The sequence below is a fragment of the Onychostruthus taczanowskii genome, unplaced genomic scaffold (genome assembly GCF_017590055.1).
Source record: "Onychostruthus taczanowskii isolate IOZ18803 unplaced genomic scaffold, ASM1759005v1 scaffold2, whole genome shotgun sequence".
NCBI classification, from domain to species: Eukaryota; Metazoa; Chordata; class Aves; order Passeriformes; family Passeridae; genus Onychostruthus; species Onychostruthus taczanowskii.
In genome coordinates, this window is record NW_024499239.1 from 25,006,748 (window position 1) to 25,133,270 (window position 126,523).

Sequence of the window (126,523 nt, forward strand, 5' to 3'; positions counted from 1 at the left end):
CCATGGGCAGTGAAATGAATGAATAGTTCCTGATGAGTTTGTCTGATCCTGTTTAATCCCTCCTTCCCTCTCCATCTCCCAGGTCTGAAGTCTGAAGGCCAGGCCTGGTGAAGTACAAGTGTTTCCCTGCCCTTCATGCCATTTTAATCACATTTATTTTACTGTGGAGAGGGAACTGAGACACCTAAAGCAAATCTCTGCATTGGCAGTAGGGATCTAGGGACAAATTAATCCATTCCTGAAGAAAACCTAAAAAAAAATTTAAAAAAATACAAGCAGGTGCACCACCCCTATTTCTCTATCAGTTCAAAGGGTGATTACCTCAGATGTAGACATCTGACATTCTGTGCTGGGAACACCTGAAGCTGGTGAAACCAATCCCACTGTTAGAAAGAGCTGGGGAGTTTTGGTGGGGATCTGAAGCATGTAGGTGGGCAGGGAGGGCAGGATGCAGCTTGCAGGTGAGACACTGGATCACACGTGTCTGCAGGTGGGTGTCTGCAGGTGAGCAGGGTGGCCAGGTCCTGTCAGCAGCAGGGAAATGGGCTGTGCACAGGCAGGGGAGCTCAGGGACTGAGTCCCACCTGGATGTCTGACATGAAGGGAGCCGGGGCAGTTCCAATGCTGCAAATTGAAATATTTTCCTAGATTTATTAAGCCAACACCTCCTAGCAGCTGAGGATCCAGTCAGAGTGACTTGGATAGGAAAAGAAATCAGTTCATAAGTCGTCCTTCCTCCTGCTTCCAGCACACTCCTCACAAAAACTCTGGGCATCCTTTGACTTATGGTGGAAACAGATTGCTCATAGCAAGGAGGAATGCAGCACTCCTGCACCCAAAGCATTTCACCAGAGTTCAGGACCTCATCTGTCCACCAAAAACTGGAGGAAAAATATCCCTCCACCCTCAGGAACAGGAAGAATGGATGCTCCTAGGGCATTGGAGTGTCTTGATGGAGCTGCACATGTGCAAGCAAGGCTGCTGCTTGGAGAGAGCTCAAACTGGGTGGAATCAGATTGGTATCACTCCTGGATGCAAAGAGGTTTGCACTGGGGGTAGAGAAGGGACTTGAACTGCTGTAATTAGATTATCAGATCTCCAGGGCAGGATTCAGCTCATAAGGCATTTTAACCCTTTGTTCTAATACTGTGGTGTGCAAACGAAATGTTCTCACTGCAAATCCTGGGCAGATTTGTAATGTGTGGAAAGGGATCACAAGTTTCTGGTCACTGCAGCTCTCAGCTGCTGGTATTATTTGTGGCAGATTTAGCACATTTCCAGTTGTCCTGTGGCTAAGACCAGGTCTTACACCCTATGAGAATCCCTTGGGAGGGAACTAGTCCCTGGATGTGCAGGTCACTTGTGGGGTTTGGAGGGAGGAAGATTAAATGCTGCAGGATTTCCTGGGCAGAGCTGATGTTTCCCCAGCAGAATCCATGCCTCTGTGTGAAGCCACTACAGATAAGATTTAGGCAAGAAATGCTAGGATTTGTTATGCTTTCCTGTAACAGCACGAAGGAAGGGTGATTTTACAGTCATGCCAGAGGGTTTCAGACTGACTCAGCAGGGACTGTTCAGTGGTGGAGGCATTGCAAAGTGTGGATTTGACACCTTCCTCTGCCACAGCACTGTGTGACCTTTGACAAATCACTTTCCCATGATGTTCCTTGATCCCTTGCAATAAAACAGTCCCTGTAACACTTCCTCAGTCATACTTGTCTCTTTGGATTGTCACCTTTTCAGGGTAGGAAATGAGGTTTCACACTGTGACAAGCAGCTGCTGTCTGGAATAGAACAGCATCCAGGGTTTTGCTAAATGACCTTAACATTCATAACATTCTCATTGACACTGCTCACATATTCCCTGCCTGGGACAGTGAAAATAAATACCACCCCTTTTTCCATTATAATAAACACATTCCCTGATTCCTTGAAGGGTCTCCTTGGTTTCTTGTCAGGTCTGCTGCTCCACCGTGCTGCCAAGGATAAGGGACAAATGTTGGAGAGGAGGAAGACACTAATTTTTTCTCTGCTGAAGTACGACAGCTCTTATCATCCTTTGACAATCTCTGCCCAAATGTAGTCACACACTGCCTCAGCTACAGAGCCCAGCTGCTCCCCATCAGCTCACGTGTGCAAGCAGGGAAAGTCCCCCCTACCTTTCTCATCAGCTGAGAGATCTGTCTGAAGAGATTGTGGTTTATTTTCCCTTTGCTTGTGAAAGCCACAAAACTCACATTGTCTTAACCAGGATGTAACTGTGTTTCCCTGAGCTTGAGGATGATCTCTGGTCCAAATGAAGCTTCAGCAGTGCAAGGCCAGGGCATCTCACCACAGCTGTCTCAGGAGTGCTGCTCTCCTGCTGCCCAGAAAAGGTTGTCCAACCTTCTGCCACTGAGACACCTGATGGTTTTGATGCTCCTGACCCAAATAAAGATTTGAGCTCAGTTCCAAAAGTGCTGCCCCAGGTGTTGGGGACAGTGGAGCTGCAAAGTTCAGCTCACCACAGCTCTCACCTCCTGCCATCTCCAGCCAGGATGCCCTTCACAAACAGCTTGTTCTAGGAGAACAGGAGAGCAGACTCTCAGGATTAATAAGAAACAGTATTTCCCTGAAACCAGAATCACAGAGACAATTAGGTTGGAAAAGACCCTGACTGAGATAATTGAGTCCATCCTATGGCTGAACACCACCGTGTCAACCAGACCATGGCACTGGGTGCCACATCCAGTCTTTCCTTAAACACCTCCAGGAATTGACTCCAGCACCTCTCTGGGCACCTGACCAATCCATGGGCTGCCAGATTTTCCAGGAATGTGCTGTGGAGACTGTGTCAAAGGCTTTGCTCAAGTCCAGGTAGACACATCCACAGGCTCCCCCTCATCCACTGGGCAGGTCACCTGGTCATAAAAGGAGATCAGGTTGGTCAGGCAGGACCTGTCTTTCCAAAACCTTTGCTGGCTGAGTCTGATCCCTTGCCTCTCCTGTATGTGCTGTGTGATCACATTCAAGATGACCTGCTCAATAACCTTGGCTGGCACTGAGGTCAGGCTCACAGGCCTGTACTTCCCTGGATCCTCCTTCCAGCCCTTCTTGTGGATTAGTGTCACATTGGCACCTCCAGCTGGGACCTCCCCACTTACCAGGATTGATGATAAATGATGGAGAGGAGCTTGGTGAGCCCTTCTGCCAGTTCCCTCAGCACCCTTGGATGGATGCCTTTCCATCCCATTGATTTGTGAGCATCTAAGTGGCTCAGCAGGTCACTAAACCCAAAAGATTTACACTTCATGAGCAGTTCTAGCAGCAGGCAAAAGAGAATACACTGATCATGCTGCATTGCTGGAAGGTGCTTGAACAGATTGCAGCAATGCATGAACAGGAATAAAATGAGTAAAAAAGCTCCCCAAAACTTCCTATTCCACCTCAAAGAAATTGCCCAGCAGGAGCTTTCTTCTCCCATGACAAAGGATGCTCACTTATGGATTAGGGCTGTGTCTTGCTGTGAAACCTCCTTCTCTGGTGGCCATGCTACGATTTGTAACCAGATACATGACCCCGCATGACAGATGCCCCATATCTGCAGATATCCATGAATTACTGCCCTGGGGGAGTCTAAAAGCTTGGCCTGAATTAGCCCTTCAGGCAGCTGCAGAGATCAACTTGTCTGCTCTTACTTAGCCAGCAGGTTTTTTTTAGGGTGATATCCATTCTCCTCTAGGAGATCTCATGGTATCTCCATCACCTGTAAGGCTCCTCCTCCTCTGGTGTGCTCTGAACCTGCTGCCTGGCAGCTTCATTAGATGTCCATCGTCTAGACTAAAACATTTATGTGAGTGAAAATGCCATTTTCACCCAAGGGGAATGTAATTTATCCCCGTTTGAGTATCATTCAGTCTGCTGAAGGAAGCCCAAGCTTGATTCTGCTCTATGTTCTCTTTGACTCCCTCCACAGTTTTGGAGTTGAGGCACCACCCCTGTGTCTTCCAGGATCACCCTTTGTGGAGTGGTGGGGTGAGGTGTGGGTTCTGTCAACCCCTGAACAGGTCTGGGAGGGAAATGGCCCAGCTCAGCTCCACTATTTAATTAGATATAAATTAGATATAAATTAATCAGCACCCCTTCAAGGGTCTGAAGGCAGGTTCACCATCAGTCCTGACCTGATTTGTCACTGTTATGGCAAACGTGGATCGGCTGCACGGCGAGAGTTTTCTTTGTCAGTAAATCCCAGTTACAATGGACTGCAGGGAAGGGGAAATGATCCCAGGAGCTGGGTCAGACAGGGAGACAATTTCTGCTCTCCTAGGGCAGCCAGTGCCTGGATCAGGCCTGCAACATTCATTTCACAAATGTGCAACCTTTAGCTGCTTTTACGTGTCCTGGGGCAGTCTCACAGACACCACCTGAAGTGTTTGAGAGCCTGGCTGATGATGGGTCTGCTCAAAGCCCTCTGAAGTCAGAGGGAGTCTTTCCCCTGACTTCACTGTGTTTGGGGCAGGCCCTGGATGACGATCCCTCAGGTAAGACAGTTTAATCATCCATTCAGCAGTACACAAAGCAGATCACATACACTTTTAGCCTGCATTGTATGGTGTTATGAAACGAGAAGATTATTTGATATGATTCAGAGATAGCTCAGGTATAAGGTAAAAAAAAAAAAATAATAACACCTTTGATGTTTTACATCACACTTCAGTTATTCCTTGAGGGGCAAATTCTCGTCACCTTACCCAGGTGAATATTGCACTCAGTAATTTGGTCAAAAACGTTCCCTCAACCTTCTTTTTAATACAAAATGTTGAGGGGGGGAACAGGGGAGGAAATTCAGCTTGATGGAGATTTCTGCCAAACAGGACAAAAAAGAAAAGGCAAATCCATGTTTTCCTTCTTTCAGCAATCAGAAAAAAAAAATTTGGAACAAAAATTAGTTTTGAAGGGATTTTCTAACAGGCCAATAAAACCAGTCTTTTTACTTTCTAAAAGCTAAGGAGAAATATCAATTTCCCAATTATTGCAGTCTCCATCTGTCACAGCTATTTCTAGCTGAGGTGTCAGCCATCCATGGACCATCAGCCAGGCCTGATTCTCCTCTTGACTCTTTGGTCAAGCTACAAAATTAGTTATTTTGTGTGCTATCAGAACAAGAATGACAGGACCAGCTTCCATTTTTAAGCTGGGCAGAATTAGGTGCATCACACTCAGAGTCTGGTAGATCTGCAGGGTTTGCAGGGCCTTATCTCAAGAAGTCTGATGATTTTTTAATTTTTTTTTAATCTCTAGAAATAGAGAGAGGGCAAGGACAGGGATACTTGTTTACAAACACTGTTGTATCATTTGAACTATTAAAAAAATTTTCGGGAAAAATCACCCTTAATCACCATTAAAAAAAAAAAAAAGGCAATAAAATCTTCTGTACAGGCAACAACACACTGCGGCTGAATTCCACAGACTTGGTGAGCGACAGGGCAAATCAAAGCCTCCACCTTCAGAGCAGCAGCAAACCACAGCCCACGGCCAGTGGCGGTAATTGAAGCCCCGCTTCTGAAGGAGTTGGCAGGTGATGAAACCCAGCTCGGATGGCTCTTCTGCCTCTGGGATCCTCTCCCAGCTCGGATGGCTCTGTTCTACCTCTGGGATGCCCTCCCAGCTGGGATAGCTCTGTTCTGCCTCTGGGATCCCCTCCCAGCTCGGATGGCTCTGTTTTACCTCTGGGATCCCCTCCCAGCTCGGATGGCTCTGGTCTGCCTCTGGGATCCCCTCCCAGCTCGGATGGCTCTGTTCTGCCTCTGGAATCCCATCCCAGCTCGGATGGCTCTGTTCTGCCTCTGGAATCCCCTCCCAGCTGGGATGGCTCTGTTCTGCCTCTGAGATGCTCTCCCAGCTCGGATGGCTCTGTTCTGCCTCTGGAATCCCCTCCCAGCTGGGCTGGCTCTGTTCTGCCTCTGGAGTCCTCTCCCAGCTCGGATGGCTCTGTTCTACCTCTGGGATGCCCTCCCAGCTGGGATAGCTCTGTTCTGCCTCTGGGATCCCCTCCCAGCGCCCCGCACGGCCGCTGCTCCCCTGGCACCGCAGCTCCCTTTGCTGGTGGGAGCCGGGTCTCCTCTAGGGGCCGGGGCCGATCCAGCTGTGCTGGCAGAGCCTTTGTAGTGAGGAGCAGCTCAAGTGCTGTGGGTCTGGCAGGTCGATAAGGCCAGCGCTGAGCAGGGTTAAAAGACCCCGTGCTGGAGAAATGCCACACGTAGGAACCAGCAAGTGTGGTGTTCACATGCCCTGTGAACAGAGAGAGGTTGTGAGACAAGCAGAGAAGAAGAAAGACATAATTCTTATCCCTCTTGCTGTACCTGTGTAGCGCCAGAGTAAAACACAATATAGAAATTGTTTACCTAGGGTAAAAATGTTTTGTTCCCTTGGCCTGTCAGGGCCAAAAGTGAGTCTGTGTCAGGACTGTCAGGCTGTCATGAGACAGTCAGAAATGAGTGCAGTTCTGTGCAGTGTGAGCAAGAGTCAGTACAAAGCAAATTCAGTTCAAATATAATGTATATAGTCTAGTATAATAAAGTAATTCATTCACCTTCTAATATGATGAGGAGTCGTCCTCATCATTCTCGCCCCTTCATTTATTGAACGCCCTTGCTTCAATAAGCAACATCTGTGTTACTGTCCCAACACACCTCTGGAAATGCCTCTGGACTGTGCTTCTGTTCCAGAGGGGAATGCCTTTTCTAGGAGTTGTGCGTGCTGGGAGTGTGGGCGAGGTACCAGGCAGCTGAATTTGCAGTCATCAGCACAACCATGGTTTCTCAGTGCTGTTAAAAATAGGTAGAAACTGTTGTAAAATAGTTAATAGATGGTTAAGCATTTACTGTTAGTTTGGTTATTATATTGTAAAAAGGGTTAAAAGGGTCGTTATAAGAAATACTGTACTCATACCATAATACACCTAAGTAAAGTGCACCACTCCCCCCAAGCGAAAGGAGCCAGCCTGGACAGAACTGTAATGGGCCAATCAAGTGCCTTAAACCTTCATGCAAATGAAGGATCCAAAAAGAAACCAATCCAAAGGGACAAAAAACAGGATAGCTTCTGACCCACTGAAACCGTGCTGCTCCTCTGGGAGCAGCTGGGACATCGGGGACATTCCTACATCGCTGCTGAAAAGATCCAGCGCTGCATCCTCGATGAGAACGCGCCTGCTCGGCCCGCGGGCCCCCTTGCTTTAGGCTTTCTTTTCCTTATAATAAATGCTGAAATCACTTTAGTACCGGGAGCCTGCTCTCGTTTTTATCAGTACCACAGCCGGGGAGGCAGCTCTCTGGATGCCTAAAAAAGAGTGGAGAAAACAAGCAAAGATGAGACTTCTCGTGATGCTTAACTTTAGTGGCCAGCAGCTGGGATCCGTGGGCTACCAGCTAATTGCACGAAATCACTGCTCTCCTAAAGCCAGAAGTTCTGTGAAGGGCTGGTTACGGGATGATCCCCACGGAGCTGCCAGAGCAGAGAGGATGGAGGCCTGAAGTTTGAGCCTTTCTCCTAAGGAAGGACAATTCTGGGCCGATTTCCCCGGGAGTGGGCTATGCCCCGGGCTTCTGGGCCATCACCTGAGCCGGGCTGGGGAGAGGCTCATTGTCATGGAGAACTGCCCAATCCAGGCATGGCCTTGGCATTTATAGGGGACTGGGGACTCTCAGGGTGGGACAGCAGGCTAATTGTCTTTGTCTTCCCCCTCCCTCAGTCGGGGAGTCTCAGTAAATCCCTAAACCCATGACAAAAGCCCTGCTGCTTTTAAGTGCTTTTCATTAAACTCAATTCTCTTGCCCTCCCTCTCCCAAGATTTGCTAAAAGAAGTCTCTTTCAATGGCAAAAGGAAACCTAAAAGGCTGCCATTAGCTCATTCACTGTCTCCTCTGCAGACTGGGTGCCTATTTGCTAAAATCTGCTCTCAAGTGTCCCCTGGGCACACCGGGGCAGCTCCTCTGGAGGAGGGGCCACATTCCCCGGTTCCAGCTCAGGATTTGCTTTCCCTGGAAGAAGCAGGCTCTGGTGCTTATGGCTGGGCAGGTGCACTGGGGACAGCCAGACCTGCCAAAGCCTCTCTTGAGCCCACCACCATCCCTCAGGACCAGGCCTGGGGCACTGTGGTGGGTGAATCCTTATTTGACTCTGCTCTGGCAAGTTCTGGCTATGCCTCTGCCATCTGAAGTGGCACAAACCCTGTTGAACCGTGGGATATTGCTGAGGACATACTGCCAGGTGCAGAGCACCCTGAAATACAAATTTGTCATATTTGGGATCCTCAGGAGCAAAAGTTTATGGGTACTGTGTTGAAACACAGCTGATGGAAGTAGCCACGTGAATTTGTCATTGGTCCTGTGTCCTCAAACATTTATGGGTAATGCCTGCAGAGACACAGCTGATGGAAGAGGGTAAATTTAAAAAATCTGAGTGGAAGAACACGAGCTGGACACACACGAGTGTCCTGCATTGGCTCAATGCTTGCTAAAGTCTGAGAGCAGGCTGCCAGAGAGGAGAAGGGGTGCAATGATCACTTAGATACACAAGTATGCAGTTCCTGGCTTACTTAGGGACTGGATCTTTATCTTTCAGAGCTGTTGGGAATCCCTCCACTGCTCTTAGATCACACTCGGTGTCCAAACTCCAAATAAAGCTATTCCACACCTGGTGGCATTGAAAGCAGGACAAGACTGACCACCTTGCCCTTTTCCTCCTGTCACTCTGCCCTTTCCCTCCCATTACCGCTGCCACTGCAACACCCGAGATGGAATTAAATCAGGAGGAATTACCCCTAAAGCCAGGAAGATGATATCTGTGCTGGGAAGGGGCCAGGGGGAGGGGGAGAGGCAGGAGCTGCCACCCGCCCACCGGTCCCAGCGATTGCACAAAGGGCGCTTGGCCAGTGCCGGGGCAAGTTCTTGGTCCAGATCCCAAGCACATGGAAGTCATCTGACGTTTCGTCACGGCTTCATTATATTTTGGATCAGGCCAGCGGTTTGTCTTGCATCACTGCCCTGTATGTTCTGCAGGTAGCTCTGTGCTGGGAATAGCCTGCAGGGATGGCCCTAAACCACGGCAGATGCCCGAGCGTTAAACAGCTGCAATTTCACGCTTAACTTCATTGTGGATGCTACTTTCCTCGTGAAGACACCTACATTTGTGCTCTAGCTGCACACAGCCCCCGACAAACAGCTCGTAGGAATGAGGGGGTGCAGCGCAATGGCTGCTGGAGGATGGATTCTCCTTTCCCAGCAGCAGGAAATCAGGAAAGATTCCCAAAAGTGCTGCCTGGCCCTCTGGCTGACTGCTCCCAGCTCTTCACTGGCCGGCAGTGTAAGCAGGTGCAATCCCATTAGAGAAACTGATTTGCAAAACGGACTGGGCCTCCTGCTAGCTGGCACCACGCTGGGACCAGCCCCACCTCTTTTACTGTTGCAGGGTTTTTTTGAGTTTTTTTTTTTTTTTTTTTTTTTTACCAAACCGGGCTGAAAAAGGACAGTTGCTATTCAGACCGTTGAGAAAAACAAACAAACAAAAACGACATAGAGCCCACACTGCACAGTGAGACTCCAAGAAACTGCAAACCAGCTCAGATATGTCTCCTTTGGGAACAAAGCCATTTTTTTTCCACTGCACTGCACAGATGAAATTGTTAATAAATTTTTACACCTTTTATCCCAAATGATGTGAAAGAAAAACCCGTCTCCCACAGACTTTTAAAATACTTCAAACATACTGATGAACCAGGCCAATATCTAACAATTGTTAATATTTTATTCCCGACAGCTGTTCAGCCTGAAAAGTTTCAGTAATACACTAAAAACAAAAACAAAACCAACAAAAAATTCAAAACAAATAAAACAACAAAAAGGGAGGGAAACAAAGTAAAATAAACTTTAACAAAGTTTAAAACACATTATAAATAAGTACAGCTCCAGAGCATAATTTACAAATATAAAACCACATAGAAACGTATGTACAGAAGAGTTACATTACGTACAAATATGTATAAAAATACCCCAGTGTTTATTCTTGTGCTAAAGCTGCGTGGCTAGAGTTCTCTTTGGTACTAAGCTCGGGGAAAGAAGATTGTTTTACAAGACACAGCCCTGCTGTACAATATGCCAGGCACAGGAAGACCCTCTGAGTTTGAGGAGGTTTTGGGTGGGTGTTTATACAGGGTGCTCCCCCCGTGCATTGCATATTGCAGGATCAGGGCACAAGCAAGGGCTTACAGAGGCAATTGCTGGCAGAAGAGGTTTTTTAATACATTGTACAAGGCACTTCATAAGAAATCTCTTCATTTTTTTTCCTGTTCTCTTCTAAGACTCACTGGATGTCTACACTTGTCTCTTGCCAATACCACTTTATGGCTATGGTTTTTAAACTTCTTGTTCTACATTCAGGATTGGAAACCTCTGAAAACATTAATTCAGTTCACGCCTGCAGAATTTAGATGGCAAACCATCTACACCACCTAACGCTTTCATGGAAGGGGGGAAAAACATTGCATCTGCCTTCTGCTGGTGCTTAAGGGGTGTTCTTATTTCGAAAGGTGAGAAGATCAGTCTTCCTGGAAGAACTCCTGGGAAGTGTCCACGTTGAAATGCTGTTTGCAAAAGCGCACGGTCCAACTCCCTTTCCCTTTGCAGCGCTGGCTGGCTGCCCCAGCACCCTACACCTCTGTCCCATCCCGTGTGTAGATGAGGCTGTTGACTGTGAAGTTGTAGTAGTGGTTGTACTGGGCACCCTGGCTGCCGCTGCTGGGGTGGAAGGAGCTGTAGTAGGCAGGGGAAGGTCCCGCGACCCGCTGCAGCTGGTCTGGGGAAGGCACCTCCTGAGAAGAGCTGCTGGAAGGGGTGAAAGTGCCACTGCTCAGCTGTCCAGCAGAGAAGTTCCTGTGATGAAGGTCGCTGCTGAGACCCCCTGTCAGCCGGCTGCCTCCGCCGCTCAGGGAGCTCATGCCGCTGAAGAAGGTGCTGAGACAGCTGGGCGTGGATGAAATGATACTGGAGGGAGAGGAGCTTTTGGGATGGTCCCTGGCAGAGGGTGAGGGGTCCAGCTCTGGGGGGGGGCTGTTTCCACATGGTTTGCCTGTGGCTGGGATGGGTCGCTCTTCCTCAGCCTTCAGGCCCCCCAGAGAGGAGGTGGCAGAGGCGGTCGCGGGCGCGTTGGGCTCAGAGCGCCGCTTGCGCTTGCGACGGAAGTTCCCGTTGTCAAACATCTTCTCACAGTTGGGATCTAAGGTCCAGTAGTTTCCCTTCCCTGGTGGAAAACAGGAGACACAAGAGAGAAAGTCAACTTCTGCGACAGCGAGCCCCGCTACTGACAGATAAGCAGCATCCATGTCTTGTCCAACTGGCACAGAACCCACATCCCTCCTGCACCTGCTCCTACTCCCTCTGTTGTCCAGTACAAAGATCCAAAACCTGTCTCCAGGACATTTCCACCTCCATCCCTCCATCCCACCTTAAGGCCACATAGAAGAGGAGAATCTCCTCATCCTAAAGCACAAACAGATCTGCACCTGTACCTCCAGCCTGGCTAAGGAGAATGTGAAGAATGGCTCCCCTTGCTCTGGCTGCCTCACAGAAGCTGGGCCACTTACAGCCATCTCAGCTGTGGTGACAAGGCAGTGCCCGGACCATGGATCATAGCAAAGCAGATGGAGAGGCGGGCTGGCACACTCAGGCACTCCGAGGGGACGGCAGGCCAGCAGCGCTGAGCTGCGGGGGCTGCAGAGAAGCTGCCCCTTGCACAAGCTTTGGTGCGGGGTACTGTGGTGGCACCAGCTGTCCCCACTCGCCTCCTGCCCACGGCGCAGTGACCCCACAAGGTCCGGAGCGGCTCCAGCCCGGCACGTCCCGGCACCGCCGGGCCGATCAGCGCTGTCCGGGCCCGCCTCCGCCCACTCCCGGGCACCGGCTGCGCCCCGGGGCCGGCCCGGGCAGCGGCGGGCAGGGAGGGGAGCCGTGAATCACGGGCCGAAGGAGCCGGGCCTTGCACAACCGGCGCTCCCGGGCTGCTCGGGGAGGGGGCGAGGGCTGGGGCCGGCCGGCCCCCGCCTACACCTCTCGCAGGGCAGCGCCGGGCCGGGCTGGGGCGAAAGGGAAGGGTCACATCACAGCGCCCGGGTCAGGGGACGGGGCAGAGCGGTCTCATCACTGCGCTGCCCCCGAGGGGACGGGCAGCGCGGTCCCATCCCAGCATCCGACTAGAAGGGATGGAGAAACGCGGGCTCATCATAGTGCTGGCCCTGGGGGGACGGGGAGCGCGGTGTCGGGACAGCGCCCGACTAGAAGGGGACAGGGGACCCGCCGGCCACGGGGACGCCGCCGCCCCTCTCTGACGGCGGTGCCGGTGTCCGCACCCGCCACTCCCGGCTGCCCAGCCATCCCTCCCGCCCGGCGCGGCACCTCACCGGGGTCGTCCTCGTCGCGGGGCACCTTGCGGAAGCAGTCGTTGAGGCTGAGGTTGTGGCGGATGCTGTTCTGCCACCCGGCCTTGCTGCGCTTGTAGAAGGGGAAGTTCTCGGCCACGTACTGGTAGATGTGGCTGAGGGTGAGCTTCCTCTCGGGCGCGCTCTGGATGGCCATGGCGATCAGCGCCGAGTACGAGTAGGGCGGCCGCACCAGCTTCAGCAGCTCCTCCTGGCTGGCCAGGCTCAGCCAGCTCAGCTCCGCGCCGCCCGCCGACGGCGAGCCGGGCGCCGGGGGCGAGCCCACGAGCTGCCCGCCCCGCGAGCAGCCGTACGAGGCGGGCGGCAGGAAGGGCGCGGCGGCGGCGGCGGCGCCGGGCGGGCCCTGCAGGTAGGGCGCGGGGCTGTTCATGCCCCACAGGTACCCGGCGTTGGCGGGCGCCCCGTAATCCCCCAGCGCGTACCCGCCCGCCCGCTGCCCCGAGGAGGCGGCGGCGGCGGCAGCGGCGGCGGCGGCCGCGGCGGCGGCGGCGGCGGCGCCGGGCGGGTGAAGGCTGGGCTGGGGGTAGACGCTGAAGTTCTCGCTGCAGTACACGGCCATGTCGGGGGCTTCCTGCGCGCTGCGGGGCTGCGGGGGCGCGGGGGCGGCCGCCGGCGCCGAGGCTCTGGGCTGCGCCTGCTGCAACTCACCGGCGCTCATAATCCCTGGCCATGCAGGGCGGCCGGCGCTCCCCCCCGCTCCCGTGCTCTCCCGGCGACACCCCCCGCCCCGCGGCCCCGGTGGCCCTAGACCAAAAACTCCCGGGGGGCTGCGGCGCGGCGCCCTTATAGGCGCTGCCGTGCGCCCGCACTCCCCGCCCGCGGCCGGGGCCGGGGCTGGGCGGGCGGCGGCGGCGCGCAGCGAGCAGCCAGTAGCGCGGCTCGGCGGCGGGCGGGGAGGCGGAGAGGGGCAAGGCCGGGCCCCGAGAGCGGCGATGGGGGAGGGACCGGCGGGGGAGCTGCGGGAGGCGCCAGGGATTTGGCTCCCGGCAGCGCGGGGGCAGCATCCCCGAGCCGGACCCACCCCCCGTGCTGTGCCCGTCCCCCGCTTTGCCGACCTGGGGGTCTCTCCCGGTCGCCCCCCGGAGCTGTCCGCGCTGTCCCGGCGCTCTGGGATGCCATCCTGCTTTCCCACGGCTGCCATCGCCCCCGATCCTGCCGCTGAGGTCGGAGGGGGATGAGCATCGCTGCTCTTCCCTCGACGGGAGCGCCAAGGGAGGAATTCGCTTAAACTCTCTTCTTGAAGTTTAGTTTTGCCGCCCGTCTCCCAACAGCCGCGGCTGAGATCGCCGTTCGTTAATTTTGGATAAGGAATTGCCCGAAATTAAACAAACAAACCCCACCGGCGTCTTCGCTCGTACCGCGGGCGGAACGGGCTGCAGGGCGAGATTTGGTGAATAAAAGTTATTTTCGCCTTAGTGCTCCGGGGCAGCCTGAACGAAAAGTGCATCCTTTTGCAGAGAAAAAGCTCTCGGTGTTCATAACGATCCCGACACCCGGGATCTAACAGGGGCCAGCTCCGGCAAATCTGGTCCGGGGCAAAGCACACGTGTAACAACAAAAATACGGTCAATGGTGCGGGACGATTTAGAGACTTTGTCTAAATACCAGGTACATGAGATGTACATTTCATCCCCCGTTCTTAAATGAAGCTGTTACTCAGTTTTCTGCTGGTAAAAATGCCAAAAAAATGCCCTTTCCTGGTGTACACACAAAGCGCTCTCTGCAAGCGCCGGGTGTCTTGGTCTGACAGCAGGATTTGGGGCAGAGAGGACGGTTTGGGAAAAGTCTTTACGTTTTATGTCTTCCATAAAATAGTTATAAAAGCACGTGTAAACCAGTGAAGCTTTACCGAGCTGACTTCAATCCCAAATTTTCATCCCCTGCGTGATTTGAGCAGGCGTATAATGCCTAAGTTGAAGGATTTTCAACTTTGTTTTTCGTTTTGAAACAAGTGAACAAACCTTTTTTGAGACAGAAAATAACTGAAAAGTGTCTGGTTAAAGAATTAGGATTTGGGGTTTTCTCCTTTAATCATAAAAAGAGATTTTGGGGGTTTTGTTGGGTTGTTTTTTCTTTTTTTTGGGTTTTTGTGTGTGTGTGTGTGTTTTCTTTTTCTATTGTTATTTTGTTGCTGTCACTGTTGCTTTTGCTGATTTTATTTTGCACCCCTTGGGAAAAAAGCTTCCCGTGTGTATTTGGATACCCAGAACAGCAGGAGAAAATTTTACATTATGTTTCACAAGGTGCTTTTTCCCTTCTCAGATTCCTTCTCTTTAAGATTTATAACAGCTCCTTATCTTTTTTAGAGCAGGGTCGCGCCGGAAAATGCCGGTTTGAAGACTGACGGGACAGCAGGCATCCAAACCAAACAGTTTACAGAGAAATCACAGCTAGAAAGGAAATTTAAAGGACAAGAAACAGGTAGACTTTTAAAAAGCAATTTCCCTCTGAGTCTGAAGAGCTAAGCCGAAAATATTATTCTCTAAAATTGCAACAAATCTGTGTTTATCCGTTTGGCCAAAACCCCCGCGATCGTTGCAGCAGGGAGAGGAGCAGTCAGTGTTATCTCCGTATCGCTCGAAATTGAGGCTTTTCCTCCAGGGATTTGATGTTTTTGGGCAAAGGCAGAGCCATCTAGAGGAGCAGCCCGGCTATGGCGAGGCGGGGAAAGCAGTTTCCCTCACAGGCATGGGGTGCTGCCTTCGAGCTTCCCTTAGCTGATTTGTCTGCCTCCAACAAAGGAAACGGGTTAGAAAATAATGCTGAATTAGCTCCAATAAAAACGCGTGTCCTCAGAAAACTCCAGCTTGCTTTACCAAATAGTAAGGAATGTGAAACAAAAATAGCTTTAGAGAGGTTATTACATAGCTGGGATGGCATGGATATACAAACCAACACTTAATTTAAAGAGTGGAGAGAATAAAGCTTTGATGCTGTGACGGCTGTAAAAACATTTAATTTTCTTATTTATCCTGCAAGTAGCATGCAGGGTTGCCTCGAAACATCATCAGCTCTCAGTACAGACCTGTTGCTGCTCTCTTCTGCCAAGGCATGAGGAGAGCATGAGGAGGTCCAGCACTCTGCCTCTCTGCTCTCTAAATGCTGCTCTTTTTTCTGGAGAGCTCTGGGAGACATTTGCCTTGCAGAAACACACCAGGGAGCTGGCGAGAGATGACGAAACACCAAACTGAAATCAGTTTCAAGGTAGGAGTCTGGGGTCAGTGTCCATCACTGGGAGCAGATTTGGGGCTGGCTTTCAGCAGCTTTGTTGGCTCTGTGAGTGGGCAGTGAGCTGTGCTGGGTAGAGGAGCCTGTGGCACCTCAAGCTGGGCTGAGCTGCATCCCCAGCCAGCTGGGGTTAAGTGCAAACCTCTCCAGCCAGCTGCCTTGGAGAGTGTTTCGAGGCTTCCCAAGTGCTGCAGGAGAGCAAGATCCTCCCCATCCTTGCCTGGTGCCATCCCCACCGTTGGCTCAGGTGCTGTGCCTGTCCTTGTCACGCACGCAGCACACACTTTTCCCCCTGCAGGGAGACACTGGCTGTGCCTCTGGGGCCCTGCTCCTCTGAACGTGTAGGTACAGGCTCCACTTTCCTGGTGTGGATCTCAGGTGTGTGTACAGCTGAACACAGAAACCTGAAAATGCTTCAGAGCTGAGCGCCCAGCCCAGCAGTGGGAACAGATAGCTGCACCCCCCTGGACCTCTCTGCGTTTCCCAAGGATGCTGAGCTCTGGGAACGGGGTGTGTGTTGGGGGAACAGAACACAATAGCCCATATTGGCTTCTCTTGGCTTTACTAGGAGGATAGAGAAACCAGGATCCCTTCAATGGCTCCAGATCTCTGCAGGTTTGTTTTGTTTTGGCTGCATTTGCAATCTGAGTCTCGCTTTTTCCCCAGGGCTGGCGAGGAGCAAGGTGGTAACTCCGTGGTCTACATAAAATCTGCTCAGTAAAAATTCTTTTCTATCTTTCTCCAGAGTGATCAGTGAAATTGGGAATGAGTTCTTCATCCTCAGAGGCAAGATGGAAAAATTATGTTTTCTCTTGAAGTACTCCAGTGTCTCCACCCACAAGAACAATAAAGAATTAACTAAGAGCAGCTCAAATTAAATTTAAGATCTAGTATCCCTTCCTTAGAGCCAAGCATTTTTCTCCCTATTCCTCCCTATTAATATGCTGTAAGAACATCTCTTTTTTTCACTCAACTCCTGATTTGTCCTGCAAATGGCTAACAGAGAATATCTGATGGTGTGCAATAGATGTTTCACTGCTGTGAATTTGGGAGAGGTGTTCTGTGTACGTGTACACAGGTTAAAGTAATTTTTATCCCTTACCTAAAGAGAATTATGTATATTCCTCCCTCTCTGTATCTAGTCATCTACTGGACTGAAGTTCTGTCAATCTAATTTTGCCAGCTCTCCTTATGATAAGATCAGGGTTTCAAACATTTTCTTGATTTTTTCAGACTCTACCATGTTTCCTGAGGAGGTGTCCTCAGCCTACCACGTTCAGGCTACCAACAACAGGCTTGGTTTAGTTGTGAGTTCATGGTCTCTGTTAAACTCTGCAGGCTGCAAACTGAGGGTTTATGTTTTGGATTATTTATATTAATATTTTCTCAGTGCAATTCTATGTTGCTGAGTGTCATGGAGTCACAAAACAAGGAATAAATAATAGATCATCACAAGCTGTAGCTGCTGCAGCACTTTGGGCTGCTGGGAGCAAATCCTGGTTGAAAGGAGCAGTGTCTGCTCTGCAGTGTCCACTTCTCACTGGTTTTTACGGCTGCTGTGCTCTCACAAATGTTTCTGTGGCTGACTGGGGCACTAATCCGGTTTGAGAAGAACACTCTCTTCCCAATCCTTTTCTTTCCCTCTTTTTCTTATCCCCTCAGGTTAGCTTTAGCCTGGGCCTGCCTAGCCCCTTCCTGAGAGCTTGTTAGAGACTGATTAGCTGGAGTTTTGATAAAAGCTGCATTGTTTGTAACCCCTGTAAAGTACCCCGAGCTGCGCTCCCAATAAAAGTGGGATTAAATAGACACCTCCGGAGTGAGACAGTTGCAAGCGGGAATTTCAGAGTTTTGAAGGGTTGAGGGACGTGGCCAGGCTTCAGTAACTCTGTGTATCAGAAGTGATTTTACCAAAACTGGGAAAGAAGCCTGACTTTTGTGTTTTGGGGGGGAAAGGAACCTGGTGGGGGACAGAAGGAAGTCACCTGTTTGTGGCTGGATTAAGCACACGCTCCAGGGGTTTGGAAACACATTTGCAGAAGTTCTCAGCACCCTGCATTCCTCCAGCCTCTCCTCAGGCTTAAGTTCATACAAACTATTTTAAAATCCTTGCTCTGATCACATGAATTGAATCCTTCCTTGTTTTATTTTTACAACAGTAAAAAAGTCCACTTGGCAATGATGTGGCCTGACTTGGTACTACTGGGTTGTGTCTTTTCTGGGAGGAATGTTAAGCAAAGGGCTTCATCCCTTCTGCCTAGAGCAAGAAACTGACCTGGGCTGAAATAAAGAATCTCTGTGCTTTTTGAATGTTTTTTTTTGTGTGTAATGGGATATTTGAAATGGAGCTTGGTGCTCTGGGCTGGTTATTCTATAGTGATCACTCCTACAGGGTAAGGTAAAGGCCAAAATCTTTTGGTCCTTATTCATCTGAATGAGGTATGTCCACTCTGGAAAGAGTAATAGAAACAGAAAAACATAAATTTATAGTCAGCTAAGGTAAAAATAATCAAAACTATTAGTAGATAAAGACAGTTGTTGCCATCACCACCACCACCACAAGGAAATGGAGGAGTATTAAATTAGTATTTCTTTTCCATGTTTGTCTGGGGCAGAAAAAATCAGATAGTGTGTTAGTTTCAGGTGCTGGTGAAAAAGCATTTTGGGCTCTGTTAATAACTAGGGATTATTTAATAGCAACCACATAAATGAAATATTTTATGATAAGCCAGTCCTGGTAATTCACAGCCAAGAGTTTCAGAAATCTCTGAACCAGGAACGTATTGTGTGGGCTGTTAGTGCTGGTGTTTTTTTTTTTGGGACACTGGCAGGGTTTTAGAGCACTAAGAAAGATGATATTGGCTGATTATTTAAAAGCTTTGGGCAAATGATTTGGTGATGCTCAGATTTTCAGCCCTTCACTCTTAAAGGCAGGAAATGTATGGGTGCATCTTTTAATTAATGATTAATTTCCTTCTTAAAGGAAGGCAGTGAAACTGATGCCAGTGAGTGTGTGTAGGTAGAAAATAGACCTTGTCAAATTAATTTGCTGTTATTCTCCAGCAAGAGGGAGCAACTCTTGATGTAACTGATTTCTGAAAGTGTTTGATTAGTTCTGTCTTGGAGGTGGGTTTTACAAACTGGTATAAAATCACCATAGTGCAAATTAAGTGGATCCAGCTGGTTAAACCAAGATCTCAGAATTTCACTGTGAAAAATGAATCCCCAAGTGTCTGCTCAGGGAAATTTGGTGGAAATTTGTTCATTATTCTGTTTCTGTCATCAGTTTAGGGGGAAAATAAAGGATCGTTGTCTACCAATTGTGAAGGAGTCTAAAATTGAGGGTATGGAGTGTTAAATAAGGAAGAGAACAGCTCACTGACACAGATTTATCTCTGCCTTGGAAGGGGGGCAAACGGGCAGGATGTCTTTTGATATGGAAAAGAAAAAGGACACATTTAGGAAAAAAGATGATTTTGAAGAAGTGATGGAGTCTGTATCAAAAATGAAAATTTTTTAAAGAGGTTATTGTGGTTCTTGAGAACAATCAGCTGTTCCTTGTTGTGCTTTTGGGGTGAATGAGGCACAAGAATAAGAAATTGTAATAACTCCATATTGATGCTCTATGAAATTATGATGACACCTATAAAATCATGAGTAACAGGGTAAAACAACAGGGATGAAGTTGTTTATTATCCAGTTAAATACAATGCAAATACCCTACAGGATTTAAGCTAAAACTGGGACCATGTTTGTGAGCAGATACCACCACACAATGTGCAACTGTGCCTTGAAGCTTCTCAAAGAACTCTCTTTAATGCCTTACAGGAAGGGAATATTAGGGGTGACTTGTTTGTAGTCTATAAATATTTCAGCAAAACCTGGAACTTGAGGATAGAGTCAGGAGCCAGAACTGAAGCAGGACAGAGAGAAGGGGCTCAATTCAGCCAGTCACACAGAGATAGCTGACCACAGTGACACTGTAAGGGCTTCTGTAAAGAAACGTTTTGAAGTCTGTTCACTCTTCTTGGCTATCTGGTGTCTCCAGCTTGGTCAGTGTCTGATGAGGGGAAGTGGCCCAGCAAAAGGATTGCTGCTAATGGAAGTTTTGGCCAGCAGAAACAGGAGTCTGAGATCAGTTTGGGTAAAATCTCACTGCTAATGAGCCAGTTAAAGATTCCAGCACAGTCCTGTGTGCCTTGGAAAATCAGGTGGACAGACAAGGGAGTGACACTGCATGGGGAAACCTTGTTTTAAGGCAGGGATGCAAAACACCAGAGAGGCATCAGCAGGAAATCACACTTATAAAAAAACCAAACCTGGTAAACTCAAGATTTGTCACCTTACAGAAATCAGCCTTTCTGTTCAGGGCTGTGGACCAGGTTCCCTGATGCCCACAGCTCCATGGGCTCCCATGATTGATGCTGAGGAAGAACTTCCTTGATTTCTTTGAAGAATTTCAGGTGATTTTGGTACCATCAAGGCGTGCCTAAGCCTTACCTTGGGAGTGAACCTCTCATGTGCCCAGTGACTGACATTTGTGGCTGACTGGCGCATGTCAGAAAACAGCAAAGGCAATACTAACCAGGACAGGCATGGCAAGGGCCTGCAGGCTCTCATGAGACTCTGTGTAAGCAAAAAGAAGTGCAAATGCAAAAACTAAACAGTCAACAAAGCTGAAAAGCTCTGATTGGCAAATTATCAAGGAGAGGAAGAGCAAGACCTGGATTTCCCCTGGGGTCTTCTGAATTAATGTTGAAGAGATCTCCCTGCTTTGAGAGAAGGACAGGCTGAAGAGATGGGGGAAATATTACCAGAGTTTTTAAAGATGACCCATCAAGAGATTTAGAGATTCTCAGTGTCTGGGAGATTATAATGCTTCAGAAGCAGGCTGACAAGAAGATCTTGCTAGCAGAGGTGCAAAGAAGACTGAGAGAATTGCACTGGAGAAAAGAAGACCCTGAGGTGATCTTATTGCAGCACTTCAGTGCCTGAAGGGAGCCTGCAGGAAAGCTGGAGAGGGACTTTTTACAAGGGCATGTCATGACAGGAAAAGGGGGAATGGCTTTAAACTGACAGAAGGCAGGTTTGGATTGGATATTAGGAAGAAATGCTTTGTGAGGGTGGTGAGGCTCTGGCACGGGTTGACTGGAGAGACTGCCTCATCCCTGGAAGTGTTGAAGTCCAGGTTGGACAGGACTGAGAACAATCTGGTCTAGCAGAAAATGTCCTTGCCCATGCTAGGTCTGTTGAAACTGGATGATCTTTAGGGTTTCTTCCAACCCAAACCATTCTATAATTCTACTAAAGGCTGGGAGACTGAAGAATTCTGAGGGGCTGAGAATGGATTGATGTGGCTGTGGCATGGGTCACTGGCCCAACCAGGCACCTGCATGTGATCAGGAAAGAAAAGGTCCCTTAAACAAGGAAAAGTGCTCCTAGTAGGTGAGCTTCCACAAGGAACCTTCTGAACATTGTGTGTTTCCTGATACCCAAGGAAATTCCTCACCGCGCTCCTTGCTGGAGGAGTCAGAAGGTAAAATCATTTCCACAGAGCAAGAGGGACAGTGCAGCAAAACCAGTGCAAGAGGCTGGTCCTTGGCAAGCACAGAGATATCAGGGAGCACTTCATCTCTTCAGTTGCACAATTTCAAAAAGTCATTTGACCCGGAATGTTGCAATAGGTGTGTGGAGTGTCCTAGGGCTATATGATATGTGTAAGAAGCTGCTGAAGAACATTATGAAGAGGTGAGGTCAGCAGTGCTGGTCAAGAACAAGCTGAACAACTGGTTCAACACCATGACTGGTAGCAGACAGGGTGACTTGATAATTCACAGCAACTTCTGGAGCTGCCTGTAGAAAGCGAAGGATGGAGTTACAGTCACCAGAGACTTTGGGCAAAGACAGAAGATCAGAAAACCTGAACATGATCACATCTGCAGTGGTGGTGCCGGTTCCTCAGGCCTGCAGAGTCAGGTTGCTGTGTCCTGTGATGGATGATGCAAATCAGACATTGGCATGAGCCAGGCAAAGGCCAGGAGGAAGGGGAGAAAGGACGAGAACTGCGCGGACAGGCAGCAGCTGGATGGACAAGATGGACAGCCCTGTTTGTCTGGGACATTCTGCCACACAGCAGATCCCTCACAGAGATCTGAAGGAGGATGTAGCTGGCACATGTGGGTGCAGATCAACTGAAACAGCCATGAAAAGACAGAAAGATTATGGAAGGAAAAAGTCAGGCTGCTCAGTCGGTCCCTGTCCTTGCTTTGTGTGCAAAGAAATGAACAGTCAGAATGGAAAAAAAAAAAAACAAACCAAAAAAAACTCAACAAACCACAAAATAAAAAAAAAAACCCAAAAGCAACAGCTGGTGTTTGCAATGAAGTGTCACCGATTTTGGAAGTGTGCCAGGACAGGGACAGTCAGCAGGAGGATGTGCAAAAAGTCCTCTCTGTGAGGAAGCTCTGACTGCTGCATGGATGGATAATCTCCTTGAACATACCCTGTTCTTTACTCTGGTAAATGGAAGAGGGTTAAGATTCAGATGTTAACAGAAATTAGTTTATTGCTTTTCATTTGGATTTTTTGTTGTTAGTTTACAATTTTCTCAACAGAGGTGTTCACCCTTATGCCCTGCATTTGCACCTGCCTCTTAATATTTCCCCACAGACCCTTTGGGTCCACAGTCTGTGGATGGAAGGGGTGGAGGACACAAAAAAAAGGAATCTGTACCTGCTGAGCATAGAGGAGCACTTGGGAATGACTTGTAACTGCCCTTTATGGTCATTAGTCTGTGGGGCAAAAAATAAAGGGCAAACATCTCTGAGATGGCAAAAACAAGGGAACTGGGGAGGAAAAGGGGACAAAGAGCAGATTTTTGCATGCAGCAGTTCCAGTTCACCTGTGAGCAGTGAAGCCACTTTGAGTTTCCAAAGGTGGGACCTGTGTCCCCAGGTCACTCTAATGGGCCAGGCAGACAGAGCCCTGACAGGCAGCAGCCAACACCAAGCGTGTGAAAGAGGCAAAACCAAATTTCCACAGTCTCCTCTTGACAAGCAGAGTGTAATCTGGCTTTTTACAAGTCAGGAGATTCCTGCAGAGCAGTGAATTCACATTGCATAGTCCCAAAGTTTTGGATGGGATCCCTTAGAGAAAAAAAAAGAAGTTCAGGATGGAGAGAACCAGATGATTTAATCTGGGTTGTAGGAAGGGTGAGTGAGATAGAGGTGATTGAGCAGCATCAAAGGGTGACAATCAATTTGAATTTCCCCAGAAGTGATGTTGATGCCTGTGTTGCTTCTCCCCGTGCTTTTTCTTTAATTAAATACCGAATGTTCCATTAGTAGCTGGAATAACATGCTGTTCTTGGGGGAAAGAAAACCCAAGTAATCCCTTTATCTGCTAAAATAGATGATTTCTAGTAGATTAAACAATGGCCTTTCAGCTACCAGAGCATAGTTCAGGCCATAATTGAAGTCCTCTCCTTGGCCTCTCCTCGGTCCATGGCAGCCAGCAGCCCGTGGAGCCCCATCATCAGAGATAACCTCAGTGACTCTTGTCTGCACTGAGTGTTGCTCCAGATGAGGAGATTAGTCAGAGATAAAGCATATTACCTGAAAATAATAAGTGATTACAGTCCTGGACTGTCTCTCCACATTCATTTCATGCTGGTTAACCCTTGCAAAACTGGCTGCTGGTTGGGTTTAGGTCTTTAAAGAGGAGGGAGGGTGAAGGAAGGTTTCCAGTGGCTGAGTGGAAAAGGAGGAATTTGGCCCTTTGTTGTCTGTGTCATTGTCTGGGTGGGGATTTCTGGGAATGGCAGGAGGCCTGGCTGCAGCCCACAGTCCTTGGAGGAGTTGGAGCCGTGCCTTGTGGGGTTTTTGTGTGATGCCATCACCCCCTCCTCCCCGTGCTGGTCAGCTGGAAGCTGAGAGGACTTAAAACTCCCTTGCAAGCTATCTTCCATTTACCTGAGAGCAGCACAGGAGAGCTCTGGATGCCCAGCACAGACTCAGTGGCAGGATTTCCAGTGCTGCATTGAGCAGGACCGTGCCGTGGGCCCAGGCAGTGACTGACCTGCAGCAGTCCATGCTGTCCAGCTATTAGCAGGGACCAGGCATGTTTTGGGATTTACAGTACTCTCCCATCCCCAGGCATGGCTCAGAGGCTATAGACTTCTCCAGTGGGCAGTTCCCATGGGACCAGTCTGTTACTGGGAGTGCTGGCTGGGCTGTGTGATGTGAGCTCAGAACACAGAACAGTCCCCGGTATTTTTTTCCAGAGTGGATGTAGCTGCTCTGACTTGACAACACAAAACCATTTATAGCTTCTCTATTCATTCAACAGCAAGAGATCCAGAGAAATACAAAAACCTTGCAAGGATTTTATAGAAAATTTTAAACCTGTCTAGATGGGAAAAAACCATAATATAGTGGTTTTCTAGAAATTCAGGTTGGCTGCCTCGGGATGATGGAGATAAAAATGTAGAAGAAAAATGTTGAAAGAAATGCCTTGAAATCTGCTTATGGGGCTGTGTGTTGTTTCCAGTTCTGGGAGTGAACTCCTGTGCTAGAGAGAGTGTCCTGGTGGGACAATATTTTCCTTGGGCTCCCTGCAAATATTACAGATGAAGTCTTGACCCCATTTGAGTCAGTGGGAGTTTTGTGACCAACTTCATTAGCACCATGGCCATTTCATTCATAAAAGGCTCCTTCCCAGCTCCTGTGCCATTACAGCATCCCCTGTCTGTCATCAGCCTGGTCTCCCTGAGTGAGGGGAGAGCAGGTTCATCCTTCTTCTTCTAAATGCTCCATCAGCCGCTCCCTTGAAAACTGTAAATAAAGGCCGCTGGGGATAGCTTTTCTGCTTGACCCCTCACCTGAAATGAAAATAAAGGTGACTGAATTTCATCCTGACGTGGAGCTCCTTCCCAGGCTGGCTCTTTCCCGTGGCTGTTGACAGTTCCCTGCCAAGCCCCATGGTTACCTTTGATTTTGCCGTAATGACATCTCTGTGCTTAGGGTGGCTCTGGGACTGTAATCCCCTCTGCAGCCTTAGCCAATTTATGGGGTAACCTGAGACCAGGCTCTCTCTTCCCCGTGATTTTTCCACTTGTTAATGCTCACTGAAGGCATCAACAAACTAAATGCAGAGGGTTTCTTTTGTTGCATGCCCAGTGGGTTGGTGAATATCTGCATCCGCACCTGATGTGAATCTTGGCCTTCACAAAGATGCTGCATGTTCTTGCCACATGAAAATGGCACAGGGGTTTAATTTCCCCAAAGTGTGCTGCTAAAACAAATGCTTTGTTAGCAAAAGCCAGGCAGTGCTCCAAGGAGCTGTTAAGAGCAGAAGTGAGGATTCAGCAAAGTGGGATTAATCCACAGTTTTGCCACAGATTTTCTGTGTGATCTGTAGCTTGCTTTGTCTCAAAGTGCTTTAAAATCTTTCCAGTCAAAGTCTCGATGTGTCTCGTGTTTAGACTGTTAGCTTTTCAGGGACAGGGCTTTTTTATTTGCACAGCAGCTTTGATAACAAGTCCCTGATCTCTAGGGAACCTATCTGTGCATGTGTAATACAGTTTTAAAAGAGAAGGCTCATCTTCATCACAGTGAATGATGTTAGGGGAGGACTCAAGTCCTGCTCCCTGCTCCCTAATGTGTATTATTTGGCTTTTCTAAAGGAAATCTTAGGGCAGACGATTTCCACGGAAGTAGAAGGAGGATCCCTGGGGAAAGCAAACACTTGAGACTTCAAGGTGGGATGGCTTTGGTGGCACACTTCTCCACTGGCCATCTGATCCAGGAGGTGCCCGCTTCCTAAGCACAGATCAAAGACAAAAGGTGACTTCTGAAATGACATGCAGCCACCTCTTGCATTGCTTAAATTCTCTCCTCCTGCTCCTGTTTGATCTCACTTTACTTTTCCTGTCACTGGAAGCAGGTGGTTCCTTTATTCTCCCCGACAAGTTTAGATCAGCTGAACAGCTCTAATGGCTGTGGTGAGAATCTCCCAGTGGCACAGCCAGCCTAAACCTTGGAGCAGTCAATGGAAAAGCTCCTCTTCACTGCAGTTGGGTGTGGATGGGCTCTGGATGAGCAGATTCAGAGTGGTCATTGTCCTGCCAGCCTTGCTTTTAAGAAGCAGGTGTGTTTGTAATGAGAGGTGACACTCAGGGAAAGCCCAGGAGCTTCTCCAGGCCTGTGGGCATACAGCTGGAAGATTTTCATGATGTGCTCAAGGTGCACATTTCCTCTTTATGTCTTGTTAGCAAAGGCTCATGCTTGCTGCCCTGGGCTCTTGGCTCCATAGGGTGGCTCTGCTGCCTGCTGGTGAAATTGTCCAGCACAGAGAAAATGTTCTTGTCCAGCACAGAGAAAATGTTCATCACATGAGATGAATGTGATCACAAGTGACGGGCATAAGTCAAGCCAATGTTGTATTGAAACCAGAGTTGCATTAGATCAAGAGACTCCCCAGACTTGGGTCACTTGTGTGCCCTGCTCTGATTTTTTTCTGCTTTTCCTATTTCTCTGTAAAGCTGCTCTGCTTTACTCGTGTGAGCCTGTCTCTAATTTTAACCTGCTTTTTTCCAAGGAGAAAGAGAAGCAGAATTTACCTAACAGGCAAGCTCTTAACAAAGCCTGGATACCTGATACACATAATGGTCCCAGAGGCATGTTTACTTTGGCCTGAGTGAGTGAGTGAAAACCATTTTGGAAGGACTTTTTCACCTCCAGCAACTTAACCTAACGAGGAGAAAAGTGATGTGGTTAAAGGGCTGTTTAAACAACGGCATTAGGGAGCAGATTTAGGCTCTCTGACAATACCCATATGTATTTGCCTTACACAGGTGCATAAATATGCCATGATTTATATCACAGGACACATCTCATAGGCAGTGATGAGATTTCAGCCATCCTCTGCTGATGGATGGTTTTTGGGGGATTATCAGGGACAAACAAGTGATTGTTTTAGCAGGTTACAGCAGAATTACCCAAAGATTTGGAACACCACGACTGAGTTCACCAGCTGCCCTTGTCTTCTGCACAGAGGAGTGTCTGTGCAACAAGGAGTTTGTCTTTGGGGGCTCAGTCCTGTAAGTGCTTTTGGTGGCTGCAGGAGAGTAACAGGGGCCTCGGATTTAGGATGAAGAGTGCTGCTGGTGTCTGCTCACAAGAAGTCATAAATGCCCCACCAATTTATCCAGAAAGCAGGAGAGGAGGATGAAATAAATAACTCCATGGGAAATGTGGCCATGCTGGAGTGCTGCACTGCCACAAAAGTTCATGTTTTTACACCCAAATGGGTGGCTGACCTCCTGCTGACAGAATGGGCTGTCAACACTCCTCCCTTGAAGAAGAGTCTCCTCTTTGCACTTTGTGTCCTGGTGGTGATAACCTGAATGGAGATTCCCAGATTAAACCCTGCCTCTTCCACATGCTGGGGGTCCTGCTTACCCATCACTTCCCTCTTTCAACATCCTCATGGGGGCAATGAATCTTATTCCTGGCCCAAGGAGCACTTGCCAGGGGCTGGGCTGACAGGGAGGTATGTCCTGCTTGGCCATGTTTTTGTGCATGGAATTGTTAAGAGCTGAGATGGTTCCCCCAGGTCCTGCCAGTGCCTAGAGCAGCACTTTGCATGAGGGAGTACAGACTTAGAGAGAACTCTTGTCTTTCTCAGGTGGAAAAGACAGCAAAAATGGTAACTTAGGGCCAAACTGAGGCAAAATTTATCTCTGCATCATGCCCTGCATACAACTGCAGTCTTACTGAGACTACGAGATTGACTTTCCAGAGATGGGAATGACCAGCAGGATGCCAGGAAGGGCCTGCACAGGCCAGGTGCACAAATCTCATTGTTTTACATTATAGTTGAGGTCCTTGACTCCAACTTAAACTCTTCCTATGTGATTTTAAAGGATCTGAGCTCAGCAATCACACATTTGGGCCCACTGGCAAATTCTCCCAAGGTGCTACTCAAACACATGAATGTCTGCCTTTGACTTTCTGGTCCTGGCTGATGTGTACTTTGCTTTTGCACAAATGTGGAGAGGCCAAAAGCACCCTCTGAATACCTTCCTGGATGTTTGGAGTTGCCATTGCCTAGAGAAAGAGGGGCACTGCCATTCAGGTGAATGGTTTAAGCTCCTGACTCTGGGAATCTGAGCCATCGTCTCCCTGGAGTATTGTGAAAATAAACCAGTTATTTAAGAGTAATTTCCTCCTGCAGGTGTTTGTTTGGTCCTCAGCACTCTCTGCTGTCTCAGGGATGTGCAGACAGCTACACAGAGAGCAGCCATGCAGGGCACAGCTTTCTCCATATCTGCATCAGCAAAGAGGAGGCAAATAAGTTCTCTTGGAGGCACAGAAAAGTGAGAGCTGCGAGTTTGGTTCCTCTCCACTTCTAATTGGGATTATGCTGGCAACTATCAGCCACATCTTTTGATATTTGGGAGGAAGAAATGGGAAACTGAACAGCAATAGTGGGCTGCTCCTGCATAACCCGTTCTGGCAAAATGCCTTTTAATTTCATGTGAGCTGTGCCTGCGAGAAGAGGAAGGATCAGGCTATCATCAAGAAAGATTAGGATTTGGAGCCAGGTTTTGGAAATTGTCTCCTATCTAAGTAATGAATCAGACACCTTAGGTTAAATTCTGATCCTACTGAATAAGCATTTTCTTTTTTTGTGTTTACCAGGGCCAGGATTTCACCCTTAACTTCAAATATTCCCAAACGCTGCTGTGCCCGGGCTTGGAGCTGGTTACCCATGTTACATCGTAAAATTGTATCTCATTTACATTATGCTTGTAGGACCTGATTTTGCTTCCCATTATGAGGGTTCCAATGCTGAATTCAAGATGATGTACAGTCCGTTTTTTACTCTGCTGTATTACAAAATAGTGATATTCTTAAAGTGATTCTTCTTAACTTTTTATTATTCCTGGTAATTCTAGATTGCAGGCTTGGTTTCATTTACATCAGAAATAGAATCCATTTTCCCTGCCCTGGAAGGAAGACACTCTCAAGAGCTTACTGATATTTGTGTGTTTGACTTTAAGGCAGAAGTTTGTTCCTAATTAATTGAATAAGTGCTTTAATCCCTGGCCTGAGGGCTTCCCATAGAGCATTAGCTGTATTAAGAAGGAAATGGAGTGTAATCCCTTTAATATAAGCACAGGAGAACATGAGAGTTTCACATTTCTGGAAATAGTTTCTTTCCTTGTTGCGTTATTTATTCTAATATTAATTTGCATAAAATGCAGGGAAGACAAAGGTCTTCTCCTCTCTCCTGACACCAGTGCAGAGCTGTCAGCAGCACACAACCCTTGCCAGAGCATCCTTGGGCTCCAGCTGCACATTTAACAGTGTGCAGAGAGCAATAACTCATGGAATTCAGCTCATTCCAACGGTGCCTGTGAACACAGGTCTGTGACTGGCTCTCCTCCTGGAGCTGAGTTCTCATCTTCCTGCCTCATCACCACCATTCACGGTCATTTGCATCTCTGCAGTGGCAGAGAATCTAATTTCTGAGCCAGTGGCTGCACTGGGCTCATGTGCAGCTACAGAAATTGGACTCTTGGGTGAGATTCAGCTCACCAAACCCTGGTTTCTGGATTTATTTCAGCCCCAGCTATGTACCTGCACTGGTCACATGAATTGTCCTAAATGAGCCAGGAGGTCAGGAAGGATCAGCTCAGAGGGAGATGTCCTCCTCATGTACACCCAAAATTAGGCAAGATCAATCTTTTGGTGAAATGCATCCAAACCCAGTCAAGGCTTGGTGTTTTTTTAAGGACTAAATATTGCTCTGTGTATCTGATGGGGTGTTCCTCTCTATTCGTGGAACAGAGGACTCCATTTGAACATCCCCTGCAGCCTCATCAGAGGAAGAGAATGGCAGCACCTGAGGGGGACAGTTCAGGTGTCCTCAGCCACCCTCTGAGCCCAAGTGGAGAACCCTGCCTGCCCTAATTCTGAATAGTTCCCCATCCTTCCATGCAGAGAGGTAAGGATGCTTTCCTTCTGCTCAGCACACTCACAAAGTAGTGTCCTTTTCTCCTCAGTTTCCCCACCTTTTGCTCACCTCTTCAGCAGGATTTGGGGGGAGGCTTCAAGAGCTCACAAAGGGCAGCCTTTGTCCCTCTCCTGGCCACGTGTCCCCAGCATGGCTGGCTGCAGCTGGAAAAGTGATAACAGCACCCCAGCGTGATTGTTGGGTGCCTTTGCCTCCAAGAACCAACAACAAGCCCCTCAGGCTCCCCTTCCTCCAGCAAGGCCTCTAGGGTTCTGAAGTTCAGTGGTGTCACAATGGAGTTTTCCCTTGACCCTGGAAACACAGTGACCTCACAGGCCCTGCTGGATCCCATCACTGATGTTCCTGTTGCAGGAGGGGTCACACCAGTTCACCCTCTGTGTGACTTTGGGGTTGCTGGTGCTAGGATGCCTCCATCTCATCCCTTCTGAGTTCCAACAGACTGCATCCCCTGAGGTGCCCATCTCCTTATGTCCTGCTTGAGTGTATTTTACTTTGCTGAGGTTGGCTAAAATCAGTCAGACTCTGCCAATCTGACTATTCCAGCCCCATCTGAATCCCCTTCCTCCTGCCAGTAGCCAGCTCCAGGTCTCCAGTTCCCTTATCCCTTGAGGTGGGATGGAGGAGAAACCTGGTCTGCTGGTTTTTAACTGAGTGATTTTTCTGGTCCAGGTTCCTGGCTCAGCATGGAGATAATAAGAGATGAAAAGCCATGGAAGGTGAAGTACACACAGGACTCTCATCCTCACTGGTGTTTTAGTAGTGGGTTTGGCTGGGTTTGCTGGTCAGGGAAGATAATAGGAACTGATGACAATGGAATTCTGCATCCTGGCCAAAGGCAAACATTGGTCTGGGAATCCCAGAGAGGGAAAAGAGTGAAATGTTAGGAAAAAAAGGACTGGGAATATAAAATATATCCTTGCCATGGGTGGGTGGCTGTTGGCAAGGCACACAAAGCCCTCCCCAAGGTGCTGTGTGCTGCTGCAGTGTCCCCAGCCACAGGGACATGGCAGTGCAGCTCCTGCCAGGGCTGGCCAAGCCACCCCTGTGTGGTGGATGTGTTTGTGTAACAGTGGAGATCACAGTGACACTGCAGTCAGAGCTCACCTCCCCCAGCCCTTGCCTTGCACTGATGAGTTATCACTGATGATTTATCACTGATGAGTTATCACACTTAATGCTTCAGCATAGAAACAGCGCTGGAGCCAGCCTGAAGGCTCATCTCAGCAGCTTTCCCGGCTCCAGCAGTGCATGCTGAGGGCCAAAACACACAGACAGTGCTCTCTCCCTAAAATCCTCCCCCTGTCTCCCGAAATTTGCACTGCAAGGATTTCTGGTGTTGGTGCAGGTGTCACTGCCTTTATATCCCCTGGCAGAGCTTTCCTGCACAGTTTCTCCAGTGGCTCTGCAGAATGAATACTGGCATTAGCCAGCTCTCTAAATATGTGATAAGCACATAGCAAATGTTACTGAGATGGAAGATGGAAGCATGTGCTGATTTAACCTGAGTGACGCCGGACCTCAGCAGCTGATCAAAGTATTTCAGCAGCTCTGTGTTAGTGCTCTGCCTGGGGCCATTTGGGCACTCAGAGGAGGTTTGAGGAAGACAGGAGGAAGGTGTTTGTTGCAAGGGGAATCCTGGGACAAGAACAGCCCCAGAAACCATTGCCAAAAGAGTCTGGGACCTTCCCAGCCACCCTGCTTGGGGCTCAGCTGAGCAAGGACTGGCCCCAGGTGGCCCAGAGGAACAGCTCATCCTCTCCTGACCTATGAGGGACCATTTTGGGTTTGTATCTCCCCGTTCGAAGGTTTCCCCCGAGGCTTATTGCTGCCCTGTGTTTGCTTCTCTCCCTCCCAGCTGCCTGCCGCGCTGGACCAGTACAAGAGCATCTATCGCAAGGACTTCTGCTGGCACGACGATTACCACTCACCCATCCAGGCACACGTACCGGTACCGTGCTCCTTTTCCTGCCTTGGCTGCCCAGCCCAGGCTGCCAGCAGCTCCCCTCCCGGCTCAGCTGGGGACGATGCCAAAGGGGCGGCAGGGCTGCTGCTGTCCCCCGGCTGTGACCCCCCAGCAGCTCCCATCCCTGCCCTCGGCTTGTGCCCCTTCCCTCCTGCGGGAAACCCCCTCGCACCCTCCGGTAAAGCTGTTGCTGGGGAGTGATGCTAATTACACTCATTAAGTCGGGGCACTAACGACCGCTCGCTGAGCCGGGGCTGCGGGTGCGTCAGCGCCAGCCGCATCCCGAGCGCCGTGCGGAGGGAATTGCGTTGGGATGGGGATGGCTCCTTGCCCTGACACGGGCTTGAGAGGACTTCTGTGGGGAAGCAGGTTTTTTTTCCTTTTTTTTCTTTTCTTTTTTTTTTTTTTTTTTTTTTTTTTTCCCTCTAATCTCCTTGCAGTGCGAGCGACCCCCTGAGCTATTTAATCTGATTTGCCTCGCTCCGCCTGCCCTGCTTTAATTGCTTGTGGCAGCCCGGTGGGGACAGCTGCGGTTTGCCCTGGCCGCTGCGGAGCAGTGGTGGGGGGCTTGTTGGGCTGCTTGGGGCTCACACGCTCACGAGAGAGGGGAGAAAAAGTTGAGGCTGGGGAGGAAAAGGTGGGGACAACAACAGAGAAATCACCGTGTGAGGGTGCCCACCAGGGAAGAGGGGCACCGCTGCCATCCCCGCCCGGGCAGCAGCCTGGGGACCCTCTCCCTCTCCTCCGGCTTCCAGGAGCCCGGCTGGCATAGCAGGGTTTAACCCCTGCCTGCTGGAACTCAGTTTCCAAGCCGTGCATCTCCGTTTGTTTTTCCTTTCTCCTTTTCCTTTATTTATTTCATCTGTAATTTTGTTTTTGGAAGGCTGCACACTTCCTGTGGTGTAGCTTGGGAGATAGGAAGGAAAGCTGTGCCTGATTCTCTTGGGTTGCAGCTCCCTTTGGCTCCTTATTAATTCCCAAGACCTGCCAAAGAAAGCTGTCCCACTGGGTAGTGTGATGATGAGGTACTCAGGAGGCCCAGGTTTCCCTCTTGGCCCTGATGGGATTTGTTCTTTTTTAAGAGGGCAAAACAACTGTGATGTTTTTATCTGTGAAATTTTGGGCACTAACCTAGTCCCAAGGGGAAGGGATCTCCTTGGGTTAAGGAAGAAAGTACTGGCTGGTGAGCCATCCCTGCCAGGATCTCCTGGAGGCTCTTGTCCCTCTGGAGATAGCTCAGGAGAAGCTCTGGCCATCCTCAGAGGGGAAAGCCCCCAGACACAGGTAGTTCCTGTAGCTCCGCAGCCTTCATCTGCCCTACTGTCTGCCTGGCAAGGGAAAAACAGTGGGGGATTCCCCTGGGAACGCTGGAGTTTGGGGGACAAACAGAAACCCACAGAGACCCAAAACAACAGAGAAACCCTGTGCTGGCCCAGCAGCCTGGAGTTGGTCACAGCAGGAGAATCCCTTTCTGAGCCCCTAAAAAGCATCTGGAGCTGCAGTGTGCAGCTGGAGAGGCTGCAGGCAGCAGCCACACCAGGATCCTCTTTAGCCTTTCCCCAACATCAATCCTGCAGCCATTCCTGCTTTTGCCAGGGCTGCCTCCCTCCCTCCCACTGCCCACCCAGGGCCCAGCAGAGTCCCAGGCTGTAAGATGGGCAGACAGAGGAAGCTGTAGTGGTTCCTGTACTTCAGTGAGAGCCACAGAGCTGCTCTGTGACCCCTGTATCCCCAGGGATGCTGACCCCCCACCAAGCCCAGGCTTTGCTTTAGCTGCTGCCCTCCTCAGCTGCTGCCTCTCCATTCACATGGGGCTTTTTTTCTGCAGACACCTTCATACCTTCCTCTGGAAGACCTACCCAGGTGCTACCTGCCAGAGTGCCAGCCCTCTGACCTGACCCCAAGATGGGCAGGGAAACTGGAGATTCTCGCGGAGCCGATGCATGACCTGTCCTGCTGCTCGCCCCTTCCAGCTCCTGCTCTGACAGATGAAACTGAGGGTAACCCCTGATGCTGGCACTGCTGGTGAACAGGCCATGTCCAGCTGCCTGAGGGACTGTCTACCTGGGCCTCTGCCAGGCCCCCAGCCCCTGGTTTGTGCTGGCTGGACACACATGGATGGATGGCAGCATCCTGATGATGCCTCGGTGCTGGGCTGAGCTGGCGAGGGTCCACACATGGGCACAGCGCCCTGTCACCATGAATGTGCAGCTCCCAGGCCAGCCCAAAGCATGGGTGTAGGGAGCTGGGTTTCTAGAAACATCTTGGTGCATGAAGAGCCACTTCTAGCAAGGGTCTCTAAGGGTTTTATCTTCACAGCTCTGCTGGGATGGAGGGAGATGCAGTCAACCTCACAGTGCAGAAGTGCGGGGGTTAAAAAGGCTCTGGTTGTGTGTGAGGGGTTTGGGTGGTTCAAAAAACCTTTCTGCTAACAGTACCTGTCTGACAGCAAATGTGCTGGTAGCCAGCCCTCAGCCACACCATTTAACATCTTACTTGCATGGATTAAAATACTCGTGGAAGTCAAGAAAACAAAAGGAGTGGTCACCAAGCATCATTCTGACATGCTCAGCCATTCTCTGAGTTCCTGCTTGAGAGGGAAGAGGGTGTCATTGCTCAGCAGTGCTCCAGAAGCAAACAGGAGACATGGCCAGGGATGCCCTCTCTGTTCCCTGAGCTGATCTCTCCTAGTGTGGGATGCCTGAGCCTGGATCCTTTCATGATCAGAGGGGAGCAAAGACACAGCCATGTCCTGTAGCTTAATGCCCCCCTGACAATGAGGTGAAGTAAACCCTGGTGGGTTTTCCCTCTCCACTCAATAGAAGGAGAGTCTGGCCAAGCAGCTCAGACAGATGTGTCTCCATATGGACTCCACTCACATCTGAGGGCTGCAAAGATCTCCTTGCCAAGCCCATCTGAAGCTGTCTTATGCTAATGGCAAAACTCCTGTGGGCTTTCCTCTTCCTGCTCTCCCCTGTGTATGCCAGCAGTGCACTCACACACAGACCTGCTGCAGAGGGTCTCCTTTTAGCACTCCAGGGCAATGTGGAGACAGTGGGCTCCTTCCCCTTGCTTTGCACCAACAAAAATCCTTCCCCTACTTGAGCCATGAACCACTAAAATTGATGCACCTCAGCAAAGCTCTGCTGCAGTGGCTGGGTCTCCCCTGATTTTTGCCAGCTGGGACTCCAACTTACCCTGTCCAAAGGGTATGGTTTGGGTCAGTAGTTGATGGTGATTGCTGACCAATTCACCTTCTTCTCCTCCCGTGTCTCAGAGGTGTTGGAGCCAAGGGCGCCGCCGCCTGTCATCACCTACCAGCAGTTTGCCCAGGATTTGTACAAGGAAGTGCTGTCCAATGCTGATAAATACAAAACCAAGAACCGGAGCTCATGTATTTTAATGCAAGGTCAGTGGATGGAGGCCTGGTTTTATGTGTTTTAATATAATTCCAGCAGAGACTGAGGAGGGTGAAGGGAAAGTGAGTGACATAGGAAGGGTTCACAGATCTCCTGTAACCATCTGCCCATCGGTGGGGAGAAAGCAGGGCAGAGAAAAACAGTTATCTTCTAGAAGAGTGTTGTAATGGTGTTTCTTTCCCCCCAATTTCCAGACAGCCCATCCCATGGATCACAGCCCTGCTCCATGTGGCCTCCTGGAAATAATATCATAAGACAGGAGCTGCTGCTGGGTTGCATTAACAGCCTGACAGGGCCATGCGCTTGTGAGACACCTGTAACCTCAGCCTCAGTGATAACAACAAAAATACTCTGCTAATTACTCACTATAGGAATGTGCCATTTTTAAAATACCCAGAAAATCTCTCTATAATGGGCGGCTCCTCTTTGTGTGTCCTCCCTGCATGTTTATCCCCAGTTAGATCTGCTTGCTCAGACAGACACACCAAGCTGTTCACACACAGATAAGACATCTCTGGAGAGTCAGAAGGGAAATGGTACCTCTTCAAACCAGCTCCCACAGGGATTTTTGGGGAGGATATTACAGCAGATGTGATGGTCCTCAGTTAGGGGTTAAGTGAGCCATGAATCTCTTCCTTGGTTTAGTCCCTGATGAGTGGCAGGATGGAAAAGAAAATAGACAATATGGGAAAATTTATACCAGGTGACAAGTCAATATCCAGACAGGAAGATCACAAGATGTCATTTCCAGGTCTGCCTTGTGTGGCTTCCCTCACAACAGGCTATAGAAAAGGGCAGAATAATCTCATCTAAATGGCCTTATCTACACCAAGGAAGCAATTCCTCCATTTTCCCTTGGTTAATCCCTTCATCATGGTAACTCCAACAGGAGTGCTGGAGGCACAAACAGCCAGTGGAGCTCAGGGGAAGGGGGAACACTCAGACTGTGCAACACAGGAGACAGAGATCCAAAAAAAGTCTTTAAATTATTTGGACTCTCTTTCACTAGACTGCTCTGACCTTGACTGGAAAAGTATCTACAAGCAAGATTTCGAGCCCCATAGAGGAATCTATGCTGGATTGTACACAGGGGAGATAAGGCCTTCTCCCATTTTCCCTGAAGATATCCGCTTCAATGAGTAAGGGAGAGGTGGGATGGGGAGGAGAGGGTGGCTGCTGGGAGTGGGGGATAGGCTAGGAGTAGGTCATGGAGGTTTTGGAGCTGCTTGGAATTGGAAGGTATTTCTCAAGCGTATTTCTCCTTGTCCGTGTTATGCAATGAGCCCAAGGAAGTTCCCTCGGGGACAAATCCACTTCCAAAGCCTGATCAGCCTTTTCCTGAAAAATTTAAAAGCAGGGTTGATAGGAGTGGGGAGACAACTCCTGGGGCAGCCTCATCCCTGTGGAAAGAAGATCCCCATGGGGCTGAGGCAGGAGGCATGTCTCATCATTTCCATGCCCAGGCTTCCCCTGGGAAAGGGCTCTCTCAAATCAAACAGGGCAGGAGCTGTTTGCAACGTGACTCATCTGCACACTATGAACCAAACAGGCATAAACTGCTCCTGAGCTCTCATTTCTCACTGGAAAGACAATTCCTCCCTGCTGCCTCATGCCCCCCACGTTCCCCGAACACACACATATATTTCAGCTCTGCACTGCAGATTTTAATCTGTGATCCTGGAGTGGTATGTGGGGTGGAGACTGCACCTGTGTAATGGTTGGTCCAGGTGGGAGATGGATCCTGGAGCCAGCATCTGCCCCATTCCTGATGGACACAGGCTGTTCCCCCTCTCCCCCATCCCACCTGAATGTGTTTTTTGTTCCTGGCTGGGTGGAACACCGCAGAGGGGGAGGCAGGTCCCTTGTCCCGGTGCACGAAGCACAGGGTGGAGGTGCTCTCCTCATGCCCTTCTCCATGTTCTCTGCAGGAGCCGCTGGGTTACTGAGTATGGAGACAGCTACAGCATCTTCCTGAAGAGGCTGGACTGGTCCTCTCCCATCTCTGCCCAGTGGCTGCCCTTTGGGAAGGATGTGCGATGGACGCCGCGATGGAAGCTGGCCGGTAACTGAGTGGTGCCAAGGTGGCTGTGGTAAGCACCAGCATCATCCATTTTGGCCCTGAGAGCTGGGATTTCAGGGACTGAGGCAGAGGGAGAAAGTATAAGCAGTCACGGGACCTGGTACAAAGTGCCATGAGACCTGAGAGTTCGGCTGCTGGAGTGTTCTGAGTAGCAGCGTTTGCCCCAGCTCAGTGTAGGAGGGTTGGGTGAGATGACCTTCAAAGGTCCCTTCCAAACAAAACCATTCTGTGATTTTCTGGGCTCCTAGAAAATGATTTTCCAACCAGATCTAATTAGGAGGATATTTTTCACCAAAACAGTCAGACACTGTTTGCACACTGGAGAGGTGGGGGAGTGGCATGGAGATGTTCACTGGGTGACAATGCTGGGTCTGAGGAGCCTCTTCTAGGCTGGCCCTGCTGGACCAGGACACCTCCATTATTGCACATTTCTCTGATTTCTTTTAGGATGTGTTACCCCTGTTGTTCTGTGATTACAGCTCTTTGGCCCTCCAAGCTGCCTGTGTGATATTGCTCATCAGATATCCCGAAAGTTTTGGAAACCTCGTCACTACCAAACCCACCACTGTGCCTGTCAGATGTGAAATGTTTGGCAAAGACTTCTTTAAGTGCAAATTATGATTAAAACCTCCCATGAACCTCAGCTTTTATCATTGTCAGGAAAAGAGTTTTTTTTTTTGTGGGGACCACGGAGGTTGCAGAGCTAAAATCACTTGGACAGTTTCAATTGGTGTACTTTAAAGAAAACTTGATGATAAAACTTTGACTCTCAGCAAGAAGCAGTGTGTGTTAAACAGCATTGTTGGTGTTTAACACACAACAATGTGTTAAAAAAAAAACCTTGTGCACTTACAGGGAGGGAAATACCCTGTGTTATCCAGGGCAGCTGAGTACCAGCCTTGCAGAGCTCCTTCCCCTCCTTTACATTTAACAACTTATTCCAGGCTTTGACCATCAATTTCAGCTAATGCTGGGCACACGGGAATTGAGTTTGCCGTGTCCGTTCGGGATTTTTATGTTTCTGGAAGGCTCAAGGCTTCTCCCAGCCTGAAGATGGCAATGGAGAGCCGCCGAACCCAGACCTGGAAAAGGCTGACAGCCCTTCTGCTCTGGCTTTAGTCACCTGAATGGGTCTTCTAAATTGATGCCAAAATTATCCCAGAGTCTGTGGTGTAGAGAAACCTCTCCCTGACTCCTAAAAGGTATTCCTTTTAAAGGACATCCTTGCAGTATTGAGAGATAAACAAGACATTTTTAACAGATACAGCTAAAATGTCAAAAATAATGAAAACAACTAATTTTGTTCTTAACAGTAATATTAACTATACTCAGACCGTTGGTGACAGGACCTGTGTAGACTCAGCAGCACACTGGTCCCTGCCCCAAGGAGTTCATCATCTAAGCTCTGCAGGATTTAGCAAAATGATGTCTGGCAGACAAGTTGATGATACAGGGAAGCTCCAAGCAGAAAATACAGGGAAGTAGAATGGGCCAGTGTTTCTCAAAGCTGCTCTGGTGTGGGGCATTGCTGACCACAGCTCATGCAGCATTTGGGATTTCCACTGCAGCTAAGTGAAATAGACCAGTAGCAATTTTGGAGGACAGAAACAATGGAACCACCTTTAACTTAAAAAATAGGGAAGAATACTTGCTTAGATCAGAGAGCAGACAGAGTTTGACTTCTTTGAGGAAAACAAGACCATGAGAATTGAGATGTTCTTAAGGGAAATGTGTGCTCTTACACCACTTATAATTAACCCCATGGCCTTACTGATATTTTTCTGTTATGAAAAAAGTATAATTTTCCTGTCTTCCCATGCTGGAGTTGGGCTCCTCAAACTGATTTCCACTCTGCTCTGCTGGGTTTTGCTGCACTGATGGGGGCTGTGTCTATATCAAGTTCTCAGAGCACGCATACAAGGTAATATCACTAGGAAAAAGCATATTGATAAATTTTAATCACAACCACGGTGGGAAAAAATGGCTGGAGAAGAACTTTGGGTTTGTGCTGTCAGGAACACTAATGAGGATATTCAATCAGGCAGATGGATGCTGGGTTTGCTAAAGGGGTCCTTAAGTTTGTGCCAGGGAGAAGGAAAGAAGCTGCAGGTGTTGGAGATAAATGTCCTTCCTGGTTTTTCTGGCAGCATCCTGGCTCAGGTACTTCTCAGATTTGGGGACCAGGCTCAGAGAGGCAGCTTTTGAAAGTTCAGCCCCCAGGAAGAATCCAGCCTGCTGTATCCTCATTTCCTGCCATTCCTCTTCCCAAAATTGTCATTCAAATCTTTGTTTCTCCAGCCCTCATTGTCCCTGCCAAATACAGGTCTGTGTGTCATGGCAGTGATTGCTGTTAGTGCTTCTCCCCCATCCCAGCTCCCTGGGAATGGAAACTGTGATGGTCCCAAGGCAGTTCAAACACACCAAAAGGCTCTCACACCTCCCCAGGAGTCACTGCTGCATGCAGGGACATTCAGGCTGCATGCAAATATATCCAGATGGCAGAAGGGAGCAGACACAGAATCAGGTTTTCAATTTTCATTTTCAAATTGCATCCAGGGCTTTTCAGTGGATGGATCCTGTTCATGTGAGTGACACAGGGTTAACACTGAAGAGCACTGGGGTCAAAAAGAGACGAGAAGTTCAGAAGTCTTTTTTCTGCAGCACCAAGATGACACCAGGCATGAGCTCAACAGGGTTCAAAAGGACATGGAACCAGGTTTTACAGAAGTAACAAAATCCAAGAGAAAAACCCTGAAACAACGCAGAGAAACAAGCTGGGCATGAGTCAGGGAGTGGCTGGTAGAGATGAGGAGATGTTTTCCAGGATCCTGTTGCCTCATTACTGCTGTGGTTGTGCCATATTTCCTCAGAGTATTTGGTGCCTCTCTGTGTCCAAACCAGAGGAACATCCCTGGATAGAGGCTGCTCTGCTCTGGGGAGAACTCACTGGAGCCATGAGAGGGACAATCAGAAACATGTTCCCTCTCAGAACACTCAGCTACATCACAAGAAGCACAACCCAGTGAAAGTAAAAATTTGCAGCTTCCCCCCACAGTGTGCAACTTCAGAAAAACCAGGTTTTTACTAAGGCTGAAGTGATGCTTTTTACCTGAATGCCTTAGTGCCATCTCCTGGGTAGAAGGGGAAATTCTCATTTTGGAAGTGGAACTGAACTCCCTTGGCTCTTCAGCCATTAGAATCCTGATTGGCATCAGGATCCCCCACTCTGCCTGGTCCTGCTGAGCTGCTAAAGAATTGTCTTCCTTGGGATTCATAATGGAGATGTCTGTTCAGGGAAAAGGATGCTCTGGGTTCATCCCTCATCTTCATCACAAATTTTGAAGTAGCATTTTCCATCTTTTATTTTGTTATTTCTGTTTCCCAGCATGGAAGCACTGACTGAGCTCTAAATTTACTTTGTGAGTCCTTTATGGAAAAATTAATTCAATATTATCATGGGTTAATCCATTGATGACTTTCTCTACTTTGAGTCTTTCCAGAACTCTCCACAGATTATCCTGTTGTACATCAGAGGTGCAAAACATCCTTATTGAATGGCTAAATGGATTTCACAGTGCTGAAAGACAGGCTAAAATATGTCTGTGGTCATTCTGGCCACCACTACAGAGCATCTACTTCACCAAGGAATGACTGAACCCTCAAATGTGTTTGATGCTGCCTGCACCTTGCATGGGAAAAGGCAGAAGTCCCACAGCAGCTTCCTTGGAAGAGCCTGCTTGGGAAGAACTGGTGATTTGTGTTGTAACAGGCACAAATTTCCTGAGGTGTTTTTGCAAATGTAATTAGAGGATTAATTTATCCCAGCAGAACAGAACATTGGTGGTTGAGATTTCAGTGGCATGGTGTGACATTTATAAAAGAGAAGCACCTGCAGTAAATGCTTGGACACCTCCACTGCTCTGCAAACAGCACTGCCCATGAATGCCACCACATCTTTGAAGGCTGCAAGGACATTCAAGTGCTGGTCCTGAGCCCCATCACTGAACAATCAACTTTTCCTCCTGTTTTGGACAAAATTCTTCCCATGGCCACCACCCAAGTCACAATTGTGCAATAAATCATTCAGCATATGCTTCATGTTAACAGAGGAATTAAAGATGCAAATCCACATCAGCCAGGTCAGCCCTGCCCTTGGCTCAGCCAGCAGCCCGAGCAGAAGTTATAAGCAAAGAATTTGCCAATCAACATGTTTCACAAAACTGATTTTTTTTCAGGGGATGGTGGTCAAACAGCTCTTTTTGTGTGGTACAGTTTTAATGACACTTTCTTGGGCAAGTGATGGAGCTCAATAGAGATGGAGAGAAACAGAGAGATGTGTGAAAGGCTTATGGTGATGGCTTGGCAGTCCAGAACAAAAGCAAGTGCCAGCCACTCCTCCCAGTTTTCCTAAAAGCAGGTTTTTGCTTTCCAGCCAGACTCAGCTGGCCTCATGCCTGTTTCCACACTGTTTCTGTGGCAGCTCAGGTGCTGTTGGTGCTTGGGAGCAGTCTGCTACGCTTGAATTTGAGACACAACCTTCAGAGAAGTTCATAAACCACTAAAAGTTCTTCACTGCCTTTATTTGATGTCTTAGACGAAGAGGGTTCCTTTGGTTTGGTTAAAAGCTACGTGAATCATCAGTAGAAAGGGGATGTATTGCTGGATGGGATGACTCCATTTAGGGTGTACAGATCTGTCTGATGCTGCTGCAAGATAAAAGTGAGTTTACAGCTATGAATGACTGCAGCTGTAAATGACTACATGATGATGACAAGTCCTCTGCAGGCACCTGTGCTCAGCTCAGAGGGCTCCAAGTGCTTTGCCTCAGTTCTCCTGCTTCTGGAAGGAACCACACTCCTGCTGTCAGGACCTGAGGGAATGGCCTGAAGCTGTGTCAGGGGAGGTTTAGGTTGGATATCAGGAAAAGGGAAAAGGTTCTTTCCCCCGAGGGTGGCTGGGCACTGAACAGGCTCCCCAGGGCAGTGCTCACAGCAGCAGCCTGGCAGAGCTCCAGGAGTGTTTGGACAATGCTCTGGGGCACAGGCTGTGACTCCTGGGGATGGTGCTGTGCAGGGCCAGGAGGGAGCTGGATTTGATGATTTTTCTGGGTCCCTCCCAACTCAGTTTATTCTTGATTCTGTAGTCAGCTTGAAAGCTGCTTGATGGATTTTCCCCCATCAAATATAAACCATGCTGGTAAAACTGTTAGAATTTTCCATTGATACTACTTTATATTTGTTTTTAAATTACAAGTGACATATTCTATAATATGTTTTGATTTTGCCCATATTTTTCAGTTGTCCTTCCATGAGATCAAAACAAAATATTTCAACCCAGGGTCATGCTGACCCACATATTTTAATTTCCTCTTCATCTCCTTGGTCACTGGACCTTGAAAAAAATTGGTTTTTGGGTGGCCTGAGCCTTTCCTTTACCTTGGAGGTCACTCTTGGACACATCTCAAGTGTTCTGGGTTCATGTGACCTTTGTAGACCTGAGCATTGCTGCTGTCCCTGTGAACAGTTCTGGTGTCCAACCAGGCCTATCCCCCTTAGGAGGAGCCACTCTTACATGGAACTAAGCCTGTATAAAATATTTCCCTTTTTAAAAAAGCAATTGTTAAATGGAAACATGCTGCAATATTCGCAAATTCAGTTCTCATCCTTTCATGGAAACATCCACCTGTGTGTGCGACTCAGCAGGAAAATAATATGCCAGAGAAATATGAAAAATAAGTAGATTTTATTTCTCTGTGGGATGGATATCTAGGGAAAATATTCTCATAGGTGATGTTTGATGGCTCCTGGGTGAGTTGCTGATAATTAGTCAATTAATTAAGCAGGTCAGCAGGCCAAACAGTCCCGTCAGGAAGCTCCTGCTCTAAGCAGCACGTGAGGCTCTTCCAGGCTGGGAGCTGCTCCTTCCTCTGCCAGCTGCTCCTGCTTTCCATCACTGCTCACTCTGTGAGATTTCACTGGATTTATCCAAGCAACCTGTGTGTGAAAGACATAAATAATGACAGAAAGTGAAAACGAACACTTCAGCATTTTATTTCAATCAAAATGCCTCAAAAAGCACATACAGGCTGTGATTGATGTGACACCTTTACAATCACCTACACCTTCTTCAATTCAGCTGTGACCAAAAACTGCCTTACCTGGAGAGCCAGATCAGCTGTATTGCACTGCAGGTGGCAGAGGAGCTCCCAAAATCCCATTGCATCTCTCACTGTGGTGGTGGTGGGTTCATGCACCCTGAAAAAATGCATCCAAAGGCTGTTGGGTTCCTGGAAAATTTTCCACTTATTCCAAGAGGCTCAGGCTTTGAAAAAATAAATAAAAAAAAATTAGAAGTAAATTTATAAAAATCAGAGAGAGGAGAGCCCTGATGTGACTCTTTGCTGAAAGTGCTCACTTTCCCCATAGCCTCCCCTGCACTGCTCCTGGCAGTGCTCACAGCTTCCTGCAATAAAACCAACAAACCCAGCTGTGCTGCTACAAACACCAGCCTGCAGGTTTAAATTCTGCCTTAGCCTAGATTTGCAAGGTGCTGGCACTGAGTTAGGCTTGTTCATGTGATGCTACTGCCCAGACTGGTGTGGCAGGGCAGTAAAAATGGCACAACAACAAAACCCTCAGAAATTGGGGCACTGGCTCAAAATAGAGCCCCAAACATTAGCACACCCCACTGAGGCTTTTGGAGGAGTGGGACTCTTGAGAGGTGGGAAAAATTGCTTCAAGACTAGCAAAGAAATCAAGAAGAGGTGCAAAGCAGAAAGAGAAGAGCTGTGCAGCAGCTGATGTGCTTGGGGAATTGGTGCCCTCGAGCCTCCCATGACTTTTGATGGCTTTGACTTTTGTGATTCTGGCAAAATCTTACAATTTCAATGGGAATCAAGTTGGCAATCTTTGGTCCATGTCCCTGCAGATCCTGGCATCCCATGCTGTTTGATGGCTTTGACTTTTTTATGATTTTTTTTTAAATTTCCCCTCAAAGTTCTGTCTTCCTCCTCAATTTTTTCTCCTACTTTTGCAACATCTCTGAGGTTAGTTTTGGCATGTTTTGACCCTTTGCACTGCACCTCATGTGATCCTGGTCCATTTTCTTGCAGTCACCAAATTTCCCAATTTTTTTTTTTTTTTTTTTTTTGTATCCAGGCCATGTCACTCTTATCCTCCCCACAAAGTTGTGTCTTCCTCCGTCAGTTTTTCTCCTGCTTTTGCAACATCTCTGAGGTTAGGTTTGGCATGTTTGGGTCCTTTGCACTTCACCTCATTTCCTTCCAGACCATTTTCTTGTGGTCACTAAATGTCCCAATTTTCTGGTTTTTTGGGGTTTTTTCAGACACATTTCATTTGTAAGCATTTTTTTTGTTTGTTTGTAACTATTTTTTATTTGTTTGTAAGTATTCCTTTTGTGGCTCACAAGATTTCGTTTCCCTTCCCAAAATGAAATTTCATTTCAATGGGGATCGAGTGGGCAGTCTTTGGTCCATGTCCCTGCAGCTCCTGGCATCCCATGACTTTTGATGGCTTTGACTTTTTTGATGAATTTTGGTTTTTTTTCAAATTTCTCCTCAAAGTTCTGTCTTCCTCCTCGATTTTTTCTCCTACTTTTGCAACATCTCTGGGTTAATTTTGGCATCTTTTGTCTTGTGGCTGTCCACCTTGGAACCCAGCCGCTGCACGTATAAGAGGTGGTGTGTACCCAGTGTTGCTTTGTTCTGCTTCTCTGCTTGCCTATTCCCATATAAATGGGCTTTTTTTAAAATTCCAAATGGAGCTGTGCAAGCCAGATGGAGAAATTCCAGCTCGGACTCTTTGGTTTTTCATAAAATTCTTTCTGATCCCTATATGGTGTTTGCAGGAAAATCATGCAAGCAACATTTCTGCATTTCTTGGAGAGCTCTAATATCTAACTCCAGTGCTCTCTGGAGGTCTCCCTGGTGAGACAGGAATGCCATTGGCGTGTGACTTTGTGTGTTGGAGAATTTGGAGCTGCCCAGGCAGAAGGGAAGGAGTGCAGGGTGTGGGAACAAGCCCATCCTGGTCGGGAGTGAACTGTGGGGTGTCAGGAGATCAAGGCTGGTAAGTTTTGTGGTTTCAGGAGCAAGTTGCTCAAGGTTAAAATAAGTGTGGGAATAGTCTCTGAAACTGAGTCAGGCCTTTTCCTTTCACTGGCACATTTCTAGCTTTTGAAGAAGAAGATTGAAAAACAGAGGAACTGGAGAAAAGACAATACTTGGGCTTTTAGAAAATGGTAACTCTTTTTCCATTAATTTTTGACCTAATTTGATTATCCACCTTTGTCAGGGCAGAATCAGCTGTCCCTTTAATCAACATAATCCTAACCATGCTAGCAGGGGGTGTTTGGTGAAACCCACCTGAATTTTCAAATAGTTTTGTGGCCAAATTTTTTTCATCCTGAATGAAAACTGCATTGAAAGGGATCCTCTCTTCCCCCAAAATTTCACCTCTGGGAAAGAAGGGAAAAGTTCCTGAGGGTGAGCCCCAAACTCCCAGGCCTGCAGCTGGTAGGGAAAGACAGATGGATGGATTTGGGATGCTCCTGGGGATGGGACTTGCACGACAGGACAGAAATGTGTGAGGCTGGAGATGAAACTCTCTACTGAGTCACTCAGCTCTGCAATGCAGGTGCTTTCCTGCCACTCTTTCCTCACTGTTTTGACCACTCTTCTGGGGATGACCAACATCTGAGTCACCCCTCATAAAGCTGCTCCTGGATTCACATTTTCCACGGTTAGTGCACATCCTGTAATAGATGTTTTCCTACTCAAACACTGAGAGAAGGCAGCAACCCATTCCTTCATTTGTTGATCACTCAAAAATTTGACCAATATGTACAATAAATAATCTTGTCTGGGGGATAGTACTGAAAGCTGATTTTTGGGGGTTGTTTTGTTTTGTGTTGGTTTTTAAAATTTTGTTTGGTTTTTTGCTTTTTTCCTTTTATCTTTATTTATTGTATTGTTTCCACATGAAACCAGCCGATGTAGTTTGAAAGGAATCCTGAAGGCACTTCTACGATGCTAAATCAGTGGCCAGGGAAATCAATCAGCTGAAGCACTGGAACAGGGTGGTCCATGTAAATGAATTTGTGCTTAGCCCACGACTCAGCAAGACAAAGCTGCTGTAGAGGATTAGTGACAATTGATGTGGATGAAAGCCAGATCTGGCTGCCCAGCCTCGTGGCCAGGGTTTGGGTTTGAGCATTTTTTCATTTAGCATTTTATATTTTTAAATTTTTATTTATTTATCCACTGTGTGGATGTACCTCTGTGTGTGTGTGTGCACCTGTGTGTTGCTGCCTGATTTCAGGCACGGCCCTGTGTTTGCGAGAACAGCTCGTGCACGTGCCAGAAATCCAACATCCCAAGTGCCAACCCCTAATCAATCCCTAGTACATCACACCAGACCTCCTGCAGCCTGTCACCATCAGCCATTCTTCTGTCACAAATCATTCTCTAATTTAAGTTTTTATCTCCTTGCTTAACAGCCAAGCAAGCTCCTGGCAGAGCTCTGCTTTGGGAATTCAAATTTTAATAGCTGGCACCTTCTGGCTGCACACCTTACTGTGTACAGTACCTCTCACTGTGAGCCAGCCTCATGATACACTCCAGACATTTATTCAGAGATTTATTTAATGTTGTTCATTGTTTAACAACAACAAACATCCATCTCCTGCAGCCTGCATCATCGTGGAGTTTTTCTGGCAGCAGAGAGCTGAGAAAGGATGCTCACATGTGTGACACAGCATGGCACGGAGCACATTTAACTGCTGCATTCCCAAATGGGGGGTGAGGAGATCCATTAGTGCCAGAAGCATCCCAGCAGTGCCTGCCTGCCCTTCACCTCCAGCTCAGCAGGAATTGCTTTGCCAGGCTTGGCCACGCAGCACAGCACGCTGTGACAAGGAGCAGCACTTTTCTGGGGAGGAAAGCTCACAGGTTTAACCAGCTGAACACAAATCTCCACTGGCAACCTGTGGAGTCTTGTTTTGTTGTTGTCTTGGTTTGGTGGTTTTTGTTTTTTTTTTTTTTTTTTTTGTCAGGATTAAATGTGTGAGATGGTATTTTTTGTTTTGTCTCAGATGTTTATTTGTTCATGTTTATATTATATTTTTGTAAACTATTAATTTCATAGTACTTTAATGAACTAAAAATGGAGCTTTCTCTCTCTCTCTACAAGACATTTTAAGGATAAATTGTCTAATTAAGAAATTATGCTTAAATTATTTTTACTTTTAACTCAATAACTAACTACTCGTGGCCCACAATGCGGGCTTTTTTATTTAATTACACAATACTACTTAACCAGGTTTCCAACAGCAGCTCATGAAATCTGCATTTTCCCTCCCATTCTGTGTCCAGGGTTCCAGCCCCTGGATGCTGCAGAAGCCTCTTCGGGGTCACTGGGCACTCTGCAGTTATAAAGCACTTTCTTCAGCCAGTCCATTTATTGTGCCAAAGGCAAGGTGAAGCTTCAGCTTTCCATACTGAGCATAAAATATTAAACTCAACATCTTTTGGGTTGTCTTGTGAGGCTGCCATATGTCAGTGGTTTCATCTAACGCTGAGCTGGGAACTTCAGTGCATGACAATTTTATCCTCAGGATTTTTCTGGCCTCCAGGCCAATTTTTTACTGCAGAAGCACTTGCTCCCAGGTTTGGACCACCAGTGGCCACCAGCACAGGTGTGTTTCACTGCTGGAAGGGTTTTGCCTTCTGGGATTGTGTTGTACAATGGACAGAATTTGGCACAGCAGCTGGAGTCCCAGTGCAATGGTCAAGGACTTCACTGGGGACCTTGGCTCCTGTCAGGAGTTTCAGGAACACCTTCAGGACAGGTGAGAGCAGTAGGAAGGTTTAAATGCTTGATCCATCCCTACTCACACTCATGGCTTGCTTCCCCTGGGTATTTCCAACACGTGCTTCAGCCATTGCCTCTATGGCTGGGAAAAAAACCCCAAAAAAACCCAAACCAACCAGACAAAAAACCTCAAAACAAACAAACAAAACCCATATCAATACACATATATAAATATAAAATATGTGTATATTTTGTGCCAATTACACAGGCAGACCCTAAGTGTCACAGAGGAGCAGGGCCAGAGAGCTGCAGGTCAGTCCTGCTGCAGTTCCCTGTTTTTATGAGCAGCTCTCTGAGTGCCTACAGGAGCCCTGCAGGCTCCAGCAGCTTTCTCCCTGTGTTTGTTCATCCCTGGCTGACCTGTCAGATGAATTTGCTAAAGGATTCCTGCAGGCAGAAAAAATCTAAACAAACCAAAGCTTTTTATCCTTTTTTTTTTTAATCATTAAAAATGTGTTTTTTTTGAATGTGGGTCTCTTTCCAAAGTGTCCCTGTGACTTACAGGCCCTTGGCCATGCCATGAAGGGATTCAAGCACACAAGTCCAATTATGGCTTGGAAATCCATGTGGTCCCTGTGCTTGTGGTAGGAAGAGTTTTCAGGGAGCTGATCATCTGACAAAGAAAGAGGATTCTGATTATTCTTCAGGGATGACCTATTTCCATCTATAATTCACATTTGGGACTGAGGACCTCCCAGACAGGACCTGGCCTTGACCAGAGGTCCTGTTCCTCTTCTGCTCCTATTCAAACTGAGTTCCCACCACAACCTGGGACTGGCAGAAACTGGAACTGGAAAATTGCTGAGTGTGGCAGCAAGGTGCTCTTTGGGAAAGGTGGCCATAAATGCTCAGAGCATCCATTTTCCAACACCATTCCTGTCTTTTGGGCAATTGTCTGCATGGGTTTGGTGCCTTCAACCCCACCACAAGGCAAAGGGAGAGCTGGAAATGTGATCCAGACACGCTGGGAAGGGGAAACAGCTGAGCATCTCCATGGGGTGATGCTGAGCTCAGCTCCTCCCTGGGAAATCAGGCAGCTCATTTTCACAGGCATGAGGGGGGATTTCTTGTTCTGATCATGATATTTTCCATGTAGCTCAGCCAGGGCTGACTCCTGGTGCTGGGATCTGGTGGTGAGGGCCATGGCTGGGAGGAGATGACTCTTGGATAGCTGTGGAAAAGCATCTGAAAAGTTAATTCCGTCCATTTGTTCACCAAAACCAAGGTTCTAGCTGATATCATATTTAAAAAATGAAAACATTTATTTCTCAATTTATGAATAAAAATTTCTTCATGTTTTCTATTTCCCAGTGTTCTTGCCAACTTGAAAAAGGTAACAACGGACCCCTATTTAAAGGGACAAAGGATGGTGAACAACAGAAAACAAAATATTTAAAAAGCAAACAGGTTTTTTTTTTTGCCTAAACACAGAGCTGGAAGGGCAAATTTAAAAGCACTGAGTTGAAACAGGCTCTGTTTCATGTGTCAGAGTATGAAATGAAAAATATAGACTGCCTCTTGCCACAGTTTTCTTATTCCACATTTATCCCTGCCAGGGATGCGGGTGAATCAGGGAGGAGGATGCCACTTCAGCAGGAGCAGCCAAGGGTGACACTGCCACTGTGACCTACAAATTACACATGGAGAATTGCTGCTGCTTTAATCCTAGACTCAAAGCCAGTCAGTACATTTTCTGTTTTGATGGAAGGCTGTCCTGGGCCCCTTGGGGTTGTGTTTTGGGTGGGCTCTGCTGCTCATTCCCCACCTCTGAGGAGACACTTCTGCCTCTGCAGTAAGATATTTTCATTATTTCATGTCACACCATGAGCCAGTGAGGAGGTGCTGCCAGGTGTCTCCATCTGAGCAGTCTAGAAAATGTTCAAATACTGACATTTTTCTCCTCTGGGAAGATATGAGCCCTGAATTTTCCCTTTATTTTTGTTCTTATCGTTTTGGCCTTACAGAAAAGCAATTTCACCTGAGTTCACCTGAGATTAATGTATCTTTATAAAATATTCCCATCCTTACTTTGGAGATGGCTGTTTTTCACAGTACACAATTTGTTTTCCAACTGAGCCAAAAGTACTTTTGTGTTTTAGTGGCATTTTTCATTTTCTATCAAAACCCCTACACTAAATCAAGTTTATGAAGACTGCAAATAAGTTTTCCTATCTCTAATAACAACCATGAAAAACTACATTTCAGACTCATCCCACTAATGGCAATGTTTTCTGTATCCTGCTGTCCCAGTATGGGATTCTGTGTGTTTTGGGTAAGCATAAAACAATAAGAAGACTGCAGATTCATTTTTTTAAAAACCAACACCACTGTTCATCTCTTCTAGACACCCCATACCTAAGTCCCCTCCCAAGACACTGCACAGAGGCTCTGTAACAGTTTATTTTATCTTTCTTTATTGGCTCTCTCCAGGATTTTTTTTTTTGCCAGGCTCCCTGCAGTTTTTTAGAGCAGTTTGTTTAAAACATGGATTTATCATTCAAGAGGCGGTGGGTGCTGGCACAGATCAATTACTGCAGCAGCTCCTACATTAGCAGAATTGCAGATATTGGCCTTGCAATCCACAGAAGCACGGAGCCCACAGATGAAACCCTGCTCCTTTTTAAAATGACAGCATTTCTGTCACAGGGAGCTGGGGAATATGGTCAATACATAAATCAGCACGTTGGGAAAAGGAAATGGAGTTGCAAGGTTCTGCTCTGGGAGTTTCAGTTCTGTGACTCATGCAATTCACAAGCAAAGGTTAAAAATGTTATTGGGCTTCCACTTGTTGTAGTGCAGGGGCTGCCAAACTCTACTGATTGCTGTGTCTCTTAAAAACAGAAAATAAAGGGAGAAATTTAATATGCAAGATTCTCCTTCTAATGCATTTTAATTAAAAACTTAATTGGTTTGAGCTAAGTATTTCTGAACTCTGGTAAAGTAAATGAATATTTAAAGCTCCCTTGGGGCCATCATGACAAGCACAAGCCAGAAAAACAGGATTTCCTTCTACCAAAAAATAAAGGCTTTTAACAGAACACCATGTAGCACCACGAGCCAAAAGTCTGAACTGGGCAGTGGTGAGGAATCTGATTTGCATGGGGGTCTTTTCTCTTGCCAGAAACTCTTTGATTTTCTGTCCCCCAACAACAGTTTTTGTATTTTGTTTGGGGTTTTTGGGGGATAGGTGGGGTTCTAGGTGATATATTTTGATGTGTTTAATGGAGTAGCATTTCCCAAGCAGTGACCTCACTGGAAAGCTCTAAAATTGCTCTAATTAGAGCAGCCTTTTGGCACACCCTGGCTGTTCATTAAAAAAGGGACAGGATACAGTACTCTTCATCAATGCTCTGTGCAACATGAACTATATATTAAGAAAAAAAAAAATTAAAAAACAAATTATCAGAAAAAAAAATCTTCATGTGTATCTTAATCTTCTGCCATAATCTACATAAAATCTGATGAATTTACATAAAATCTGATCCATGAAGGGACCTGTTGCTAGAATGATGCCTTTTTTTTTTTTTTTTTTTTTTTTTTTTCCCCAGAGTTGTGGCTGCCCCAACCCTGGAAGTGTCCAAGGACAGGCTGGATGGGGCTTGGAGCAACCTGGGGTAGTGGAAGGTGTCCCTGCCTTCACCCATCCCCTTGTCTGCCTCTGCAGACTCACCCCCAAGCTGCAGGGAGGTATTTACCCCTCCCAGTTAATGGAGCAGAGAATGTGAAATGCTTTAAATTCAGTGTCCAGACCCTCCCTGGGGCTGCCCATCACTGAGCATCAGAAAGTGGCAGCACCTGGTTGGGAAGTCTTTGCTGTCTGAGGTGATGGTTTCAGATCAGGCGGTTTTCCTCATTTTATTCCTGGAATAATGTGGGATTCAGCCTTCAGAGCCAGAGGACTCTGCCTCAGCCACAGTTTTAATAGGTAAGCACTAATTTTTGACTGTGAATTCCTGTAAAATGCAGCCACTTCCAGCTCATTGCCCAAAGGCTCCTGGGAATCCTCGGCCAGCTGTGATTCTTTGGGCTGCCTCTCCTGGTTTTGGGAGGGTTGCACAGCCTGAGTGAGCAGAAGCAGAGAGCAGAGCTTTGCTGCAGGTGCTGCTCACAGTCAGACCAGACAGGACAGTGACCCCCCCGGCGAGCCTGAAGGTCACTCTGACCTTCATCTTCTTTTGTGGATGTCCCTGATTTGGGAAATGTCAGCTCTGTGGCTATGGATGGTGTCAGAGCTAAAGGAGATGAGTGGCAACTTCATCACAAAGGTCAGAAAAACATAGTTTTGCAAAGAGAAGAAAATACATGAAAGCAACTTATTTGTTGTTTATTGTTCTTGTTTATTACCTGGTTCCTTTTCTATATTCAGATTTTACTTCTTTACCTTGGTTAAAAATGATTTAGTCAAGCTGCTAACATAAATAGCCTGGATACCAATTCTTTGAATCCAACCTATATTTATCTGGCATAGATCATATTTATCTAGCACAAATCAGTGTCAGATAAACAAATGTAGCCTGGCTTGTACAAAGCCAGACATGAAAAACAGAACAACTGAAAATGAGTCTTGGTATTACAGAGTAGGCAGTGGAAAGCAGACAGGTTATTACTGGGAGAGGAGGATTTTAGTGGTCCTTAGGAATCAGTCTGACACAGTTGCCAGCATTTTTGGATTTTGTTCCTAAGCTGTTGGCTAGGGACAGCACCTGGTGCACTGTTTTGTGTGAATTCCTGGGAAAGAATTACGGAGCTGGGAGAACTGGGGAAAAGGGGCAGAAAAGCAAACATGAGAAAGCAGGGAGATGCTGCAGAGACCTGCTGGGTGGGCAGGGCTGTCTGGCAGGGCAATGTGCACACACTCTCACCCCCCTCCCCAGTTTCTGTTGTCCTCATCAATGATGAAGATTTTCATTCCCTTCCCTGCTTTCTTTATATCTGTTCCTGGAAAAGATGAGGTGTTGATGAGAAGGATTTTGCCCTGTCCTGAAGAGCTGTGTGATCCAGCTCAAAGTTCACCATCCTAGCAGACAGGATGTGTTTTCCTCCATTCAACCTCTCCCATATCATAACCCACAGATGAGTTATATATATGAGTATAACAGAGAGTTATACTCTCTCCTGCTCTTTCTGAGACCCAGAGATGCAATTGTGGGGTGGCAAGGGCACAGCTGGGCATCCCCAGCAGAGGTGCCAGCAAGAACTCGTGCCCTAGGCAACCCACCAACGCGTGCAGTGATTCCTGTTGCCCCAAAACCATTCCAATTTTTCACCTGCCTTCCCAGCCTCGCATTTATATTCCATCCCTTCTCTTGCCACCCAGAGTTAATGACCAAGTCATACTCACACATCACGCCAAAAGAAAAATCCTTGGAGAATAACACCTGATTTCCAACACATGCTTCTTTAATCTCCCTGGGGCTTACTTATCTCCGGAGCAAAGCGGCATTTCCAGAGAGCGATTTCCCACGGCACGCTCCTCCTGCTGCTCCAGACACATCCTGCTTTCCACAAACTCCTCCATAGGCATTCAGATCAGGTGTGTGCTCTCAGCACAACCGCGGGCAATTATCCCACCATTCCCGCAGGAACAGCCGGGCTTTGGCTGCTCTGATCCACTTTCCACCCATGGAGCTGTGAGGTATTTTGCAGCTTTAGTTAAGCTTTAAAAGACAAGCAGTGAAATGTTTTTTACATGCAAATGCACGTTGCTTAACTTAGTAAAAGCATAGTGGCAAGGGATGCTTTGTTACACAGCTCTACAGTATTTTGTAATACTAATTATGATTTTATATGTAAAATTTTTGATAGGTAAAAGTAATAGGGACTATGGGGGAAGGGAAATAATGTTCTAAAAAAACCAAAAAACTAAAACTTCTTCCACTGGACCAGGTTGCACAAAGCCCCATCCAACGTGGCCTTGAGTATTGCCAGGGATAGGGCATCCACAATTTGCTGGGGAAAAAAAAAAAAAAAAAAAAAAAAAAAAAAAAAAAAGTGTATAGTTCAAGCTTTGAGTCTTGTAAATAATTTTTAGATCCTCAAGTGAAAAGCCATGACAAAATGTGAAATATTAACCTTGCCAGACAACATTTCATTCTTCAACTAATGAACCAAATCAGTAAACAAGTCCTCTCCTGGATTCAAGATGAAATGCCTGGGAAAAAGAAAGGATTATTAATTTGCTGTTGCTGTGCTCTTCAGCATAAGGTACTCTGCATCATGTCTGTTTTTATGCTACTCCACTTGCTCTGGGTGGGCAGTGATAGGATTTGAAAGAATACCTAATTAAAGATAAAAATAAACCACAGATCTACTTGTCAAATGAAAAAAGGACAGCACAGCTTTTTGTGGAGAAGAGCACAGTTTCCCAATGCAGCATAGGATGGCCTCACATTGAAACAGAGCAGTTCTTTTCCTGTCCAAAATCTCCCTGTCCACGTGAGTATTTCCTCCTGATTTGTTATTTTTTACCGTGAAACCTCCAAAAATCAGGCATCACTGCCCTGATGCCATCTAGCAAGATAAAATCTGTGCTCCAGGCACATCCAAGGAGCTGGGGAATGCACACAGTTCATTTCACACATTTCACACATTTCAAACGTATTTCACAGCTCAGGAGCTGTCCCTGGCCCAGGAAATGCTGTGCATGTGAATGGGACTGAGTGCAGTGCTTCGGGGATTAAACAAGGGTTTGTTCAAGGGATTAAACTTCAAAAATTAAACAGCAAGGGGATGCATTTTCAAACGGGACTGTAAAATTGAAATGAGATGGGCTCTTGTTGGGACAGATCCTGGCATCAGTGCCATGGAAGTTGAGGAAGAGCATTTCAGAAACCCTGTGCTTCAGAAATTCACTGTCCATCTCACTGTGAAAGGATGAGTTTCTTCAGAGTTGTCCAGGGTTTTAAAAGTAGCTGTGTTTCTTTAAAAAGTTGTCTTGGTTTGAAAAGACAGGTGTCTGCTAAGGAAGGCAGGAGCCTCCCTTGAAATGGAAAATCTAAAGCCCCTCCCTCTGAATTGTTATACATTTGAAATTAATGGGCTCTCAGGCAAAAATATGGGAGTGGGAATAACAGGTGAGGTCTCAGGAGCTGGTGCAGCCCCGGGACAGGGGGGAAGAGGTGCTGCAGGACCCAGAAGGAACCAGGTGTTCCAGTGGGGCTGGTGAGGAAGTGAAATGCATTTACTGTGCGCCCTGGTGAGGGTGTCCAGGTCCCAAACCTTCCTCCCACCACCTGGTGCAGGGCAGGGCTTTCAGGAGCCAGCCTTGCTCCTGCACATGAGGTGGCCATGGAGATTTATCCCAGACAGGGATCCCCTTTTTTCTTTAAAATAGGAGGCCCAAGTGATAAATGAATAAAGGGTTCCACAGCCATTTATTTAAATTACAGGCTCTGTTTCTTCATCTCTTCTGAGATGTACAAATGGTAGCCTGCAGCAGGGATTGCCATTGAAAGCACTGGATTGTCCTTTAGTGGTTTGTCTCCTGCCACGCTTCCTGCACACAATAATCCCAGATGTCCAGTGAAATCTTCCTCCCATCTTCTCCCAATTACTCAGCCTAATCCTTGCCAGCCTGTAATCAAGCCAGGCAGCCTTGTGAGACACTAATGTGTTCTGTGATTGTAGTTTGCTTGCCAGCATTTATGACATTTGCAAAGACAGTGGTGAGTCATGCGAGACAAATGGTTGGTGCTATCTATTTTTTTATGTATGTATATAATTAGATTTTTCAGCATGAGAGAAAAGAGCCCCTGTCCAGCTTCCAGGAGAACAATAAAAAAGAAAAAGAAAATTTTCTTTGGCAGCTTATTTCAGCCTGACAAGTGGTCCCAATGATAAGTTTCTCTTTTTTTTCCCTCAGAGTTATACAATAATTTCAGCACCATTGCTAGAAATACACAACAGAGCCAAGAAACAGGACTGTTAGAAGCAATTAAAATATGGCAGCTATTCAAATAGATTCTGTGTCCTGATACAGCATGTAGGATATCCTGAGATTTTTCCTCCAGTGGTTTTGCCTGTGGGTGTTTAGTGCTCTCTTCTCTCTCAGGACAATGTTTTGTGTATCAATGGTGCCTTTTCTTCCAAGATCAACAAAAGCCCTTGAAAACCTCAATGGTTTCTGCAGCAGATCTCTGGTGTCTCCTCAGCGGCATTTCTGACTAGATTTATCATTTTCTCCATCCCTCACATCCGACATGGTCTAATAGTTAACACACAGAGCCAGAGGCTTTGCCTCAGACCATGATGTTGAGTCATTGTGCAGCTTTTGGCAGGCAGTGAAGGCTTGAAAAATGTCCACTCATTTCTGATGACTCAGTTTGAGCATTTTCATACCTCCTGGGCTTGAATTTCCTGATGGTCTTTGAGAACTCAAAGCACACATCAAGCTCAACCCTGCTGCAAGCCCAGCCCAATCTGGATTCCTAGGAATGGAGGAGCCCATAATTAGAGAGCACTTTGAGGAATGTTAGTCACTGGGTTTCAGTTTAAGGATAAAAATACCAAGGTTCCTTCTGGACAGAGGGTTTCTGTTTGCTCAACACGGAGATCCTCGGGTGAAAGTGCCGTGGTGTGAACATGCAAGGAGCGTGACCATGGTGAAACCCTGACCATCTGATACCTGGGACATGCCCTGTGCAGGGAAAAGAATTTTGCTTAGAAGCACCATCAAATTTTTGGGGACATCTCCCACGCAAATAAAAGTCATCTACCCAACAGCTATAGGGAGATAAACAAGCCCCTTCAGAGATGTGAGCAAGCAATTCCAGGAGAATACCTAGCAGATGTGTGCAAGCTATCCAGAGCTCCCAGTCTCCTGATGTCTAACAGCTGTAAAAATCATTATTGCTTTCAAGTAAACTCGGGGACAGCTCCCTGCCAGCCCTGGATACCTCCGCTTGTATTGTATTTGCAGGGAAGCCCCAGCAAAGGCAGGAATGATGAATCTGACTTTATGTTCTCAGAAGGTTAATTTATTACTTTATAATACTATGTTATATTAAAGAATACTATGCTATACTATACTCAAGAATACATAAAAGATACTTACTGAATGTTAAAAAGATAATAATGAAAACTCATGACTCTCTCCAGAGTCTGACACAGCCTGGCCCTGATTAGCCACAGAGTGAAAACAACTCACAGCAGAATCCAGTGAAACAATCACCTGTGGGTAAACAATATCCAAACACATTCCACATGAGCACAACACAGGAGAAGCAAATGAGATGAGAATTGTTTTCCTTTTCTCTGAGGTCTCTCAGCTTCCCTGGGGGAAAATCCCGGGCAAAGGGATTTTTCAGAGAATGTGAATGTCACATGCTTGAATTACAGGATGTCTCCCTGTTGGGTTATGGCTGCTGTGAGAGAACGGTGATCTGGCAGCATCAGATCCATTATCCCTCTCTGGGATGAAATGCCCAAGGTCTCCCCAAGCAGTGGTGAAGGTTCAGCTGGAATTGCTCCCTCCTGTGTGGAGTGACACCATAGTGTGGCTGAAGTGAAGCTGCAGAGAACAACTCCAACATTCAAGAGCTCTCGGGAGCTGCCGCCATTGGAAGTCACGAGGCAGAGCTGGGCCATTTCTTTGTCTGGATGTGCTTTTAGAGCTTATGAGCCTCAAACTCTTCTCTAGCCGAAGGGAAAATCATGACAGAGCAGAATTTGGACGCAAAACTTCATGTGCTGATTAACTCAGTTCAGTACCTACAGCCTCTGTCAGCAGAGTTCTGGGGACAGTGACCAGAAGTTCCTCTGGCAAACACACATGGCTGCTTTGCACCAATGGGAAACTCATGGACAGTGACAGAAAAAAAAGATTTTGGAACTCATTTTCACCATCAAGTGCAGTATTCACATAATCTTTGAACAGAGAGAGACATAGTTCTCTCTCTGTGGATTTTTCCTGGGGAAGGCAGCGAGAAAGATCAGAGAGAGAAGAGAAAACAATTTTTATCTCTATTTGCTGCTCCTGTTGTTTGGCACATGTGGAATGAGTTAGGGAGGTTGTTTACTGAGGAGTCATTTGCTAATTGGACTCTGCTGATGGTTGTTTGGACTGACTGGCCAATTAGTCAAAGCTGTGTTGTGACTGCCTGGTAAGGGTCATGGGTTTTTTATAGCAGTATAGTTTAGTATTGTAATATAGTTCAGTATAGGATTAGTATAGTATGTAGTGTAATACAGTATAGCTTAATAAAGCATTTGTCCAGCCTTCTGAATCATCTGAGTCATTGCATGTTATTCCCTGGCTGGTGGTCTCCTTGAAACTACAATCAAGCAGCTCCAAAGGAGTCACAGGCTGTTCCCCAGCAGCGCCCTGCAGCCCAGCCCTCTGCATTCCCTGCCCTGTGCCAGGGGTCACATCTGCATCCTGGCACCAGGACAGACTGGGCTGAATCCACACTGGGCTGGGAGATGCCCACGGCATTTTAGGGTTTCGGTTCTGAAGATTTAAAGTGTGATTGCTCTCTTCCTCTCCAAGTGGGATTGATCCAATGACCCCAAATTGCCCTTAAGTCCAGAACCATTGAGCATATCCATACAAAATTCTTGATATGTACAAACACCAGTTCTCATGAGCCAGCTTAAATTTTTGAGGATTTTTAATTTTATTTTTTCTATTATTCTATAACTGCATATCCATCTTACTTACTCAAATTAATGGGTGTGATGATAATAAGTGTCTAATTAACTATCTCAGGCTCCAGTATTCCCATGGATTTCACCAAGAATGTTTTGGGTCTCTCCAGTTCCCTTGATAGTGGGGAGGATCCTGGTTTTTCAGCAGTGTGACACAGGCTGCTGTTCAGCTGAGGCACACCTAGAGACATGGAGCTATTTGCAGGGTTAAAAGTGTACCAGCATAAACATTGTTGGAAAGTAGTGGGAATAGTTGTATTATTTATTTCCAGAGTATTAATTGCATGCTGTTAAGACAGAAAAAATGAGGAGTGTATTCCCCCTAGATATCCATTGGAAAGAAGAGAAACCCCTTTTGGGGTCTGAGAGGGAAGTGGAAGCAGCACAGAACAGCTGAGCCTGCCACAGGCAGCAGGAGCAATCATTTCAGGAGTGATTATGCCAAAGTAAGAAGATTACAAATCCCACCTGAAAAAAGAAAATATAAATATATGGGGCCTGGTGAAGGAAGAGAGAGAGAGAATTTGTCAGGCAGGATTCATCAAGCACAAGGAATGCCTCAGACACTGCAGCACATAAGCACAACCTCGTGTGTCCGAGGAGCTTCCCTGCCTGGCTGGTGACTCAAGGACTTCCACAGGGATGGAGTGAGAGTGCCAGGGCAGCCTGGCACAGAGCACAGCCCCAGTGCAGCGTGCCAGGGCAGCCTGGCATCTCAGAGCACAGCCCCAGTGCAGCGTGCCAGGGCAGCCTGGCACAGAGCACAGCCCACAGCAGCTCCCTCTAGGGCTGCCACACGAGTGGTTAGCAGGCACCTCCAGAGGCTTCTGCTCAGAAACCCTGTCAGTCAGCAGGAAAGAGCTGTTTAACAGTCCAGACAATTGTTTGTACAGTTTCACACTTTGCTAAATCAAGCAAGCAAATGGTTCTTTCTTCCTCCTTCTTCTCGTGCCGCTGCCTTAAGGAGGGGCTGGAGAAGGGGCAGTGCTGTCAGGGCAGGCTCCCCCTCAGGAGGAAAACACCAAAGCTGCCACTCCTACGGGTCTATTTGCCCAATGCCATGTGATTTACAGGTCTATTTTATCCATCATTCTCTGTGCATTTTGTAAATCTCTGTGCATGGTGGGGTTATCACCTGTCACAGCAGAATCTCCACTGCTGAACCATGAGGTCGAAGAGCCACCGAGTTTCCTTGAGTCCTTCTGCTTGGCAACAAAACTCATTGCCCTGAGCTCCTTCCCTCCTTCCCAAGGGATTTAACAATGATGTCCAGGTGGCCACTGAGTGTAAATGAAGCCTCAAACCATTCCTGAGTATTCCCTGCACCACCTTATCTGCCAGTTTAAGGAGCTGTACCTCGGCGTCTGCATAAACAGCTCTACTACTTCTCAAATTTTTTAAGATCAATCTACTTTTGATATGCAAAAGGCTCTGAAATGTACATTTCTTGTTACCCTTCTTGTTGTAAAGGTCAGGAAGCTAAATAAACTCCATTTTCCCTTATTCCTCTCTTTCTAGGCAGCATTGAAAATATAATGTAAATATAATGAAAATGTACTGTGAAACAAGAACCCCAGAACCCATGAGAAGACATCCCAGGAATCCCTGCTTGACAATATCCTTGAATTTCCAGTAAATGTTAAATTTTGTCATGGTTTTTTCTGATGGTTTGTGACGTGCTGGCAGGTGAATTGATCACATTAATACGAGTGGCTGACACAGCATTTGCAGCACTCTGTCCAAACCACTTCTTGTTGTTTTGCTCTCTCCTTTGTCATTTCTTTTGAGATTGGTGCTTTGGAAGAGCTGCAGGCCTTTGCTATTATTCTCTACTCCATAAAAACTCAATTACTGGAGTCTGAGAGCCTGCCTGGAATCCAGGGGGACGAAGAAAGGCCCAGCCAAAGGAAAACCAGGAGCCAGCTCTGCCACCCTCTGGTACCACAGAGGGCGACAGGAATGGGCAATTAACGCTAATTAGGGAAAGAGGCAGCTTCCTTTGGGAGTTTTGGGCCGGTTTTTTACTCTGAATTCAAGGGAAATAAAGGAGAAGGGGGTTTTGGCAAGGCCAGGAGCTGAACCTGGGTGGGTGCAATCCCATTGTCAGTCCAGGCTGAGGGATGAACAGACCAGGAGCAGCCCTGACAAAAAGGATTGGGGGTCCCTGTCCATGGCAGGGGGATTGGAGCCACATGACCTTGAAAGGTCCATTCTGTGATTCTATGGGTCTATGGAAAAGTATGTTTTAGGAAGGTTCTGTCAAAAAAAAACCACAACAAAACCAAAACAAAAACTCACAATAAACTAGTTGTTTTTAAAAATCACACATTTTTTCTTGTTTCTGCAATTTAACATATTTATTATACTATTAATGTATTAATATGGCACAAAATATAATTTTTATAAAATGTGTATATAATATATGTACTTTAATTCTATTTGTTGATGTTTGTTTGTCAGCAAATTGAGAAATAGAAGACCTTGGTACAAGCTTATAAATAAAACTTCTGCCCTTTTGCTTATCTTCCCTGCTCAGATGCTCCTGTTTGGTTCAGTGGCATTAATGGAGTGAGAAGGAGATGAAAAAGTGGCTTCAAGAGCTCAGCTTTCAAAGAGGCTGGTGAACCTTTTCTTCAGGTTTGAAAATTATTCTTTTTGATCAGAAGTAAACTATTTTGCTCAGATTTCAAGTTTTATTAAAACTTTTTAAAATTAAATGTAAATTAGAAGACAACTTTAAACACAATAATTTAAAATATTTACGTCAAAGTTGTCAAAGCTGATTTTTTTCAGAAACACATGGAAGCTTATTTTGACTAAAGTAATGTGATCGCTCTAACTTCACAGAATAATGGTTCACACATTACTTATTTCTCCTGCTTTATAGAAAATATATTGTTCTTATTAAAAGAAAATACAGGGATTAGGGTATGTTTGGCTGGGTAATTCTTTTCTTTTCTTTTCTTTCCTTTCCTTTCCTTTCCTTTCCTTTCCTTTCCTATCCTTTTCTTTTCTTTTCCCTCCTGGGGTGGAAACTCCATAATTTAAAGTATTTGAAATTAAAGATTTTATTATGTTCAAAGGGCAATCCGCCATTTCTGAAGCAATAAGTATGACACAAAATGATCAAAACATGCTCTTCCATCACATTTTGGGTGTTAATGTCACAGACAAACCTGAAACCTGAGAGGCCAATTGCCAGCCAGGAGCTGAGCTATCCTATGGAGAGGACAGAAAATCTGAGTTACTTTACTTTCCACCAACCCGGATCAAGAGATTTCCTTTTGATAAAAAGGAAATCCATTGAAAAACCCAAAGAAAAAAAAAAATTCTCCAGTGCCATTTTTGGTGATGGGTGAAGCCAGCTTTCAAAACCTTTGCGAAAATCTTTGGGAAACAAATGGAAAAGGAGCCCGACATGCCAATGACAACAATTCAGTGTGAGGAGCCGATGCCTTTGAGCGGGATTTGGGGGTTGTTTTAGGACAGCAGCTGTGTTCGAGGGTTACACCCGCCTTCTTTGTGTGTGACACTCACCCCAGCACTCAAAGATGATTTTCACAGCTGCTCTCCGGGCTCATTTTCTGTCGCTGAGCTCCCTGAGCCCGGACCCGGGAACGGGACCGCTCCTGCCCAGGCCAGCTCACGCCTGAAGAACCCTCTGCCGGCTCCCAAAATCCACGCCAGCCCTCCCAGCCTCGGGGACGAGGCACAGCGGGGCTGCCCGGGTGACATCTCACCAACCTCCTGCCACAGGTTCCTCTTCCAGCCCGGCATTTTTCGCGTTTTTCCCTTTGGTTTATGAGCCAAACCCACGGAACGCCTCTTTTTTTTTTTTTTTTTTTTTTTTTTTTTTTTTTTTTTTAATTTATTTATTTTTATTGCTGTTTTCACGCATCAGGTCGCCGTGCGCCCGCGGCTGCCGAGGGGGAGTGGGAAGGGCTGGTTGGGAAGCTGGAGAACAGGGAGCAGCGTTTCCACGCGTTTCCCGGAGGGAAGGAAGGAAGGATTCCCGGCTGGAGAGGGAGCAGCGGGCGCTGCGGGGCGGAGGAGAGAGGGGGCGGCTCCTCCGCCTGCCTCGGTAAGTGCTGCCTTGGAATCCCCATCCTCATCCCCATCCCCATCCCAGGGCAGATCCTGACACCGGCCAGGGCTCCCCCCGGGCACCGCTGCCGCTCCCCGCTCCGGGTGGGACCCCCTCTATTGCAGGCTACCCCAGGCACGTCCTGAACCCTCTGTCCGAAGGACAGACCTCCTTCAAACACGGTCTCCCCCTCGGGAAGGGTTCCCCCCTCTTCTTCCCCACCTCCAAGACAGATCCCCTCTGCGGGCAGGACCCCAGTCCCCCCCGGGCCGATCCCTGCTGCCCGGGCTGATGCTCCGCAGCATCCTCGGCGTTTTGCCCTACCTGGGGCCGGGGGTTTTGCTGCCCTGGGGGTTGGGGGTTTTGTCCCCAGAGGTTTGGCAGGTTTGACCCCAGGAAAGGTGGATTTGGCACGCCGGGGCTGTGGATTTGCACCCCGGTTGTAGTGTCTTTGTAATTAAGGGTTTGGTGCTCTGCACTACGGGGGTTGGGGGTTTTGCACCACTGGGTTTGGAGATTTTGCACCCCAGGGGTTGGGGGGTTTTTGCTCCTAAGGGGTTGGGCTTTTTACACTCCAAGGGTTGGGGGTTTTGCTCCCCAGAAGGTTTGGGTTTTGGCACCCTAGGGTTTGGGGTTTGGCACCCCAGGGCCGGGGTTTTGGCACCCCGGCTCAGCTCCTGACTCCGGTGAGCAGCCCGCTGTTCGCAGCTCGGGTCTGATCTCGCCTTGAGTTTTACTGCTGCGACGTCGCCCCGGTCCCTCCTCTCTCCCCGGGGCTGCCGGACCTGCTGTGGCCGTGCAGGAGCGTTCCCGTCTGCCGGGGGGGATCCCAAACGCTGTGCCGGCTCTGGGTGAGGATTTTGTCCCGCTTCGGGGCAGGAACCACCATCCTCAGGCAGCCAGGCTGGAAGCAGCTCCCTGGGGAGGGATCCGAGCCCCCCGCAGCTGGGAAAACGCGCTCCGGGCTCGGGGACAGCCTGGGCTGCTTCTGCCGACACCTTGGAGGGTAGGGATGTTGTGTTTTACTGTGTTCCTATCGCCGGCAGACCTGCCTTTCACAGCTCTCCCAAACCCCTCTGATTTTATAGATTCCCACGGTTCCCAGCCCCGCGGCTCTCCGAGAGGACGTAGGAGCGCAGGTTTGGAGGTGGCAAGAAACCGTGCTGTCCTTCCAGAGGGAAAGTTGGATAGAGGGGGAGAGAGGGAAGGGTGCGTGTTGTGCCGGTGGAAGCATCCCCAGGCGTTCTCCCCCTCCTTTATCACCACCCACAGCCTTGCACGGCTCGACAAATGGCTCGCCCTGTTCAAAAATCACGGAGCTGCTGCGGTTTTCTCATGGGAGGAGGGAAAGGTGTGCGAGGTCCTGGGGCAGGCATTGTTCCCTGCTGCCATGTGCTGGTTTGTGCCTGATTCGGCGGAGCAACAAAGCCTGGCAGCAAATAATTCCCAGTAATATATTTCCAGTTTTTATCATTCCTCTAAGATTTTAAAGTGCAGTCAGCCTTGAGATTGCAGAACTTCCCCCCGCCCCCCGCCCCCTCCCTTGCCATCAAAATATGCCTTTTACTGATGAAATTAACCTTTAGCTTGGGATTTGTCTGCTGCATAAATTAGGTCAGACTTTCTGGATATTAAAGGGGAACAGAAATGGTGGAGTTGCTTTGCTCAGGCAGCCTCAGAGCAGAATCCAACCCATCAGTTTTTTGAAAGGAAGTAAAATTATAATATCCAAAAAGGATCACTGCAAACCCTAAGGCATCTGAGATCCCCAGGAAACCTGGGAAGATCCCATATCATGGTACAACTGGGCATTTGACCTTTTGGTTTAAGAGGGCTCTTACAGGGAAGACTGCATGACTGATGTAGAAAGATTGGGCTGTCTCAGCAGTGTAGCTACATGGGCTGCTGCACCTCACAGGAGTATTTAAAAGATCCAATATTTTAAGCTGAGGAAGTGCATCCCTGGGAAAGAGGACATGTCCTGATTTGTCCCAATAATTTCCACAGAGAGGTTGAGATGGTATCATCCCCTGCTTCCCTGTGTTGACAATTCTCCAGGCAGTTTGAGAGCAGCTCTTCTTAGAGAACTTACTTAACACACTTGGGATAAAGGTTGGCTTCTCAGTCAGAGGCAAAAGGATCCAGGCATCCACCCTGGGCTGTGAGAGGGACTGTGGATGAGATTCCAGGGACTCTGCCAGGGCATTCTTGAAAGGGATCAGGAGCAGCAGGATCCTGTTGTCTGCACCCTGAAATAGAGTTCAAGGTGCAAACCTGAAGCTTCAAGAATCCATCACCCCTTGTTTTTATTGTGGGAGAGATGGATGTCAAATAAGGACAGGCTTATTTCCAGTCCCTCAGCCTTTGTGTGGATTAAAAAAAAAAAAAAGACAAGAGTATTTCTCTGGTGTTTTGTGAGTGTGGGCACATCTGTCTGCTGGTTTTGTGCACTGTCATCCTCCTGTGTGCATCCTGCATTAAGGATAATGCTGCTGTGAGTTTTTCACTGGAGAAGACCTTTGAACCAGGCTGGTGGCTGAGATGGTACTTGAGGAGCACAAAGAGCTCGCAAAGACTAATTCTAATAACCTTGTCCTAATTCTGCTCAAAGTTTGAGAGTGGTGTGTGTTCATAGAGCAATGTGAGTAATGATCTGCTTTAATTGGAGTCGTTCTAACACTGATACAAACTTAATGACTGTGTGGGAACAGTCATTCTTTGCAGGAAGGTGTGACTTCAAAACCTTCTTGTCTCAGTGTTACATCTAAAAAAACCCAAATAATTAATCCAGAATTCTCATCTATCATTCTCATCTACCCATGAACAAAAATTTGACAGTGATTTTTAAAAACCCGAAGACCGAATGTTTTAAGCTTTTTTAAGACATAGTTTGGTTTTTTTTTTTCTTAAAAAACCTGATTTTTCATCAAACTTGATTTTTTGCTGTTCATGTCTTAGCAGCCTATCCTGATGCTGGATGGGCATTAGGGGGTTCACTGGATGGTGCTCAAGTGTTTAAACTGGTTAGGGGTCAATTCGAGGTGGGGTCAGAGGGCATTTTCCAGATCCTGTAGAGGCCCCATAGGTGTGAGGACACCAGCAGGGGTGGGAGATGAGATGGAGGATGGATGTGGAGCAGGAATGGCCCTTGTAGAGGCAGGTTCTGGAGCCTGGCTCCTGGGTGGCCATGTGCCATGTCCCTGTGGACTTCCCACCTGTGTCCCTGTATATTTCCCACCCGTGTCCCTGTGGATTTCCCAACCATGTCCCTGTGGATTTCCCAGCTGTGCCGATGTAGATTTCCCAGCTGTATCTATGTAGATTTTCCACCCGTGTCCCTGTGGATCTCCCATCCCTGTCCCTGTGGATTTCCCACCCATGTCCCTGTGGATTTCCCACCCATGTTCCTGTGGACTCCCCAGCCATGTCCATGTGGATCTCCCATCCTGGTCCCTGTGGATCTCCCATCCCCGTCCCTGTGGATTTCCCATCCCTGTCCCTGTGGATTTCCCATCCCTGTCCCTGTGGATTTCCCATCCCGCTGTCCCCGAGCTGTCTGTGTGGAGCACACAGGGAGGAGAACAGCCTGAACAATTCCTTCTGCCAGGAAACGTGGCTGCATTGAAACCCAACTGTTCCACAGGAGCTCATCCAGCCTGATGACACCCTCAGAGGAGCTGTTAGAAAGAATGGCACAAAATATCCTCTTTCCTGGCAATTATGGGAGAGCTGGAGACTGGATTTTTTATTTTTATGTATTAATATATAATATAATATTTTTATATTTATTTTTATGGGGTGTTACCAGGGTGTGGAATGTTGTCCAAGGAGCATTTTCATTAGGACTGAGGAACTTAAGACACCCTGCAGACTTTCAGCAGTGCTGGCCCAGGGGGCTGCCTGAGATGATGTCCAAAAACCTGCTTGTTCTCAGTGCTGGAGGAGCAGGAGAGCTTCAGGTTTCAGCCAGTGGCTCCCAGCTCCAGTGAGGAAGAGCTTCCTTCTTTATTTTTTTTTCTTTTCTAGACAGCTTGAGCCTTCTCTTAATTTTGTTTTTAATTTTTTTTATTTTTTACTTGAAAGAAAGGAAACCACTAAATCCAGTAAATAAGCAGAAGTCAGGGGATGGAGCTGAGGATTTTGAAGGATGGGTAGGTGCATGAGAAGACAATTACATCCAAAGACAAAGTCACTATTGCTTTCAGAAAATGCAGCTTCACACTCGTATAGGAATGCTTGGAAGAAGTCAGCAGGTGGAAAAGAAACACCTGGGTGGTGTAGGCTGCTTGGAATTCTGAAAAGTTTTCAATACAGTCCTTCATGGAGGGAGCTTTTAAGGAAATGTAATAGTCCTGAGTTAAGAAGGAAGTTCCCTGTGTGAAAAAGTGTGGGAAATGTATTGGTAGAAACCTACAAATCCATTTCCCACATTGAAATACTGGTCTGGAAGGTGACATGCAGGAGGGGTAAGTGCATGGTGAGTTACAGAGAGGTCAGGGATGCTCTTTACAGGGATGGGGGTTGGGATATGTGGGGTTCTAGAGACTGTGGATCATGAAATGGTGATATTTACAGGCTGAAGAAAGTTTAACCAGGGCATGAACGAAAATGTCTGACTTAATGAAGTGAAAAAAAGTTTTTATGAGATTCATTGAGCATTACAGTGGAAGAAAGAATTCAGCTGTGAAGTGATGGTGTTTTGAAAAGATGGAGAGAATTTAATTTCCTAATTTTGTGCTATTTTCCCAACTAAAGCAGTGGACTATGAGCTCTTGCTGCTGCCCAGGAACAGGACCTTGGGATGGCCACAGCCCAGGGGAAAGGGCAGCTCAGTGCCACTCACAGAGCAAATCATGTCAGGATGGTGGTGACAGGGGAGCAGCACAGAGCACATCATGCCCTTAGGCAAATCCACAGGTAAATCTTTGAGCTTGTTTGGAGCTCTGGTCCTTCTCAGAGGCTCGGGGGAGCAGGAGGGATGGGCAGGAATCCTCTGCTGCTTCCCTGTGAGGAATGAGCAGGCTGGCAGGTGAGGGGGGAGCTGGTGGGGTGTGACAGAGGCTGAGGAGCCAGCAGTGGCACTGAGGGAGTGCGAGGGGATGGGCTGTGGTGTCCCTTCCAAGGCAAGGACCAGAGGCACCGAATGCTGCTGGCTGGGGACAGGCTCAGAACAAGCACAGAGAGGTTTCTCTGCTGGGTGCAGAGCTGAGCCAAGGAAGTTGTTGCCACAGGAGGTTTGGCCATAAAAAGTTTGCTGGGCCAGAGAGGCAGGACAATTTTATTATTCAGAAATCACTGAAAACATCTTAAGAGGCAATCCTGGACCATAGGCTGCAGGTAGGACAAAGAGATGTTGGGAGAATTTAGCTGCCTTGTTCTTACACCCCTCCTAAGACAAAGTTTGGCCCCTGTGAAGTCAGGCAAGTTGGGCTACAGGGATGTTATCCAGGCCCACCCTCACACTGCACTCAGAAGGATGCCCTGGAGATGTGGGATTGACCTGAGGGTACTGTGGAAGCAGACCCTGGTCACAGGAGAAGTGATGATATTTAAATATAACAATTTGTCATTGAGGAATACTTCTATAATTCTCTTTTCCCCACGAGTTTTGTCTTTGTGTTCCCTCAGCTACACCAGTGAGCTTTGAACTGCTGGAGTTTGTGCAGGGCATCATTCCCACCTTCCCACTTACCTGTGACACCACTTTGTAGAGTCTGGGAACTGAGCTGTGGACACAGGCATGTGGATTTCCTCAACAGAAAATTCCCAAATTTTCTGCTGGGGAAGCATCACTCCCATTTGGGCACAGAGGGAACATGAGTCAGGGATTCTGGGGTCAGGGCTGCACCTGAGACACCTCAACGTGATGATCCTCCAGCCCAAATAACTCTGTGATTCCATGATTCTTCTCCCTGTGGAGCTGCTGGCAGCCCTGCTTGGCCATTCAGGCTGGAGGATGGAGCTGCCCACTGTGGTAGTAAAAAACCCCTAAACTTCAGAGTCTGAAAGAGCACCACGACAAGCTGGGGCACAGCACAGACTGAGCAGTGGGGCTGTGGAAGCAGCCAGCCTGGGCAAGCAGCCCCAGCTGCTCTGGGGGTGGCAAGGATGGTAATGAGAATGTAGAGCCACAGAATGGCTGGAAAGGACCTTAAAGATCATCTAGTTCCAGCCCCACACATCGTGTGGACTTGGCATGCTGTTCAGTGGGATTTAGCCCAGCTGCTTTAATTTTTGATTTCTGTTGTTTTCTTTTCCTCTCTCTGCTCTCAGTGCATTTTTTTTTTTTTTCCTGGTCTCATGCTTCATCTGATGATGCATTTTCATTCACAGGAGAGCTTTTAATTGCTGTGAAGGACTTCAGTCAATGCTTCACATTTATCCTACCCTCAGGATTTCAGACACTTCTAATGGGCTGCTAACCCAGGACACAGGAACAGCAGGGTATGTGGATTTTTCCTGGAGCAAATGAAGCAAAAATATTATTTCCATCCCCCCTTTCACACACCTACAAATCATCATTGAAGTAATTCTTTTTCTCCTCTTTTGTCTCGTTCAGATTTTAACAGTGGGAAGATGCTGACGGACAGGAATGAATCCTGGCTCTCTAATTTCTCCTCTGCTGCCTCCTCCTTTGCAAGGGGAGGTGTTGGGCTCCAGGAGGTGCTCGTGGGGCTTGTCCTCACCCTCATTGACGTGGTGACACTGCTGGGAAACACCGTGGTGTTCCTCTGCCCCGTGGTGGAGAAGAGGCTGCGCACTGTCACCTACATGTTCATCATGTCCCTGGCCACGGCAGACTTCCTCGTGGCCTGTCTGGTGATGCCCTTCAGGTGAGGAGTGTCTGGGGGGTGGCAGCACAGGAGGACAAGTGTCCTTTCTCCCTGCTCTTGGGGCAGGGCTGGGATTCACCTGCTGGGCTCTCCCAGGGGCTGCTGGCTGTATGTGCTTCCCTGTCTCTGCTCTGTGTTACAATCCCCTCGTCATGCATGGAGACAAAATTCCCAAGGGTCTTCTTCCTGCTGGCCACACAGGGACCCTGGCTGCTGATCTGAACTTGATTTCCAGCTTTGTACGTGGAGCTCCAGTCGTTGCTCCCTCTTCCAGGACTAGCCCTGCATGTGGAATGTAAGGAATTTATTCAGGATGAGCAGAGTAATTTAGGGTTCCCCTACATTTCATGGAGGAAGAGGCTCTTGAGAGGGCAGGTGTCCCTGTATGAGGTTTATATTGATGGGAGCTTCACTACCTGGATAAAACAGTGAAACAAAAGCAGGAAGCAGCTGGCTTGTGGTCCTGGCTGTCCTGTCCTGCAAAGCAGCCAGAGGTTTGTGTAAATCAGGGAGCTGCACCCTGTTTTAGTTCATGGGGCAATATGAGGAAGCTGAATTCTTTCCATGTTCTATGCTTCAGTTCTCATTGGGCTTCAGTTCTTTCCATGTTCTATGCTTCAGTTCTCAATACCTTTCAGTGCCATTTGAATTTGGCACTGAAAGGTATTGTCCCAACAAGCAATTACAAACTGACTTAAAAGTTCATGGTATCAGGTGAAAAAAAGCAGTTAATGATGTTCTTTTAGAAAGAACTTTACTATAACTTAAAATCTATGCTCAAGGAATTTAAAGTTCAGGTTCTGAAATTATAGAACCATAGTGTGGTTTGGGTTGGCAGGGCCTTTAGGGGTCATCTGACCCAGCCCCTGCACTGAGCAGGGACACGTGGAGCTGCACCAGGCTGTTCAGAGCTCCATCCAACCTGGCTTTGAACACTTCCAGGGATGGGGCAGCCACAGCATCTCTGGGCATCCTCTACTGTAAAAAATTTCTTCCTCCTATCTATTTTGAATCTACTTTTAGTGATGTTTTATTTAAGCAACAAAAATTTACAAAGGGGAGCAAATATGAGCAAAGCATGGCTGGTGCTTTTTGCCCCTCCTGAATGTCCTGGTGCTGCCTGGTGAGGAGCCATTCCTGAGGGATGGACCCTGCTGGCTCCATCAGCCTTGTCCACCCTGCCAGCACAGTGGCTGCTGTTTCACACTTTCCCACTGTTTTGGCTCCACATCTGTGCTGCTCTTTTGGGTTTCAGTTTGCTCCTCAGTTGGCAGGTTATTACGTGCCAGAGGGAAGGAAAAGAATTGATCTCAGGAGGCAGTTTGGCTCAGGGAAATGTGGCGGAAGGGAAAAACAAATTTGTCCTTGGTGTCTTAATTTCATAAGAGTGAGAGTTTTCTGTTGTTCTTGGCTTGACTGGTTTGCAGGAGTGGTTCAGCTGAGCTCAGCTTGTTGTCTGAGTACTCCAGCCAACCTGTCATTTCCAGGCTGAGTATTTCCAGCTATTCTTTTCCTCTGCAAGCAAAAGGGCAAGGCAAGGGCGACTTCATTGTGTGGGGCTTTTTTTTGGCTTTTACTACTCCTTCTTATCCAGCAGCATTTCCAAGCTGCAGAGACTTTTTACCTCAGAGGAGAGGGGTCAGGAGTCCCTCACCCCATGCTGTGAGACATGCAGGTCGGGTGCACCCCACCAGATGTGTGCAGGTGAGATCTGGGCACCTGCTCACCTGGATCTGTGTGCAGGAGTGTCCCCACAGCAGCACATCTCCCTCTGGGAGGCCAGGGCACACCACAGCAGCTCTGGGGGTCAGGAGGGCTCTGAGGAGTGGCAAAACAGCCCCCATGTCCAGAGCTGAACCCGTGCCCCACTTCTAATGCCTCATTTTCTCTCTGTAAAAGAGCCATGAAACCTTTCCATGAGCGTGCTGTGGGATCCTCCATGCTGCCCATGGTGTAGGGACAGGCTCTGCTGCAGTTTGCTTGGATTTTTTGCATGGAATCCCACATAACAAAGAGCTGCTGAGGGCTGGGACCCTTCAGCAGCACTGCCCCCACCTACAGCAGTTGCTGTGCTCTGGGACAGCCCTCACAAATCGATTTAGTGAGCTTGTGTGATGAGATGTAGATCAGGCATTGTTTTCTGACATCAGGTTGAATCTTTCCCCTTTGCTGGACACCTGAGCACTGCAGCTCAGCAGCTCTGAGCTCGCTGTATTTTACCAGCAAGATGGGAAGTTACAGGATAATTAAAGCTTTGCAGGACTAGGGAATTACTCATCAAATTCACTCACAATGGTGATTTCAGCAGCACCTTGGGAGTTGCAGAAAGCTGGAGAAAGAAAGAAGCAAATGGCATCTCACTGAATGCTATAGAAACATGCATCAGCCTTCCTACAGCTGCCATATGTTCCTTCCTTCACTGCTCACTTCTCACAGGCCCCTCTTGACTTTGTTAGAAATATTTTTGGTACTGTGTCTTTTTGCTGGTGTGTTTACCTTGCTGAGGCATTTATGAGCCACTTAACATACAAGCTGCATGGGCTTCCTCCTAGGATGTTGTTGTTTTGTATTTTTTTTAAAACCAAGAGTGGAAATCCTTCCTGGTTTTGAAGCATTTGATTGGATGTGAAGTGAGTTTCTTGGAGATGTCCCATGCCCCAGGAATTGTATTTGTGGGGTGCCGTGATGAAGGGAGGAATGATGAATCTGACTTTATGTTCTCAGAAGGTTAATTTATTATTTTATGATACTATATTATATTAAAAATACTATACTAAACGACACTAAAGAATACAGAAAGGATACTTACAGAATGTTAAAAAGATAATAATGAAAACTTGTGACTCTCTCCAGAGTCCTGATCCAGCTTGGCACAGACTGGCCAAAGAGTGAAAACAACTCACAGCAGAATCCAATGAAACAATCACCTGTTGGATAAACAATCTCCAAACACATTCCAGAGCAGCAAAACACAGACAAATGAGATAATTTTTATTTTCCTTTTTCTCTGAGGCTTCTCAGCTTCCCAGAAGAAAAATCCTGGGCAAATGGATTTTTTCAGAAAATATAAATGTTTCATCTAGGAATTGGGGAGAAATCATAAAAGACTGTGCTGTGCCAGGCACTGGAAAAATGCTGTGACAGACAAGCTGTGCAGATGTAAATTTGGGGAGTTTTGTGGGGCAAAGGATCTCTCTCAAGGCCCTTGGGCTGCAAGAAGCACAGCTTTGCTCTTGTTCAGTCATGCTCTAGGCGTGGGGTGCTCCTTTTTTGGGTTGTGCTTGGAGGATGAATCCCTGCTGTCTGAGTTGCCCATCTTTAGTACCTGTGTGATAAAATACAGCGTTACCTCAGTCACAAAGAAATAGAAACAGAATGGTTTGGGTTGGAAGGAACCTTAAAGATCATCTTGTTCCAGCCCTGGGCAGGAACTTCTCCCGCTAGAGCAGGCTGCTCACCCAGCCTGGCCTCACACACCTGCAGGGCCTGCACAAAGAGCCCCTCCAGCTCTGATTTCCACCTGTTTCCTCTCCCAGCATCATTTACGAGGTGACAGGGATGTGGCTCTTTGGGAAGCTGTTCTGCAAAGTCTGGATCTCCTTCGATGTCATGTTCTGCACTGCATCCATTGTCACGCTGTGCTTCATCAGCCTGGACAGGTACTGCTCCGTGGTCACCCCCTACCACTACTCCAGGAGGATGTCCCGGGGCAGGTGAGTGCAGCTGCTGCTCCCTTTGGGTCCCTCCAGGCTGTCACTTGGCCATGGCCTACACTGAGCTGGGGCTGGATGAGCAGAGTGATGTGGAGAAAGGAACTTTCACCATTTAAAACTGCAGAAAATGCTTAACGTGGTGAAGGAGAGGACAAGGAGGATGCAGCTGAGGCTCCTGGGAGAATATTTTTTGAGCTAAGGAAGGGTTGCAAAATGGGGTAGAAACAAACCAGTGATATGGGCTGAGTTGGACCTACAGGTTTTTCTCTGTGCAGTCATTTCACAGGAATTTCATAGAATCACAGAATGGCTTGGGTTGGAAGGGACCTTAAAGATGACCTTGTTCCATCCCTCTGCTGTGAGCAGGGACACCTTCCACTAGACCAGATAGCTCAAGCCTTGGCCTTAAACATTTTCAGAGATGGGGAAGGACTTTGAAGAACTTCTAAGGACTAGGTGAAGGGAGACCCAGAGGATGCATGTAGCTGTAGTCTTCCCTCTCTTAAACTCACCATCTTTTCTGAAGTGATATTCAGGGAAAACAAGAGTTTCTGAGTTCACACGAGGATTTCATGTGAAAGGCTGAAATGAGGACTGCAGGGTGAGGAAAGTCATCTGAGGGTGGGCAGAGAGGACACTGCAACAGTGGAGTGCTTTACAGGGTGGGTTCAGGCATGTTTTTCACACTGTCACTCTTGCTTTGTGTGATTTGTGGATCACAGGCAGAGAGGAGGGGGCTCTGTGGCCCCCCTTGCAGATTCTGCCATCTGGTGTCCATCAGCTCCATCCCCATCAGGCCCCAGAGGGAGAGATAATGGCCAGATACTAAAGCTGAAAGCAAAAATATCTACATGCTGTTGCTTCAAATACTAACAAACATCTTCTGTAAAACCTTTCCTCATCTTTTCTCAGCCAGCTCTGAGCACTCCTTGAGCTGACCCCAATTCTGTCAACTACAGACCAATTACCCAGTTGTTAGAGATATCCAAGTCTGGACTGGTTGTAGTCTAGTTTTTTCCCTTCTCCACGCCCTGCTGGACTGCTCAGCAGCGATATCCCACACAGGTTACCATGGGGATTGGATCGTACTGGATGTTCTCAACCCAAAATTACTCAGGCCCTCCCTCCACTCTGCATCTCTTTCCTTTTGCAGATGCATCGTGATGACCTGCACGGTCTGGGTCTATTCCTCCCTCATCTCCTTCCTTCCTGTCATGCAAGGCTGGAACGAGATCCCCGGGGTGGACTTTGATGCGGGCAGAGAATGCATCTTCGTCACCAACTGGGTTTTTGCCATCGTGGCTTCTGCCCTGGCCTTTTTCCTTCCCTTCATGGTCATGTGCAGCATGTACTTCTTCATCTACCGAGCCTCCCGCCTCAAGGCCACGCGCATCATGTCCCAGACGCTGGAGATCCACTACCACCCCAACAGCAAGAGGCAGAACCACCTGCAGCTGGAGAACAAGGCCACGAGGACCATCAGCATCATCATCTCCGTGTTCGTGCTGTGCTGGCTGCCCTACTTCGTGCTGAACGTCTGGCTGGCGGCCAGAGGCACCGACTCCACCAGCACCGTGCTGCTCGGCACCTTCAAGATCATCACCTGGCTGGGCTACTGCAACTCCACCATCAACCCCCTGCTCTACGCCTTCCTCAACAGGGACTTCCAGCACGCCCTCAGGAAGCTGCTCCTGTGCAGGCGCAGGTCTCAGGTGGACGCTGGGGAAGACATGGTTTCCATAGCCACGTTTTCCAAGACCGCTCCCGACCTGGAATACAGTGTGACGGTGCCCAACGGTGCCCCGAAGGGCAAACCCAAGTCATAGGGATTCAGGATCAGTTGCTGGAGGTGGTGATACAGAAAGTGCTGGAGCACATCCCAATGGAAAAACAAAGGGTAGGAAAATAGGGGAAGGAGGGGCTGGAATATTACAGCTGGGGACAATACAACAAAGATGCATTTCTTCACCTTCCACAGTTTCAACAATGAGGAACTCAGATATTTTAGGAGCAATTTGTTATATATTAATGGAACTAATTAATTCCTAGATAATTATTTTTCTAATGAGCACTTTAAGACAATTTCTAATTTAAGACAAATTCATCCTTCATGGTGGGTAAAAAAACCCAAACCAGTATGGTAAAATGTGACCTTACATTTGTGCACATCCTGGTGATCTGTGTCAGGTGGGACAGTGTTTCTTATCAAACTACTGTAGCTTTTCATCTCGAAATTTCATTACAGATTTGACCAGTTTTAATAACTCCACATGCGCCAGTCTGTGTATGGGAATTGAGGGATGTGCTCACTTCCTAAAGAGGCACCACTCTGCAGCCTGGGCTGTTGCCCAGGGTTCAGCTCACTGGCTTCTACAATACCTGGATATTCAGAACTTTCTGTGAATTACCTGTGCGTTTCCTTGTTAACTCTGGAAGGGGACATTCCCTATGGCAGACCCCAGGAAATGACAAAGACTTGCTGCAACAGCAGGAGCACTGCAGTTTTAAAGCTACAGCTTTGACACCATCTGAAGATGGGATGTGAACAGGAATTATTACTTGTGTGAACACTGTAGTAAATACCACAGAGACATAAAAAAATAATGATAAATGGAAATTATTATTTTTACTACTCCCAAGTGCTCATCTGGACTTCCAATAGCACTGGCTCCCTGTAGGAATGCTACAAGTGCCTCACTGAAGGGTTACTCTGAAAAGGTAGCAGGGGATTGTCCTCAGAGGCAGCAAATGCAGTAGGACCTGCCTGGAGCAGCTGAGCTACTGAAGAAGCCAGCACAAGGGTCAGGAGTTCTCTCTCAAGAGCCTGGAAGAAAAAACAGCCCTGACCTGGGGTTCAACAGTGGTTCTCCTGTGAAATGACTCTCCATGGAGACGGTGAGATGTTCCAGACCCTTTGCCTCCAGCAACAACATGGAAGTGGTAACTAACTACACCTTATCCTGGGGGAAGCATCCTGTGGGCACAAAGGTGGGCAGGGCAGAAATCCTGCTGCTGGCACCCAGCTCATTTTGGTAGAACAGGACAAGGAATGGAGTTTCGTTCCCAAGAGCTATGGGGGAGGAAAGGAGGGATAGGCAATTTCCTGTGAAAGAATGGGACAGCACAGCAGAACCCCAGGCCAAAGCTCCTTCTGCAGGGCTGTGAGCTCACAGCTATCCCAGTTTGGGTGTTCTTCCACAAAACAGCTGTCGGGAAAGAACACATTATTCAGAGGAAATCCTTCCAGGTTAGAGAAGAACCTTTCTCTGTCAAACCCTGGAGCAACAAGGGACAAAGACAGGGACAACACACTCCAGTGCTTAGAGAAGCAAAGACTGACCAGGCAGTTCAGAGCTGAGCATGGCCAGATGCTTTTGTGGCTGGGCAGAGACCCCACAGGGAAGGACTCATCCACCCCTTGGAGGGCAAATGCAACACCCCAGAATATGCAGACACACCTGGTGTGAACACATATGCCAGTTCTGGTACTGAATGCTGCAGGGCCCTTGGAATAGGCAGCTACCCACATCCACATCCACAGCAAGTTAAAAATACCTTAATCCTCATTTCCTGTGCTGCACCTGTAATCACTGAGCTGGCAGGGAGGGCAAAGACTCCACACGTGGCCATTTCACTGTGCAGCTGCAGCTGATGCAAACAGGGACAGCCAAGGGGAGAGGACACACTTAACTCTGCTGCTTTAACCCAGCTAAACACAAATTCTATTCCTGATGAGACACTCACTGCAGCATTCTGGTTTCGCCTGGACAAGCCAGTATCTGGGAGAGTTATCCAAGAGGACATGGAAGACAACCATTGTAATCTTCTGCCTTATCACAAAGCTGCAGGGTGTCAGCTGGTTTAATTGCTGGTCACAGTGTCACACCACAGCAGAGTAATCCCCAGAAGGATTTGAGTCCAGTATCTTTTTAAGAAACTGATCTCAGAGACTTTAACAAATTTAAGTCTGTAAAACAGAAAAATAAAATGGTACAAGAACAGCTCTAACAGCATAAGAATTATCCCTTCTCCCCTCTCTGGTGAGCAATTGCATCTATAATCCACCCAGTTTAGAGCTCAATTCCCTTCTTTCGCCAGATCCTGTCTCACTTCCAAGCAGCACGTTGCGTTTTGCGTCATCACACACGCTGTGGCCAGTGTGAGACAGGGAAGCAAAGGAAGTTTCAGGAATGCAGAGCCCATCCTGTTCCCACTGCACAGGGCTGCCATCTGCAGCACACACCGATGCAGGCTTCCAACAGAAGCAACTACTATTTTGTCTTATAAATAAAAAAAGTTTATTAAATCATTTAGACTTGAAAGAAGTCACAATAATCAATGCACTCAACAATTACAGCAAGTGCATCCTGTACACCACCAACCCAAATGGATTGATTCTGTATTTTATAAATAAAAATTAACATATTTACAGTGAGAAATAAAAGCATGGCATTAGGCAGTTAAATTAGCAGATTACACAAATGCCTACCAGTTGATTTTTTTTTAAAAGTACAAATCTACAAGATTACATACGACATGTATGACTTCATTAGGTTTAAATTTTCAGAATCACAACATTTTTGCACATAATTTTGACTATGGCTCTTCCAACCACTGCCTATAAAACCCCCCATTTAATGGCAAAAAGCTCCTTTTCCTTCTCTACAGCTTCATCTGTGTAAGATGCATTCCCTAAGATCTACTGTAGTGCAGAAGTATGAAATTATTTCCTCTAATGACAGGCTATGGACAGTGACAATATGTACAAATGTGGTACTTTTTTGCTTTAAAAATAGTGCAGATTCCCAGTTTACCCACCAGGGACAAAATTGGAGTCAAAGTTAATTTCAAAATCATCTTCATTTCACCAAAGAGCAAGTGACCCAGATAGACACTCACTAGGCTTAGAGACTGTAATTTGCTCTATAAAAATACAGTATTTTAATTCTATTTACATGTTACAGATCTCTCACTCACCCAGCAAGCTGACATTTACAAGCTTCAAAAAACCCCAAGAAACCCCCCAAAAAAAGGATAATGGAGCACAATATTGGCAAGCACAGCAGCTGGACCCGTCCGCTTAGGAGAGCAAAGGTAAGGAAAATGGAATGTGAAAGGTTTGGTTACTGGGCTTCATTGGCTGTCAAAGTAAACAAAAATCTGTCCAACACGTCTTCTACATTAAACATGGCAAAAAAAGCTGAAGTAAACTATTCCCAAGATGAACATTCTGCATCATAGGATCCTTCTGCTGAACAATCCCTGTGAAACCTGCCGAGTGGAAGAAGTGATCCTGAGGATAGTTATTTGCTTGGTTGTCTGGAATGTTTATTTCCTGATAGGCTCATTGTCCGTGACCTCTGCCTGAGCACGGGCTTGGGTGGGAGCTCCAAGTCTTCAAAGACAGGATTTTCTATGATTGCTGCAGCCTCTGGTCGTTCAGTGGGACTTGGAGAGAGCATGTCCTTCACCATGGTGTACTGAAAGAAAACACAACACATATTACATGAACTAATCCACAAACTCTTCCTCATTTCATGTCCTGGTGTCAGCTGTGGCTGTGTGAACTAGTGGAAAATACCCCCAGCTGCTTTCTGAGTTATTTGGCTCAGCAGTTAGGTGTGCACTAAATATTTTAAAATGTATCACTGTGCATCTGTTAAACTGTCTTTACTGTCACTGGACTCAATATTTAATAGAGTTATAAAAAACTTCACATTATTTGCAATCAATCATGATACATAATTTATATGTAATTTTTAGATTCATGTTTAGCCATCACATATTTAGCCACACTGAATTTGTCTAGTGGCAAATTAGAATTTTTCCTTTAAATATACATGTAGTTTGAATATTTGTTTCAAATTTAATCAGAATTAGTGTCCTGCTCCTGCTGAGCACAGCACAGCCTCTTCTCCCAGGCAGCTTTCAGCTGTAAAGCAGGAAAGGCTGCTCTCATTTGGCCACTGGTCTGAAGCTATCCTGAACACCTGAAAGCACCTAAGCTTTTTACTGGGGAGGTTTTGTACATCACCTCCTCTTTAGCTACAACCACATCACTTAACAGACCTGACTAATGAAAACAGAGCACAATTTGCTCAAGTCATTTCCCTCTTGGGAGTTCCAGTTCTGGAGGGGATCCCATACAGCCATGGTGCTACCGAGAGCCTCTCCTTTACCTGTCTGAAGTCTTGCACTTTGGGAAAATGGATTTGTTGCAGGAAATCATGACAGGATGTATGTGAAATGAATGACTCTAAGTGACAACGGGAAACCAGGTAAAAATATATTCCTGGAGGAAAACTGTGACAGAAGTGTCATTGTGCCCATTATTGCAATGTTATAGCTTTGAAATGTAGAGAAGTACTGAGATAGAGAAATGCATCTTAATAACTTGAAAGTAACCTGGTTTCTCCATTTTTACCTGCAAATTAACTGGAAAGCAAATGAAAAAAGCTACAATTATTAATGAAAAGGCTATAATTAATAGCATCAGCTATACCTACCTCTTGTGCATATTTCTGAGTGAACAATGGTGGAAACTTCAAATTTCGAACATCACTTAAGGTCTGCAAAAATATGAACAACGACATGTAACTTTTCCAAAATATAATTCCTTAGTAATATTATCCTACATCCTTCAAAAATATGCAAATTATGCAAAGTAATCAGCCTGATGGAAAGAAAACCCTCTGTTTTAAAGTGTTGCTTTTGTGGTTAAAAATCACAACAGGTGAGTTGCTGCTTCCCTAGGTACTGAGCCTGCAACAGGAGGAGTTGTTCTACAAGAATTGTGATCTCTGCAGTTTTAAATCAGTCAGACACATGAACTTGTACTTTCTCACTTTAGCTGAAGAAAATCAACAAATCTGTGCACCACCCATAACTGGCCTACACCAGTATTAAGACACATGAAAGGACTGTCTCTGCATTACCAATGTAAGCACCTGTCTTTGTTTAACATTTAAAGAGGAATGAGAAGATTTATCATCAGTTTGGAAAGCAGTTGTGTTGGGTATTTCTGTGCTCCTTTCATACAAAGGCCACTGGCTCCATCTAGTGACTGTTTTTTTCCATGTTCAGTATTTAGCACTTCAATTTTCTTGGAAGGATCTCCTTTTACAGAAGTTTGAGCACAAAATACTAGAGTTCTAAAGTTAAATCAAAATTCATTTCACTATTACTCCATTGGAAGTATAAAGTGGCCAATTAATAGTGACGGGCAACAGCCAAACTCCTGTTCAAGAGAACTGAGTTTGATGACATTAAAATGCTTCAGAAAACTTTTCTCCTTTTCTGTCAGTTCAGTCTGCATTTAGTGATCTGTTTTCCAGCATGTCACCTGGAAATAAATTGTACTGCTACTGACTAACTGCTCACAGCTTGAGACAGAGGCAGCTCTCACGCTCCACTCTGGGGATTTTTCCAGCCAGTTGTCACAAATTCCTAGAATTTGCTGGGTTATTTGGTCAGGCAGAGCATGTTTTGCTTCAGCAAGCAGTGCTAATGCTTGGCTGATGCCAATGAAAACCTCAGTGTAACAATTCAGAAATAACTACTGAAGTAGCCAAACTCCAGCACCCGGCAATGAAAGGGCAGGGGTTTCTTTTTAGCAAAAGAGTGAAATGATAGTGAAAATCCTGACTGGAAAGTCAGGGCACTCTTTTAACACTCTCTTCAAGTAAAAATTCAAATTAGATGGAATTTCGGTTTCATTCTGATTACTTGCTTTGCTTCTATTCTTAGGAAAGAAACTGGAAGGGCAAAGTCTGTAATCACTACTGCAAGAGATCTGAGAATCCAGGATGGCTCTTTCCCAGGTATTTTGTTTCAGTAAAACTGATTTAGAGAAACAGAAACTGATTTCAGTGCCAGAGGTTCAAATTAAACACCAATTCATCCTCTAGACTGTACTCTTTGTGCCATTAAAAGCCAGAGTATCTTAATCAAGAGAATGCACTTGGTCAGGCTGCTGTTCTCTCTGCAAAACCCACTCCATCTTCACCTGAGAATGTAACACCTCCAAGCACATTCAAATGATAAATACAAGTTTTAATGACTCTTTCTTTCCTAAACAGGTCACTGGTTGTCAGAGAGAGACCTTTCTGGCTGTAGCCCCTGTTCTCCATGAACTTGCTCCTGAGCAAGATGGATCTGTCATTTTAACAGCAAGCAAGAGCTGTAATGCACCATCAAACATCCCAAATTCACACCTGCTGCAATGAATGTCAGCAGTTATGGGAAGATTGTGCTTGAAGCTGAGCGAGACTCACAGCTAAGACTCACTATAGGAAAAGGAACAGTCATTTTTCACCAAGTGCTCTGGGTGAAAAAGCACTGCAGATGCAAAAGAAGGAAGAAATAATCAAAATGCACAGCATGGTTCCAATTCTTGAATGAAAACCAAGCTGGTAGGCTTAAAATCACAAGCTATATTTATTGCTTGAGCTCTTGGATATCATAGTTCAATAGTTTCTCTTACTTGGCTTCACAACAGAGGAGCTTTGTAAAGAAATTAAAGCCTCAATTCAACTACACACATTAGGAAGACTGCAGTTTATTTTCAGTGATTCAGGGGGTCTGTACAAGGCTGATAAAGAAGCTGTGCTCCTAGCTGCAAGGCTTTTCTCCAAAGAAAACAGGGCAGGAACCTCTTGCCAGTGTTTCACCAAGCAAATAGCAGTTTTAAACAAATGCTCAAACTGAAGATAACCCAACACCTCACATACCTTGACCCTCTCCATCTGTGTGCTGAAGGGGTAGAGCAGCTCAAAGAGAATCAGTCCCAGAGAGAAGATATCCACCTTGTGCGAATAGGTGTTGCCACAGATCTGAGGAGGCAAAGTCAGGGTCAGCAATCAAGCTACTGCATGCAATTATCTACAAAGCAAACATCACCCTTGCAAGTTCACCTGTGCAAGTCACCAGCCCTGTGCAGAGCTGAAAGCTCTGTTGGTGAACTTCAGCAATGAGCACCAGGGAGCAAGGTCCTGATCCTCTGCTCCTCTGTGCTGCAAAGCAAAATGTTTCACCTTCCTTAACTTCATGCACAAGAGTGTGTTCTTCCTCAATTAAGTGGAATATTTTACAGTTACCTTCCTATACTACATTAAAAAACAAGAAAAATGAGCACATTCAGTCTGAATAACTGGCCACTGTTTTTGCTACAACAAATACATAAATATTCATTTTGGAATTCAATTTAGCTCAAAACTCTATTTTGATGAGAAAGAGTTTAAATGACTTGATTGCAATGGTTTAAGAGGAATGCCTGATCCTAGAGCTCCCAAAAATTCAGGGCTCTTCCAGGCACTGCCAAGCATAGCATTGGAGAAGAGAGCACAAACCTGTTCCGGGCTCATGTAGAGTTTGGTCCCTACTTGTCCTGTGTGCCTGGCATAAGCTGGCATTGGGGTCAGAACTGATTCCTCCTCCTCATCTTGGTCCATAGCAGTCACCAGTCCAAAATCCCCAACCTTTACTATGTCATCCATTGTGAAAAATATATTGGAAGGCTGAGAAAACAAAGAGGTGAAAAGAAAAGAAAGTAAGTAACAAAGTGACTGTATTTCAGTGGTTATAGCACTTGGCTCTAACTCAGAAGCTGTCAAGGTTAAAAACACTCATAAAAGTGCTGAAGAATAGCAGTAAAGAATTGTAACTATTCAAGTAAAAGGAATTACTCCTGCATTAACCATTGCCTCTTCCTGAAGCTCAGACTGCTCATTTCTTGTCCTTCAGCAGAGGTTTACCAGCAGCACACAGCTCTGCTGAGGAACACACACAGAGTCAACACTGCTGGGAACAGCACAGGTAAGTTATCCAGCCCACATGACACTTTCACACCACATGCTGCAGTTCCATCTCCTGGGCTTGTGTATTTTAATCCCTAAGTGCTAAAGTAATTTGTTGTATTATTAACCAGCACACAGCACATCATCTCAGTGTTAAATTACAGATACAGTGGGAACAAGGTCTGATTTTCAGTGCAACTGTGCAGTTTAACGTGGGAAGAGCTGTTTGCATAACAGAATTAAAAGTTTGCTTTTGATAGAAACTTAAGAACTTTGCAATTCATAAAGGCAACAACAGTGATGATCTGGCTTAACTCTCCTTTAGCTTGTTTGCCACACTCGTCCATCCTTGGCTACTGATAAAAGAGACTGGAACAGAGCTGTCCCTTGGCCAATGGTGCACATCCAAGAGAGTTACTCAAGAAATTTGCTTCCTAGCTGACAGAACAGCACCCACCAAAAGAATGATTACTCCCTTGAAATATAACCACTCCAGCTGGGTTACAAATACAGACAGTATGGCAGGAGCAGACAGACAGATAGAAGGTAATATTTTCCCACAAGATAAAGGACCGTATTTCAAAGACCATCTGACTTCCTCAGTTAAAGACAAACCCACTGTATGCACAAGAAACAAGACAGAGAAAAGGATTATTGTTCTTGGTTGTTTTTTTTTTTTCTTTTAGGCAATGGTCAACTCTGAGGGAAGCACTACAGAAACAGTTCCACAGTGCCCACACCCTGCCTCTGCCTCCTGAGCCAGCTCTTATTCCCCACTGTATTCCCCTGTAATGAATATCCAGCCCTTTGGAGTCACAGTGCCTTGAGGGCACAAAAGCCACTGCCCTGTAAACCCACAGTATCTTCAGGCTCTGGCTGAAGCATTTGCAGAGCACCCACCCTCAGTGCACACCCACAGGGTCAGAAGTCTTGATATCAGAATTTCAATGCTCAAGGAATAAACATCTCCATTAGGAGTTTGTATCCCATTGCCTTGATCTCCTTTCTCCTCCAACAAGTATACAAGGCAAGATTTGTCTTGCTTCCTGGGGAAAAACTTGTAACAGAAAGTTATATTTTAATACTTCTCTGGCTGGACACAGACTGCCTCTGAACAGCCTTGCACATAGCTTCTACAAATAAGGGGAATGGACTCTCTGCTATTGCAAAATATCAACAAAAAGAAACCATCAAGACCACATTTGGGAGAAGAAAAAGCCTAAGGCAGAAGCACACAGCTTTGATTTAAATCATCAGCTGAGTACAATCAAATATAACCACCCTCTATTTTAGTTATCTTGCCACCTGCACAAAGAAATTTCTCTCCATATTCTTCAGTCAGAAAGAGTATTCTCATTTTTCCACATGAATAAGCTTCTCACACATCTGGAATACTCCGTTTAATTCAATTAATGCTGCAAAATGTATCCAAGCCTGTTCTTGCAGTTCTGTGAAACTGATAATTTCTTTTGAGCTGCCAAGCATGACCGACAGCTTATCCTAGGAATAACAGTAAATTCACTTGACAGGCAGACTTTTGTTTCTGCACTTCATTTTCTTCAAAAGAATTTGAACTCCGACCTCTTCACTTGCCCACATAAATTCCTACCATCTTGTCACTGCAGTATCCCTGATTAGCAGGAGCCTAATTACTGCATTTTTAATGCGCGCTGTTAATTTAAATATTTCGATTACTTCTTGGAACTTTTAATATGCCCATATAGAAATTTATTTTCACACAGATCCACCAGCTTTTGTTGGTGCCAATGGGAGCAAGAAGTGGCCTCTGCTATCACTGAGCTCTGCCTGCAGCCAAGCCAAAGCAACTTTGCAGGTTATTCAGTTGTTAGTGCTGGCACCAACTCAGGGCTGCATGACCAACCTCTTGGACAAATTACAGAATTAGATGAGATCTCTTCCTAGGAGCTTCTGAAAAGTATAGAAAATAATTAAATAAACTGGCTGTTGTTTTGACCAAATTAACACATAACAGACAAATAAACTTTGGGATCCCAAGAATAACATCTATACAAGCACAGAAAGTTTCCTGAAGGAGGAAGGTGTTCATCCAGGGAGATGGCATAACCAACTTGAAAACAAAGTAAACAAAATTAAATCTCTTGTTCAAACTGCTGCCAGCACTGAACTTTTAAGATGTTCCAACAAAACACTCCACACCTGCGGATTAAGACTAATACAGTTTTAAGTGAAGATCTAGGTAAGGTTTACTGAACAGTGAGTTCAGTGAAGACTGCAGAGGGCTACCCCTGACAGTATTGTTAAGAAAGGTTATTAATTAACATGTCTAGCAATGTATTAGTACAGGGATTTAATTACTTTTATGGTCAGTTTCTCAAGCACTAAAGATTTGTCAGATAACTGGTTCAAGGTAATTGCCTAACGCTGATGGGAAAAGAAAATACTTGGAAGGGCTCACGAGTTTTTCTAACTCTGACATATCCTCTGAGGATTATTTAATTTGAACCTCCTTTTACTGCAACATCTGACATGGTATTTTTTATATTTTGCTTCTGCTGATGCCAAATTACCATCAGAGAAGCCACAATCATTTCAGTAATTACTCCACTGAGGCAGGCTACTACTGCCTCCTCAAACTAGCAAAGAGAAACAGAATTGTCCACATTTGGCAAAGGGGATCAATTTCTCAGAGCTAAACTAATAAAACTAACCCTGGCTGGGCTCATCAATTAAATTTATTTATTTGGTAACACATATTGACACTTCCAGTGCTTTAAGTTGCAGCAAAATCAGGCACTAGCACAGGAGGATCATGAAGAAAATGAAAGAAAAGGTACAAGTTACTCCTGACTTCAATTACACTAAACACCAGAGGTGCAAACCACCTTTCCCAGTCCTCACTGTCTGGATGCTGTAAGACATTAAAAATACTGTGAATCCTTCAGAAAACTTCATTGTGATAGCTGGCATTGGCTCACAATTCTGCTCCAGGACAGTTTACATTTCAATCCCAGAGAAGTACTGCTTAATTTTTACTTTCTCTAACCAAGAGTAACACCGCTCCTTTTTGGCTGTATTTCTATAGAAAGAAGGAAAATACCAGAATTAGAATAACAGAAGTATTTAGGTTGGAAAAGACTTTTAAGATAAGTCCAACTGCAAGCTCCACACTGCCAATTATCTGCTTCACTTGAAATAGTAGAACAGGATCCAAAATAGCTTTGTCATACAGCTCAGCACTGAACAACCCTGTACAAAGAACATGAATTAAAAATACCACAGGACAAATGCCACTGATCTGTGCCAGGTACAAGAAGTCTTGCTGTAAGAAAGCCTTTAATTGCAGTAACAAGTGATGAATATTTATTTTCCTGGAGCACTGCACCTCCAGATTATTGTACAGAAATTAATTCAGCTTTTTTAACACCCATGCTGAGGTCACTGAGAGGAGTCAGCTATTTTGGCAGGCTTTGTCTGCAGTGCCACATTCCTCCCACATACAGCAACCTATGGATACAAACCTTGAGATCCCTGTGCATCAATCCTTTGCTGTGCAGAAAGTCAACAGCTTCAGCAATCTGCAGGAAGATCTGCAGACACTCTGTCCTTTCCCTCTCCTCTATGGTGCATCTTCTGCTCATCCAGTCTTTAAGGTTCTCTTTCCGGCAGAGCTGCATCTGGATGTACAGATACACTTTTGGAGAGGTGGGCTTGACTTTTTCTGCAGTGTTTTTAGAAAGGTCCAGGCTTAAACTCGTTGGCCTTGGAGGAGAAACAGAGAGGGGACTTCCTGAAGCAGATTTCTTGTTATCAGATTCCTTTGTAGTTTTCCCTTTATCCTCAGAAGGACTCTCATTATGTGAAACATCAACTTTATCTTCCTTACTAGAGGCATTTCCACAGCCAGAATCCTCAAACACAATAGAGGAGGAGGTCCCTTCCTTCAGATGTACAACAGGAACAGCTGAAGAACAAATTTCCAAGGAGTGACCCAGCTCATTACTGTTGATAGTACTGTCTTCTACATCACAGCCTGTAAGGACACTGTCCTGAAGGTTTAGTAGTGGATCTTCTGAGTGCTGCAAGTCCCTGTTGTCTGTGTCAGAAAATTCCAGAGGGGAAAACTGGCTTCCAGATGAATCTGACTGACCACAGGGTATCCCCACAGACCTCACCCTCTCCGATGAAGCTGCAGTAACTTCAATGTGTTCCTTTGTTGAAAATGGCTCTGTTGTGATCTTAAATGATGGGACATCCATTGGGCTGGGAGAACTGAGTGGCCAATCAGTGCTGGAAGACAAAGTTGAGAGATCAATACCAGAGAAATTGTAGCAGATTCCAATCATTCCACTAAAAATGCACCCCTGAAAGCCCAGATTTTAACAACTGCTACCCCTGACACCTGTGTCACACTGCAACAAGGAGTGACTACCCAAGTGTGGGAATCACCAACAACCAGGATGTAGCATCTGTGTCTTAGCAAGGAAAATGTTTTCTCATTGAGACAAAAGTGTTGATAAAGGAATATTTAACAAGCTCTACTGCCTGGATTCCTAATGTGCAATCAGGCTCATCTTCAGTTTGAAAAAATCCAGCCCTTTGGAACATGCATTGCAAGGACTATTTAAAGTGCCTTGGAAGAATTACAGCTGTGAAATGTTAATTTGATGCCTGAAATATAAAGGTCGCTGTATTCTAAAAATTGTGAGGCATGTTAAGATGTTATTATGAAACCACCCAGCAGTCTTGTATTAGGCCTCATTCTATAAATGCCAACATACACCCACTTTTTCCTCTCTCTTCACGTTCTCTAACGTCTTTATCTAATTTTCCATTTTTAACCTACTTCTACCAAGCTTCACAAATCCTCAGTCTGATTATCCCTCATATTTCTAGTGAAATAAATTAATTGAATTCTTGGAGTACTGTATCAGGTCCATCCAACTCAAGACATTGAAGAGGAAGAAAGCAGTAGAAAGGAACAAAGAAAGCAGAGATGCCAAAGTTTGCAACTCAATCACAGCAGCAATGCTCCAATCACAGCAAGGTTCAGCTACACAAGTTCAATTAAGAACCATGTAATGTTTCCTAAGCTGAAAGAAGGACCTTAAAGTAAGAGAGGACCCATAAATTAAAAACTTTATGCAGAAGTGTGATATATTTGTATCTGTTCAACTGAAAAGTTGGCAGGCTAAATTAACAACCACCTCTCTTCCTAGATAGTCTCTTCATCTTCCTGGATCCTCGACCAGTTTTCTAGTTCTCTTGACATACAATCTCAAATTCAGTTGTTAAAAAGAGCCCCATGAGTTACCTTTCATCTTTTAACCACTGCTCATCCATCTTTTCCTGCCATCTCTCAGGGGGAGCTTCCAGCCATGCATTGAAATACCGAACAATCCCTGGATGCTCGAGCTTAGCCAGAGCCTTCACTTCCCTCATCACCTTTTCACGAGCCAGCTCCCTGCAGTTTGGGGTGAGGAGAAAAAGAGACATGGTCACAAAAAGCAACAGCACAGCACAAAAATTTCTGCAAAGGAATTTAATCAAAGCTGCCCCAGTGTACACCAGGCCAATAGCATTGCTTTTCACATCAAAACAAAAATATGTCTTGAATTCCCCAGAGTAACTCCTTTAGCTTAGAGGTATGGAGGAGCAGAATGTGCTCATAATGGCTCAATATTTAGAGTTCCCTTTTCACATAATTACAGACAGCAAAAACAAGAAGAAATTCATCTTCCTCTTAACTGTTCTCAAGGACAGAAAAAAAGATTTTAAACAGCAATATTCTACAGGGATGTAGAAGACACTGACACAAGACAAACAGCAATACCTTAGTATTTGTTTTTTAATTGGCAATAGGTAAGGAGGTTGCAAAATGACTATTTCTGTTCTGTGGACAGGAAAGCAGGCAGCCTCCTGTTTTATTGAAGGAATTTATCTCTCTTCATAAGACTGTAACTGGATCAAACAAAGTCTGATGGTTTTATTTAATGGCTTTGAATATTCTTGGAAAAGAAGAATTTAGGCTACCTTAAGTTTCTGAAAAAAATCTTTCATTTAAAATAGTTACGCTTATTTAACACATTCAAAAAAATAGTAATTCTAGATTTCATAGCTTTACCCCCTCCCTCTTGCTGTTCTAACTTGAGATTTTTCAGCAGCAGTGTCTCCCATCTCCCACTAAAAGGAAGTGCTGCAAGCTCTGGGTAGGGTAATCCAGCAGCATGGCTTGACCACCTATGACTGAGAGAAAAGGTAGGGGTTGTGGGACCAGAAAATGAAACAAATGGGCAAATGGAGTCAAAAAAGGAGGTGAGGGAGAGAGAGAGAAAAAAAAGAGGAGGTGGAGTAGGAAAGGTAAGGAGAGGAAGGAGAAAAGCACATTAACAGCACTACAATAACTGGTCCTGTTAGCAAAGGCTCCATTCACCAAGGAAATCCCTGTGGAGCAGCATCCCCACAAAGAGATTTGTGATGCAAGTGTTTGAGCCAAGCAGGTCAGCTCTGCTGGGACTGCATATGCCAAATCCTCTCTGCCAAAACTGAGACAGCCCCCCGTTAAAAAGTATGTCATTCACCCTAATGAATTATCTGAAATTGGCTCAGGAGCAGATGGTTCTGTGTAGGATGGGATCCCACCACTCATTCATTATTCTGGGTCCCAACCAAGCTGTTCATTACCTGTTGGGCAATCGGATCCTCTTGATGGCATAGTTGCAATCATCTACTTTATTTCTGGCTTCAAAAACCACTCCAAAACCTCCACGACCCAGACACTGGATTGGTTCAAAATCTGTCAGATATCTGGGAAGAGAGGGGTGTGTGGAAGGGACAGAAGAAGGGAGGGAGGATAGAGGAGAAAAATGCATTAGTACAGATAGAAAAATAAAGTCATTTATGACCATGATTGAAGTAGTTCTGTACAGGCAAAACATGTGCAAAATTTCTTTTTTTTTTTCCCTGCTCACACACTGTGAGCAATTCCCTATCTATGAAATGGACAGTTGCTAAATATGTATTTATGCAGAGCCTATCACAGGCCAGCAGAACCCATTCTGCATGCACTGGACAAACTGGAAAGGTTTTTCAGAATACCAGATTGCATGCCTACTGGATCCTGAGTATATAGCCCATGTTTCTATAGCTGAGTATTTTCTAAATCATGATTTACCTTTAACCCTACCCCAAATAACTGTTTCTGCAACTAGTCCTTCTAGTCCTGGCATTTTTCCCTCCTCACCACAAATCAATGCAAAACCAGCACAACATCCCATCCAAAACACCACTGTTCTTATATATCACTACATTTCTTACTCTTCCTCATTTTAAACACTCCAGTTCTTAATTTCATTGAGTTACAAATGTACAGGAAATGGTCACATTTGCTCTGGAGCATAATGGCATGCCCCTATTAAGCCTTTTGTCTTAACCAACTCCTTTGTAAAACCAATAAAGATTTTATTTCAAGTATAGACTGTTTATTCTGCAGAGTATATAAGATGTCATCTGCTTCCATCTGCAACTGCCTTTCTCTGCCTTACACCATAAACACAGGAACAGATGGAGTAGACACTGATTAAGACCTACAAGGATCAATCTCCCATTTTGCTTATCAGCAAGAAGTATGAGAGCAATACTTCTGATCACATGTAACCTGTTGACTCTCTGGAATTTCGGAGACTAATCATAACTGCAATCTCCCATGAGTAATGGGGTCACAGAGTCCTTTGTGCCAGTTGCTGATTATCCTGGGAAGTCAGAGGACTGGGAGTTCCTACATAAGAACAGGTGAACACCTACTCTTTCTATCTCCGGACAGCATTAGTAGCCACTGATTAAACACCCTGTTTATGTTGTGTTGAACAGACCTCACCTTGACACATATCCAGAGTTCTTGGCATCACTCCAGCTGTTGTCTTTAATGTCTCCACAAGTGGGCTCATACTTACAATCAGTCTGACACTGTGTTTCAGACTCCTTCCGCAGCTAACAAGGATTTCCAAAACAAGAACAAAACAAACAAACAAACAAAATCAACTCCTTGAGTGCCTGAGATTGGTTTGTACCCTAGATATGGCATTAAATAAATATCTCCAGACACGTCAGAAGCAGTCTAATCTGCTTGCTGAAGCAGTTAAGCAAATTGTATGTGGCAGCTGGCAGCCTTCACACACAGATTAAACAATAAATTTAGGCTTTTGGTTTTGTTATCTCATTAGTTATTAACTTATTAATATTACGCATTGCAGAGTCCAAACTGAAAGAAACAGCTAAAAGAATTCCTTCAGTATTTGGGATTCCGAAAAAAATACTCACTCTGCTGTAAGGGTGGGGGTGGAAGAGTTTGCGCACAATGAAGGTGGTGGCCACGATACAAAATAAAATGGTGCCAACAATCTCCTTCCACCAGTGGAGCAGAAGAACAGGATCCTTTTTGCGAATGTTCTTGTAATTTGTGTCGTCAAAAAACCGAACCGTGATCTGGTTGCTGCGTTTGTTTCTCTCCCTCTTGTAGTAGGGTAAGTAATAACCATTATCTGTGTATAAAACACACCAAGAGAACACAGATTTACCTGCAGGTACCTACGAAACAACTCTGCCTTCTCATTAGAGGTCTCCTCAACAGATATGGTGTGTTTTTATTTCTATGCCTCATGATTTTAAATAGCACATAAGCAAATTCAGTTAATTAAGGTTGTGGACAGCAACTAGGTCTCTCTAGCTTTAAACCAGAATATCTTCCATATGGAAAACTTGTGACAACCATCCTGAGTCTCCAGCACTGTCAGTAAATTCTGAAAAAAAGTAATTCCCAAGATTTTTCCCCTCCAAACAACTCTCAGTGGCAATAGCAGCACACATAACAGCTCTTCAGTGGCAATTCCTGGCACTGTGTTGTGCTTTACGTGGCACTAATTGTACCTACATTGCAATCTGGAAATCCTAGCTTGGGCAATAATTTTTTAATTCATTAAATATTTTTAAAAAGACATGTATTTAAGGTCTAAAAAATGGACATTTATTGAAATTCCCAGATAATAAAACGTGGGTATTTGAAACACTTCTAAGTCTGGAACTTCACCTACCATATGGGTACTGCAGAACTGACAGTGCTCCATTGCTGTATTCCTCGTGAGAATACTTGTCATTGCTGAGACACTTATCAAACTCATCAGAGCCCACCAACACTGGAGTCCTGGAAGGAGACTCTAACCACAGAAAAGAAAAAATCCTCTGAGCTTAATTTCAAGTAAAGACTGCTCATTCTGCAGAGTATATAAAATGTCAATTGTTTGTAAAATTCTATTCTCACGTTAATTTAAAGAGAACTCCAATTGCATAATATTAAAAAATGTCTCTTGAATCAGGTAATGAGAAGTAAATTTTATAGAAGGAAACATTAAGAATCCTACTTTAAGGTAACAGTTACTTAATAATTCTCCCCCTTGACAAGCCAAGTCACTCATATTGACGTCACTGCAAAAAAATTCTTCCTCTTTTTGTTGACAAATTTGATTAAGAAGACCCAACATTTAATTACTAACAAAGACTCTGTCACATCCATTGTAAAAGAAAACATTTAAACATTAAACATTTAATTAGGAAAAAAGAAACACTTAATACAGCACAGAGATATCCTGAAGTAGTTTACAGTTGGAAACATCAGACTAGTTTAAAACATATTGGAAACCAGAAAGATGCCCTGTCTTTTCTGAGCTAAGATACTAAATTAAACTCTGAATTGTTACTTACGGATTAAAGGTTTCCATTTGATTTTGGGAAGAGGAATAATTGCATTATCATTCCTGGATTCCAGAGCCTTTGGGTTGGTTGGGAATTTCTCAAAAATTCTGACTGATGACTGAAGATACAACTGGCCCCTGAACATACCTAAGTAATAAACAAGGAAGTGTATATTAGTCTTTAGATTTGGTTCTCTTCCTCCTGGAATAAAACTATCTAGTCAAAACCCGTGGTTAACAACATTTTTGAATATATTTCTGCTTATTCTGAGAACCTGAGATCCTGACTCTGATTGGTAAGCTGGATGAATTCAAGTAATATCCTCCCTCTGTTCCAGGAAAGCAAGAGTTCAGAACTTCTCATTTTGACTGCTGGAAAGCTGATGCTACAGGAAAATGCCAGCAATTTTTAAGAGCTATAAAGGAGTTTGGGATTTGCAGAAGTAAGACCTCATTCAAACTTCCTACCCTTGTTAACGCTGCACAAAACAGCCATTACCAGGAAGGCTGCAACAATCTGTCTTCTTCCTAGTGTTATTCTTTATGTGTTATTCTAACCATTAACTGGAAAGCTACAAGGTGCAAAGACTTAGAGAAAAAGGCTTAAGGCAAACCAAGTCTTAGGAAACTAAAGCACATTTACCTCCCAGAGACAGACAGCTGAGGAGGAGGATCTCCAGCCACTCTATTTCAAATTGTCCCAAACCACATCCAATGGATCCTGACAGCTGGATGAAAACTAAGCCATGTAAAATCTTATCTGAATTTTCTTCACAGTATGTTACTGCAATCAGTGTACAAATTAATGGGCAATAAGACTGCTTTGTTAGCTGTCAACCTGTCTTCTAAAGTTTCAAGACTTTTAGTCATCTCCAGTGTAGTGAAACTACAAAGCAATGAACATTTCAGAATCAAAATGGAAAAGATTTATGGGTTTGAAATCTACCAGTACAAAAAGATTTGCTTTACTACAACCTCAATAGAGAAATGAATAATGTTTACTACAGAAAATGCTGCAGTTGGTGTCTCACCCAAATAGACACTGGATTCTGTGGCCCCTCTGGCAGCTTCCACAAGATCTTCTTCATCTTCCAGTACCTCGTTATTTGTTGTGTAACTCGTGTCATCAAACAGACTGATTGGAATTACTTTGCCATCCTTAAGCAGCCACGCAGAAGCAATTGGAGTGCAAAACTGAAGAGGAGAGAAGTAATTGGGAAATGAATGTAGTATTAATGAGCTACTAAATAAGAATAATAAAAAACAAAGTGCTTAAATTTCTTGTTTAAATTTTTGTAACAGATGCAGCAACTCAAAGTCAGAACTTCAGTTAAAAAATTACAAGCAGATGTGTCTTTACAAAGACAGTGCCTGAAACCAAAGATGAAAGACATCTTCAAAACATCTACTTTTGTGATATTTAATATTCTGTCTTTCCACATACCTGGTATTCCCATTCCAGATGTCCTCCTCGTCTGTTAAAAGCCATCACCTTCCAGTCAGCCACGGAGACCTTTATCACTGTGTCTTTCATCATAGCTTCCTGCTCATCCACGTCTGAAATAATTTTTGTTTCTTCTTTGTTCACAGTTGATTTAAAATTGCTCTCAATGTATCCTGCTCTAGTTTCAATATCTGGGACATAGCGCAGCTCAAAGTGACCAACACTGAAATTCCACCTCAAAGAAAAAGAGAAAACCTTTGTAGAAACAGCTTTTATATTCTGAGGAAGTCCCAAGTCCTCTGTGCAGAAGATTCCTAAACTGAATTACCTGTATTTAGCCCATATTTTTACAGTAAACTCTCAGACTGTCAAATGCACAAAACTGTACCAGGAGGGGTGTGCTAATCCAGAATACAAATCAAACAAGCTGAGAATGTTGTCCAGCATGATGGGTGAACTGAGAAAAAAACTGGTAAAGTAGGGCCAATGGCACTAAAGGTTTAATGTATGAGGGGGGAAATTAAAATCATCACTTACTAGAGCTGGGTCTGCCTAGTAAGAAAACACTCTGTAGCTGATGAAAGCAGTAAGTACAAAGCTGTTAGGAAGCAGCATTCTAACAAGCCATTTTTCTCTTCACTAATTAAGTGGATTTAACTGGAAACATAAGATTTTTCAAACTGGGAAAGGGACTATGAGTTTTTGTTTAACCCCACATACAACCTAACACAGATCCCTTGACAGGTACTTCATGAAAAAAGGACTACTCATGTCCCATAGGTTAACACCAAAAAAATACAAATGTGCAAGGAGCACAGTTTTCTTGCACAGCAAAAAATTATTCAATTCTTGTAAACCTACAAAGATACAGATGGGAAAAGCATGGCATGTTTGGACAGCATGAAGGGGTAAATATTTCTTGAACAGTATATTTGGGTACCTAAAGCTTCTTATCAGTCTGGCAACCACTAGGAGCCCAAACTGGCTATTTAAAGAATTTACACCCTTATGGTAAAAGTTTGGCGTATTTTAATTTCTCAGTCGATTTATTGAAGATATTACTTTTTTTTCCTCTGGATTAAAACCCCCAGATGTTTCCTACCCATTCCGTGTCACCAGGAAAGCACTCCTGTTTCTCACCACAAAGACAGGAGAATTCTGAGACACAAGACTAAATACTACCGTTTTGACATACCTCTCCTGGCTAATATCTGTCTCCAAGAAACACAGAAACCAAGATTTATCCTCTCAGACATCTGATCTGTTACTGAGTTCTCATTAGGTTCTCTCTGATAGGCTACAAATTCACAACTTGTCACATCCTGCTGCAAACAGAAGAGGGAGCAAGGGAACAGGGAATGACTGATTCTCCACTATGTTGCTGGGCAGTTTTGTATCTATGTACAGAACCCATCTTTTTAAGTCTGTGTTTTATAAAGTGGGTTTTTTTCCAGAAAATGCACGTCTGTAATTTTACAGAAATCTTGATGCATTAAAATTTCACTATGAGAGCGTCAGAAAAATCACAGATTGAATCAGTTCCTACAGCTTAGAAACAACAAACCACCTACATTATGGAATGAACAACATAAATTTAAGAATGGTTTAAAATACCAACTTAAAATGAAAACTTAATCATGTATAACCTCCCTCCTCAGAGACAGTTACCATTAGCAGGTAAAGAACCTTAAAGGAGTAGATTATAAGAAGACTTTTAAACTGTTTTCTCTTGTACAAAAGCAGCAGCTAGAACAGACATTATATTGGCATTTGCCCTGTGCAGTGACAAACTTTTCTGAGGTGTGTCGCCCTGTTCTTCTAAAGTTCTTCTAAGCCTTCTGATGTTTACATTTTTGTAATGGAGTTTCTCACACACTTTTCATGGAAATAATGATTGCTTTTCATTCCTTTCTGGAGGAAGAGAAAATTAATGGACTGTTGGTTTGACCAGTGTGGTTGGAGAGCTGGCAATTTCATCCTCCAATCCATGGTCACCTTTGGAATTCTATAAATATTGGAGTCGAAAAATAAACACACTTTTTTGCCATAAACATCTCAGAGTGTGAGTGTCGTTCATTTCGTGTTGTATTGTGACAGAGGCGAGCAATGTGGTATGATTCCCATCTTTTCTGCCCCACCACCTCTACAGGACAGTTCCTGAGCAGCTCAGACTCACTTCTCGTTGCCACTGCGTGGCCCCACAGCCCGGACGGTTTTCTGGGTGCGGTGCAGCAGCAGCGTCTCCTCCTGCTCGCTCTCCTCATCGTCCCAGCGGCGGCAGCCCACGGCTGAGCAGATGTACTTCACCTGAGGGACAAGGCAGGCTCACATGTGTGACTTCAAAACAAGTATCATCAACGGCAATATTCAAAGCTAACAATGCTTACAGCCTGCTCTTGGCTGGCAGGCAATTTGGAACACCGTGACTTTAGATGTTCGGCTGGAGGGATGTTGAAAAGCCTGGTTTAAGAGATAACGGCTTTTCAGAACAAAAACTTTCAAAGGATTCTAGAAAGTTTACAGCCTGTGGTATTTTGACTACCATTTGACTATATTTTGCATGTACTTCTAACAAAAAGAAATTTGAGCTCTCTTTTCTCCACTATTTCTATGGACATCAAAAGAACATTCCTGCAAGACCCACAGCATAATTCCGCTTTCATGTCATATTTATCTCAGCATAACTCTATCAGCTTCAAATGAACTACTATTGATTTATATAAGATACCACAAAGCCTTCCCCCTTTGCCTTGTCAGTTATCAAAAGGAAAAGAAAACCTTAATGAACTGTCACAGTCACAGTTTCCAACAGTCTCAATCTCAAACAGAACTTGCATTATATGGGCAATGCCAGAGAGATGAAACTGCCCAAACTCTTAGGAAGGAAGAGTCAGGCGCTATTTCCTCTAAGAGGCAGCTTTGCTACTGTGAGCATAAGCCAGGAATCAAAACAGAAATGAAAATTTCCTCTTCTGAGCACTGGAGGAGGAGCCTGTTGGTGCACAGAGTCCTCTGCTGCCAGTGAGGAAACCAAACGGAATTCATGATCTCTGGTTTGGGGTTTGTGCTTTTTATCATTAGTGATGATTCCACACCACACCACAGAAGTGTTCCACATTAAAATGTATGGTGAAAATGAAAAAAAAAAAAAAAAACCAAAAAAAAAACCCCCCTGATTTTTTTGAAAAAAAACACTGGGAACTTTCTTTTTTTTTTTTTTTTTAACTGAATCTTATTTTTAACTTGTTTTAAAATGCAACGTTTCTGAATTATCCAATGTCTGTTCTTCACTACACAAAGTATTTACAAGCACTTCAATGACGTGACATTCAACTTTTAAATGACTTTAAAATATAAGGAGAACTTCTAATAGTAAGCACACTGACAACAACTAAAGTCCTTAACTTTTGCATATGTTGAATTTTTTGTGTTCTCAGTAGTTTTAAAAATCTGAAATTAGTTTTTAAAAAGGTGTCACCTAAAGCATTAATTGATACACAGTGAGCTGGACTGCAAAGTCTCCTTCAAACAGAGCCAGATGATAAAGATGAACTGCTTCCTCAGAAAGGGGTTATCCCTCTTATCCTCTCACTATGCTCCGGTGACAAAGCCCCTGTCCCTTCCCTTGCGCTGGCTCTGGCACTCCCCGATCCCCTGCTACAGCTAACCCAGCACAAAACAAATCCAGTAAAAAGTGAACAGTGCTCTGCTGGGTTAGCAAATGGTGAGACAAGGGTTAAAGCCAGCACAGGGGGCAGAGCAGGAGCCCCCAGGCAGGAGGAGGTTGCAGTGCCATGCCAGCTACTGCAGCCCACAAGGCTCAGGTTCTGCCCTTTTGTGCCCTGCATTTAAACTCTTGAGCTGCACCACAGTCCAAACCTCAGGAGTTACCTGTTTGCAAGGCAGAGCTCGAAACACACAGACACAAAACACCTTTTCAGGCTCTTACCTTCCCTGAGTAGGAGCTCAGCCCGTAGGTGGTCAAAGACTTTCCCCCAACTAAGACAACATCCTCGCCGAATTTGTAGGATGACTCGAGAAGAGATTCAACCGTGAAAGGAACGGCTTCCATGCTCTCTCGATCCCGATCCCACTGGAAGAGGTCCCCATCCAAGGAAGGGATAATCATCTTGTTTCCAAACACCTAAAATACATGAATTCAAGGTTAGCTATGATTTACCCGTAATTTTATCAAAGCACACAGACAGTAAATGGCAACAGAAATGCTGTATAAGCAAGTTGAGTGGGTTATGCTCCAGTGTCCTAATGGTTTCGAGTCTCAAAGTCCTACTGGTTTTCTATCCCAGCGTCCTATTTTTCAAAGTTATACTGAAGACAGAAAACTTCCAGGCATTCAAATCAAATCCATATTTCACTATTCTTAGTTAAAAAACAGTTCAGTGTGTGACACTTCTTCAAAACATTTGAAAGCTCGACGAGTTGACAGGTTTCATTCAAAACTGCAGAAAATATGATGTGGGTTGAAGCATTCTCCAAGAGATAGGCACTGGTTAAAGTGCAAAGTTTTGCAGATTATTTGTGATAGTTTCAAAATAGAGTAATTTTGAAAGTACAACTGAGGCTGTTTTCACAATTAATGTCTATTTCAGAATATCCAACTTGCTGTAAAGCAGAGAGAGCAATGATCACTGAGATCAGAACTCACATTTCACCTTTGCCTCTCCAGACAGTTAAACCTGACTTCTCCTAGGAATTTCTTATCTTTAAGCACATCATTCCTTTAAAAATTGCCTGGCTTTTCCCTAAACACATAAGTAAGGAAAAAAATCTTCACCGGGATACAGTATTTCACCCATTACACAGAGATTTTCAAGGAGATCCTAGCTCGGAAGTATGAGTCATTGTCAGTGAGTACTAAGGGACTTATTAAGAAACTCATTATCAGCATGATGGACCATAACTAATGCTGTGGAGCCACACTGGCTATGCCCATCAAGAACTGAGAAACTGTAATCCACATTATCTCAGCTTCTGAGCATATGGATTAACAGGGGAGGTTTTACTGCTTTTTCAGAACCTCTGTCCATTTGGGCAGTATCCTACAACATAATTACATTAAATCTGGATACTTGAACACATTAGGAATTAAAGACAGCTTCTGGTACATGTGTATTAGTCACTTGGAAAAAAATATTCCTGCTCAGACTCCAAGGCACAGATGTGTATTACAAAGCGCTACAAAAGATCCAGGAAGGTTTCTTGTTATTATTTCTGGAGCTACTGTGAGGATCTGAAACCACATATTCTGTCTGTATGATTCAAATTCCATGTAGCATGGAATTTTTATTTAACTTTTATTTAACTGGGTCAGAGTCGAGAAAACATCATTAAGCAAAGTTGGGATTCACCTGAACAGGGAGGGAAAGACAGATGTTGTAGACGTGTGCATGTCATGACTAGTATCTCCTCATACACTGTTCAACACACCTTATTTAAAGAGAAAATTCAGGTGAGTTACCCACACTGCTGGTATTTAAGGTCCCTAAAGGATGCAACACCAATGCTTTCCAGCTTTGAAAAGCCTCATGATGACAGACAATTGAAATAAAAACTCCTCTCAGGAGCACAATTTGTAACTGAAGAGATGATAAAAATAAGCTCCTGAGATTAGCTGCGAAGCTCTTACAAAGCAAAACCAGGTGTGTTCTTTCCCTCTCAGATATTTACCTTATGGCAATAAAGACTAAACATCCTGGAAAAGACATTGCATGCGACATACAAATGTTGCATTATGGCCTACTATTGGGGAGGAAAAATAAACACACACAGCCCTATACACATACACAGAAATAAACCAACAAAAAAGGAAATATTCCAGTGGGGAGTGGGGCATGTCATTTGTAGAGACCACCTGATTGGTGGACAAATAAAACAAACAAGGTTTATATAAACATTCATATTCAAGAGCAATCTTGTGGTCTTGAGAAACAAGAGACTGAGAAGATTTGGAACACACATTTTTAAAACCAAAATGCCAGTGCCAAAATTGCAGCTGTAACCATGGTGGAAGTACCTTGTTAAAACATTCAACACAGAGGAGTAATGCCACAAAATGTTTCTGTAATATATTCTTTCAGAAGCCCATAATAATTCTGATGACAACTTTTAGCCTGTGCAGCTGTTACTTTACATTAACAAACCCTCTGAATGGATCTGCACATGATCCACACACATGCAAGTAGTCTGCTAGCCCAGCCAGTATGAGATACTCTGCTCCAGGGGCTGGAGACCATTCCATGGTTTGTGAAGAATGGAGACAGTGCTGTAAACTGCCCAGGAATTGCTGCTGAGCAAGGAACACCCTCTGTGGGCAACTGCAAGCTCTGGGGACAGCGTGACACATGTCACCTTAAGTGCCTCCCCTGTCCCAAAGCTCTCACTCCAGGGCCCGGGTAGGACATTTTCCACCAGCAAACAACACACACACACACTGGCCATTTCTAGGGACCACACCCGAATTTCCAAGATGCACAAAGCTGACTGAGCAGCACACACCTGTATACTCCCAAAATATGGATCAAATCAGGTTATGGCTTTGAACATTCCCTGACAGTGGCTCTCTGCCTGCTCCAGTGTTGAAACCTCGGTCCCCATAAAGCGCAGAGGACAGCTGACACTGTCGGTCAGCTCTGCTGATCACCTGTCCATGCTCCCAACCTTGAGGGCATCCACAGGAGCAGCATGTCCTGGGTGACATTGGGAGGGAAAAGCTGAGAAAAGACACAGCTGCTGTCCGTGAACACATCAGGAAAGTGAGCAGGAGCAGCAGGAAGAGCTGTTGCAGTGAAGGACAATGCCAGAGTAGGAGTGGATAAGGTTAATCTGACCCTAAGTGCAAGTGAGACGTTTGGGTTACTTACCATCACAAATGAGCTACTTCACTACAGAAACAGAACAGGGGAAAAAAAATCACCTTCTTTTAAGATGACTTTATTTATAAATGGATTACATGACACAGTGCTGACAAGAGATAGTACCTGATTACCATAAAGGTCTTCTTTCAACAAAATAGCTTTATTTGAAGAATGGGACAGGTATGCATATGTGCCACTTGCAGGTGCCCACATACATGTGTAACAAAAGGCGTTTGTGGCCACTTGTGGTGACATCCGTTTTCAAAAGAGAAGTTCAGCCAGAGGCTTTAGAAGGACATTAATAACAACAACCATCTGAATTATGCAGCTCATTCTCTAGTACATGAGAGGCAAAAAAGGGACTTTCCTTGAAAGTACTAGCAACTAGCATCGGCATGCAGCTCAGGTAAAGGAATGACATCACCCTGTATCTCAAAAGCATTACCTCATCTCCTAATCCAAGGAGTGAGTCACCCAGGCAGTCAGCTGCAAATCTCTTGGCACAGAAAATGTAGGTTACCACGATGCACTTACACATTCCTCTGATCTGTCAATGTAAATAGCTATTTGTTCAGCTTCACTGGTCAGCAATATGGCACATAATTGTTAAGTGGCTCGTCTTTCAGAAGTAACACTTAAAAAAAGCCCCCACATTAACTATGAGCCCTAAAGGAGCCGCTGCTCTTTTGCTCATTAAGAGTTTGCAGCCCAAGTTCTCCATTGGCTCGGCGCGGGGCTCTGCAGCCCTATCAGCGGCGCGGGCTGCGCAATCTCCAGGCCGACGGGTGAGGTAATGCAGTTTCTAAAAAGCCTCCACAAAAAAGCAAAAAGGCATAACGATCCGGGAATGGCACACGCTTCCAGGGAATTTGCTGTCTAGACTCTTTACTGGAAAGGAGGGCACCGTACGCCAGGTGCCACGGCAGGTTGGTCGGTGCAGGAAGCCGCTGATTTACAGCGGTGCAGGGAAGAGAAAAAGCAAGAAAAGGAAAAATTGTGTAAACAGAGATCAAAACAAGCTGAAGTACTAAAGCTTCCAGGAGCTGTTTAACAGCAAGCGTGACATTCTACCCCCTTCCTAACGCTCTTTATCGTCTGAAACAAAAATCAAGCCTGCTCACGTGCAGACACATCTGAGCCAAGTCTGGTGCCAAAACAGTCAATATTATTGTTTACAGATGGGCTGGACTATCTTCTAACTCCAAGGAAATAACCACGCACAAGTGAAATATTTTCCTTAAAATAGCATTTGATGTCTTTATGTTTTTCTAACACTTCTGCTTGTAGTTTTCAAATCTTACTGTTACTATAAGCTGCAAGAGCTTCATTCCGATTACCAATTAATTAAGACCAACCTACATGATCTTAAGTGATAAGGGTACCAGTTTTTTTCCCCTCTGTGATTATCCCCACAATAGGATCACTGTAACAAACAGGATCAAAGCCGACATCAGGCATGGTCTTAGGAATACTACTTCTCACTGAGAACTTATGTCTTTTAAGCCTCTTTAAAATTAATCTAGGCAATATATTAAAAGTCACATATGGCAGCTTTATTCAGAAGGGTAGAAACAAGAGTCTGCACAAATAAATCTGGGAAAGTGAAAGGAAGCTGGTATGCTCCACATTAAAAAAACAAACAAATTAAAAACACAAACCCATAGACAGTAACACAGGTATTCTTACTGTAATTGTTTACAGATTTTTCAGGTGATATAGATACATATAGATATACGTATACACACACAATTTTTGAGATGTCCCTAGTTTGGGCTGGTCTGGAACTGATTTATTGTCTGCTCTTTTTTTGCTATGCATGCAGGAAGGTTATTTGCACAGAGCCACAGGCTTATGACTTCCTTCCAATAGAAGAGGTTATTTCTCCTCTTCACCTTAGATTTCAGGATGCTGATTCATCTGTTTTGCCTCCAGCTACCTGCAGAAATCCTGAAGCACAGGGCACCACAAGGATGACAGTGTTCTGTTACTAACAGGCAAACCCTAATCAAACAGCAGCACACAGGGATGAAGGGGCCACCCAGAGTCTTCGAAGTTCTGCAATGTGCACAACATCCCCACTTCCTTAAGAGAACAAAGACCCAGACACAAGCACAATCTTTTGAAAAAGTTGAGCTATTTCACTGCCTAAAGCACTGGTAAAAGAGCAAAGTATTCTTCAAAATATGGACTGTTCAAGCAGCCAGGAAAAAGAAAATTGACTGTGAAAGGAAGTCCATGATTTACATCAGTAAAACAACCTAAGACATGTTCAAGGGCAATGAGGAAGCTGAGGCAGGAAATACCAACAGGTTGTTGTTTGTCTAGAGAATTTTTCCTTCTTGTGAGAACCATTACTTCTGATCTCAGCACCACACTTGTTCATGAAGTGCATACCTGTCCTGACCACCTCCTGTGCCTGTTAAGCACTGAACAGGCCCAAACCATTCTGAGCCCAGGACCGTGAGAAAGGCTGCACCTGCACATCAGATAATCAGTATTTTATTGAGCTGTTTACAGAGGTGGGGTTAGGTGGCCTTCCTCCCCTGCAGGGGTGAGAGCCAGCCAGTTCCAGGGCGGCACATCAGAGAAGCCATGGAATTAGGTTTCATCTCAGCTGGGTTGTGACAGCCTGAAAGAGCACACCAGGTCTGCACAGCAACAGTGAGCAGAGATGTTTCTCATAGCTCAGGCTGATTTTTACCATCAGGATGTACAGCTCACCCAGCAACAGTTCACAGCATCTATCAAGTGACCAGACCTGGTCCCTGACTCCTGCCTGCATAAAGTACCTTATGACACAAGTTTATATCTATTACTGTCTTTCTTCTCCTCCCAGCATCCCCCATACTCTACAAGCTGGTAGTTTCTATTTCATTTTTCATGAATACGTGGAAAAGAGTAATAAATTAAACTTTCGTGGTCTTGTATTTTCTGTATGATGAGTGTGTGAAGTGATGCTGTAACCCTGTGCCTGGATGAGTCCTAGAGAACTCATTTCAAAACTCCTTTCTTCTCTCTCTTCAAAGCAACACCTGCAACATCCCCCGACAACTTTAATAAAAGACTAGAGCTGGTATCTCTGTCATGATTCTACACTTCAGATCTTAAAATCTGATCAGGTAGTAAGCACCAGGGTCCCGACAAAACTGTCTTTTACACAGAGTAAAAAGCAACAGATGACAGGAGCAGCCTGAGACTTATACTCTGCTTTCCAACGTCAGGGGCACACTAGCTTGTTCAGCTTGAGTTTGGCCTTAAAAGAATTATTCCTGCTCTGTCCTCCCCTGAAGGGCCATAAAGGAAATCTGAGGAACTGCAGTGTGCTAACTAGACCACCCCAGCTTCAAAAGAGATCAGGAACCCAATACTGTTTGCTGTGCAATCACACAGACCCTTCCTCTGAAGACAAGCAAACTGAAATACCACAGTTACTTTAATCACAGTCAAACAAGACTTGGGGTTTTGAGATACAGAGATGCCAGCCTGCTCTGCTGCCATGGTAACAGACTTTTAAAAACTGTTCTCCTTAATAATAATAAAAAAACCCAACTGCACAGTGCTTTAAGAAAGACTTTATTTTGACATTATTCCATCCCCCTCTTTTACATGGCAAGTTTTATTAATAAGACTGCAAGTCTTCTGAAACTTAAGAGCAGTGCTTTCTGAGACAAACCAGTGCTGCTGCTACCGAGCCCATCACAGAGCTCCCTGAGACTAACAGCACCTAAAGGAGTGGATTAGTGCAAAAAAAATTACCCAAAGCCTTGCTTTTCCAGAAACCGGCCCTACACAGTTCATCAGCCATGGTAAAACTTGTATTTGGTTTGCAAGGCAAGGCTTTAGTAGTGGGGGCTACAGGAGTGGGAAGAACCCCACACTGGAGCAGGGGAAGAATGTGAGAGGTTCTCCTCTGAGGAGGAGGAAGTGGCAGACAACGTGTGATGAACTTACTGCAGCCTCCATGCCCCATCCCCCTGCACCACTCTGGGGTGGAGGGAGAGAAAATCAGGCTGAAGTTAAGCCTGGGAAGAAGGGAGGGGTAGAGGAAGGTGTTCTTCAGATTTGGTTTTATTTCTCCTTATCCTACTCTGGTTTTATTGGTAATAAAACTGGTTTCCTTGAGTCAAGTTTGCTTTGTCCATGATGGTGTCTGGTGAATGATCTCTCCTTGCCCTTATCTTGACCCACAAGCCTTTTCAACAGATTTTTCTCTCCCCCGTCCAGCTGAGAAGGGATGTGACAGAGTGGCTTTGGTGGGCACCTGGCATCCATGCAGGGACAATAGCAGAAGCTTCTTGTGGCACTTAAGGAGACCAGGATTTAAACTGATCTCTGCTGGACCCTGTGTATTTCTTCCTTTGGACCTGCACAGACAGGATGGTTTTGCAGATAAGGACACAGAGTCAGAAACTAAGACACAGAGGAAGGAACTCCTACAGGAAAAGAGCCCGATACAAGAGAACAGAACATGGCACATCACAGTCTCCTCTTTCAAGGATGCAAAGAAAGAGTGCACGAAACATGCAGCGAGTCTGACAAAGATTAATAGTTACCTCCTTATGGAGTATAAAGTCCAGAAGAAATTAGGAAATGAGATGTCAGTGGCTGTGCTGCTAGAGGAATGATTTGCTAAACTGTCTAAATGCTTAACCCTCGAAATGGACCCTTCTTTATATAGACAAAGATACAGCCTGAAAGTTAAAAAAGGCTCTAGGGCAGAATAAATTACTTTATGTATATTGGGCAGCTGAATTCTAACTAACCATTACCTGAAACTAGTATTTGTCTAGGTACTAGAGTTGATCCATTTTAGTATTTGTAAACACCAGAACTGCTAAACAGCCAATATAAAACATGCAGTGGGCCATATGCAATTGAATTACAAGCATTCTTCCTGCCCTTATCTAGACCAGGAGGTGAATGGTCCAGAGCACAAGATTTGCAAGAAATGACTGAGGGAACTGCAGTTAGTTAGCCTGGAAAAAAAAAGGAGGCTCAGGGAAGACCTTATCACTCCCTACAACTACCTGAATGGAAGTTTTAGCCAGGTGAGAGGAGTCAATCTCTTTTCCCAAGAAACAAGCAACAGGACAAGAAGGAATGGGCTCCAGTTCCATCAGGGAAGGTTTAGACTGGCTGTAAGGAAAACTTTCTTCACTGAAGGGATGGAAGAGGCTGCCCAGGGCAATGGGGGAGTCACCATCCCTGGGGAGATGTAAAAGTCTTGTGGATGTACCACTTCAGGATGTGGTTTAGTGATGACCTTGGCAATGCAGGGTTAACACTTGGACTCTGTAATTCTGTAATCTTAGAGGTGTATCCCAACCTAAACTATTCTGTTATTCTACTATAAAGAGAATAAAAAACCAGAGACAATGGGGAGGGTAAAAAGCCTTTCCAATACTTGGAGCATTTTGACTATGGCTGGGAGCATGAGATCAAAGTTGGTTGTACACAGAGCGATTGAAGAACTTTCCTGCCTCTGCTCAAGGCAGAGCATCACCCGAGGACTGCTCTCAGAGCTTTGGTATCACACAAGGCACAATATCCTATTCTGTAGCTGCTCACATGTCCCTAAAGGAAGCTGTCGTCCTCCAAAGCGTCCTTAGAGCAGTGAAAGGACACGTGTCAGCACTTCCTCAGGGCTTTGGGTGCTAACTCCAAGGGCCAGCAAGGCAGCCATCAAGCTGCAGCTACAGAAGTCTTTTGGGTTTTTTAACTGAACAGGACACCAAACTAAGAGGACTGAAGATGTGCAGTTTGGATAAATACATAACATCACTTGTCTAAGCAACAGCCCTGCTTGTGATAATGGTATGATGGTGCTGCATCACACTGACCACCAGCTCACCCTCAGGCAGCCGTCAGCAATTCCCCTTTTCCTTAAGTTTACCATTTTCTAGTAAAAAGTTGGGTGTGCTTCCCATAAAAGCACAGCTTCCAGCTATCAGGGTACTTTAAAACAATTAGTCTTTTGCAGATGACTTTTTGTCCACTAAACAACATTAGAAGTTTATTTTCAGGAAAAGTGTAAATTATGTTTTAGTTTCATCAAGAAAGCAACAAAAATCTGTACTCAGAAATCCACAGGTCTCTCTATTGAAGTTTTCCAAGCCTGTCACCTCTTCATGCACACATTTGTGTGTTTCCAGCAACAGGACTGAAAAGAACCACTTGTGCCATCAGGAATGCTAATACATCCATGCAGTTAAAGAATAGTCACGTCCATTCTCTTCCTGCAAAAGACAGGCTCCACTCCCCTTGATGGCCCTAATAAGCCTTCTCTGCCTCAACTGCAATTAGAATTTATCTTCCTTTGAAGTACAATTCTGGACACTCACTTCTTATTCATTATGAGCGTTTCCAGGACCATTTAAGACACTAATCTGTCTCTCTCTACCCGCAGGCAACACCGGAATCACATTTCCTTCCCCTGCAGTGGAATGGAGATGGCAGCTGATTCCCTGTCACGGGATATCTTCGTACACAGTTTTCTCAGTTTTAAACTGGTCACCTCCAACCTTCAACAACAAAACGACTGTTATCAATCCCCACATCTTGTATTTCATTTAGCACAGTTTAATTTCAGGTCTGTTATAGAAAACCTGTGTGACTGAGAACCAGCTGATGTGCCAGTCTTTCTCTGCAGGAATGACACCTCCAACTATCTAAGCATCTGGTGGTTCTACACGTCTCAGTGGTACACAAAAATAAAGGTCACTACAGGACACTAGAATACTCTTCCAGACAACTAAAATGATAGCAGTTTACCTACAAGGAAACATATTTTCCCCAGGTTAGTCACCTCAATAACCAGACCACTGATTTACACTCTGCCTGCTTGAGAAGAGTGGCAATTCAGTGCTTTACATCTGCTCAAAATGTATTACAGCCAGAAAGTAATTTTACAAATTTTCTTTTTTGTTGAGTAGAATTGTCCTTTAAAAACCTTTTGTACACACTCAAATACCTCAGAGACCCAACCTGCTATTCCATGTATATGAAAGTCTGACTCTCCTGAGAGCTGCCTGGATGGTGCAAGGAGACTCTTCCAAGTGCTAAACAGGAAAGATTGTTTCTGTTGCTGGCTGTCCCATTCCAGATGTTTTAAGATGCACCCAAGATTAAGAGTTAAAATTACTAACAGTGAACTAGACAGAGGCATTAATTTTTAAGCAGAATTCAGAACAATGACATTTTCTCAGAAGCATCTCTTTTTTGTTTGGCCAGTGAATGTTAGCAGAGTCAGTAAAATTTTATACATGATTAATATAAATTCGTGATATTCATCACTGCACTTAACAGCTGCTATAATAACCTCTTCAGTGAAAACACTCAAGTGTCTGACAGTCTTAAGTGTTCCCCACCCATATCCAAGACAAACACTATCAGCTTTTCCTTGGATGGTATTTACAGACAGTGACTCAACCGAAAAATAACTATAATAGAAAGCCATGAGCCAGACAAACACATAAGTTTTATTCAAACTAATAAAATACTGCCCTAAGTGGTTGGTGAAACTTTCCTAGTTCTTTTAAAGACACTTAAATGATTTACCCTCCCTGAACCTCTGGGAGGGCACATAACAGAATTCACAGTTCAAGCCCCTCAAAGAGCATTTTGACTTCTTGCCTTGCCCTGATCCATTTCAGTGTGGATTTTGTATTTTCTTCTATTCCAGAGTGTAAGAGGTCAAAGGATGGGAATTGCTGAGTTTCCTCCTGTGTTCCCAAAGCAACCCAAAACAGATCTGGGCTCTTTTCTGGCTTGTCTGGGCACAGACGTTGCCTTATCCAAAATACAGCAATGTGCAGGCAAGTCAGTACCTCAAAGTGAGTCCCAGGTGTCTGGACACTTCACAGCGGAATTCTGTATTACTTTTGGGAAACCAAAGCACTGAAAATTTGGAAGGGTTAATGATGCAGATAAAGGGAGGGGAAAAGAAAGAAGATACACTCATATTGTACATTAAATGCAGTCACTAGTGGAGTTTTTTGAGATTCAAAATCCTTTTCCAACTCACTGCTCTAAGCAAAAAAGGAACAATCTGCTCAAAGTCTCTATGGGTTCACTTCACCAACAATTCAGTGAGTTTTCAGATGACTTCAGTATAAAACTTCCTCACCTCTTCAGATTTCTCTGGAGAAAAAACCATAATACTAGGCTATTCCATAAAAATATGCCACTTCTATGTCCAAAAAAGATGACACAGATGTCTAAGTTTGTAGAAAAGTTGGTTTTATGTGGCTATCACAATAAAAAGATATATTTATGTTTATATATCTCTATATACATACATACACATAATGAAATACAAAGGTCATGACAGTCTTTATTGGAATAAGGATGTTGACAGATTTGGTGACATAGCATAATCACATTATTCCATTTTTCCAGGATACAATGGTATGTTTACTCTGCTATAAATGTCAGCCTTGTGAGCTGAAACTGATTTTGTCCCATGATCTTTAATGTCTCAAATAAGGAAATAAGATGCTTACTTAGGGATTAGTCTGTAACAGCCCAAGCCTACCAGGTACTTGATTATTGAGTCCATCCCAGTGTAGCCTCTGCCCAGAGCACTGAAACAACTCTGATTGGTGCCCATTAAGTAATTTAGTATAAAGCTTGCAGGTAGAAGAATTAATCATCCTCATCAGCAAACTATGTGCTATGAACCTTTCCCACTGCTTCTGAAGCAGTTCTCTCACTATAATTAAGCATCATTATTTCAACACGCTGCTACTCCCAGAAGTATTCTTTTCTAAGTATGGACAGTGTATTAATTACAAACCCAAATTTTAAAGAGCAAAGTGTTTTTATTAAAATTAAGCTCCCTTTTAGAAAAGCTGTGATTCAATGACTTTACTGTGAATTTAATCAGGCAATCTTTATGTGCAGGTAACAGGAACACTTGGAGTTGTAACCAGGCTTTTATAGAGAAAGGTTTTCCATTTTAAAACAATGGATAGGGAAACAGTTTTTAAATTCTCACACACAAGCTTGAACTGCAGAGTCAACTTTTCAGCATTGGCACCACAACCATGATTTGTTTATGTTGGAGCTCAGAGCCAAGGAAAGAATTTTAGCATTTTAGCTATCCAGACACACAATTAGTACTTCAGCAGCCTTTCCTTTCTAATTGATCTGGTTCACATGACAAATGATGAACATCTCACTTGTCAGTGTCTTAAGCAGTAGTTTCAAGATCTGAAGCGTTTGACAGAGCTGCTGGAACATTTGAAATTTCACTGCCTCACTTTCCTAATTAACACACGAGCTCCAGACAGCCAGGTTGACATTTTATAGTTAGGTAAAGGAAGTTAACTACAGCTCTGTTAAACACTGAAAGTTTGAAGATCTAAAGTCTATTCTTAAAAGGCACTTGGAAATTAAATTCATGCTTTTGCCTCAGGACTTGAAACTACAGTTCATTATAGTCACACTTGAGATAGTTTAAAAAAACCCTCATCAAAACAATTAAGACCCAGCAGAACACACCTTCCTTGCTCTGAAAGAACACAAATCTTTGTCACTGCAAGTGTAACACAAAGTTTCTCACCTACCATTTCCTGCAAGAAGATGTAATTTAACAACTTATGTAATGTTACTGCTTTATGATGAATACTGTGGTTGCTAGCACAGAAACCTTTGCTGCTTCAAAAATGCAGGAAGAGGAAGGAAAAGCCTCAAGACTCAGTTTGAGAGAATAAAACTCAACAGGTCACATGCCCACATCAGTATTTTTGACCCAAACCAGAATTTTCCAGCAATTTGAATGAGGTTAATTACTCAAATAGGTATATAGATTCACTGCATGAAGTCTTTCAGCTGATTACTGACAGCAGATTAAACATTTAAATGCAGTTTATTCAGAGTATTCATCACTTTTCATCATGTTTCTTGTTAAATTCTGTCTTAACAGCATTTGTTTACATGACAGTAAGAAGTCTAAAAAGGCCCATATTCATAACACTTAACAGCTTCTAAAAGGCCAAAATGACCTTTTCCTTCCAAAATTAGTTATCTCATAGGCTCTGCATCATAACTGCCAAAATCCCTCAGTGTCTTTGGCCACAGCTGTAGAAATGAAACTATCTGAAAGCCTATCTGAAAGTCCAACTTCCTCTATCCATAACAAAAGCTCTTTAAAAATGTATTTTTATGACTGCCACAACCTACTGACTTGTAATCACAGAAGGGAATTAAACACCACATGGACAAACTACAATTTTTGTTGTCTAAACCCCAACCTTTCATTTCTACAGTCATACCATATTGGAAAAATATCAAAACCCTGGACAGACAGTTGAGTGACAAAATCTATATTTGCAAAAACACTTCTATCATTAGAAAAGCTTGCACTCCCAAAATCTTTAAAAACCTGGGCTTGTGACTTAACTTGTAGTGAAAAAACAAAGTTATATTTGCACAGATTTCAAATGTGTGCTTTTCATAACCACTGGTTCTGTTTTCATGTGGTCATCAGAAACTATTTGCAGCAACAGGTAACAGACCAGTATTTTATATATCTACATTTGTGAAGGATCACACAATCATTGACATCTTCCACCTCACAGAGCTCTTTACAGTTCTCCTGTATTCTTTTCAATGTTCTTAAACAATTCAGTGCTCTTGAACATATTTTGGGGGGAAAGTTCTTCTTTCCTACAGTGTTTTTGCTAAACCACAAAAATACACCTGAACAAATCTCACAAAGCTGCACCCATAAATAAAATTCTCTCTCAGAAACAAAGGAACTTGAGTAAACATTCATATTACTTCTGCAACCTGAGATACTCATTAGCAGCTCTCATACTTACATTCCCACAGCAACAGACCACATCTTTCCTTTGCCTTCTTTACACCAAAACAAAGGTCATGACAAATAGCAACAAAGAACCACAAGCAGGAAAGTCATGCAGTCTGAATAATCCTGAACCCAACTTTCATTATCTGATGCTCATTGTGCAAAAGCATGATACAGGACTGGTCATCAAATCCCACCATCCCTGACAGGGAAGGACTGTGTACTTCTGTGGTGTGTTATCATGCCAAATTACCTCTTTGCTGGGGTTTTTATTCCTCCTAATTCTAGGAGAGAATGAATCAGAGATCTCCCCAGTGCAGGAAAAGAAAAAAAAGGGAAAAAAAAACTTCCTTCTAATTTTTAGCTCAGTTCATTGAAACTGATGGTGGCCAATAGCACCAAACAAAGAAACTAAACTCTACATTTTCTTCTTACAGTTCATCAGCAAGAAGTGATGCAACCCTCTACCACTCAGTACTTCAGGGTGACCTTCAGCACTCTGTTTAATTGCTAACACATTCTATTTCACAGGCAGCCTGCTTATCTAGTATAAAACACCCCAAACAATCCTTTGTTCATTTATTAAGTCACAAGGACTTTTGCTTTTCTTGAGGGAAAAAAAAGGCCAGTACTTGCCAAGACATAGTCTAGTAATACGAGGCAGATGATCCTTTCATTTGCTTGAAATTACAAGTAACTTGTTTTCAATCAGCAATTACACACAATTCCCCAACTCAGTTACATCATCTAGTTTGATAGTTATCAAATACGTCAACCTCAAGGCTGAAATGCTGACACACTCCAGTTTGAAATGGCAACATGATGGAAGCACTCAAAACCAAAAGTTTAGAATAGTACTGACAAAGTTTTGTAAGTGTTTGCTCCATTATTTAACATCTACCAAACAGGGAGGAAGCTGCATTCCTTTTATTACAGACAACTCCATTTTAAAATATTTAGTCAGGAAAGAAATGAAGCCTTACCTCTGGTTTACTGAGGCTGGATGACACAAGAGAACCTGATCCCACATCCAGATCCCACTGTTTCCTCCCACTGTTTTCTGGATCCAGTGCAGCAATTCGTCCATCCAAAGTACTGATAATTACTAGAGATCTGCAAGATGGAAACATTCACAGTCAGAACTACAGCAGGGTGGGCTTCCCCTATTAGCTGACTTTTATGCTCAGTAAAATCCAACTCCTACCCTTAAGTTAAGTCTCTATATTCTGCAGAAAAGCAATTCAACTGGGTAGCTCTACCAGACCAGCAAAAGAGGAGAAGAGCTGAATTCTCTGGCTGGATGTCAGAAACTAATTTCCATGTTGTAAGACACTTTTAGAGTTCAGATTCAGGGGAAGGCAGTTGACTTTTTGCTCTTGCCTGCAGATGTTACCACAACAATACTGAATGAGATCATCTTTTTGGAGATATTTATACAAACAGTATGGATCCCACTTCTTCCAATCCCTTCCAGACTGAGCTTTAAATACATTCTTTCAAAACAACCTCAACCTGAAACTATTAGCCCAACCAACCAAGATGCAAGAAATATTAAATTGCAGCGAAGTTTTCAATGATTTTGGATTAAACATCAAATTTCTGGGATATTTTGTAAGTCTCTGAATAAAACAAGTCCCTCCAAAGGCACACACAGGCCACTACAAACAACCTCCAACACCTGCAGAACACAAGGAAACGAAACTGGGTTTTTCAGCTTAGGCTTTTTTAGCCTGATGTCTGGGGATACAGGGCCATGGCAGGCTGGCTGCAGATTTTCACGGTGCCTGAAGCTCCTCAGTTTCAGTAAATCTTGTTTCTTACAGAGCCATACAATTAGAATAAGCATTTCTGGTTGGGCTAGAGTGCCAGCATTAAAATAAACAAACAAACAAAATAAACAACACATCAGAGACAAAGCACTGACAAGGCATTTCTGAAAGGCCTTTTTTTTTCCTTGAAGATTGTTTCTCTCTGACCTGAAAAAGCTGAGATTGTGTTGTCAGTTTGGCTTGCAGCAGCTCACCAATCTTCAAAGGCAGAGGGAGCAGAACTTGATCACTTTACAGGCTGCTTGCACCGAGGGGGGCTGGATCTAGTGACCCAGAAGGACCTTTATAGTCACTGATTTCAATGAGAATAAGAAACTGTGCAAATAAAGTGATGGGGAGATTAACCAGTTTCAGGTGAGGGTGAAAGGGTAGAAGGCTGGTAGTGCACACACAGACATGGATATTAATCTTTACTTTAAACAATAAGGGACAATAAATTACTGTGTAGAATATATTCACTTCTCCAAAGTTAATGGTGTAGTAACAAGGAATTTAGGGAAGAAATCTTGGGGGTTATTAGTTTGCTTTAAGGAAGGAAAAACTGAAATCATGATCTAAAAACATGTTCAGGGAGAGTGGCCCATGACATCACCCCTAACAAAGGTCATGTAAAACATGGCCATTTTACATGTTAAAGTAACCCACACAATTTACAGGATTTTATAATGCTTACAGCACTACACTACTAATAAAGAGAAAAATAAAGGATCTTTAACCTGTTCCAAAAATGCCATAGCAGCTCCTACTTCTGAAGGTGGCCAAGCATCAAATTCCTCCAAAAGTTAAGTTTAAGAAACTGTTAGAAAAATACCAATTGTGCAAATATTTGCACAGTAGAAGACCTAAGTTTTTATAAGCTGATTACAAACGCTTTTTTCAACTGCACAGAAATGTAGACTGGGTTAATAATAAACCAGATTGCAGGAGATTGACTATTTTCAAGTACTGTAAACAAGTGCTCACACACTAAAGGCCTTGGACACATATTTAACACAATCTGTTTGCTTTATGGTAAAGCAATTTATCTGAAACCCTCTAGCATTGCATAAGAAAATATTATTCCAAGTGAGTCTACTTAAATTTTATGTTGATCCTCCTGACAACTAGGTTATAAAAAGAGGTAGAAATACAGCTAGAATGAAGGGAATTTTGGCAGCCATACTGCAGAGAAGACAAATCCTAAAATCACACTGTGAAATGTTTTCTTCCCGTGTGCTCCCATTGTTTTCCTTTATTTAATTCTTCCTCTTTGACTTCTCCCTCAAGTAACAAATGTTTCATGTCTTTGTATCTTACATTTCTGTATTATCTTTCCCCACAAGATGCAAACCTCAAGCTTCCCTAGGAGTTACCTCGCTATTTAAGGCTCTCCACCACCACTCAAGAGGGCGGTTTTGGAATTTGTACCTGCACCCAGACCTGCAGCCACCCAAAGGGTGCTGTAACCACACTTCAGTTTTAAGTTTAGCTGATTAGGAAAGAGGAGGGGAGTGTGGGGAACCTTTGTGCCAGCAGCACAAAGCAGCACTTGGAGGAACTGGTTTAACTAACCACTTCTGCACACTGTAAAAATCCTGGCTTTTCTTGGGTGCAGTGGCACTCAGGGTTAGTCCCCAGCTGGAGAATGGACTTTGTTTCACCTACTGAGCACACACGTCCTTGAGACAGAGGAACAGAACCAGCCCAGCTATATCTAAATCTTAGGTGTGGCTACCTTTAGAACTGGAACTAGGTGCAAGAAAAACATCCATTTCTCTCTGCTTTTTAAATAACTAATTCATTTTGAAGTAAATAGTCACATTTCTGGTTCCAATTTCATCTTGCTCCTCAGCGATACCACATACCAGGAAAAAAGAGCTAAAACTCCTCACTCTTCTGATAAAATCCTTCATTCCTTACTCTATTTGTCTATGAGTTAAATTCTTAATACCTGTTCTCTGATGGACTCCAGTAAGTTAAAACCCCAGCATTTGAGCTCTTATTGGTGTAAGAGCTGAAATTTGTGCCCAACACTCTCTCTGGTGTTACACTTTCTCACTGTCAGATTTTCCCTTCCCTTTCTCTGTGAGATTCCAGTGCTTGCAGCTTTGTGTACTGGGAGCATCAAGTGGTGACAAGAGATCTTTCTGTTGCGCAGGTAGTCTAGTCAAGTACTAAATTCATACATTATGATAAAAGCAAGAAAATATTTCAGAGCTTAAAAACAAACAGGCAGGTGACTTGCTTTTTGTCAGTCCACAGTGCCACTGTGGGCTTACTGCAGTGTATTATGGAAATTCTTACATTAAATTCACAGAAACACAAAAAGAATACAGCCAGAGTTCCAGAATAGAGTCCTTTCAGCCACCTGTTTGTCAGCCTTTGCTGGCTCAAGATGTCAGGGCTGCAATTCCTGTAATTCCATCGCATTAAACTGTAAAAGTGTATTTTTGATGCGTCTTTGGGCCAACTGATTGACAAACTAAAAGCAAAAGGAACTCCTGACTCAGTTTCTATTTTGGTTAGGCCTGATAAACTCTTATTCTCTGAAAAACAGCACCTTATTGCTGGCTAGGGTACAGCTGAAAGACTGCCTCGACCAAAGATGTTCCAGGAACACACAGGTTTTCTGAGAACACTACCAAACCATGTTCCCTTCTGAGAAGGGAAAACACAAAATATTACCCAGCTTAAGGTCAAAAGTCACAACTGTAACACCAAGGAAGTGAGGAGGATAGAGACAAACAGCATCAAGGCTGTGTCAATACTTGTTGACAGTAAATCGCAGACTATACCAGGGAGTGAATCACATCACAGGGATACAAAAGAAAGAAAAAAACCAAACCTATGAACAATATCACAAAATTATACTTCAATAGTCTCCACAAGCCTGGGCCAGAACAAAAAAAATATACAAAAAGAAATAACTCAAAATTAGGCAGTCACTTAAATCCCGGAATCCATCACTTGAAAAATAATCATCAACAAGATGAAGACCTGCACTTCTCCTTGCCTTGAGCTGCTGGTCCAGAATATATTGTGATGGAGGAGAAGAAAATCCCTTCTGGGCCCTTACAGATGGCCAACAGCAGGATTAAAGCAAGGGGCCAGTTCATGCAGCACAAAGATATCAGTAATTGCAGCAGCTGGCAGAGAACAAGCTAATGTTGTGCAGTGAGATTTTATTTGTCACTATGAAAGCACATCTGGACACATTTCTCTGACCCCAACCATCTAAAAACAGCCTCTATGGCTGAATGAAAATGATTTCTTACCAGTTCCTATCCTCTTTTGCTCACAGACAGGAACTTGTTATTCCAGGGCAGTGATAATGTCCCCCCCTTTAGATTATGCAAAATATCCACTGCAAACTTCCACATAAATTGACAAAAGGCCAGTCCTGGGCCTTGAAACCTTTGTCAGTATCCCACAATAATCACAGCCCACTTTGGGACATCAAGAAGCCTGAGCACAGCTACCTTAAAGAAGTGAATGTGTGATTTACCCACAAACAAAAGGGCTAAGATAGCAAGGGCAGTTGTAAACAGGACAGGGGAGGAACAATTCTTTAGTTCACCTACACCCTTCCACTGCACCAAACTTTGCATTTATTCAAGTAAGTTGTTTTTGTTAGAAAAACAAAGCAGAACTCATCGTCATCGTGGTACATTTTAGCACTGTTCCTGTTTCAGTTTAAAAGAATCATCAAACCCTCAAAAGTCCATTGGGACATTGCAGATATCGCTGTTTGTTAAATTTGAACTCTAAGCTTGAACTCTAATTCCAACAGCAAACCCTGCATGTCTGTATGTAAAGAGCACAGTAAATCACTAATCCTCCTATTTTCTTTCAGAAAAACAAAATAAACCTTCAAACCAAGATGATTATATTCATTTGCCTACAGCAAAGACAGTTGGGGTTTTGGTTTTGTTCTTTTTTTTCCAGATTATATTGACCTCTGTATTGCCTGTGTATTGCTGAAGAACAATTAGCTGAGTGGAAATCTCAGAAACACAGATTAAAAAAATAAATGCACACAAACACTATGGCCAGGCAGCCATTCTATTTTTATTTGATGACAGCAAATCTGTTCCTACATACTAATCAATTACAGAGCAGCTACATTTAATCTCAGGCTTAATTTACTACATTGAACATCTTTAGTGTATTCTATTTAGCTCTAGAAGGCATACAGAAAATATATTTTTAAAATTTTCCTAGACTAAATAAACAAGGTCCTATCAAAAACTGAATACAGTAGAATTACAATAAACCAGGTGGTATTTTGATCACCTGATACACAGAATAATGATCCTGTTGCTAACTGGTGAGACTGTCCTCCAAGAAAACAGGGTGCCAAGTTATCAGCCGGTTTCTTGTTTTAAGTGAATGCTTTGGGCTATTCATTTTCATGTTTTCAAATACAGCAGGCATTTAGTCATCCTTTAAACTCTGGCTGTGGCTTATCATCTCTTCGTTAACAGCCAATTCAGAAACAGACTGGAATCAGCTCAGTAACATTTCTGCACTTGAGTCATTCATCCAAGCCTTCCTTTTGCCGGAGCTTCTTGCCACACGCAGTTATTAAGAATTTTATTTCCCCTTCTTATATCATGAAACTTGTTCATCAGTTTGCCTGGCATGTTTGGCTTCCCCTCAGGCACACGCCAGTGTCTGCGCTGAAGAGACAATTAAGTACTCAGGGGGAACCGCATTTTCTTTACAACAAAACGATGACAGAAAAGGACAGCGTGCTCTGAACAACTGAGAGAGCACTGAGCGAGCTGCGGGTATTGGGAGGAGTTTAGACTCCAGATGCTTTAGGGTCTCCTTCCCGCAGGCACAGAACTGGGACCAAGGCAAGGAAGGGATCGAGACGCGGTATCAGCAGGGTAAGCAGACGGGCCAGATGTGACATAGCGTGACATCCGGCAGCTTGTTTGTCTAAGAACTAAGACACGCTTTCTCCTTGCTAACAACGGCGTAAAGAACAAGCACCTCAGCGCTGGTGAGGTCCCGAAGTTCCTTTTCCTCATTGTCACTGCCTCCTCCTCGCTCCAGCCCGTCCATCCCTGTAGCAGTACTCCAGCCCCAGCACGGGACTCATCCCTTCCACCCCTTCTCCCTGCACCTCTCCTCCGGCCCTGGGACACTTCCACGCGTGTCCCACAGTCCAGCCCCACGCACCAGCCTGCGACACCCTTATTTCACCGCTTCCCAAGCACCATTCTGTCTACGATCACCCTACAAACACAACTCTGCCTCCTCCCCTCTTCCCCCTCTCGACCCATCCCAGCGCTATTCCCGTCCAAGGCCACTCCTGCACGGTCCCCTCCCCACACACGACCCCCGGGACGCCGCAGCCCTTTTCCCACGCACTGCCCCCTCCCCAACACTCCCAGGTGCTGATTCCTGGTCTGGACACACTCGCGTCCCCCGCAGCACTCCTGGGCACGGCACCCTTCTCCCTGAGGCGCTGAGCCCCACACGGAGCCGAGCCCCTTCCCCAGCACCTCCCCTGACCCCCACCCCAGTCCCAGACACCCTTCAACAGTCCCAGACACTGGGGGTCCCCATCCCAATCACTGATACTCCCCCTAACCAGACCCAGACACTGATTCCCGGCACTCCTCAGCCTCCCCAGGCACTGACCCCACCTCAGCCGCCTCACACCGACACCCACGCGGTCACTGACCCCCAGCCAGCCACCGAGCCCCCTGAGGAACCCCAGACCCGACAGCCATCCCAGGCACCAACACACTGCCCAACCAGCCCCAGGCACGACCCTCACCCCAGACACCGACCCCGCACTCTCACCCGGGCACTGAACCCCCTCTCCAGCCCCGGGCACTGATCCACACCCCAGTCACCGCCCTCTCCCGCTCACCTGCTGCCGGTCCGGGCCTCTCCGCTGCCCTCAGCGTCCGGCTCTGCGGGCCCCGCAGGGGCCACACCGCCCTCATCGTCCTCCACTGTCACGTCCGCGGAACCAGCGGGTAGAGCGGCGGGAGCGGCGGCCGCCCCCAGCCCGAACGCGGCCTCCACAGCCGCGGCATCGCTCGGCGGCGGCTCCGGGCCGCCCGCCGCTACACCGAGCAGCACCAGCAACGCGAAGGCGGCCAGAGCGCTGCGGCCCCGCGGCCCCCGCATGGAGGGGCCCGGCTCGCCCGCCGCCGCCACCCGTTAGGACATGAACGTCGCTGTCGCCGCTGTCGCCGCCACAGAATGGGCGCCCACCGCGCGCGCAGCCCTGCCCGCCGCGCCACGCCCGCCCGCCACGTACCGGCACCCCGCGCGCACCCGCCCCTGCGAGGCGGACACGCACCCCATTGGTCGGCCCCCACGCCGCTCAGCCCGTCGCTTCCTTTTGATTGGCGCGTCCAGCGGCGGGAGGCGGGGAGGAGCTGGGTGTTTGTCAACAGAGCCCGCCGGGCCAATCGGAGCCACGCCGCTCTCTCCCCCTCCTCTACCGCCGCGCCGGCCAATCGGCGAGCGCATGATTCACCGGCCCGCTCGCCGATTGGCTGCCGGCCGGCGCGCGGGCGGCGCGGCCCCGCCCCTTCCTCGGCCGGGCTGGAGACGTGGCTGTTCCTCGGCGCCGGCAGGGCGGGGCCAGCGGCGCGCACCACCCGGCGCGGGGGGGAGGCGGGCGCAGAGAGTGCCTCCCCCCAGCCCGGAGCGGAATGGAGCCGTCGGGCGGGAAGCGGGCCGTGAGGGAGGGAGCGCCCGGCGGCGTCGAGGGAAGGGTGGGCACGGCGCTGGGTGCCCCGGGGCTGTTCGGACAGACGTGGGACTCGGCCAGCTCAGAGGTCTTGTCCAGCCGAATTGATTCTGTCATTCGGTGGTGCCCCCCGGGCTGTTGTGGGGTACAGGTAACCCTGATAGCGAAATCGGCCCTGTGCTGACCCCAGGTGACCTCACCTTTCTGAGGGCTTTCTGTGCCCCCCGCCCCAGCACACACAGCCCCGGCACTTTGGCTAGGTGTGGTAGCAGCCCCACAAAGCCCCTGTGGTACCTTAAAGTGGTGTTCTGTGAAAAACACCAATCACTTGTTTTTAAATGTTTAATAGTAATAAAATGGTTATAAAAATAGCAATATAATTAGAGTAATAAAAATTTGGACAATTTGGATTAGGACAATATGAGACAATAAGAACAAAGAATTATGGACAGTCCAGGTACCTCTTTCTGGCAAAATAAGCCCGACAAAGGACCCACATTAACAGAGGATTAGTCCTTAAAAACAATAGCCTGTTGCGTGTTCATACACCTCATACAGGATGCATAAATTCCATTCAAACAAAGGATTCCGTCTGGTCAGTGTCAACTTCTTCCTCTCAATCCTAATGGCATCTTCAGGGCTGAGTGAGGCGGGAAAAAGTTAGTTTCTTCTGATAATAGAGCAATAAATTATTTTTCTCTGAAAGATTTAGGTGTCATGTGGCTGCTATCTGGTGTGGGTACCTCGTTCCTTTCTTTAAAAAAATATTCCACATCCGTAGTTTCTATTTTAACATTATGTTATAACCTAAACCTACATTTAACACGCTACTTAAGAAAAATAATACAGCATAACTTTCTAACACAACAACACACATAATATTCATTTTAATATTTGCCAAAAGCCAATCCTAAAATACGCATTTTTCACACCTCCACGTGTTCACAGATCTCTCCTGGGAAATTGTGAACGCCCCATCCCTGGAAGTGTTCCAGGCCAGGCTGGATGGGGCTCTGAGGATCCTGGGCCAGTGGAAGGTGTCCCTGCCCATGGCAGGGGCTGGAACGAGGTGGTCTTTGAGGTCCCTTCCTACCTCTGTCATTCTGTGAGTCTCTGTTTATGGCATACTTGGTATAAATGATATATATGATATATAATTGCCCCCTTCAGGATTAGTTTTCCCCCAGTTTTTTCCCAGACCCAGTTTGCCACATTTTGAAGAACAGTCCTTTGTCATGCTGATGGTACCAGCCGACTGATGGGGATGTCATCTGCAAATTGGATTAGGGCTGATTTTGTGTTTACTTCCAAATGACTAATGAAAATATTGATTACGTATGTGTGTAGTACAGCACACAGGATCCTGGAGGGTCCTATGAGATGTAGCCTTATTCAATAGTGATTTATAACCACTTATTAAAAAATAATCTCTGTGACCAGTGTTTAATGCGTTCTTCAGTGATGCTTTATTACCCTGTTTAATTAAAATATTGTGCAGTTCTAAGTAAAAATGCTTTTAAAAGTTTATTACAGCTTTCTTTCCTTTCAGAGGAAATTGAAATATTTGTTGTTTCTTAGAAGCACGAAATGAGATTTCTATTAGACCTCTGACTGGCATTACTAATTCTTTAATGAGTGACATAACACCCTTTTTTGGTGTTTATCCAGAACATTATCCACAGATATGATGTTATTAAATCTACATTTCCTCCATATCATGCAGCCTCCTTTCCTGAGGACAGGCACCAACCTGGCACTTTTTTAGCCTCCTAGAATTGCCCTGGTCAATCAAGGTTCAATAAAGAGGAATGTCAACACACAAGGGGTCTCTGCAGTCAGCTGTTTCCAACCTCCTGGGCCCCAGTTATCCCTGGAAGCCAAGAGCTCCATTGGTCACTAATGCACTGAAATGAATCACACCACTGTCCAGTGACCCCCCACACTGGTATCTTCCTGCTTCTTTACAAACATAGATGATAAATGTTCAATGAACACTTCTGCATTGCTATTGACATTTTAATCATGTCCATCTAGTAATGGGCCTGTACCATTCACTTCTAGGGTTTTCTGGGATTTAGCCTTGCCAGCTATGGATTTTCTTTGATGTGCTTCACTTCCAATAACTACTCTGCTTCTCACAGCTTCTCATTTATACCAACACTTTCTTATTTCCTGCTTTCTCCATTTTGGCTATTTCTTTTTGAATTTTACACTCTCCAGTCCATTAATGAAACAAGAGCTGTCAATGTTTTTTCTCTCTTGAAGTTGTGGCTCTTTGGTTGCCCAATGAATTCTTTAAAAAGAGCTCATTAATTGTCATTTTTAAACTTATACCTAGATTTTTTCTTCCTGCTTGCACTCTTATTTTCTGATGATTTGAAAATGCAGCTCTTTTAGAGCACCAGGTGTATGCAAACCCAGGCCACAAACACTGCTCCCCAGCCAACCACTGAGTTGCAATCCAGGGATCTTTGTTTGGGTTTTTTTACTTCCTTCATTATAACAAAGTCCAAAAGAATTTACCCTGTGCCACATGCCAAATGGCACATATCATTTTTAGTAACTTAAATGACATTTTATTACTGTACCCATATGGTCTTGTGCTACTATTTTCTTTATTTAGAGAACTCCTCTCTCTCGACTGTCTACCCGTTTATATGTTTATAAAGAGTAATCAAATTCCTTGTTTCTCTAGGCAAACCAAGCCAAATAAAAGCCAAAGGCTTTTATTCTTCCCTTACACATTTGGCTCTCTGCTCTAACTTGCCCTCCCCTGCACCTGTCTCCATTTAAATTCATTTTTCTTGCATAGTGATGTTTTGAACAGTCACACTGAAGGGCAAATTTAGTTAAATTTTAAACTCCATTATATTCCTAGACAACGAATAAAAGCTGATTCCTTGCCATGCTTTCTACAGTAACTTATCTCTTGTCCCACCAGTTATTTAAGGGACTCAGAGACATAACCACAGACCCCAGAAACTTCCAGAACATCGGGATATGTCACGACTAGACTTGCCCTTGTACCTTTGCGCTGGGTCATGAAGGTTTATTACGTTTAAGGCAGAACAACAGCCACCCGCTGCAAGCGTCCCTCTCACACCCATGAGCACGACCTCATTCCCTCGCGTTCCCTCCCACCCCCGCCCCAGAGCAGCAGCCTTCCAATCGCAGCCTTTTATTTTGGGGAGGATCTGGCGCTTCTCACCAGAGAACACGTTTCCTTCTAGACTCCTCCTAGATTCCGTGGCGCCGAGGAATCATGAATAATAATCAGAATGCAAAAGCTCTTATTTTTCTTGTTTTGGAAACATTTCTCCAAGGGATGGACAACGTTATTCTCGAATCCTTATGACAAACGTGGCAGTACAGCCCTATAATTTTCTCTCTGTATTAAAAAATTTTGCCAACAAAACCAAACTTCCTGCTTTTTGCAAAGCATGACTCACATCCTCCATTCTGTTTTGACTGACTGACATAAGAGATCTATTTCAGTCATATGACAATAACTTTGAATCTGACTAGCCACTTATGTGGAAATCAAAGCCTGTTCTTGCAGGATGGATGGATGTTAACAGGAATGGTGTTTTACATAATTCCACTGAAGATCTGCCTGCTTTTCCCGAATAACTTGCTCCTGGAAGAGCGAGGCACGGCAGTGAAAGCCCAGCGTGCCACCTCGTGGCTGCCCTGTGCCCAGGGCTGTTCCTAGCGCCTCCCTTTTCCGGGAGAATCCAGACCTTCCAAAATCTGCATGTGTTGTATATCAAACCAGAGACAAGCAGGGAGGCCGGTGTTATTCAGAGGAAATGTCACTGAACTGGAGTTTGCAGGATAAAAAATTAGGTCGCAGGAATGTAAATTGCAGGGATGTGACAAGCTTGGAGTTGTGCTGCCAACCAGAGAGTTTGTCTGGGAAATTCTCCATCTTCCACTTGGTTTTACCAGTGTGTTGGTGAAGTTTTACTGTCATGGGTCTTGGATTTCAGCTGTTTTGTGCCTAATCAATGAGGGAGGAGTAGTTAATTGGATCAACACATCTGCCACCCAGAGGGGCTGTGCCTTCACCAGGATTTCACTCAGGTTAGAATGCACTTTTCCAGCTGGTTTAGGGTGGGCTACGCCTTCAATGGAAGATGGTTCCACAACCTTCCCTCTCCCACCTGATAGATCTTGCTGCCTTCCTCAGGAAAGGTCAAGGAAAACTGACCTTGATTTTTTTGGTTGCTTTACCTTTCAGAAAGAGCAGGTCTCTGCCAGCACTTGGTAAGCAATGAACCATAAGGTGGGAATCCTCTTTTTTCTTTTTCTTTATTTTTTTTCCCCCTTTTCTCCAGTCTTAGACCAGGGCAGCTTAAGCCACTTACAAAACTCCCTTTCAGAGAGATATATTAAGTTTGGCTGACCCAGTTCAACCTCACTCACCTGGCAAGAAGAAACTGCCTTTTCTTGCCTGCCTGGCACAGGGTGATAGGAATGCCAGCACCAGCATAAACTATTCCCAGGCTGCGTGTGGATGGTGACTGAAGGCAGTGAGGAGCGGGCTCTTCCCTTTTTGTCAACAGCAAGCTGTTATCTCAGCTACCATGTAATTTTCCTACCATGTAATTTCAGCCTCAGATGCAGAATTCAGCACCCGGAGTCACGCAGTCGCCCCGGCAGCCTGAAAGGCTGAGCTGCTGCTTTGTGGTTTTTGTGGGGGTTAACACCTCCTGGTTGCCGTTTGACAGGTGGAATGTCTGTTCAGAGCAGGTTCAAACACCTCCTGGCACTGAAGCACACGGGGTGAGAGTTGGCTCCTGGAGAAGCTTTGACATGGGACAAAACCAGGCTTGTACAAAAAGACTTTGAGCTGTTTGCAAACAGAGCTGGTTGTTGCTGAAATTCACACAAGATCCGTATCCAAAATGCCCAATACCAATTTTTAGTGCACAGGCAAGGCTCTGCACAGCATAAATGAAAGATTTTCTGCTTTCAGTGGAGCTGTAACTCACCGACAGATTCAGATAAATTGCTAACAGAAAAGTCATTATCTAGAAGTGGAAATGTTTGTTTCCCCAGGCACTGCAAGATGTTTTTCAAGCCAAAGCTATCAGCCGTTGCTGTGAGGGTACAACAGCTTTATCACCCCACACTTCTGCACTAACACTCCCCACAACAGTGGGACTTGAGAGAAGCCCAAGATGGGCTTCCTGGGTCAGCGTAAAACCCTAGTGACTGTTCTTCATTTCAGTCAAATACTTAGGATACGGAACAGAATAATCACAGAATCATGGAGTGGCCTGGGTTGGAAAAGACCTTGAAGATCATCTGTTTTCAACCCCCTGCTGTGGGCAGACACCTTCCACTAGACTAAGTTGCTCAGAGCTCCTTCCAACCTAGCTTTAAACTCCGGGGCAGCGACAGCTTCTCTGGGCAACCTGTTCCAATGCTTCACCACCCTCACAGTAAATTTTTTCCCTTAATATTTAATCTAAACCTACTGTCAGTTTAACACCATTCCCCCTTGTCCTGTCACTACATGCTCTTGTAATGTCTCCCAGAGCTCAGTCAGCTGCTCCTTCAGTTTTACCCTTGTTGCATCATGGAAGAGCGCAGTGCTTGGGTCTGAGTCCCTCTGAATATATATCCCACTAGATGTGTGTATTTACCCTGTAAAATGGGTAACTTGCAGGAAAAATCGTTGCCAGCTGGCAGAAACCACTGAACCACTGCAAAGAATCACGTGCTGCTCTTAACAGCGAGTCACCTGCTCTGTACAGAAAGGTAAGGCCTCACCGAGATGAGATAAGCCCGGGCAATGATAATAGAGTCTTTGTCGAAATCCCACCCCATTGTTCAAGGGCTGATGTGCCGGCCCAGGGAGAACAAAAGGAAATGTTTCTAGTCCTTGAAAATCACAGCAGAATCAGGGGTTGGCAGCAAAAGCAAGCCAGTCACACAGAATTTAAAAAGAGAAGTCAGCGGCAGCTTTTTTGTTGAGC

At 45.4% G+C, this 126,523-nt stretch overlaps 3 protein-coding genes across 3 annotated transcripts; 1 reads left to right on the top strand and 2 right to left on the bottom strand.

Annotated features, from left to right (window-relative positions):
- Positions 1 to 10,687: 10,687 nt before the first annotated feature.
- FOXI3 (forkhead box I3) lies at positions 10,688 to 13,130 on the bottom strand. The gene is made up of 2 exons (XM_041402989.1): positions 12,434 to 13,130; positions 10,688 to 11,277 (listed from the first exon to the last, which is right to left on the bottom strand). Exons 1-2 carry the CDS (start codon positions 13,128 to 13,130, stop codon positions 10,688 to 10,690), a joined length of 1,287 nt encoding a protein of 428 aa, XP_041258923.1.
- Positions 13,131 to 14,041: 911 nt separating this feature from the next.
- Positions 14,042 to 75,188, top strand: LOC121335234 (histamine H2 receptor-like). The gene is made up of 9 exons (XM_041403127.1): positions 14,042 to 14,080; positions 31,593 to 31,685; positions 33,529 to 33,700; positions 34,978 to 35,094; positions 36,243 to 36,258; positions 37,048 to 37,181; positions 69,376 to 69,649; positions 73,186 to 73,362; positions 74,516 to 75,188. Exons 1-9 carry the CDS (start codon positions 14,042 to 14,044, stop codon positions 75,186 to 75,188), a joined length of 1,695 nt encoding a protein of 564 aa, XP_041259061.1.
- A 2,455-nt stretch (positions 75,189 to 77,643) lies between these two features.
- EIF2AK3 (eukaryotic translation initiation factor 2 alpha kinase 3) lies at positions 77,644 to 120,099 on the bottom strand. The gene is made up of 17 exons (XM_041403058.1): positions 119,706 to 120,099; positions 112,994 to 113,123; positions 98,275 to 98,469; positions 96,502 to 96,632; positions 94,326 to 94,560; positions 93,913 to 94,075; positions 92,892 to 93,029; positions 92,225 to 92,347; positions 91,455 to 91,675; positions 91,012 to 91,124; positions 89,820 to 89,942; positions 88,450 to 88,599; positions 86,657 to 87,425; positions 82,710 to 82,877; positions 82,092 to 82,193; positions 79,869 to 79,931; positions 77,644 to 78,842 (listed from the first exon to the last, which is right to left on the bottom strand). Exons 1-17 carry the CDS (start codon positions 119,966 to 119,968, stop codon positions 78,666 to 78,668), a joined length of 3,264 nt encoding a protein of 1,087 aa, XP_041258992.1. The 5' UTR covers positions 119,969 to 120,099; the 3' UTR covers positions 77,644 to 78,665.
- Between the last annotated feature and the right edge of the window lie 6,424 nt (positions 120,100 to 126,523).

Excerpts from the sequence above, each read along its gene's own strand:
- FOXI3 (XM_041402989.1), bottom strand. The coding sequence starts at position 13,130 with ATGAGCGCCGGTGAGTTGCAGCAGGCGCAGCCCAGAGCCTCGGCGCCG. Across the intron at positions 11,278-12,433 it reads CCGCGACGAGGACGACCCCG|GGAAGGGAAACTACTGGACC; the intron begins GTGAGGTGCCGC and ends GTTTTCCACCAG.
- LOC121335234 (XM_041403127.1), top strand. The coding sequence starts at position 14,042 with ATGGTGCGGGACGATTTAGAGACTTTGTCTAAATACCAG. Across the intron at positions 14,081-31,592 it reads AGACTTTGTCTAAATACCAG|CTGCCTGCCGCGCTGGACCA; the intron begins GTACATGAGATG and ends TCTCCCTCCCAG. Across the intron at positions 69,650-73,185 it reads TGTCTGGTGATGCCCTTCAG|CATCATTTACGAGGTGACAG; the intron begins GTGAGGAGTGTC and ends TTCCTCTCCCAG.
- EIF2AK3 (XM_041403058.1), bottom strand. The coding sequence starts at position 119,968 with ATGCGGGGGCCGCGGGGCCGCAGCGCTCTGGCCGCCTTCGCGTTGCTG. Across the intron at positions 93,030-93,912 it reads AGAATCCAGTGTCTATTTGG|GTATGTTCAGGGGCCAGTTG; the intron begins GTGAGACACCAA and ends TTTATTACTTAG. Across the intron at positions 92,348-92,891 it reads CAAATGGAAACCTTTAATCC|AGTCTCCTTCCAGGACTCCA; the intron begins GTAAGTAACAAT and ends TTCTGTGGTTAG.